The sequence below is a fragment of the Diceros bicornis genome, chromosome 40, assembly GCF_020826845.1.
Source record: "Diceros bicornis minor isolate mBicDic1 chromosome 40, mDicBic1.mat.cur, whole genome shotgun sequence".
Lineage (NCBI taxonomy): Eukaryota > Metazoa > Chordata > Mammalia > Perissodactyla > Rhinocerotidae > Diceros > Diceros bicornis.
Window position 1 is genome coordinate 10708187 of NC_080779.1, and position 122918 is coordinate 10831104.

The 122918-nt window shown below is 40.1% G+C and overlaps 2 protein-coding genes and 1 long non-coding RNA gene across 5 annotated transcripts; 1 reads left to right on the top strand and 2 right to left on the bottom strand.

The window, feature by feature from the left end:
• Nucleotides 1-21666: 21666 nt before the first annotated feature.
• Nucleotides 21667-77338, bottom strand: TMEM182 (transmembrane protein 182). The gene is made up of 5 exons (XM_058534381.1): nucleotides 76697-77338; nucleotides 76364-76463; nucleotides 74476-74574; nucleotides 40858-40995; nucleotides 21667-24311 (listed from the first exon to the last, which is right to left on the bottom strand). The coding sequence occupies exons 1-5, from the start codon at nucleotides 76826-76828 to the stop codon at nucleotides 24091-24093; spliced, it is 690 nt and encodes a 229-aa protein (XP_058390364.1). The 5' UTR covers nucleotides 76829-77338; the 3' UTR covers nucleotides 21667-24090.
• A 3122-nt stretch (nucleotides 77339-80460) lies between these two features.
• LOC131399845 (uncharacterized) lies at nucleotides 80461-98140 on the bottom strand. 2 transcript variants are annotated; one of them, XR_009217251.1, is made up of 3 exons: nucleotides 98074-98140; nucleotides 81947-82054; nucleotides 80461-80595 (listed from the first exon to the last, which is right to left on the bottom strand). It is a non-coding gene; the product is annotated as an uncharacterized LOC131399845 (long non-coding RNA). The 2 variants fall into 2 exon arrangements; XR_009217250.1 differs by lacking the exon at nucleotides 80461-80595 and adding an exon at nucleotides 81574-81621.
• Nucleotides 97985-116740, top strand: MFSD9 (major facilitator superfamily domain containing 9). 2 transcript variants are annotated; one of them, XM_058534380.1, is made up of 6 exons: nucleotides 97985-98088; nucleotides 102348-102435; nucleotides 103624-103667; nucleotides 109383-109512; nucleotides 112331-112483; nucleotides 115682-116740. In XM_058534380.1, exons 2-6 carry the CDS (start codon nucleotides 102366-102368, stop codon nucleotides 116470-116472), a joined length of 1188 nt encoding a protein of 395 aa, XP_058390363.1. In that variant the 5' UTR covers nucleotides 97985-98088; nucleotides 102348-102365; the 3' UTR covers nucleotides 116473-116740. The 2 variants fall into 2 exon arrangements, with proteins under 2 accessions (XP_058390363.1, XP_058390362.1); XM_058534379.1 differs by having other exon boundaries at nucleotides 97987-98088; nucleotides 112274-112483.
• Nucleotides 116741-122918: the final 6178 nt, after the last annotated feature.

Here is a 122918-nt window from a genome sequence, read left to right on the forward strand (position 1 = left end):
GATGGTAAGTCAATACATGCCAGGTGCCAGGCACTTTGCTATGTGGTGACATCATCTGACTGTGAAGTTAAATCCGTCCTGGGATGGGAAGTCATGAAAATGTGCAGCAGGGAAGAAACAAAATTCGTAAAACAAAATACCTAAAAATATGGCTTTTAGAAGAGCATTCTATCGGTAGAGTGCACTTTGGATTTAAAGGCAGAACTGACGAGGTCAGAGATCTATGTGACGGTTGATTCGCAACCAAATCTGGAGTGTATGTCAAGGCCACGTCGTCCTGGGCCCCCACACTCTACAGTTCTGATGACATGGGTCTGGGGGGCCTGGAACCGGTGTTTGGGCAAAGCTCCCCAACATTCTCAGGAGCCCCTGAGGTAGGAAACCAGACTAGTAATCCTGCCAACAAGCAACACAGAAGGAGCAGGCAAACTAAGGAGAAGGTGCAGCATTAGACAAGGGCATTGCCTTTCAGGGATCTGTTTGCATAAGGAAGACAGTGATGAAGGAGAAGTTGAGGGGAATCCAACAATTCAAGGCTCAGGGAAAGGGAACAGCACCAACAAATGGGATAAAGCAAGCACAAAGGGACGTTGGACCATAAAGATAAGGATGTCGCATTAGTGTCCTAACGGGACATCCGAGCAGAGACAGTCAGTAGGCATTGGGGCCCACACGAGATAAGTGAGTTATCTTCCCAAGGGTTATAATTTATACATGAGTGATAATGTTTGAACAGAACTATTCAAAATGAAACTAAAATATTAAGATAATAATGGAATCTAAACAGTGTTTCAGTGATGCGTCTTGATTCAGATTTAACTAACTGTACTAGGAGTTTTTGTGAATACCATTTTATTTAACCTTCGCAATTACCTTGTCATGGAACCAAGGATCGATGCTCTCAATTATGTAAATTGTCCAAAGTAACACACACGTGAGGATGGGGAAGTGAGAATTTCAATCGAGATTTTTGGATTCCTGAGTTCTTTCCATGACATCAAGTTACCCACACACACACACACACACAATTAAAAAACAAACAAAAATATACCTATCCAGACAGCCAGCAAATAGGACAAAAATTTATATCATTATTGACACTTTGAAATGCAGATATCTATCTTTTCAATGAAGACTATCTGCCCCTTCTGTGTTGCTTGTTGGCAGGATTATTCAATATGAATAACTGTTCTGTTTCTTATAACTTGAAAATCCAGGTGAACTAGAGAGTTCAGAGACAACAGTCATTGCACATTCACAGCACTGGAGTCAGTGGAGGGAGTGTTTTTAATTCCTCTGTGTCATTGCTATGTAGCCTGTGTGCAGTTTTGGTTCAAGGTCTTTTATTTGGGGCTCAGCTCACTAAAATGCAGCTCCTTTTCTTCTCCCTATTTTAATAATTCCACAGTGACACCTGCTGGAAAGAAAGAATGGCTCAGCCCCGGGTCCCCGGCCGGAGAGCTCCACGGAGAGCACGATGCATGGTGTGTAGCAGGCGGCCTTTGGTTCTCCCCATCCTTCTCCACGTAGCCGCTCCTGTATCACTGGAGGGTAGAGCTCTGCCTGGGTGATTAATACCCCGATTCTGGTTCCCTGCAGAGCAGGGCCAGGGTTCCAGCTGGGGCCTAAAGCAGCAAGCCCTCCAAGGGACTGGCAAGTGAAGGGGACATCCTACAATTTTGTCACCCTGTGACTATCCTAGCTTCCTTTCCTGTCTCTGCTTGTAGCCATTCACTCCCTCCATACACCCCACCCTTGACACCGCTGTTTGTTTCTCTGTGGATCGCTGTGGTTCTGTACTTAATAACAAAGTAAAATCTAATAAAAGTCCCCTGGCATAACTGAGAACACGACGACTTCCGCGGAAAGTGCCAAAATGTTTTAGAAATAAACGGCAGACAACAGAGTCGTTGCATATTTCACGAGGCAGGGTAGTAATTTATGTAATGTATTTTTAACTGTGAGAAGTGCTGGGGGAAACCACTTAAATATAATGTGAGTTGAAGATTTGTCAGTTATGTAGTTCATGCAGTGGCAGATCTGGAAAATGTTATAAAAATTGAAGGATTACCAACAGAGAATGCCTAAAATCGGAGCTCTTATTTGAGTTCTGACTCCCCCTGTCTCTGGGAATGTTCTGCTTTCTGGGAATATTCTGCTTTCTGAGAAAAGAGAGAATTGGAGTTATACATCATCTGTCAAATGTTCTTTTTTGATTACATTTCTTCATTTTTGTTTTTATCCCTCAGCACTCTTTCAGCCTCTCTGTGATGCTGAGGAGGCCTGACACTAACTCGGTGCCCTCTCTTCTCTTTGCCGGAATATCATTGGTTCCTGCCTCTTTTTAGGTGGACAGACCCTTTGGAGTACAATGGAGCGTTCGCCAAATCTGGATCCCCTCCACAGAAGAGTTGTATTGGAATAAATAGTCTTTAATTTCCCCCTGGAATTAAGGCTGGATGGATTGAGGCCACAACAATCAGGAATATACAGTGTCTTAAGCTGTGGTGACGTCACTCTTTGGCACACACCTTCCCCCAAAGTTACCCGAGGATATAACTCTCTATCACATGCCACCCCCGCATTCCCCCCTATTCCCACTACCCTTAGAGATGTGCTCAAAAGCTTTTTGGAAAGTTCCCGGGTTTTCAATGGGAAGATTTCTTTATAGATGAAATGAGCCCTCTAGTGGCACTTTTGCAAGTTACAGCCTCTATTTTGACGGTTTTGAGGATGCTGGTTCAGTTTCTTCTTTCTTCTAAAGTCGCACCCAGCTAGTTCTCACTATGAATTGATGTAAATCCTATTCCTTGTACTTTTCCCCCAAACAATTCTACACTCCTTTTCCCAGTTTGCAGCATCCCTGGGAATCTTTCTTTTGTCTGTTAAAATCGGTGCAACTCATTCTCGCCGACTGGCTGCCAGGGAATGAGTTGGGGGATCCTCTGACTGCACGCACTTCTCTGCTGGAGGATTGCTGGCCTTGTGACTTCATAAGTCGTGTGCGGAGAATCATAACAACGCAGTGGAATCCTCCAGGTGGACTAACAACACTTCTCTTTGAACAGAAATGTCACGCACACACGGCCCTCCTCACAGAGGGCTTATTTCACAGTCTGGCCAGGAATGGCAGCTACAGTGCGTTTGAGTTCTAAGATGTTTCAATATTTACCCAAAAAGTCATATTGTCTGCCGTGTCAATCATATATAACACCTACATTTCCACTTGTATAGTGCTCCAAGCAAACTGAACAGACCAATTTTGACTATTTAGAACAGGGTGCTGGGAAGTGTAAAGCTTTAGACCCTCACAATGGAGATGATGTGAAGTCACAAAAAGCAAAGAAACCAGAAATCGACGCTAACTCACATGTGCACTGCGGTAGCTGCTAATTGCCCTGTCTCCTTCTGTTCCAGGCATTGACATCAGTAGAGAAAATCCACATAGCCTTCTAAACAACTTTGGTGTTCTCCTTGGGATCCTGATCAGTCATAAAGTGGCATGTATCTAGCCACCACTGTTTACGCTATGTGAAACAAACAGTTACAAAGGCAAAAACAAGAATCTTAGTGACCATGGTGCTCACGGTCAAATGAAGGAGGGAGCAACTGATGAAAATCAGTTGAGAGCCTGTTTATCAGAAGCATAGAAACACAAGCACAGTTACTACGAGTTACTCAGTGCTGACTGGGGTATTTCTACTACCGAATGCCTTTGTTCCCTTGGATGAAATACAGGACTCGGTTTTTACTACCTTGGAGAAGACAGCTGGTCCTTAACCATTCTTGACTTCTCTCTCTCTCTCATTTTTAACATCCACAATGTATCTCAAATTCATTCTTACCACCCTTCCTCTGCCAATGGCTTGGGTGAGGTCTCAAGATCTCTGCCTAAACAGCTGTGAGACTCCCATGGGCTCAGATTCCTTTGTCATCTCACCCCAGGCCCTCTCATCCTTTCTCCACAGAGCCCCAGAACTGTTTCTAAGACGTACGTCTGATCTCATCCCCACTTTAACAGCCATCAGTGACCTCCTGTTGTCCTCCAAAATAGTTTCCAAAGTGTTTTCAGGATTTTGACTCCTCGGGATGTTACCACTGACAAATGAGAAGGGTTATCCATTTGGGAAATGGCAGATGTGTGTTGTGAATTACCGAGTGGGGCAGAGGGAAAGATAGAGACAGTACATAGGAGTTTCCACCCTGGAGTCCTCTGGAAAGCCTTCCCTGACCACCTGCAGCTGAATTAAGTCCTCCTTCCTCTGTACATCCTTAACATATTATACCCACTTACCCCATGACACAACACTATGTAGTTGTGTGCTTTACACCCTGTTAAAGTATGAGCCCTTGAAAGGAGGAACTATGTCCATCATATCTGTAGTCCACTGTACCAGGCAGCAGAACTAAGAAAAAATATAACGACTTTCTTGAATCAACAAAATTAGATCCTAAGTTCAAGCTATTTTATTTGTCAAAAGTCATAATTGAGCTTCATAGTTTTCTGTTTTGAAATTTAAGACTTATATAACCTAAATCAAACTGGGGAAATGTAAACACAATGTCATTTTTGGAGGCAGAATTGGATAATTTGGTTTATAATTAGGCTTATCAAGTAGAAGGAAATAAGACTTCTTGAATTTGTAAATGGTCATCTGAAAATATTAATTATTATTTCATAGTAATATTAATTTCACTGTAAAGGGGTTTGTAGCCCATGAGTGGAAATCCACTAGTTATTTCTTCTTACCGAAATATAAGGAGCTGAAACAAAGTGCCTTGTTCATTTTCACTTAATTTTATTCTGGTAAAATGAAGGTGTAGGTTAAGATGGAGGGCTGCCTCCTACCTGACATAGATTTGCTACAAAGATAAGAAGAGATGTTAACGCTGGGGCAGGGCCAGCGTCATGGGTGAGCGACCTGTGCAGTTATACAGGGCCCCACACTTAGAAGGACCCGCACTTGGTTTAGTGCTCTGCTTTTGAAATGTTTAATAATTTTCAACAAGGTCCATATTTTCATTTTTTCACTGGACTCCATAGATTATGTAGCCAGTCCTGCCGCAGGGAGCTCTCAGAAGCTGCTTCTGCCTCCCTCAACAGGCGACTTCCCTGGAAGTCCTCTGCCGAGAGCAGAGAGAGACCAAAACCAGCCTGCATCGCTGGGTCACCGGTAAGCACAGCAATGGAGCTAGAACCAAATCCACGTAAGCCCCTCTTCTGCTACCCGGTCAAGTGTGCAGCTAACCCTGCATCATGGCTCCTTTGCTCCAGTCTCCACCGTGGCTTTATTAACCACATTTCACAAGCGGGTACCAGTGGTTCCCTCAAGGTGGCATCACAACAGCTCTGGAGCCCGACAGAGCCCTCAGCAGCATGGCCACACAAAGAGTCTACAAGGCCTGCACTGGCCTCTTACGCCCTAACTGCCGTCAGTTCTAAGAGTTCTCATGTTTTCAACAACGGAATTTCCACCCTATTAAAAACAGCAAATTGTTCTATGGAATATGTGTAGAAGTTAGTCAACGCTTTCCTGTTTGTGCTTTTCTAGTCTCTAATTCCAGTTTTTCTTATTTGTCTTTATAATTCTTGACATTTTTGGAATTACAACCCCCTAAATTGAAAAAAACTTCCACAAACTTCACCTTCTTATGCCTAACATTTGTTTTTAAAATTGAATTGGGTTGGAACTAATGTTCTAAGAATTCTCTATTATGTATGAAAAAATTAGAAACACCACAGGGTATTATAGAACTGGGAATGAAAACTACCTGAGAAAACAGTTAACACAGGAGGGAGGTACCGTAATAACATAGAGCCCTCATCTGTGTTTCGTGTTCATGCACGGGGTAGGCGACATATTTCAACCAGAGAGCAAGGCGATGCTAAGTTTATGTGCTGCACTCAAGGGAGGTCCTCTGTCTCTAATCTGAGCATTAAATTAAATGTGTTCAAAATAAGCACTGGATCTGAGAAGCTTGAAAGGGCCATCATATACCAAGACTCCTCAGTGTAAACCCAAGGATGCACGCCTTATATTGGTGGCAATCTTGATGTGATTAACGGCTGAAAAGTTGTGTGGTATAGAGGGCAAGGTCGACAGAGACCAGGTTCCTTTCCTGTGTCTTATTCTAAATAGCCTGACTTCCAGTGAGTCCTTTAACAGATCTGGGATCAATGTCTTCCTCTGTAAAAGGGGGTTGTGGGCGAGCACACCAGCACTGTCACAAGAACATGGGCTGCTTCACGTTCACAGGGAGCTCTTCTGAGCACTTAGCTTTGTGCTTACTACTTACAGGACCTTGGGCAAGATATATAACCTCTCTACACTTCCCTTTACTTCTCCAAAAAGGGGAAAGACAAAATCACAGCATTTACCTCAGAGGATTATTGTAAGGATTAAATGAGATCATGGTTTAAAGCATTTAGTCTAGTGTTTGCCACATATGAAGCACTCAAAAACTTTTAGCCTAATGACACTACACACGTATTAGAATGGCCCAAATCCAGAACACTGACACCACCAAATACTGGAGAGAATTAGAGCAACAGGAACTCTCAAACACTGCTGGTGGGAATACAAAATGGTACCGCCACTTTGGAAGACAGTGTGTGAGTTTCTTACAAAACTAAATATACTCTTACCATACAGTCCAGCAACCATGCTCCTCGGTATTTACTCAAAGGAACTGAAAACTTACGTCTACCCAAAAACCTATACAGAGATGTTTATAGCAGCTTTATTCATAATTGCCAAAACTTGGAAGCAACCAAGATGTCCTTCAGTACGTGAATGGATTAAAAAAAACGGTGGTACATCCACACAGTGGAATATTATTCAGTGCTATAAAGAAATGAGCTATCAAGCCAAGAAAAGACGCGAAGGAAACTTAAATCCATATTACTAAGTGAAAGAAGCCAATCTGCAAAGGCTACATACTGTATGGTTCCTACTATATGACATTCTGGAAAAGGCAAAACTATGGAGCCAGTAAAACAATCAGTGGTTGCCAGGGGTTAAAGGGGAAGGAGAGATGAACAAGTGGAGCACAGAGGATTTTTAGGTCAATGAAATTATTCTGTATGATTCTTATAATGGTGGATACATGTCCTTATACATTTGTCTAAACCCATAGAACGTACAACACCAAGAGTGAACCCTAATGTAAACTATGGACTCTGGGTGATTATGACGTGTCACTGTAGGTTCATCAATTGTAGCAAATGTACCACTCTGGGGGAGGATGTTGATAATGAGAGAGGCTGTGGGGAAACAGGGGGCGTTTGGGAAATCTCTGTACATCCTACTTAATATTGCTGTGAACCTAAAACTGTTCTAAAAAAATTAAGTTTGTTAAAAAAATTTTAGCTGTGGTTAATGTTATATAAAACCCCTTCTAGCATTCGATTCTGATGTTATATGTAGCCAATATGTCTTTGTTGAATGAAGTTAATGTTTACCAAGCATTTGTGTTATCCTGGCCTCTGGTGCTGAATTTGCAGAGATGTCGTAATTCTTACTACTGCATTCAGCATTTCCATAGCACTTTTTCCTGATTTAGGTTTTTTCTGAACTGTTACAATTATTGAACCTTTCCCACCCCCACCCCCCACAATTGCTTTGTGTGCAGCTGATTACTATTATTATCCTTAATTTCCAAAGGAGGAAACAAGCACAATGGGTCCTCATCTAGGAGGTGTTATTTGGGCATAAATAACACCTCAGGTGAAACAGGTGAGGCACAATTTGCATCTTGGCATCACATTAGAAATAGACCCCAGGAATACTTTATTCCTGAAATAACCACCACCAAGTGGAAAAACCCGAGTGATGAACTAATGTTCCTTGGCTTTCATAATAACTTGGTGATAAATTCAGAGTTCGCACCACCAGCTTATAGACTGGACTGCTCTGGACCCACAGGGGTCAGAGCCTCTTTTGCTGGAGTGAATTGAGTGTGGAGGCAGTTCAGCGGACTAAGTATCAGAGAAACTGGATCCTATAACTGCCTCTGCACTGCCGCAGCCATATAACCTGGGCAAGTCCTTGAACCTTTCTAAGCATCAGTTCATCAGTTTGTTTGTTTCAATTTGTGGAGTGGAGATAACACTCTCTCTGATTTTGCCACCTCCCAGGGCTAAGGAGAAAAAGAGAAATGTGGCATATCCAGATAGAAAAGACAGCTCCTGAGATGGTAGCTGGATCAGTGCTTCTTTCTGTAGGTGGACTGTTGTGCACAAAGCTCACCAATGAATAACCCTTCCACCTTAGAATCAGACCCAGGGCAAAGGAGAGTCAGGAGTTGACTCACCGATGGCTGCAAACAGGCACATTATTACCAGAGATGTATTTAGACCTAAATACATCATGACGGTCACAAACCATAGAGCGTGGAAATGAAATATGCAAGCCCAATCAATGATTCAAAGCATTGAATACTTGCTCAATGCACATATATGCTGTTTAAACTATATGTCCACTAAACTAATAATTAACATAAGGTTAGCTAGATTCCTTTGCTAACTCAAGAGCCACAGAAATGGAGTAAGTTACATGTCATTGACTTGGCAGACTCCACTTTGATTTAGCTTACCATCACCAGTAACGGGATATATTAATGTCCTGTGCCTCATGATATGATGCTCTGAGAAGGATACACCATCTCTGCAGTATGCTTTCCCAAAATCCATTGCTCCAGTTTATCAAAACATCAGACAAAACCAAAATGAGAGACACTTGACAAGGTACTTGGCCAGTACTCTTCAAAAGTGTCAAGGTCACGCAAGACTAAGGAAAGGTCACGGATTGGAGGAGGCTAAGGGGACATTGCAACTAAATGCAATGTGGGATCCTGCATCAGATCCTGGAACAGAGAATAACAGTGGAGGAAAGACTGGTGAGATCCAAAAACGGTGTGTGGTTTTAGTTAGTGGTATTAACTAAATTAACCAAGCTTAATTTCTTGAAAGGCATACTGTGCTTTCTCGAGATGTTAACTTTGGAGGGAGCAGGTGAGGGTGTCTGTGGGAGTTCTTTGTTCTACCTTTGTAACTGCTATGTAAGTTTAAATTTATTTCAAAAAAAAGAGTTAAAAAAAAAAAAAAAAAAGCACGGTGCTTGATTTTCCAGTCCCCATGCACAACAATTCCAGGGAGGTATAGCGCCAGGATTGGATGTGGTCGGGGGAGGGGAATGATATCTATGTTGTTTAAATTGATGTGAAGGGTCAAAGTTAACACGGTTGGTATTTCTACAAAAAGTATATTCATAATTAATTTATATCAGACTGTGAACAAATAACTGAGAATTAGTTTGATAAGCTCCTGCCAGCAACCCTAACCCACCACTCCTCCAACCTTCCACCTGCCTGAAAAAGAGGAACTCCTCCATGAAATCATCGCATGTTCCAATTTTTGTGTCAACCACTGCAAAGGCCCCAACTCTTTTCTTTTCACATTGTTCTCGAGAAGTATGCCGTTAGGGGCTCAGAATAATAAAGACCGCTGTCATAATTAAGCTCCGGGATATATTTCAAAGACTCACAGACATTAGAGATGAGAAAGACCCAGCAGGTCATCCAAGCCTGTCTCCCTGCCAGTGCGGGATGGCTGTGTGCAATTTGGCAGATCTGTTATCTGGCTATAAAAATTCTAAACTATTCTAAAATTACCACATTGTATAAATTATGGTAAAAAGTTTACCTTATTCCTGGGCGATTCTTGAGGGTAGGGGAAAAAAAAAAGTAAGTCATGAATAGCTTCCTAAAAACAATTACTGTCCTATTTAGAATACATTTTCCAAGGTGAAAATGTGGTTATTTTCCCTTCAATGTGACAGACTGTACTTATTGTTATGCAAGAGTTGCCTCTCTGCATCTGATAATTTAAAATTTAGCGCTGACCCCAGCTGTCCCTCCAATGATATTATAAATGTGGTTTGTAGTAGTTCCAACTTCTTCTGGCTTATATTTAAGTGCTGGACTTGAACACAGTGGTATATGATTCTGCCTTTGGCTCAGACATCCAAGTCCCAATGTCTACATTCCCTGAGAATGAACACTAGAAAGAAACCCTCCACAGGCCTTCAAAGAATGATACTCAAGCCATTGTACCTTATCAAGTTGGATGAGGCCTTTTCCAGTCAGAATTGTAAATTGACTACAATGTACATATTAACATATAAATCCAATAGAAAGGACAACAACAACTACAATAATAATGTTTTCAATGGATAGAACTTGGAGAAAGATTGAAAAGAATTGTTTAAATGGAAGGGTTAATTCATAGCACAGAAATACATGCTTGGAATATGTTTTGGTTATGTGCAAAGTGGAAACTTGGCAGAATAAAGAATGTAGGCAGATAAAGCCCATGAAAGGTGTGACCACGGTATCCCTCAAGACCAGATGTTTGTCTGTCAATCTTCCATGCTGGGCATAGGGAAACCGGACACGGCAACATGAAATATGTCAACATTTTCCATTTTTCTTAAGTTTTCTCTACTTAGTATACACACGTCACCTTAATATAATACATAAGAAAATGTAGGTCTGCGTACTATGAAAGAAAAAGAGCATTGTAGCAAAAACTATGCCTAGTCCTTCTATACAAGTACCGTATTTGTTGGGCACGTCGCGTCTGCAATAAGTCATGGTGGAAACTCACATTAAGAAGCATATCCCAAGAAACAGAAGTTCTGCATTTGAAATCCTTCATCACTCTTCTTTTATCGTGACTGCATGGAAAATGTACGCAAACAGAACCCTGCTTATAAATGGTTTGTGTTCCAAAATTTCATTTGTCAGTTGGTTAAAACTTAGAATGCACTTTCCCAAAGCTCCAGTGTTGTAAAGGATAGCTTACCTCCCAGGGTAGGTCACAAAAGCCCTCGAACTCATTATTAGAGCTGGTATCATGGCCTTAACCACCTCTACATACAGAATGCTTAAAACCTAAGTGCTGAAAGCGCTCTTAGTTCACACACCGTCAGGGCTTAATGCCAGCAACCCAGCACTTTTGAATTCTGACTCTATAGCATAAGAGTGGTCATTTGTATGAAACGGTTGTCAAAAATTGATTATTTATTAAGTCTGAGGATTATGGTGTTTAAAATAATAGGTAAAGGTTCAGACACATGAAATTAGCAACAGTAATAAGACATCCATATCACTATAACAATGAATGGGAGGCAGATTAAAAATCAAATATTCTGTGAGAGACGTGAACCCTTAGACAGAACAGAGTGAATAGTAAACTTTTCAAGTGATGCAGCTTTCTGGATTCTCTCAATGGTATACAAGCAATATGAACATACTTCCTGTTACTCTTCAACTATTACTCTTACAGCTAAAATGGACATTGACCTATTGGGAGGGGAAAACTGCCCCTAAATTTTCCTTTTCTGTTTTGGTTGGCTCTTTGGGTTGCCAAGAATGAGAACACCCTCAGTCTAGCTTAAATGGGGGAGGGGAGTGTTCAAGCAAAATATATGGTACAAGAAGGGAAACTCTCACAAGAAGCCAAGAATGAGACACATAAAGACCTAGGCGGCCTGCATCGTGGAGCTGGAGGCCAGGAGGCACCGATGGCCGCAGCAGCAAAAGCCTCTGGATCTCATGGCCATCTGGTACTCACAGGACTCCCCTACGCTCTCCATGTGGGTGGCTCTGACATGCTGGCAAAAATCTTCATGTGCTTTCTAACGGTCTCCGTCCCCCTAAACCTTCTGACTGTGTGTGGCCCATCACCATCTCCACTGATCCCATGATGACTTTGGATGTATCCTTTAGGCTTCTGCCTCTACTTCTTCCTAACACCTTTTGATCTGTCCCCAGTATAAATTACTGGGAGGGCAGCAGTAGGGGAAGAAGACAGAAAGAAAGAGGGAGGGGAGAGGGAGAACCCAACTGCCCAACTTTGCCCTGGCCTATGGGTCATAAGTCATGAGTAGTTGGGTTGGCTGTCCTCGGACCAGGGGCCCACCTTGACACAATTAGCTGCACTGGTGCTGCGGCATAAACTAGGGACCTGCTCCCTAGAAAGTCTAACAGGAGCCAGCTCTGTGACATTATTAGTACCTTTTCTTATGAACTACATTTTAACAAAGTGCTCCAAGGGAAAAAGAAATTCTTCATCCAGTAATGCTCAGTCTAGATGATGGAACTAGCACTACCTGGTGAGAAACATCAGCTACCCCATAACCTCAGCCTTGCACTTAAACTTCTCCTGCTGGGGACTGAGGGAATAACTTGCTAATTAGCATATATTAAAAGAGAAAGACAGAATCCAGTCTATTTGCTAACTTCTGCTCTGTTGCAGCTCTTTAAAGGAATGACTTTTATTTTTCTAAATGACCATAATAGGCCACAGAATAGTTGTGTAATATAAAGATTTACATGCTGATTCAGTTTCTTCTTAGTCATCAGTAAAGGGGACCTTGCTCTGGGTGAAAACTTCACAGCAGCTTGATCCATTCACTTCACTCAGTCATTCATTCAGCCAATGTTTACTGAACACCTACTGTGGAGACTCGGTCAGAGAGGAGTTAACACTAACACTCTCCTTACCCGAGTGATCACTCGGGAGAGTTAACTACCATGACCCACAGGTCATGTTGCACCAGAAACAGAAGGGATGTCAAAATCATGACCAGTTTTCCTGGTGGCTTTCTTGCAAAGATAACATGTGACAATCTGCGACATGAGCTGGCTACCTTGTTTTTCAAGCTCTCTAAATGACTATTTCAATTTCACAGATAGAAAAAATAAGTAATGTCTCTCTTAAGATTACAACATATTTCAGCCATGAGTAGAAGCAGTGTCCTCACCCCACTCTCCATAAATACTAGCAATCCCATTAGTTTGTTCCACCTGGGATAACTCTATTACATGTGGCCTGAGACACAATTAACACTCTGATCATTCATAGGGTAGGGATTTTATTTCTCTTCTCTGGTTAACAGCTGCACAGAGCAATATCTCCTAACCAAGTCACATTCCAAAACATTTTTATTTCTCTAATCCTAAAGCCACAAGTCACTATTATCTGCTGTATTTATTAGCCAAATCTTTTTGGAAGTTGCTTGTTTGTCTTTCTTGAATATTCTATGAAATATAAGTATTGTGTGATAATGAGGCTTAAACCTTCGCTTCTAATGCTCAACACTCAACTACACCTCCAAATCTTGTCTGAGGCTTCTTAGGCAGGGGCAAAATGGTTTCTTTTCAAGAAACAATCTTCCAAGATCAATGACGCACAAAGTACTTTGAAGCTTAGGCTGGAGGGCCTTGAAGGTGGGGACGTTTTTGAAGTCACTCACAAATGCTCTATCTACCCTTGACAGGTCACTGCATTCCATTTAGCACTTTTTATTCTCCGCATTTAGAAGCTCTTAAGCAAATGCAGAAGGGAGAAAAAGCTAACGTATCTGATAATACAGCATATCAGACTGACAACCTAACTGAGTTTCCCCTGTGGTACAAGCAAGACACTGTTCCAAAAAGAAAGAATGCTCCAGAGAGGCAAAGAGGATCATAGAGATCATGCCTTCCCATTCAATTTCAGAGAAGTAGACCTGAAGTTGATTTCTGTTTAGATCAGTTGTATACCAGTTGGAACATGGGTGCCTAGCACTGCAGTGCAGTAATGTGATCTGTGCTTTAAATAGGTGCCAAATAGCCATGTGGTGGCTGGCAGCAAGCTATGTGTTGCAACGAGAGCGATCTGTTTCAAAGTGCAGCCATATAACAAAGGGGAAAGTAAAGCCGATGTGCAGGAGAGCCGTTTTTCATTATCTTCCTGTGTTTTCCTTTTTATATATATTTAAATGTATTCCCTCATTTTAAAAGGGCACTAATTCAATTTGGTTTTTTATTTTTTGGTTGGCCAACCACATTATGGAAACCCACCCAAGTAATTTCTGAGATAACTTCTCCTGTTTGGTTGTCTTTTTTCTCTAAACAGGTTATAATATTACTGTTGTCACCCCTTATAAATAAACTTGTCACCCAAATTTTTCTGGCTCTCCTCACATTCCTGGGCAATCTTATACAAGCAGAGGCAATGAGATGTGGGATGTTCCTGAGAGTAGGAATGAGTTAAAAAGAAATGGTGCTCGAAAAATTGTATCCACTGATCTTTGAAAAGTAAGGTAAGAAATCCTAGGTCAGAGGCTGGCCCCATGGCATAGCGGTTAAGTGCACGTGCTCTGCTGCTGGCGGCCCGGGTTTGGATCCCGGGCGCTCACTGATGCACCGCTTGTCAGGCCATACATACTGTGGCGGCGTCCCACATAAAGTGACAGAAGATAGGCACAGATGTTAGCCCAGGGCCAGTCTTCCTCAGTGAAAAAGAGGAAGACTGGCATGGATGGTAGCTCAGGGCGGATCTTCCTCATAAAAAAAAAGAAATCCTAGGTCAGAAATTATAGAAACGTGGTAATTCAAAACTATAATAATAATAATAATAGCCACAACAGTGGATAACATTTATTAAGCACTGACGCTGTGACAGGCACTGTTCTAAACACCTTGCATGAACATTTTACTGTCTTTACTTCGTGGATTAGGAGACTGAGGCATACAGAAGTTATGTAATTCCTCAAGATCATGCTGCTAATAGTGGAAATCAGATTCCAAGCCTGGCTGTCTCTTTCTGTCTTAGCTGGAAGTCCTCTACCCCTGATACTCTAATTGGCATTGAGTGGGAACTCTGTTAAAAACAACTATAGACTGGATATTGCACTTGGGCCTTTGCCAGTTATGTTATTTGGAGAAAAGTGAAGAGGCTCCATAACTTGCCTGAAGGCACACAGAGGTTTTAGACTCAGAAGTCCACTGTCTTCCCCCTACCACATAGCTGGATGTCCTCTCAACAATGTAAGCAATGACTTCCGATAATAATGCCAGGAAACCATTTCTCCACAGCAATACCCACTTTCTAAATAGTGGGCTTTCTATCTTGCCCTCAGAGTAGCATAAGCCATTAAAGTGGCTTCAGATTCCTATTGCCTCACACCAGATTCTAGGTCACTAAGGTCATATCATAGAGACCTTGACATATTGCACCATCCCATTTAAGGCTTGAAGCCCAAAGACTACATCCAAGTGAATGGTCAATGGAGGATTTAAAAGTAGCTCACTTTGTGCGATTTGGTTTTTTATTCATGCAACTAATCCAACATGTAGCCCTAACCATTCACAGAAATCTTTCTGTTTTTAGTCAAGTATGTTCAAAACATTTTCCCTCCACTATTAGGGAGAAGCCAATTGGTATTATAGAAAGATCATAGAGATTCAAACATCTAGAACTCGCTGCCAACCCTTCCTAGATGTGTAGCCTTGGGCCCGTTACCTACTCTCTCAGCTCCAGTTACCTCAACCACCCAATAGGAATGACACCACCAGACAACGGACAAAAAGCTACCGGTACATAGAAAGTGCTCAAAAATCAGAGTTGTCACCATTGTTAATCTTGCCTTGATTTTCATTCAGTAGAAATTTAGAGAGCACTCTTTATTTTTCTAATATGATTTTCAATCATTACAATTATTTAACTCACAATAACGTAGTGTGGATGGTCACTATTCTTCCTCCATTTTAAAGTATGTCCACATGGAGAACAGCAACGTGACTCCAAAAACCAGTGAGGATCTCTAAAGTCAGAGACTCAAACACAGACTGGGTCAGCATGCTTCTGAGCCATCTGGCTTGGCAGTTATTGAGAGAGTGTAGACAATCTTTGAAATATTTAATGACACAAAGTGTTAAACCTATAGTATTAAGTAATAAACTAAGTTTACAAAACTTTGTTCTGTAAGACCCTCTTCTAGTTACCTATTAGAACTATTTATACTGCTTGACTCTAGTGGTGGATTATGGGTGAAATTTGTTTCTTTCTTTTTGCTCATTTGTACTCTCTGAATTGTCTAATGAATATGTATTACTTTTGTAAAGAGAAACAGCTTGGAGAATTAAAAGATTTCTTTAACATCTTTCTTTTCTTTCTGTCCTATTGTGTCTGTGAATAGGCAGAAGCAGACCTTGGAAACTGAATTTTTCTGAAAGCTTGGTAGGTAGTGAAAGTGTAAGCTTTGGGCTTCACCATTTTATATTAAAACAACGACACTACAAAGTAACAAGATTAATCAAACATCTTGCTATCTATGAACAATCATGTGCACAAGTCAAAGTATTATAAATCATAAACCATGTTGATAATGCTGGCAATCAATCAAAAACTACAGTATCTACAAGCATAAGATGTAGCCCTTATTCCCAGGGGCCTTGAGATGTTTCACTGATTGTGCTAGTAGTCAGTCGGGCCAATTATAGAGTAGTAAAAACAACTCTTTTTCTATATTCCCTTTTAAAAATAAACTCTTCTAATTTTATTAGTGATGAATTAAGAAATACAAGAATTTCTTAGAATCCAAATTGAGCCAATTTTTAAAATCCTTTCTGATCATTTCATTTCATCACCCCTCTTTCATTTACTGTCCTTTTCCTTTTATCTTAAGGTCTTTTCCCATATCAAAAATGGACAACCTAAAGCGAATACTCCAGAATCCAGATCCAGGGTTCTAGTGCAGTATCCAGTATGTCTTTTGATTGTCCTTAAACACGAAGCTGAGTATTCCCATCATACTGGTGGATGGCTTTCTGACAGTCACTGGGGTTCTTCTAGATAGGAATAAAACTAATGCCATCAGATATAAGCAAGAAATCTCCTTCTCAAATAGTTATCTAGAGAAGCGAGTCAGGGAGCATTTAACTTCACTAGGAAGATGAAATCTTCTAGATGGGCAGTAACATCCTGACATACTGAGTCTGCTGTCATTTTCTATTCTTACTCAAAATTTTAAGAGCTCTATCTTTCAACTGTGTTGACTCCCTGGGGTTTTATGTATACACTTGGCTGACAAGCAATGAAGAGTATTACATTTGACCTATACAAGGTGAATGGCCAAACTTTCTGTAACCCCAACACCTAACATTAGAACTACTACATGGTAAATGTACAATAAGATTTCTGTTTGTTTGTTTTTGTCTTTTGTCAAATTTCATGCAATGAGTGTTTTCTACATTCTGGGTATTTTCAAGTATGTGACCTCTTTTGAGCGAGGCAGGTACCATTGTCCCTCCACACACACTGGCATGCTCTATGACTCCACTCTGGTCCTGGTCCTTTCCCACATCATCAGCTTCTGCTCTGGACAGAATAATTTTCAAAACACACACACTTGCTGTCATTTTCCCAGGTCTTAAGAATGCTTTCTCTGGACCTCACATTCTTTTCTACCCAGATCCAAGACTCTTTGCCCTCCTTAAGAGATAGTCTTTTTTTAGAAGTTGCACAACGAGTTTTCTCCACTTTCTCACCTCTCATTAACACCTCATACCAATCAAATCTGGCTTCTGTTCCCACCACTATGCCAAGACTTCTATTGTCATTGTCACAAACAACCTCCAAGCTTCCATAGCCAAAGGTCTCCTTTCTTTCCCTTAGTCATCTTCTCAGCAGTGTTGGTAAAAATCAAAACTCAGTCCCTTCTCAGAACATTCTCCCCTCTGGGCTTTCTTGATATCACATTTCCCATTAATCTTTCTTTGCCTATTTCTGGCTTCTCCTCAAGCGCAATCATCTACTCATTGTCTGAATGCTGGGTTCTCCAGTATAAAGAGAGTTACTCTCTCCAGCCATCCTCCCTAAGGCTCTCATCTTTCCCATGGCTTTAAATTTGGTGACTCCCAAATGTGAGTCTCCAGCTCAGATTGCTCCTCCAAGCTCCTGACTGCCATATCCAATTGTCTACCAGTGTTTCAACCTGGATATTTCACAGGCATCTCAAACATTACATCACCAAAATGAACCATGGACTCCTTTCTCCCCCAAGCCTGTTCCCTTCCTGTTTTCCCTATTCCAGACTTCTCAATCTACCCTTTCGCCTAAGCTAGAAATCTGAAAGTAATTCTTGACATGTCCCTCTCCTCATCGCATATCCAATCCACCAGCAAGTTCTTTCAATTTTACCCTTCAAAATATACCATAATGGCACAAAGGCTCTGAATGATTGAGGACTTTCTCACTTATCCAATTTCATCACAAACTCTGCCGTTCAATATCCAACCACCTTGCTGTTCCTAGAACATGTCAGGCTCTTTTCTACTTTCAGGCCTTCTCTCCCGCTAGTCCCCCTCCCTGAAAACTTCTTACTGCCACTTTTTAGCCAGATGCTCCCTTTGTATCTACTATGTATCAAATACTCAGAATTCTGTCCTTCCAAAGAACTTCCCTGACTATTCAACAATCATGGTTTTATCTGTCTTGTTTTTTGTCCTATAAAGGATTTATCACAATTTATAAATTCATAGTTCTTTTTTGTTCACTTTGTTGTCTATATTCCTTCCTTGAATCCTAGTCTGAAGAATGAAAATACCACGTTTGTCCTGTTTAGTAATATAGAGCATATCCAACATATCCAACATAGAGCACCATTTGTGACACAGAGTATGCACACAATTACTATCTGCTGAATAAGCTAGTAAATATTTTAGATCAAGAAACTGAGCCAAAGTGAGGTGGAATAACTTGTCAAATTATAAGTTTAAAATCCAGGATTGGAATGCAGGTCTTCAGACACAGATTTATAACCTTTCCCACCACGCCATAGGATCCTCCCTACAGGTAACCCACATAAGGAGTTCATGGGGAATCCAGTTGGCTTAATCTTCTACAGAGGGATTAAATGAATGTATTAAGCAAAGCATGCAGCTTTAGAAAAGAATTATTTTTTCAAAAAAAAATTTATAACTATTAAATAAATATTCATCAACAGCTATCAATTGCTAGGTATCAGTTGCTAGAAGATGTTCAAAGATAGGGTCATTGCCATTGGGCATTCATAGGATAAGACATGACCAGTCCATTGCACACGCATCACCACATATGCCCTGGATTCAAGGAAGAGAGGCCATGATAGCACCGAGTTTCCTCTGAACCCCTCACTCACCACTAGGACAAGCATGCAATAGCATAAAGATAAAATGAGCTCTCCTTTTCAGCAAACCTTAAGAACTCAGGTATGCCTAAGACAGATACTTGGATATGTGTACATGCACATATAACATAAATATGTGCATGTACACATATTTCTTATATATAGACATACATACATTATAGATGTACAAAATATTTTTATAAATATGCCTACATTATATATACCTGTGTGTATTCAGATGTATATCTATTGACAAACATATATGCAGTTTTATCCAAATTCATATATACATATGCCTACAAACCAAATATGTACATACATATAAACACACATAGGTATATGGGTATATGTGTACATATACACACACACACACATACACACACATGCGGAGGTTAATCCAACTTTGTGTTTGACATCTCTCCAGATGTTTACATATACCTATCAAGTTCTTGAGAAAAAAAATGTATTTTTGGGGGAGTGAAGACAATATATCAATATTTCTTATAGTGTCTTTGTATATGCTACACTAAAATATGAGGCAATAAGCATGAATCTTCACGTATCACTCTTTTTTAAGCTACAATGTTTAAGTACCTATTTGTTTAGATTGTTTTCAATACAAATGTTCTCTGCAAACAATGGTGAATTTTTTAACAGTGGCAGTCTCTTTTTAGAACGAATGAAAAAATAAATGCTAAGAAAAGAAAAAAGGAATCACCATATTAAGGGGGAACCATCTACATTTTCAGTGAATTATGTCACAATAACTCCTGGACTCCCAGAAAAATGAGAATATAAAAAATATTAAAATTTTTGCTGTGTGTGTACTTATTTTATCCCAGCAAGTCCTCTCTCCTGTAAATTACTACATAATACTCAGGATCAGTGCAGGATGCCCTGACTCCAACCACTTCATAAAGACAATTTAGACTGTCCTTGTCATTTGTGCAAACCAGAAAAATCATCATTACTTGAAAAATTCAGAATGGTTCCAATTTATTTACTTATCAATACCTTATAGACAAATTACATATATATGCAGGATAGAATTATTAGACACCCCATATGATTCTTTATATCCATAGGTAGATCATTTTACAAAGTTCAACCGTCCAATCGCCCCTTCAACCTTTCATAGTCATAGCTACACACTAGTGGGAAAAACGACCTTTCCAAAGCCAGAGTGGGACTCTTAGTACTTGTCCACTGTCATTTCAGACTTGTTCTCTAGAGACTTCCTACCCCCACAGCCTGGTCCAGGCTGATGTTAATGTTCTTGAAAATAGAGCTCCTATCCCCTGCCTTGGTTAGACAGTTCAGAAACTCTAAGCTCTGCCTGGACATTTTTCTTTTCTTCTTCTTTTCCTGCTAACCACGTTAAATGTTCCTTTGCTTAGTTTATGCTTATTATAATATGCATGATATTAAATATTTCCCCACCCTCCTTAGTTTTTAACATTTCTAATATACTGTCTTCCTAAGTTTTTGTTGGAATTTCTCTACCTACACTTGATTTTCATTGAGAAAATGTCTCTATATATTTAACTCCTTCAGACAAGCAACAAAAATTTAGTTTCTATTTCATCTCTTTTGTATGATCCCCTCATTCCTGGTGGAGTCCCATCAAAATTAAATTAGGGACCCATCCTCTTACTCATCAATATATTTCTTTCCACATAACTCCAGCACTACTGGTCTTTCCCCACAATGCTAGCCACCTGCAGGCGTATGTCCAGCTTGGTTTTCACTAGCCATCGCATATCTGCCAAACCTTTCGGACATTCTAAGTCTTTGTAAGCCTAATTTGGTTACTTTCATGAAAATATGAATCAAATTATGTGTTGAACTGAATAGACCATCATAAATTGAGTAAAACTGTTAAGGTGGCACTCGGGGAAACATAGCTATATTACTGTCTCTGGTGAAACTGATTTTTTAAAATTTTAAATTTTTAAAATTTTAAATTTGCTTATCTCAAATACATTGATTTCTATCATTCACTTTATCTCTTTCTACCCAAACTTATCATTGCAACACACACACGTTAAGTCTTAATGACAGATGGATAATTACCAGATACTGACACCCCCTCCATCACATATCCTTATAAGTGGACTTTTAATCTTCAAATTCAATAATTATATCTCATAGATTAGTCATAAAAGTGAATACGTGACCAGTAAGAGCACACCTAACAGCATTTTTGAGTCCTCCCCTCCGCCCCTACATTGAACGCCATCATTCAGCTTCTCTGCATGGTTTTTCCAGCCAGCTTCAGCGCATGTGCTACCCGACACCCAACTCAGCTAAACCCACTGAACAAATACAATGTGGAGAGATCACAGCTGTCACTCAAGTCCAAGGGCATAACTCACCGTCTTCTTATTTCACTCTTTCTAGAAAGGTCACCAAAAAGATATCTTATTTGTTAAATCGAAACTTTATGATGCAAAATCAACACTCTTAAAAGAGATTTTAGCACTTTGGAAGCTTCTGAAAATTAATCAATACACCAAATAGAGAAATAAAAGGAAACACACTATCCCAAATCAGATATAAGGCTGTTACAAGAATATATTGTATATCTCTGCTGTTTTTAAGTATATTTTACTCATTGACATAGCAAACACAACTCACCTTCCTTCCTCCGTGGATTGCTAGTAAGTAGATCAGGAAACGTGTTTGAATTAATGTGATTGATGCCTTACTACTATGAAATACTTCTAAAGTGTGGATCTGTGTAAAAGTGTCATACACATCAGATATTCAGCCAATTGCCTTATGATAAATATATGGTAGCCGCATAAATGTATTAGAAAGTGAGGATAACCATCTGAAATTTATAAATATTCAAACCTTTACTGAAAGCAGCTTGTATGTGAAATTTAAATGACATATAATACATCAGATAAAGGCTCTATTCCAAAATTCTACAAAAAGGAATTGTATTTACAGATGACATGAACTAATCAAATACATCTAGCATCGTCTGGAAAAACTTAATGGCATGCCACAACTTAATATCACAGTTAATATGCATAACAGAACCCATAATTATTTTTCTAATAATCAAGCCAAAAACAAAGGAATAAATGAAGCAATATAAAAATGAAACAGAAAAAGACAAAGGAAAGTATCACAAAATCATTTTCGATATTATTGAAATGGCTTGAGAAACCAGTTACACTCCTGAAGCTTTGTGTCTTTTCTTTTAATTATTACATGCAAGTCCTGTCATCTAACACTACAATGCCCTCATTATTCTGTAGATACCTCATACCTTTGCTACTCTCCCCCACTGAAATAAGGTTTAATGGAAAGCATGGGCTGTGTAGAGAATACTTGGGCAATCTCTCCATCACAGGAACAACTTGATGGAAAGCAACAGTCCCTCTGTCTCACAGCATCTTCTATGTGGTCACTCTTAATTTGCCTCTGAGTCCTGTCTTTGGTATTCACAACAGCTGCAGAGTAAAATGCTGCCACTGGAACAAAGCTCCCTTCCCACGCGGGTTCTCTGTTCCTTCACTAACACCAAACTCCTCCTTGGTGGAGGCTTCCAAAATGCAAATACAACCTAGGCTTCTCAGATGGATTTGATTTCAATCAAAATTAGTGCCAAACAAACATCTTTGATATGCAAAATGTCTACACTAGTAAATAATAAAGAATTATCACCCCCAGTCCCCTTGCTCACCCCCACCTGCAAAAAGTTTACTTCCAAGAGGTTAAAGGAAATAGCAGATCTGTAAATGTTAATATTCCTATTGTAAAGATGAAAAAATTGAGGGACAATAATTAAGAGAATCAAATGATCAGAAGAACTACAACCCATGAAATCTTGGGAAAAGTTAATTATTTCATAGTCTTTAATAAAGCAAGGATATTATCATCCTCACATGGAAGTATTTTGAAAGTTTATAGCTAATGCATATTAAAAGCACATTTCATCAATAAATTTTCACATGCTGAACATATTAACTATCTTATTTTATTTTAATTTAATTTAATTTTATTTTATTTTTGAGGAAGATCAGCCCTGAGCTAACATCCATGCCAATCCTCCTCTTTTTGCTGAGGAAGACTGGCCCTGAGCTAACATCCCTGCCCATCTTCCTCCACTTTATGTGGGACACCGCCACAGCATGGCCTGACAAGCGGTGCGTCAGTGTGAGCCCGGGATCCGAACCTGGGCCACCAGCAGCAGGATGCGTACACTTAACCGCTACGCCACGGGGCCGGCCCCCAACAATATAATTTTAAATGTGAATTTTAAAATACCAAATAGAATTATGTACTAAACTAAGGTGCCTGGTTTTTACATATTTTCAACCATATTACATATACAAGTAACCCACTTTAAGTTCATAAAAATCCTATCTGCATTATAGGTAATTTGGTATACAGATTTGCCCTTTCAAATATAGTTTAAAGTTTGTGTAAGCATGCACAATTAAATGAATAAAATCAGGTAGCCAAATGACTGTTGGTTAGAAAGTGGAATAAGTACACGTTCTCACTTTTGTTGTGGCCCATTTTAACTAATGAGTTTGCATGGCTCCTGCTACCAGAACAACTGCTCTCTATTTTTAAATAATGAATAATTTGCCCACAGGTGTCAGTGAGTGTGTATGTGGATATGTATGTGTGTAGAGAAGACATGGAGTAAATTCTCTGAAAACATTTGTTTTCTATTCTTAATTATTGTCCAAAGATTTTTTTTTAAGAGCAACAGAAGTGAACGCCAAGGAGGCTTTAAATCAAATCTTGATTGGCCCCGGGTGATGGTATTATGCGATCACCAGGCCTTTGCAACCTACATGAACTCCACCAAGTACAATGAAACAGAGGCCCCTGTTACCTGCTCCCTAGAGAACTAGGTTCTTGATAGCACTTAGAGAAGATGGAAGCATGTTGGTGTCTGGAGAGTTTCTAGGACCTTATTAGAGGAAATTGCAAGTAAAATGGTTAATTCAAATATCAGCTAAAAAGTTAGATCAACTAATTTGACCCTGGGATGACTAAAACAAAACGAAAGAATATACGCTCCGTTTTAAAATCCCCCGAGAAAGCACTGGTGGCAACAGTTGGATTAGTGATGTATCTGAATATGCCGGCCAACAACTAGAAATAGTAACCCAGCTAGCAAAGAAAAAAATATCCCCGCTGGGGCCAGGAAAAATGACCAGCCATACAGAACAGAAGGGGTGAAATCCACGCAGTCTCTCATTTTCATGTTTTTGTAGCTTTCCATGTCAGCCACCGCCTGGACCCAGATGACATACAGCATCACCACCAGAGAAAACAGGATGCCTGAGAAGGACAAAACAAAAGACCTTTAGCCTTTCCGAAGATATTTTCCCAAGAACACTAACCAATCATTTGCCTGATGATATGTCTCTAAAAATACGATTCTAGCTAAATCACCTACTTTGTGTCAGACCCTTTATTATGTGCTTCACATGCATATCATTTACCTTTAATTTTCCAAGCATTGGTATGACAGCCATAGTAGCCTAAGAACAACGCAACAGCTGACATTTGTTTATTGAGTACTTACTGTGTGCCAGGCACTGTATTAGGTGCTTGTGAACATGAGTCAAAGATCCCTGCCTAGCGGAATTTATTTTCTAACATTTATCCATCTTTACTGTATGCCTGGTTTGGGATGAGCACTGTAATACATTATTTCTTTCAATATGTACAATAAACTGGTGAAATAGGTACTATTAACCCTCAGTTTTAAGTACGTGCAGACACAGCTAGTAGTTTCAGAGCTGAGTCTCAGCTCAGGTCTTTCTGACTATGGTTATATTATTATAACACAGCTAACTAGCGCTGCAGTTAAATATGGCAATGAAAATAGAAGCCAAAGTAGTACCAAACAAGAACAGAGATGAAAGTACTGAACTACAGTCACGCACGGCATAATGACGTTTCAGTCAACGATGAACTGCGTATATGACGGTGGTCCCATAAGATTAGCACCGTACAGCCTAGGTGTGTAGTGGGCTACACCATCTAGGTTTGTGTAAGTACACTCTATGACGTTCACACACGAAGAAACCACCTAATGATGCATTTCTCAGAACATATCCCCATTGTTAAGTGACACATGACTGTAATGTAAAATAATATACATGGTTCTTTAAAATTGAAATATATATGCCGAAGATTGATTACAGCATAAAGAAAATATTGCCCTGAAAGAATGACAGTAAAAGATTCTGATAATAAAAGATTCTGTGGAATATAAAACCACTGGTTTGAGATGAAGAGCCTTGTTAAACAAAGAAAGGAAGGAAGAAGGAAGAAGAGAGGGAGGGAGAAAGGAAGAAAGAAAAAGCAATGCTTAGCCACTAACTAGAAGGCAACATCACAATTTATCAAGAGTTTCAATGTAATTGTAATCCACCTATTCAAAAATACTGCTGGAATTATAAGAGTAGAGACAGTGTTATAGTGTTGGACCCTCAACCTTAACAAGCGATATGATGGAAGAGCTTCACGAATGCTGAAATTTGAGAATACCACTAAGAATATACTTTTCCATGTGACTGTGACTGTAAGAACAGAAGGGAGGGATACCACTGCGTTGAGCTGCAAACTCAGGAGAGTCAGCTAAGCTGATTCACTAGTGAGTGAGCCGCAGGTCCCACATGCAAACCCCACAGCCTGAGAGATTCAGATTTGTCCCTCAGCAAAACATACTTGAGGCCACAGGCCATTTGTCCAAAAGTTCAATCCAAACATTTCAGAGATCTATTATACTCTTTGAATTAACGGGCTGAACCATCAGGTATAAAATCTCCATATTCTGATCGCTAGTCTGTCTGAAAGGTAGACATGGCCCTGTGACTAGGAGCAGAGACGGAGGCATCTTGGCAGGAGAGAGCAGCTTTTAAGAGCCTAGCCATCAATCACCCTTCTAGAGTTAATTGTGCTCCTACAGTTTTTTAGGATGTGCTGTCTCTCTGGGGCCATCAGTTTCATAAAGATTCTTGAGAAGTAAACACAAAAGAAGAAGGCCTCATAAATATGTCGAAGTGTGTCAGTATCAGAGCTTAAACTTTCTCATAATCATGATACAAGCTACAGAGCAATGAAGAATCAACCTAGATGCTTCACTAATAAGACGCATCCTTCACCCTGTGGTCTCTAATGTAAATGCAAATACTGGAGCACAGAATAGAGCAATTTAACCACTGAACAACAACTCTATCACAGAGCAATAGTGAAGTCATAGCCAGCGAGCAAACTCCTTACAGAGCCGTACCTCACATTTTGACAACAATATGGCAATGCCATGTGTTGTCTAGCAACTCGTGCATTTCAATACGTTTTTTCAGCAGATATATAGACAGAGTTCTCTGCTAACATAAAGGTTTGGCTTAGTTATTTGCATGCTATTTGCCTTATGCAAACACACTGCAAACCTTTGTTATTATTTGTTGATATGGTTTTTATCTTCCTTGCATCATGTGAATCTCTTGTGCTTTCAGATATTTTTATAAAAAAAGAAATTTGTGGGGCCGGCCCGGTGGCGTAAGCGGTTAAGTGCGTGCGCTCGCTGCGGCGGCCCGGGGTTCACGGGTTCGGATCCCAGGCGCCGCGCACCAACGCACCGCTTGTCAAGCCATGCTGTGGCGGCGTCCCATGTAAAGTGGAGGAAGATGGGCACGGATGTTAGCCCAGGGCCCGTCTTCCTCAGCAAAAGGAGGAGGATTGGCAGATGTTAGCTCAGGGCGGATCTTCCTCACAAAAAAACAAAAAAAAAGAAAATTGCCTTTGGGCAAAACCACTTTTTTTGTGTGTGTGAGGAAGATCCGTCCTGAGCTAACATCTGCCAATCCTCCTCCTTTTGCTGAGGAAGACGGGCCCTGGGCTAACATCCGTGCCCATCTTCCTCCACTTTACATGGGACGCCGCCACAGCATGGCTTGACAAGCGGTGCGTTGGTGCGCGGCGCCTGGGATCCGAACCCGTGAACCCCGGGCCGCCGCAGCGAGCGCACGCACTTAACCGCTTACGCCACCGGGCCGGCCCCTCAAACACATTTTTTCAAAAGTTGCAAAACCCATCACTGAATTTAGAGTATTTAAAAAAACGTTTTGGAGGTAATCATGTAGACGATTCTTAATAAGGAAGAAGTAACATATATAAATATTACAGTCATTTGAAGAACAATTACATCCTAAAAGCAGCAAATAATAAGTGTTTCTACCACTACAATCTTTAACTTGTTTACTAATTGAAGATACAGTCCATTTAATTCATATCAGATCAGTTTACGATTATATCATATCCATGGGGTAAAACAGTGTTTTCCTACTCATTAAATTGCCAATGTTTTATACATATGTGTGTGTGTGTGTGTATGTGTGTGTGTGTGTGTATGTATGTGCAGAGAGATAGACAGACAGAGAGAAGGGAAATGAACTAACAAACATGGGGAAAGTATTTACACCAAAGGCCAATGGTTTAGCTGATATGGCAGTAAGAATTTATGATGGGGGCCTGCATGAGGTACGTGGCCAAGAGAAGTGTTAGGAGACTGTTACTTACAGGTAGACTGAACAAATAAATAAATACATTGAGGCTAATTGGAGCCATGTTTTTCACTGCCTGAAAAGGGAGTTAAAAATTTGAAAAGGAGAAAAGCTAGAACGAATTCTATGGTGTTTGTTTGGAATTGAATGTATCAGTGTGAATTTATGCTTTCACATAGATAGATAGATAGATAGATAGATAGATAGATAGATAGATAGATAGATAGATGAATGAATATAGAAGTAAAAGTTTGTGTGTTTTAAAATACATACCTAGATATATTTCCTAACTCTGTTCCCTGAGAGGGTTTGGGAGCAACAACACCTCAGTAGCATGGAACACATCAAGTGTCCACATCTTGGCTTCTAAATACCAGAAAGCAGGGCATCTCAAAGAAATAGTTGATTCCAGGCTGGCACAGAAAGTACAAGATGAGTCTGGAGCGTCTTGTTATACCAAATAGTAAAAATGTGCTCAAAGGATGATGGGGGTGTTTCAGAAGCCAGTTTGATGGGGCTTCCCCTTGCCAATTCTGAGACAATTTGATTATCAAACAAATAATGATAGTGTTATATTATATCTCATTGAATAAAATAAGAATCCATGAGCCCACAGTGATATAAATAAATGAATGAATAAATAAGTGAAAAGAAGAGAAAAATTTTCCTTACAGAATGGTAACATAAATGTAGAAGAATAGTTAAATTAGAAATCACCATTTGGTGATCATTTAAATAATAATTCAGGCAAGAAACAAAAATGGATGCTAAAACTAGTGGATGAAATTTAGATGAGAAAAAAATATTTACAAAGGCTCCAAGTCTCTTATCACAAAACACTTATCAATTGTTAAGGGGATAATAGTAACTTTATACTAAAGAAACCTGGCAAATACTACCTTACTCAAATGATCAAAGTTAACATCACTAGTGACGTGACAAATCGATGTTGCTTACCACCTGATGAGATGCAGTAAGAGGAACACAGCATCACTGCTATGATACTGCAGCCAAAAAGGAAGAGCCTAAATCCAATCATGAGGAAACCCCAGACAAACCAATTCAGGAACATTCTAGAAAATCACAGACCTGAGTCAAGTTCATGAAGGTCAAGGAAGAACTTATTCTGGTTTGATGGAGACTCAAATGACACAACAACTAAATGCAAAGCATGTTCCAGGACTGGATCTTTTTGCTATAAAAGATATTATTGGAACAATTAGTAAAATTTGAATGGAGTCTCTGGGTGAAGGGATTTGCAACTTCTATGTAAATCTGAAAATATTTCAAAAGAAAACAAAAAAAATGAATGACTCAAAAAAGTGTGGTGGAAGTCTGTGGCTATGTGTGTTGGAAAGTGCATATGTTGTGGGGATGGGAGGAGAGTATGTGTGTTCATACACCCAGAAAGATACATCTTCTTTTGACTATTAATATTAATATTAATATTGACTATTAATGAATAGTAATATTACTGGTTTGGTCCAACTACCAAGTGGAGAGTCTTCTCTGGGACAATATTAATACTACGGAAAAATCTTAATTACTATCCCTTAATACCTTAAGACCCTCATTCATAAAAACATAAGGGATAACTGTCTTGAGTAATAAGTGAGTTACATTACAAACCCACTTGTCACAGTGATTTTAGCAGGAATAGAAAATATTGTTAATATTTAGGTAATAATTTGTTTTTAAATGAAGTTATATTTAAATTTGGTCATATAGTTTTGAAAGCATAATTTCTTTCCAATTAAATTTTATAATACCTATTTTTTGAAGTCCAACAAAAATTCATAAAATAGCTCACTGGAGGCATAATCAAAATATGGCCCCAAATCCCATGAAGATTTGTGATCATAATAAAACCATGGGCAAATAATTAAGTCACACCAAGAACATGTTGGGTGTCTTCTCACTGGCAGTGTGGGGAAGGGCCATTCAAGCTTACGATTTTGCATGGATTCTCTCACAAAGTTGAAAACTTGTCTTTCTAAATATCATGAATTCGATTTGGAAAGCAGTTTTTCTGAAACAAAGGTCACATAAAACTTAGTCATCAATGGCCATTAGGAACGCAATTGCAAATGATAAACAATATGGAAATAATCACAATATGGAAACAAAAATAAAAGATTTTACCCACACAGACTGAGAAACAAAAACTGCATGTCCTCAATATTTCACAGACGCGAGAATGGAAAAAGAAGCCATACTGTAAAGATCTGTTATACCATATTACAAAAACCAGATTTAAAAACACATTCCTAGGGAAAAGTTAGCCACAGCAATGAAAACTTTCTTCTTCAAAAAGACAGTCAAATGTCAACCCCCTATATTCTTGCCTAGAAATACATAAACCTGTACTAAAAAAAAAAGCCTTTTGGAGTTACCGAAAAACAATAATCCTGATCTTTAACTGTTTAGATGTAACTGAACTGTCTTTGAAACACGCTTTAACAACCTGAGTCGTGGGCAGTTATTGGTTACTTGGGGAAGAATCGTAAATTCAAGCTGGATTCATTGGCCTCTTTCTGTCATGCTTCCACACAAACTCAATGGCAACTCATTTCAGCTTTCAGTGGGTATAGGAAAGGCCACAGAATTCCACAGTCAAAAAAATGCATTATGAAGGAAGTTAAACTGAAGAGTAAATTAGAATCAGAAAAATTCGTCTTTTCTTTGTCTGGAGGACGCACACGCTCTAGAGCTAGGGCAACATGCAGCAAGGGCAGCTACACAGAACTAGAAAGTAAGCTTCATAAAATTTTAGGGATGATAGCATCAGCTTACTCATTGTGTCTATTTTCAGAGGATGAAAATGAGGTCTGCAGTAGGTAATTGTCTACCAAGATCGAAAGTTTAGCCTGTGGCGTAATTCAAACTGAAACCTTGATAGATGTAACACCGGCTGAAGACATTCAAAAACATCCTACAATAGGGAAAATATTCCAAAGAGGTGGTAGGAGACTAGGTTACTTTTCCAGGTGGAGCTCCCTGGAGGGCAGTGGGAGAGTTCACGCTAACTGTACAAATAAAGAAAAACTCTGGAGCATGAGTGAGAGTGCTCAAGATGGCAGCATTAACGGAATGGTTAGCCTAGATCCAATGTGCCCAGGAGAAACAACAGAAAGGAAACTTGATAAGCTGTGTATTTGCTATCATTTTGTAAAAGGAAATATAGCAATTCATCAAGAAATACACAATGAATGCATAGAAGATCTGCATAGGAACACTGAACAGCATAACTGACGACATCCCAAGTGGCTGTAGCAGAAGCTACATAAATAGTCTTCATATGAACATTTCTTAAGTTAGCCCATACTAATATTTGAAGGTACTATATTAAGCTCCAATAGTTTGAAGTTTTTTTTAATGGGTAAAAAGCACTCCAGGTTGTTTCTCTTTCTCATTATTTTAATTGAGGTATAATTTACATAGAGCAAATTGTATGAGTTTTAAGTATATGGTTTGATGATTTTTGATAAATGTAAACATCAGTGTAGCCACAACCCATTAAAAATAGAAAATATTCATCACTGTCACTCCAGAGAGGTTCTTGCCTCTTCACTCCCCCACCCCAAGCATCTATCACTCTAGCACAGTTTTGCCTTTAGAACTTCACAGAAATGAAATCACAACAGTCTTTTGTCTCTGGTTGTTTCTAGTCAACATGACGACTGAGAATTCATCCATGTTGTTGCCTGCGTTAGCAGTTCACTCCTTTGTACCACTGAGCAGTATTCCACCACATGAATATTCCACAGTTTGCTTATCCATTTACCTACTAGTGAACATTTGGGGTCTTTCCAGGCTTGGGCTATTATGAATTAAGCTACTATGAATATTTTGGTTTGTGATGTTCTAGTTCAAACATAGAGTCTTGAAATGATGGATACATTTCATTAGATAAATGGTTTAGAAAAAAATTGGCAACAAAACCTTTTTATGAAACGCACTCTTACACCAAATGGATACAATGGTGCTGGGTTTACTGATGCTGTGGCCGTGACCTAAAGCACACCCACTCAAGCGTACCCCCAATGCCCTAGCAGACCTGCTAAGCAATCATAAGAATACAGTTATTTAAAAAAACCACTTCCTTACATTATCTTCCTCAAACATTAATTTTGTCAACAAAATTTTTGATGGTCGTTCAATGGTGCTCACTGGGCAATTATGCTCTCCAGGTGCCGAGAGCACAGGGATTTTTTGTGACTGATTGTTTTCAGTTTCTTAATTCTTTTTTTAACTTTCATTGTGTTATCTGAAACATACAAAATATGACATATAAATGAATGTTACGAAGTTTCACTATAAAATAAACCCCTGTGAACTGGTCCCCACTCTTGCACCGTATTCTCTGGGATCCTTTGGAAAGAGAGGTGCCCCTCAGCTACTTAGGGAGCATCTGTAAGCTTTAATTTAGATGATAAAAAACTAAGACTAAGGAGAATGAGCTAGACTTTCTGAGAATGGGAAGGGATTTGACCTGTTGGGATGAAATCACAGTGCTCCCTCACGATCTGGATGACATTGGGGTCCATTCGTATTATTTGATTTGAGCCCTACATTCATAAAAGACTTTGGATAATATCTGCAAATTAAGTTTTATTTGGGTCATTACATTTATGTATTTATTTTAAAAGCATAGAGCATTAACGTATTAAATGTAAACACTTAAAAATGTCACAATATTTGCAAACCAGTTTGACATGTAGTAACTTGTAATGTTCTAGGAATCTTTAAAATTGCGGTGTTTGAGGTCTTGCTCAACTTCTATGAAGCCCTATGTGTCGTGCTAAAGGAGCAAACACGGGTACAGTGCAGGCGGAAGCTATTCTCACAGGTCCATTCCAGAGTCCAAATTGTATGCTTATTTTTCTAAACAGAATATGATGAGGAAAGGAAAATTTGCCAACTCTACATTTTCTAAAGAGTAATACCATTGCCATTGCAGTGTAATATACTTTCAAAGTAGTCTCGTATCTATTATTTCATTCATAAACAAATTAGTTTTTCTGGGAAAATAAGCTAGAAGTTCTTAAAAATAATTTAAATTGTATTTTGGTGATAGTTCTTTCTTTACATTAAAATGCTACTGCTTTCTTTTATAATTAAATTATATTCATCTTTATATATTATATTGCAGAAATTGTAAAACTACTAACGCACAACAGTTAACCATAAACGTTCTCGGCTTATCACTGTTCCTCTTTTTCTCAGACTCATTTTCCACTGATTTTTCTCCAATTTTCTGAGATAGAACTCTATAAGGTATTCAGGCTAATTTCATGATTATATATTTTCACTACATCTACCTGAGTTCCAAATACTCATTGCTGCCCACACTTCATCACACTACTTTCCAAATACATTCATCACCTCTTCCCTTTCATTTTCTGGCCTCATGTTTTTATTTTGTCAAGCGAACCTATACAATGTCTACCAGATTTCTCAAATATTTATTATTTTCTTAAATTGATATAATAATTTTAGGCATTAAACATCCTGTATATTCAACACTCTGTACTCTCTTGAGAAATAATTATCGATAGAGGATGATCATGAGGGTTTATCCATCTCTACAAGTAATCAGGGATTTAATCTGAAAAGTCAGAGCTTCGTTTAACACCAAGGACGTGTTGACTCGCAATAACTGAGTTTCAGGAAGTAGGAAGTCGTTGAACAGCACAGGCCCGGATTCTGACCACCCTGGTCCAAATCTCACCTCAAAGCTTTACTGTCTAGAAAGCTTTACACCTTACTAGCTGAGTAACCTTGAGTAAGGTTTTCACTTCTCCATGTCTCAGTTTCTTCATTGGTAAAACAGAGATAATGCAAGTGCTGACCGCAGAAAGCAGTCCTGAGGAGTTAATGGAGGTAAAGCGCTTAGCCAGGTGCCTGGGACACGGCAAGCACGTGATTAGCATTGGCTAGTTCTGTTTTTATCGTTATTATTATTAAGCTTTGGCATGAGCTCCTGCTAATGGCTAGCAAATATTATTCTCTGAAATCTTTTAAAGCACCAGAGCTTCTCATATGACTGGGCTATTTCAGGACTGGCCAAGAGACAAGAGAATAAACTTGCCAGCGTGCCTTCTAGTTCTGAGATTTCATGAGAAGTGAGGGAGATTGCTTCCAACGTGTCAGCCAGTGTCTGACTGGAATTCTCCACCAGGTGGCACCGGTCACTTCACAGTCCCGTTACTGAACATTTTGGAAAGAATAACATCAGGTGGATCCAGACTTGCTCACCCATACGAAAGGACATTTTCTGCTTTAAGTGCCCAGTGCAGCAAACCTCCTGCCCGTCCCCAATAGCCCCTTAGTTACAAGAAGCAAAAATTCTTTCTAGGACAGACTCAGCATATGTCAATCTGTCATTCAGAGGAGTCTGTACCTCATGTGCTTCTCTTTCTACATGAGAAAGTATAGAGGGGAAAAAAAAAGGCCTCAGAAAATGCATAACAAAATTTAGTAGAGAAACCAATATGCCTTAGCCACTCATTACTAGTTATTTCTGAGCAAAGTGACTATTTTGGGGGAAAACTATAGAGTGAAAAAGAATATTTGCAAAGAAATTAAATCCCTTACAGTACTGAGTAATTAGTAGATGTTAACGATACACACACTCTGGAAAAGGAGAACGAAGCAGACGGAAACTCATTCTGCTTTTCCACCACGACAAACCTCATCCCAAACCAGAGATCCTATTTATAGGCCAAAAAGAATTTTGTCACCTTACACATCTGAAAACTCCCTTTCAGGGTGGAGATTAATCATACCCTGTAACAATATGTCCTCTGAGTGAAAGCATTCATTAGCCAGCCTGCAGCTCTAGTTCTCAGAAGAACAGCCTGGATACATTTTTTAAGGAGGGTGGGGAGCATTTATTCAAGTTTTAAGTTAAAGTTTTTCCAGAAAAGTCTGACCAAAGCCCTTGCTGAGCTGGCCTCTCACACCCTAGATTTGTCTGGGCAGAAGCTAGACCACAACCCAGAATGTCTCCAACAAGGATACACATAACAAGCCCAGCGTGGGGTAGAGGAGGAGGAACAAAACAGCTCTCTCCAGAGAAACGGCCCTGTCCCCTCTTTCCTCGCCACGCTCTCCCTCCCTTCCACAGCCTTCATCTGGCTGAGATGTTGCGGACCCATAGGACTGGGTTGGACATGTCCCTTTTGAAACCTTCCTCTGGGGACTTGTCTCCTCATTTTACCACCATAAATCTACCATGTTGGTGCTCCATTTGAAACTGAGTCAGAACAAGTCTGATCCTAAGAGCCTGTTGCACACATTTCAACTGATAAGCAATGTGGGAAAAAATACACTTTCGAAGAAGTACCTGAGAAAGAAAAGCAATAAGGCTTTAAAATATTTTTGTAAATAAAAACTCTACACAGCTCCTTTCTATTTAATATTAACCAAGGATGACTTATTCTAGCACTTGACATTTATATGAAATGTCAGATGGAGGACATTAAAATTCCACATCAAAATCTGAAGGAAGGCCTTGCCGCATTATAATGGTATCAGTATCCAAAGCAATAATTTTCCTGAACAAATTCCCAAATATGACAACTGAAGGCACAAAGCAAGTGTATAAAGCAGGTATTTTTAGAAACATCAGGGTGACTAGTTCTTCTAGAGCTATTGAGAAAGCAGATCTAACACACCTCAGCCTTTTGACTGAGCAAAGGGAAATTTCATAAAAATTGGAGAAACTAATTCTACTACAAGAATTAATTTGGCTGATATATCAGTAACCTATACTTTTTATTAATCACTTTTTTCTTGCCACCGCTCACCTCCAACAAACCAGAGCTCTGAATAAAATGTTAAGTGCTGGACTTTGGTGAAATTTTCTGTTCCCTTTTGGGATATTGTGTTTGTGCTTTTCTCCTGAAAGCCTATTTCTTGTGCACCAAGAAAGACACAGAGGCCGTAGAAAAGCCTCTGGCAAGCATTCACTGGCCTTCTGGGCCTGTTCTCCCGACACAGGGGCCCCTTTGCTTGTCCAGGGTAAGCGGCTGTTTATAGCCCGAATCTTTCACTATATAGACATGGAGACAGCAGGTGCAAGCAGGGAGACGCGTCTCCCTGTAAGTTTAGAATGCCTGCCTCTAGGCTGTCAGCAATTCTTTCCTAATCCCTTCCTGGTCTTGGTCTTCTGTTTCCTCCACAAACTCTTCTCTCGGTCCAACGGCTGCCACGTTCTGCTTTATCTGGAGAAATACGTGAGGAGCAAGGCATGACACGAAGCACCTCCTGTGAGCCTTGCATTCAGTCTCAGCCAAAAGAAAATGAAAGTCTGAAATACGTTCCTTCGCTTCTGTTAGCTATTGTTTTCTAGGATTAAGGCAAAAAACAAAAAAAGTCTCTTGGATTCTGCATTCTTCGTATCTCTTGTCTCGTGTAGAAATAAATGTGGTGAACTGGTGAGCTACTACAAATACCATTGATCTTTTGAAAGGAAAAGGAAAACAAACCACAAACCTGACTTCCTTCTGATTCAGTATTACCTTCTAGATATGAAAATTTCATATTCCCTTCATATCCACTTACCTTTCCTACACTACTTTCTTAAAAAACTACTTTTCACAGTGCTACACTTTTAGAAAGCAAGGTCCTCCAGACAGGAAGGGAGGAGGAGTAAGCCATGCAGAGACGTGCTGCAGGCTGCCTGAGCCACATGGCAGAGGACTTACACAGCTCACCCCACGTCACTCGGCTCATACCCCTGGTGACCAACAGCAGCTTGGGAAACAGCTCTCCAGGCGAGGAGCACACCCTGTGGTCACAGAACGGGGCAGGAGTCAAGCGGCCACTTGGCGTCCATCATGCTCCCAAGGACTGATCACACTACAGAGGTATCCTTTCCTCCCAGTAATACCTCCAGGGCCTATAATAAAGCCACCACAGTCCTCTGACTTACAAGATGTCTATGCAGTCTCACCAACTTCAGGGTCTAGCAAGAGATTTAGCCAAGATTCAGAAGCTTTTCAGGCACCTCTACCCAGGTGAGATTCTATCTAGCTTTACATTCAGCAGAAAAATGTAGCCCCAGTTTGTCATTCAGGAAAAGGGGATTTCAATTGTGGAAGAAAAATCTTCCACAGTGATATGCTGGTAAAATACCGATTTCTAGTTTTTATAGCTTATCACTCAATGCCAGTGTCCCAGAACATCCACACCACATCTTTATTCCTTCTTGTGCACTTAGAGGACTTACTCATGCACAGCAATTCCTGTGTTGATGTCGCTCTGCCCAGGCATTAGGAATATTCAGCTGTATGATAATTTTCTCCACATAACTCAAATGTTTAATAATGTCATGCCTACCCACTCTAACTCTCTCTGCATCTCTTCTCTCACCTCCACTATCTCAGGGATAAGAGAAGACACGTGTCTGCCCCTTTGCATCTCAGAGTTTTCTGGGAGTCCACATTACAACAAATTTCAGCAACCGTTTAGGCACTGTGGAGACGTGTGGTGAGATTCACTGAAATATAGGCTTTGAGTCATAATGTCCTGACGATTCCCATACACTTGGTCCAGAACTGATCTTCCAGAGGGAACACATGGCCTGGCTGGTCTGAGGTCTGCCCAAGTGCACGAAGGGGCAACACACCCCCTCCAAGCCCTGCTCTGAGCCTGTTCACAGAACAAGAGGAACACCATGGCCCCCACTCCTTCCTCACACCAACAGCTGTGACATCAGCGCGCCTCAGCCACGTGTGGAATGCCCAAAAACAGACTTCTTGCCGATGCCAGAGAGTCTTTCTACATGCACACACCCAGCAGTGGCCATTTAGAATTTGGTTCTGCCTTACCCTAAGGCCATCTGTCCAAATAAAGCATGTCCAATCTCTTTTGTGGCATTGATAAAGCAGCCACAGCCACCAGGGGCCCAAGCAGCACCTGTTCCTAACTGCCCGGCAGAGCACAGCGTGTTGGCATAGGGCAGCATCGTGACTGGGGTAGGAGGGGAATGATGGGGCAACCCCCAAGACGAAAGAGATTTTGGAATACTAGGCACATGGAATGAGTTCTCTGCATTTTGAAAATATAGAATCTAACCAAAGCCTTATAAATTCAATTTAATTTAACTCAGTAAGTGACTATATGCACAGCTCCATATTAAATGTGGCACAGAAAAACCTCGGCTGGTCGACAGACCTAGTGTTTACTCCAGATTTTCCTCGACTTTGTATAGCATGGCACATAAGTTTCCATCTTCAACTTTGAAAAGATAAGCTGCCTATTAACATTATGTGGGAATGTTAATAATAGAGAATTCTAAGATTTTAAAAATTCTTCTGTGAATAAGTACTCAACTTTATGGATGACTTATTGGCCCCATAACTGTCTTAAAAGATTGTGTCTTACGGCAGAAATTGCTACTGGACAGTAAACTTTAGTTATTCCTGAGAACACCACTTCTCCTACCCGAACTGATAAAATGAATAGCAATATTCTATCTCATCCAACAGAATATTTCTCTCTGTTCTTGGGAAACAAACAGTCTTACACAAACAATAAGGAATTGTGCCATGAAGGAAATTAAAAGTCAGATTTGGGGGCCAGCCCAGTGGTGTAGTGATTAAGTTCATGCGTTCCTCTTCAGTGGCCCGGGGTTTGCAGGTTTGGATCCTGAGAGTGGACCTATGCACCACTCATCAAGCCATGCAGTGGCGGCATCCCACGTATAAAATAGAGGAACATGGGCAGAGACGTTAGCTCAGGGCCAATCTTCCCCAGCAAAAAGAGGAAGATTGGCAACAGAGGTGAGCTCAGGGCCAATCTTCCTCACTCAAAAAAAAAAAAAGTTAAATTTGAAAGGCAGTCTCCTCATAATTGTCTAGTTTAGTGGCTTTTAGAATAGGCTCCCAGAACACCTTAGATACCTCTTAATCCCAAGCAGGCTTTTGCATTAAGACCTGAGCAAGGATGATCGAGCTTTATACCCACACCAGCAAAAGATTCACTAAAAAAAGAAAATCCACTGGTAGCAGGCATATGAGTATGTATCAAACGCTTGATCTCCCTACAGAGTTCTCAGCCAAATGCAATTCTTTGGATATACTACTTTCTCATACAAATTACAAATTCAACAAATTCAACACAAATTATAAATTCAATATATTTTTTTTTTTTTGTGAGGAAGATCAGCCCTGAGCTAACATCCATGCTAATCCTCCTCTTTTTGCTGAGGAAGACCGGCTCTGAGCTAACATCTATTGCCAATCCTCCTCCTTTTCTTCCCCAAAGCCCCAGTAGATAGTTGTATGTCGTAGTTGCACATCCTTCTAGTTGCTGTATGTGGGACGCGGCCTCAGCATGGCCAGAGAAGCGGTGCGTCGGTGCGTGCCCAGGATCCGAACCCGGGCCGCCAGCAGCGGAGCACGCACTTAACCACTAAGCCACGGGGCTGGCCCTCAATATTTTCAATGGAAAAATGAACAACGGTTTTTTTCTCAAAAGCACTAAACACACACACAATTCTCTAATAAGACCAAACCCAGGATCCGAGAGTTTCCGAGTTTAAAACAATCATGGTACCCATAATGTGTGAGTAGTAAACTACTGCTATTACATATTCCTTTTGTTGACAAAGATTAAAAAATAAAATCAAGGAATGAGAAGAAATATTCACACATTTTTGCAGAGAGCTGTTATTTCTGGCAAGACCATGGAAAAATATGCACCTTAACTAGACCTTTGCCTGAAGTGAGGGGAGAATGTGGTTTAGGGGAGAAAAAATATTTGGCAAAGAAGATGCTTAGTTTAAGGCATATAAGGGGTTTGGGCTTATGGAATTATGAATTAAAGAAGAGAGGTCATAAATTATGAGATCTAAGTGAAAGGAGCCAGACATAAAGGCCACATATTTTGTGATTCCATTTATATGAAATAGCCAGAATGGGCAAACCCACAGAGACCAAAAGTAGATTAGTGGTTCTCAGAGCTGGGGAGAGGAGATGTGGGGAGAGGATGAGGTTTCTTTGTGGGGTGATAAAAATATTCTAGAATCAGATAGCGGTGATATTTGCACAACTCTGTAAATGTACTAAAACACACTGCATTATATACTTTGAAATGGTATATCTTGTGGTATGTGAATTATACCCCAATTTTTTTAAGTTATTAAAAAAATTATGAGCTCAAATGAGTAAATCCAAGCCTTTGATAAAGGCCCTTGAAAAACCAGTGAAGACAAGAGTTGAAATAAAAGACAAAAAGAAAGACAGAATAGGTTAAACAGCACTCTTGTTCTCAGAGTGGGTTTTTTTAGCACTTTGAGCAGAGGATCCATATCTGATTATTTTTTTATTCCCTCTACAGAATTAAGCGCCATATTATGCAAAAAGAACATTTAAAGGAACTGTTTGTTAATTGACCATTGATTAAGGGATGATGGGCAACATCATAAACTGTCTTTGAAACGATTATAAAGACAACAAAGCTATCCATTCTGTTCCTTTCCTTTATTGTCACTATAATCTCAAGTAGAAACACTGTCTTTCTCATCTGATGTTACAATACAGCACAGTCACGTATGGTTTGGTCTTGGTCATACCGAAGTTTGTCTAATTTTCTAGAAGTGTTATCTTTACAAATAACCTTGCGCTTATGTTTTCAGGTTAGTGTTCTGGCTTTTACTTCCTAATAAAATGAAACAGTCTTAAAATTCACAAGACTCATCTATTCGATTATTTTTCTATTTGTACTATGACCATTTTAGCAGGAATTAGAAAGACTGGTGGGAAAGCTGACTAAAATAAATTCAGGTTTTACAAAGAAGAGAATGTGTTTAGATAATGCACATGAACCACAATTAAGAAAATTGAATGGTGATGTAGAAAAAGATGCTTTTTACCTGTGATAAATAAATCATGAGGGTCTGTAACGTCTTCATGGGGCTATGTTTTAAGAGCACACAAAAAATTTCACCCATATCCTGATGTTACGGAGAGACATGTCATGACCTCCAAGATAGAAAATTAACAGGTAAGAGATGGAAAGGCTCCTGCAGCAGAACTTTCCCTTCCAGTGTCTTCTTTCATATAATGTGGATACCGTGAGCGAACACCGCGTGCTGGGTAAGTGTGTTAGCACATGGGAAACGGAAAGACCCTGGAAAAGCATCTGACGTGTGGTTAGCTCTCAAGAAATGCTGTATATGAATATCATTGTGTTACTCCTACTAGAAGCCTGATATCTGACACTGGAAATGGAAAGTATGAGGATATGGAGAAAGGAAAAAAAAACACAGCTGGAAATCATACCCTTTGCCTTATACATACCTGCAGCAATATATGAGCCTCCACCGGCTTTGTAGAGGAAATGGCTGGCGAAGGGGGCTGCACAGATAATCAAAAAGCTCGCGGTCACCACAGCGACTACCCCCAGAAGCATCAGGACTGCCCAGAAACCACGGTAAACTGGAGACCCCAGGAGAAAAGGAAAAAAGAACAACGCAATTAGATTGCGCACACAGCAGACCGTCACACAGTTTCTTTCCTCTTCGTTTTTCTAATTCCAGCCATTGCACTGCTAGATGGCATCCCAAGCTATGGGTCCTGAGTTATCTTTACAAGAAATTCTTACCAGAGGACTTCGGACTCAATGACGTCAACCTTCAATCAACTCACGCTCGGTATTTGCACCACACACATGCTTAATATGCTCTGGGAGCTCATTTTTCACCAGATTTTCCATTTTAGAAATGGCAACATCTAAAGTTCTAGAAAGAGTCCTCTTGAGTAAGTATGCAGTTGGGTCACGTATAGGTGTTTCATATCAAATATACATGAAAAGACATTCACATCTACAGACACTGTCTCTTACTTCCTGCTCAGATCATGCAGTGACCCCTTAGAAGCTGATAATAATCACCCCAATTCCGTAACAAAAAAGTATACTTTTATTTAGATTGTGACTCCATTGGAAAATAGTCTTAAGGTAATAAAAATGGCAAGCAAAACCAAAAAAAAAGCTTCGTACAGACTGAGATTTTAAATCAGATATATTTAAGCTACTTTCTATTGATATTTGTTCTTAAAAAGATTCAAAATGAGAAGTATACAGAGCGGTATCTTAGTCAAGGACCAGCAAGGCTGAATTAATGCATGCACCTGGTGATAAATGGGTTGTGGGTTTGGTGATATATAGTAATCAAATAAAGAGGAATTCTAATGATCATTTTTGAACAGGATAATTACCGATCTATTAAACAAATTCATCATTTCCCAAAGGCTAAACACTAAAATAAATTCCTTTTGGTGTAAATGAGGGAAAGCGTAGTGAAATATATTAGTCAAATTACAATTTTTTATGAAACTACAGAAACTTTATAAGAAAGCAAAGAATGATTTTTCTCAAGAAGCCCGCCTGGCAAAGACAAAATATGTCAATCAACTGGAATCTCAAAGAGAGAAAAGAGGATGGGACGATGGAGATTTGCAGAGAGGGGTCACTGCAGTTAAATGGGAAAGGAAGGCTGAATTTTTGTGTGAATAACTAAGTCTCGAAGACAGGAATAAAGGGGAGGTTTTCACCTCATGGACCAAAGCTGTTCATTTGGCAGTGACTTCCAGGTTTGCTGCGTTAGAGTGTATTCTGTGGTTGTATTCAGGCTCTGCAGGGAGCAGAGCAGTAAAGTATTGATCAGCTTTGAGTGTGGAAAGTAAGAGTGACAGACTATCAGCCAAATATTTCCCATCCCAGTCCTACTAGAGTTTACTAGATAATTGGCAAGCTTTCCACTTCATGTTTTCATTCACCTCATTTACTTCGTTGCCTATCACATGGCAGGTTCTGTGGAAAGTGCCAGGGGTATAAGCACTCATAAGAGGCAGTCCGGAGAATAGGAACCCATTCTATCGCTCCTCTGATCACACTAAAACTGGACAAATATGGCAAACAACTCTCTGAGGATTCTGAAAAGAAAACAAAACACGTGGATTAAGAAAGGAAGTCAAACCTTAAAGAAAGATCAACTCAACTACAAAGAGCTTTCTAGGTTTTTCCTTTTTTTCTCTTTCTGGATTTGGCCTGAAGGCAAGCCAAACTGGGAACTTTGTAAAAGGTGTAAACAGCAAAAAATCCCCACTTACAGTCATCATTCTGGCTAGAAAAGCAGGAAAGGGGGCCCCTGCAAGCCACAGTATGGAGAAAATTGTCATGTTTATCTTTCTCTTTTTATTCTCCTAGTCCTGCCTCAAGGCCAGCCTCAAAAGTAGGTGTGCACTCCCACCCCAGCAGAGGCAGGGGCATTTAAGATGCTGAAAGGTGATCCAATCCTTTGGATAGAAGAATCACAGAAAGGGACTCCCATTGTGCAAAGAGTGGGGGCATCAATCTGATACATTTTCTCTTTTTTCTTGCTGCTTTGCACTGTAGTGCAACTGCATGGAACTATGCCACAGCACAGGAGGCCAAAACTCCAAGAGGACCCAATAACACCTGCCAGAGAAACTGGAAAAAGGGGCCCTAGAAGCCAGAGAGTATGGGGGAAATCCTGCAGGTGAGAGAGAGCTGGAGAAGAGAATCTCTAATTCTGTGTTTGAATCTACACAAGTAATGAGCTCACTCCCCAAGTTATACATGCATAGAAAATGCCGAGAGAAGTACAGTAAAGGCTTTGAGAATCAAATGATGGTATAAAAACCATCCGAGTATCAGAGCAAGCCCTGAGTGGTGCATGCCCCAGGCAGACCTAAATAGCATAGCAAAGCCTTCAAAAACTGAATTGACATTGAAACTACTACCACAGAAGGAAAAGACAGAAGATGCAGGTTGGTTGCCTGTTCAAACAACAAAACAATAAGATTCTCTAAAGAATTTTAACAGTATGCAGAGTCTGACAATGTAATATTCAAAATGTCCAGGATACAATCCAAAATTACTTGATATACCAACAACCACGAAAATCTCAAAACCAATTCTCAAAGGAATAAGCAATCAGCAGATGCCAACCCAAAGATGATTCAGATGTGTGAATTATCAGACAGACTTTAAATCAGCTATTAGAACCATTTTTTATGAACTAAGGTGAACACTCTTGAAGTAAATAGAAAGATAGAAATTCTCAGAAGAAAAATAGCATCTATAAAAAAAGAACTAAATTGAAATTTTAGAATTGAAAAATATAATATCTGAAATTCAAAAGTCCATTACGTGAGCTCAATAGCAGAAAAGAGATGAGAGAAGAAAGAGCAAGTGAACTTTAAGATAGAGGAAGAGAATTTATCCAATCTGAACAACAGAAAGAAAAGAGATTGAAAACAATACCGACTAGAGTCTCAGAGACTTGGGGACATTATCAAAAGATCTCAACATTTGTGACATTGGAGTCCCTAAAGCAGAGGCAAAAGATATTGATGCAGAAAGAACATTCATAGAAATAATGCCTGAAAATTTCCCAAATTTGGTGAAAGACAAGTTTACAGATATAAGAAACTCAACAAACTCCAAAGAGGATAAACACAAAGAAACCAGCCCAGATACATAATAATAAAATTACTGAAAACCACAAAGAAAAAGTCTTGAAAGCGGCCAGGGGTGGCAGGGAGGGGAAATGACATATTAAACATGGGGGAACAACTTCAAAGGCTTCAAGTTTCTCATCAGAAATGATGGAAGCCAGAAGACAGTGGAACCACATCTTCAAGGCGCCAAAAGAAAAGACTAGTAGCCTAAAATTCTGCTTCCAGTGAAAATATCTTTGAGGGACGAAGGTGAAATAAAGCCATTTCTCAAGGAGGAAAACGTAGAATTTGTCACCAGCAGACCTGCCCTACAAAAAAATGCTAAGGGAATTTCTTTATGTTGAAGAGAGATGACACCAGAGTTCACTTGAAACTTCAGGAATGAATGAAGAGATACAGAAAAGATGAATGTCTGCATAAATATAGATGGCTACTATTCTCATTTTAATTTCTTTTAAATATATTTGACTATTAAAAAAAATATCTTGTCAGCATAATGCAGTAAAGAAATGTAGGTTTTGGAATCAGAGTTACCTGAGTATTTACCACTTATTTGCTATGTAACCTTGGACCAGTTACTTAAGCTTCCTGAACCTCTATCACTTCTTCTGTAAAATAGGGATGTTTGTATCCATCCTTTAGAGCTATTGAAAGAATTATTAATAATGTATGTGAAGTGCGTGGCATATAATAAGAGACCAAGAATGGCATTTATTTTGTGGTTGCTTTTATTGCTGTTATTGTTAAAATTGCATTAACGCTACATAGCAGGTAGTATTATGTTCAGTAATAGGAAAGAGAATTACTTCCCTCAGAGAGCCTTGCACACTCTTTTTTATGTACCATTGACATGTGGAAATCCCTTTAGATTATAGTTTACAGTGCAGTACAGAAGTTTGAGCAAAGTAGACTGCCAATACAGAAAGTTCCACCAAGTTCTCATAGTGTCTTCCATGGGAAATTTCCCTGTCCAGTAACCTCTAAGAAGGCAGTGGCCATGTTTTATATCATGTGCCTCCACTCCTAAATACCCAAAATACAAACAAATGGGGTCAGACACCTGACACAAAGACAGCCAAAATATGGCGACCCCTGACCCACACCTTAGGACCTACGTTTTGAAAAGATGAGTTGGGCAAATCAGTGTGATTCCTTGAGAACTGGAAAACTGGAAAAGTGAGAGGATTAATAGCAGAGTTGAAGCTCACAGGAAGCACTGGCAGCTGCATCCAGAAGAGTCATTGTAAGCCGAGGCCACATGCAAGCAAGAGGGCAGGAATTATGAATCAGGCCACGGAGAGGACAGAAAAAGCAGAGAAGCCTCTCCACAGAGAGAAGCAGAGGGACGGTAAAAAAGAGAGAAAACTCCTGGTGCGGGAGAGAGAGGAAGAGAGCCAGACAGGAATGGCGGATAAATGCTCCCCAGAGCTGCTGCCTTTCCTAACTACTGCAACTTCCTCTTCCTTGGTTTGCTCTAGCACAACAGCCTGACTTTTGATTCTGAGTCCTCAGAAAAGACGGGAGCAACAGATTTGTACTTAAGGGAAGGGGGGACCTGGCTGCCTGGAGAGTTGTGACCACACAGAAATAGCTCCCAAGCGAGATTCCTTCCTGCAGTCGCCGCCTGTTTTATTTTTCTGCCTGTGCTTCAACATTCCAAAGTGCGTAACTTCAAGCCTATTTCAACATTTCTTGGAACTCCCTGTTTCTTAGCTAATTATGTTACCTAGTTTGCATATGTGGCACACTGTGATTCCAGAATTAAAATCTTCAGTTGTAAAGAAGAATTGTCTTGTGGAACTGGGTAGAGTCTTTCACCGTCTGAAGTGACACTGAGGCAACCAGAGAACCTTCAACATCAAGAGATCTACGTGCACGTGTTTGGGGAGTCAAACATGATATCGGGGCCCCTCCACTTACTAATTGTGTGACTCTGATACACCATAGTTTTCTGATATGGAAAATGATATCCTTCACATAAAGCAAGGATTAAGAAAATATATGAAAAGTAGCTTCATGTAGTAAGCACTCAAATGTATTTACTATTACTATCATGAATTATTACACACTTTGTAATAAAATGTTCTTGTCAACAATGCAGTTGATGCTTAAAAGATATCTTCTAGAGTCAGCCCTGATGGCCTAGTGGTTAAAGTTTGGCATGCTCTGCTTCGGCAGCCCAGGTTTGGTTCCCGGGCGCGGAACCACACCACTTGTCTATCAGTAGCCATGCTGTGGCAGCCACTCACATAGAGGAATCAGAAGGACCTAAAACTAGAATATACAACTAAATACTGGGGCTTTGGAGAAGAAAAAAAAAAAAGGAAGATTGGCTACAGATGTTAGCTCACAGAGAATCTTTCCCAGCAGATAAAAAAGAAGATATCTTCTAATTTCATGGATCTAGGATGGGGACAAGCTTTCAACTCTAACATATGTACAATTTTGGTGGGAAGGATGTTTTTGTTTGGTCAGTGGTTTATATTGTTTAAAACTCCTAGATGTTGAATGTATCTCAGGGAACACTTAGTTTATTTCCTTGTTCTTTACATGAGCCATAAAAACTGCAAAGCTTTGTCTTTGAAAGCTTTGGACTATGCAAGCGAAAACATCTCTAAAAATCCATTTGTACCACTAAATACAATTCAATGCTTAACTTAAAGAATATTGAATTCCTATTAGAACATGAAGCAAGATTTACAATATAAATAGATTTATATGTAATCTTTATCATCACAATTTGGATTAAAGGAAAGCTTCATCTGAATCTGGGAAAGTCCAGAATTAATGACTATTTGGACTATTTTCTAAGAAATGAAGTTCCGTTGATTTTAAATAAATTGGTGAAGTAACCTAACAAAGTGCTCCTTAGTCAGGTGTTGTAATGAGAAGGATGACTAGTTTAGTCTAACACTGGATGTTATAGAAATGGTTCTTCTAGAATACTCAGTTTATTTTCCTAAATAGATTAAACTTTTACCCTTACAGTGTTACTTTCACTAACAATTTACTTAGTAACTTCATTCCAGTAGATCTTGGCTGAAAAATCATCAGCCTGGAGTATACTGAAATGTCATATCAACATATTCTGTGTAGTATATCATTTCATATTTGCATAATATTTTCATTTATATACAGTATTTTTCGTTTTCATTTGAAGACTATCCTGTTGTTTTTTAATAAAGAAAAGGGACATCATGAGTCATTAGAGATTGTCATTTGTTAAATAAGCGTGTATATGGAATGCAAAACTATGTTCATGATGTCTCAGTTTATTCATAAAAAGTGCATATTAACTGCACTGAAAGAGTATTAACTGTATTGAAAATTCAGATTTGAACATACATCAGAGCAGCTCATATCTTGGGGTGTACCTAAAAGGTCAAATTCCACAGTGACACAAATAGGAAGTGTAGGGAGACATCTATTAAGAATACTTCAGGGGGGCCGGCCTTGTGGGTCAAGCGGTTAAGTGCACGCGCTCCTCTGCAGTGGCGTGGGGTTTGCCGGTTTGGATCCCGGGCACGCACCGATGCACCACTTGTCAAGCCATGCTGTGGCAGCGTCCCATATAAAGTAGAGGAAGATGGGCATGGATGTTAGCCCAGGGCCAGTCTTTCTCAGCAAGAAAAAGAGGAGGATTGGCAGATGTTAGCTCAGGGCCGATCTTCCTCACAAAAAAAAAACAAAAAGAATCCTTCAGGGAGGAAACATAAAAATCACCCAAAACATCAGGACACTGAAGGCCATGAAATAAAGTGGACTATTAATTATGCACATTAATATGTGTGCATGCACACGTGTGTACATGTATGTGTGTGTGTGTGTGTGTGTGTGTGTGTGTGTGTGTGCAGATTACCATAGACCAAAGGTGGGAAGCTAATGGCAGAATTGGCATCAGTTCTGAATTTCATGTAAAGGGTTAGGAAAATAAAGCCCTACAGTCTTTCTTTTTCCACTAGGAATGTAATAAAAATGCATTAAAGCCTCACCAATGTAGATGATGGGCAAAAGCAGCCTGAAGTTTTCACTCTGGATTATTTTAGAATAAGTTCCATTCTAAGCCATTCACATCCATCCAACATCTCGAACTGGTGTCTCACCAGGGACCTCTGAGAGGGACCCTGCCAGGCTTGCTTGGTGAATGGGTACGTTGCTGACAACCAGAAGCCCACTTAATTTAGCAAACATATTCTGATCACTTTCTAGGTGCCAGGCACGAAAAACTGCTAGAGTAAGACATAGTCTTTGCTCTCACAAGTTCAGCCCAATGAGGGAAAAGCAAATCAGTTTATCACTGTGTGATAACTGCCCTAGCAGATGTACGCACAGAATACCATGCAGCCAAGTGGACGATTGTACAGAGAGGCCATGATTTCAGGGCTGAATGGTGGTGAGAGAAGCCTACTGTCCTGAGCATAGTTGAACTGGCTCTAAGTGTTCCCCAAGAATTCATCGGGCAGAAGGCAGGAGGAAAGAGCTCCATGAATGGGGGAATAGAGAGCAGCCCTCGGCAGCTGCTGCCCAGGTGGATGAGGGGAACAGAAAATGAGGAACGTGGAAAGGTAGTCAAGGCCTCACATGCCACTCAAAAAGGGCTGGTCCTTTATCATAGCGTCCTAGGGAGCCCCTGAAGATCAGTAATCAGAAATTATAGCCACATTTGTATCAGAATATCACTCCTGTAACTGTATACAGAATGAACTGGCAGGAAAAAGGATACAACAAGGACAACTAGTTAGGTAGTTACTATAGCAACCCAAGTGCGGCCTAATGCCGGGCAGTGGGGAGGGAGATGGAGTAACCTTTACTGACACTGTTGTTACCGGTGCTGAGAAACCACAGGAATAACGGCTGTCTTCGTGGGTTTTCCAAGCCAAAAGAGTTTGTTCAGTTAAGATATTACCAACTCTCCTCTTGATTTTGTAATATTTTAATTTATACAACAAACCGTCTTTCATACAGAGCATAGAGGGAAAACTCAACCCAAATGATCCCAATTCCAAATTCATAGTGTTTTGATAAATTATTTGGTTGTGTATCTAAAAATGTCAATATTGTATTTGCAGTTTAAAGATAAACTCGTGTTACTCATTTTTCAAAACTTGCTATCTTGCCTCAGACACCTCACAAAGCTAGTTCATAAAGCTCATCCTGTGTTTCGACACATAATCAAGCACACACAGCGTGAAGTGCTATAAAACGTTCCAAATGAAGCCAAAACAGAACGCGCCACCCGCCACCGTCCTCGGCGGCAAACGGGAGCCTCCAGCATATGCTGCGTAGCTCCAGGCAAGACGCTGCCGTTCCCCAGGCCAGCACGCCTGTCCTGCATCTCCGGATACTGCTCGTCTTGGCAGCGCCGGGCAGGTCTAAAAATACAGCACCGCCTGCACCGGAGCAGAAGGATGCGCTGCACAGGGTGCCCGTGTCTCAGCCCCGCCACGAGGCGCGCCAAGCTGTGTGCTCTGCACGGTCCATTGATGTTTTCAGGACAAAAAGAACACCGAGGGCCCGTGCAGTTTATTCACCTCCCTACTGCAAATGCCGGCAGTGGAGGAGACCTGAGAGGGAGGAAGTGCCTGGGGCAGGAGGGGCAGGGCCCTCACCCCTTTCCACGCTGGCTGTGACCCCAGGCCAGTCCCAGAAGGAGCAGGATCATGGGGGCAGGGGGCGGTGCAGAGAGCTTTCCAGGTCTGAGAGAGCATCCATGGTCATTGCCTGGTTTGCTCCTCCTCAGGATCCTGGGGGGTAGGAAGGAGGTTTGCTGGGTGCTGGGAGGATGGTTTTGCAGAGTTAGAGGGAGACATGGTGGTGGCTGCAGTGATAGGAGTAATAGTGGAATGCAGCTTGATAACACAGCAGCCAGCAGCCTGAGGGTCACAGGAGCCAGGAAACCAAGGCTCTCGGAAGAGGTGAAGGGGATCGGAATACGCCACCCCTAAATACGCCATCCTCAAATATGCCACTTTGGCATTAGGGTTATTTTGAGCTGCAAGCAAATGAGAATCGATGCATGCAGAAAGAAACCTTCTAGGAGTTTTCCTTATCTGACTAAAGCAGAAACTTCTGAGAAATGAGGGCTGCCATAAATCCTCTCTTCCAGGGGAGTTTTTATGGCCATAAAGAAGAAGCAAGTCAGCACCAACATAGGTCTACAAACAAATCTTATCGTCCAGTAGTCCCCTTATGTATTTCCTAGTCATTTGCCCACAATTACCACCCCTAGACCAAACCCCTTTTTCCTTTGTCTTGTCGCATCTCCACATTTATCATTCTTTGTTAAAAAGATATATAAGCTCTCAGGCCCATCCATTTCTTTGGGTCTTCATTTTTCTATGAAGGCCTCCATATACATACATAATAATAAATCTTTTCTGTATCGTTTCACAGTTTAATTTGCAGGACCCCAGGTACAGAACCTAACAGGACAGAGGAAAAATTTTTTTCCTCCCCTACAGAGTTGTTGTGTACAGAGCCACTCAGATCCTAGTACAGGGGGACAGGTGAGCATCCTGGGGTTAACCTCCAGCTCCAAGGTCTTCCTCTGACCCCTGCTGCCTCAGAGGCCTGGACTGACGGCTCCCATCCTTGCCTGAGCAGCAGAGCCATTTGGAGGACTTGGACATCATACCCAAGTCAGGATTCCAAACCAGACTAACTGAATGAAAATATCTGAGGGGTGGCACAAGCAACTATATTTTTAAAAGCCCCCTAGGAGAATGAAATGTACAGCCAGGTTGAGAACCACTGGACCCTGGGGCCTCTCTGGAGCTGCCAATTTTTTTTGAGAGAGTGCTGTACACTATGCAGTGGCTCAGTCTTTGCAGGAACTCTTTCCTCTGTCATCACAGCACTCCCTATTTTATGTCTTATAGGTAAAGGCTCAGAGAGGTAGAGCAAAGTTTCAAAAATTAAACAGGCAGTAAATGACATGATCAGGATTTGAACTCAGTCTCAGACGCCATTAGTCTCCATGCTCGTTGCAAATTGCCACTGCTTCGTTGAAGCCTTCTGGGCTCAAATCCTCCCACTCTAGCTCCTCCTACTCTATCCTCCAGAAATGCTGAAATTATACTGAAGTTTCAGGGGAGTGTGGGGAGGATGCTGTTATCATGCCCCTAGGCTTTTGCAATACTGCTTCCCCTAGCTAGAAGAAATAGCCTTCCTACTTGTCATTCTAGGTCCACTCAACCTCCTTCCCTCCTTGAAGGGACAAAATGGAGGCATTTCCTCATCTCCACTAAAAGGCAGGAGACTGCAGAATCAGTAGAAGTATAGACAGACTCAAGAGTTGATTCCCTTACCAGCTGTGTGACCTTGGGCAAGTTACTTAGCCTCTCCATGGCTTACTTGCCTTCCCTACAATGTGATAATAATGACACTTATCTTATGGTGTTGTTAAGAGGATTGAAGAGTTAACAGAGGTAAACACTGACCAGAGGGCCAGGGCTTCATTCTCAGTCAGTGTTCTTGATACACGCCAGTCCCCGGACTTAGCCCTCTGTATTGGCTCTCTCTCTTTGCATCCCCACCTCCACTTCTTGACTGTGAACTCCTTTGCAGCGAAGACTCAGTCTTGCTCATCTTTCTAACCCTAGGGGAAGCTTTATGCCTGGCATGTGATAGATGCTCAATAAAATACGAAGGAGTGACTAATCAATAATTTATCACTTAGTCTCCACTGAAATCTCAAGTTACACAGCAAAGGTTGGTGGGATATTTAATGGCCATGGAACAGGATGAAGCAAACTCATTCAAATGGAAATAAATCCATGGTTTTGGCCTCATTCCCACAATAGTTGGAGAGTCTTTATCACCTAAATCCCTACTAGCGAGAAACGAGATGAGCTAAGGTATCAAGTAATGAGACGTTAACACCTGGGTACTAAGTTTGACTATGGAAGACTATGGAATCATCCTGTCAATGCTCCTGAATACCCAGCGCACAGAAACGAATCAAGATGATCAGGGATTTCTGTAAGTGCTCCCGCCTAACTCTAAAAATGCCAGAAGAGAGACAAATTTTGTCATTCACCAATTCTCTTTTGAAAAATCAGATCTGGGACTGGCCCAATGGCGTAGTGGTTAAGTTTGCGTGCTCCGCTTTGGTGGCCCAGGGTTTGTGGGTTTGGATCCTGGCACGGAACTACACACTGCTCATCAAGCCATTCTGTGGCAGCGTCCCACACACAAAGTAGAGGAAGGTTGGCACAGATGTTAGCTCAGGGACAATCTTCCTCGAAAGAAAGAAAGAGAGAAAAGAGAGAGAAAGGGAAGAGAAAGGAAAGAAAGAAAAATAAAAAATCTGATCTATATGTGAGAAGACTTGCTATCCACATTAAGCCATGAAAGGAACATTTTTAGGACCATTTTATTTATATACTTTTTTAAGTGTTAAATTTGAACCTGCTTGTCCAAAGTTTTTGTACAGCTAATGGAAAACAATTATAGCAAAGATTTGCTTACCTAGTTGTAAGTATTCTACTATAGTAGTCTAGGACCCCCGAGAGTCTTCATTTTCATATCCTCACGTGATTTGCCTCTTCAAATCTCTTATGTCCTAGAAATCACATTTTTCCAGGGAATTTTATGATCTTCTATCATATTAAAAATATACATCTAAGAACCTTCTTCTTAGAGATGTGACTCAAAAGTAGTTTCTACTATTTTTGCATCAGAAAAGTTAGTTTAGGAATTCCATAGCACTAAAATGATTTACTATTTTCCCCTCTATTTTTATCATAAAACACCCAGTGAAAGAAGTTATTAACAACTAAATTGAATTCCACACTTTCATTCTCCCATACTCAAACATTGATTGAAAAATTTACCTCACATCTGGCACTGTGCTAGGTTAGCACTTACTGGTGATATGACATAAAAAAAGTACCGTATGTCCCATCAAGCAGTCTAATAGGAGAGAAATTCACAATCAGATGACTATCAGCATGTCAAGTGCAAGGAGAGAGCTCTATGGTATATTACATAAGAATAGAGGAAGGGTACTTGACTCAATCTTGGCATAGTGCAGAATGCACCTTGGAGGAGGTGATTCTCAAAGGGGAGAGCAGGAATGCAGGAAATGGAGGCAGAGAGCAGAAAGCACAAACAAAGGAAACCCAGGAGGAGAGCAGGTGTGTGCAAGTAACTCAGTATGGAGGCACAGAGAGTGAAAAGCTTTGGTGTTGGGGAAGTGGCTAGAGAGAGGAACTAGGAGGCAGATCATGATGGTCCCTGTAGGATATTTTGGCCCACGTTGTGTGAAACTTTCCCTACAAATGATATGAAAAATCACTGGTTAACTTAAATTAAAAGAGGCTTTTTGTTCATATGGAGCTTCAATCCATCAATAATCAAACCACTGGGAAGAGGTTTGCAGTCTAGTTTTTTTGGAGGGGGGGTGTTTTCAGTGAGAAAGATAGAGAAAAAGGCAGGAAAACACATTCGCTCTTTTCTTTCTTATAGAAATTTATATTTGTATGATATTATTTTCTTAAGGAGTAAAATACTATTAAATATAGGCACCAGAAAATCTGACACTACTTCAAGGAAACTAGCCTGCCTTGTGGGGAAAATGTGATGGGCAAGGAGACCTTATCAAGGAACTATAACAGAAAAGAAAGGAAGCTAAAAAGTTCTAAGAAGAAAATAAAGGTATAGAGATGAGAGTTAACTATTGGTTGCTGGGGGGAGAGGGTTATACAGGCAAGTAGTGGCCTGTCCCTTCCAGCAAATGGTTTGGAAAAATACTTGGCCAGCTCAGAATAACTTTGGGATGTGAACCACTCACGCAAGGAATGCTAGCACAGCCAGCATAAGAGGAGTGTCTCATGGGGACATACAAGATAGCAGGGACATAGCTGGAATCTCTCACAGGGCCAGCATGCCTCATTTACTCCAGAACTAACATTTGCACTTTGCTTATTCAACAACAGACTGAGAGTCACATTTTCTCCACTTAGCGGGGAACATGATCTTTGTGGTTTAAAATCAAGATTCACCAAGTACAGTACCTAAAGCCCCCGTGAGCATCTTTCCTTGACTTGGCCTCTTCTAAGCACCAATCTCAAGGAACGTGGTAGAAACGCCTACTGGCAGCCTAGAGTTCTCCTAGCTGACCTGCCTACTATTTGCCGTGTGATTTTTACAGCGGAGTCACTTAACCAGCCTCACTAGTTTTCTGTTTGTTTCTTGATAAAAAGGTAGAACTACCAGTCTCAGAAGTCACTTTCAACTCTTCTGGTTAAAGTCCCAGCAAGTGGATGGTCAATATTTCCCTTTGATAATGAACTGCATAGACTGAACCTCCAAGTCTCCACTCGAAAAGACCAGCCCTCCAAAATTGTCCACTTTAAGCAGAAAATCATTGAAAAGATCAAACATAGCATTTCCATAGCTACTCTGTACATGGTCTAGTGGGGGATTTGGTTTTATTTACTTATTTGCAGTGATAGGATACATCTTTGGAAGACTTCCCTCTCTAGCTACTCAACACAGCAAGCTGTTACAGCAAATACCCTCCATATTGCATAACAACAGCTGTTGCTCTGGAAACACATTAACACTAAGCGTTCCAGAAAATGTTTCACTTCCACTCGCAGACTTGAAGCAATGAATATGAGTACTAGAAAAGCACTTCATAAAAATCAATCATATTTTAAAATAACTATTTAAAAGTGACTTTAGTTTTATTTCTATACCCCCAAACTTGTTTGTAAAGAGTAATAAATAGTAAAAGAAAAACTGATATTGACTATCAGACCAAAACTAAAAAGTAAAATAACAGAACTTACCAATTTTTCTCTAATTAACAAATAGATGTTTTTTTTAAAGTATATACTGCTTGTTAAGAAAATGAAACGTAATTTCCTTTACAGTGTTACCAAGAAAGTGATTATGGAAACAGATACAGCTCACTGCAGAGCATGATCTTTGAGTTGGGTACCTAAATGCGCTCAGTTTCCTTGGCTTTAAACTGGCAGCAATAAATACTACGTCATGGTGCTGTCATCAAGACCCAAAGAGACAATATTATAAAGCAAAGTGGGTGGGCTGGAGCTATGACTGCACATAATAGGAGCTTGTAATAAGAAATGCAAGATGTCATTTTGTTGTGACATTAATGGTTTCTATAAGATAAATAAAATTTTTCTTTTTTATATATTTTCTTTTTTATATATTTATTTATATATATATTTATATATTTATATTTGTATATTAGTAGGTTTCAATATGCAGAAACAAAAAATAAGAATACAAATGAATAGCTTTGAAGAAATTATGGCAGTGACTCTGAGCAACTTATGGTTCCAATTATCGATAAATTCACTGGGTCTAATTCCTCATGCCAGCACTGAAATTTATCAAGCAGTACTTATGTTTGTCATTCATATGTTTTCATCTACAAACGGAACAAAGAAAAAAGAGATCACACAAAATGTGATCTGTTAAAGGGGAAATAGTGGTAGCAAGCCTGAGAAGGAAGAAATCCAGGTTGCAAAACATGAAGCCAAATTGCTGTGGACAGCCTGCTAAACCCAAAGGTCAGATGTCAGTACACGCCTGACTCTACTTCTGGCAGCACTGATGAAGCTTATCACTCCCTCTTCTGAGAAAAACTTTCTCTGTCCGATTTCCAGAATACCACACTCCCCTCATTTTCTTTCTGCTTCCTTAGCTGCCCATTCTCAGCCCCTTTCGTGGGTCCCTCTTCTTCTCCCTGATCTTTTAACAACAGAGCATCCTAGAGGTTAGTCCTTGGACAGACCTCCTTTCTCTCTACACTAACTCCCCAAATGGCCTCATCTTTTCCCATGGCTTTAAATATACCTCCATCAGTAACTCCCAAATGTACAGTTCCTGCCCAGACCTCCACCTTTAACTCCAGGCTCTGCAATCCAAAAGCCTACATAACATCTCCACTAGGCATCCTCAACATGTCCAAAAACTACCAAAGCTTCCTCTTAAAAATCAGCTCTACCTCAGCCTTCCCCAACTCTAATAAAAGCAACTTCATCCCTCCAGTTGCTAAGGACAGAAAGGGTCATCATTGACTTTGATCTTTCCTCACTCCCCACACCCAATCCATCAGCAAATCCAGTCAGCTGTTCCCTCAGAATACAACCAGATAAAGTGAACTTCTGTTTCCAGGAAGATGAAGCAGACATACTTTTCCCTATTGCTTCTTTTAATCACAACTAAAGTCCCTGGATATTATCTATGAAACAAACAGAAGATTCAGAAAGATAAAGAAAAGAGGCAGACCACCTAGGGAACTTGGAACCCAAGGAATGATGTGGTGGTGAGTTCCCTGGGTTTTCATTTTGCCTCATTCATCCCATACTTGGAGCTAGGGGAGCCAATAACCAGGAAACGGCAATGGACACAGACAACAAAAGACTGGTCAATCTAGACACAGACAACAAAAGACTGGTCAATCAACCCAATCTAGTACTAGGTAAAAGGCAGCCTTTCAAGACAGAAAACATTTAGGCAATAAGTGTTCTACTGTAGTCAAACACCACAGAAGAAAACATCAGCAAAGTCTGAGAGTCTAGATTCCACCCTCACCAAACCATAAGTAGCACTCCAGCCACCCTGCTGGGGTGGTGTCAGAGGAGGAAAGAAGGTGAGACCTTTATCACCACCAAGTGCTAACGTTCAGCCCCCATTCTATGGTGTCAGTGGAGATAGAAAGCCAGCAACCCAGAAATGCCAACAATCACAGACAAAAAATGCCCCAACAAAAACTCTTTATCCAAAGGACCAGATAAGGGGCCACCTAGAAAGGCAGGAAACTTTGGCCCCCAACCCCACTCCAATCAGCAAAGACCAAGAAGGGAGACTAGACTTCGACCCTTGACAGGTTGTAATAAGGTGCCCCAATCCCCCTGTCTCCCCACAAGGATGTGCCAGAGAGGACTGAAAAAGGAGTGAGGACTTCTTGCATCTCTGCAATGGTAATGAGGCCACCATTCACAGAGAGAGTAGAGACCATCCAGGGACCCCGGACTTCCACCCCTACCAGGTGGAAATTAGACATCCTACCCCACTAGAGGGGTATCAGAGGAGAGGTTCAGGACTTTTACCACACCCAGTAGTAATGAAGCCTCCCTAGCATACCCACCATGTCTGTAGAAGCCACGGTAGAGCTGTAATGATTCAATCCTGCCCCTCCTGGCCAGGTTGGTATCAATGGAAGCATAGTGGGAAACCAGAACTCTCATTACTGCCCAGCAGTACAAAAGAGGGCTCCTCCTCATGTCAATACAGACTAAATGGGGAACCTAGAATTCCACCCCCATCTGATTTTATTGAGGCAATGCCAACCCCTTCTCCTGCAGGAGCAGTATCAAAAGAGCCAGCCAAAACAGAAGATCCAGAGCATCATAACATAATACCCCAAATTCCAGATTTTAATTTTAAAAAATGACTAGTCATACCAAGAACCAGAAAATCTCAACTTCAATGAAAAAGGTCACTCAATAGATGCCAATAGAGTAGAGATGTTAGAATTATCTAAGAAGGATTTTGAATGATTTATGATAAAAATGTCTCAAAGAGTAAACATGGACATGCTTGAACCAAACTGGAAAGAAAAAAAAAAAAAGCTATTGGCAAAGAAATGGAAGATATAAAAAAGAACCAAAAGGAAGTTTTAGAAATGAAAAATATAGTAGCCAAAAATTAAAAACTCAGTGGATGTTCTAAACAGTGGAACAATGTGGAGAGAAGAGATGTACTCAAAAACACTGCAGGTAAATCAAAGTGAAATGCAATTATAAAATGATTCAAGTAATCCATAGGAAGTCAGGAAAAAGAAAACAGAAATGAAAAACAAATAGAACAAACAAAATAAAAATTAAATTGGCAGGGTTAAGGTATAACATAATAATGACATTAAGTACAAGTGGTATAAATACACTAATTAAAAGGCAGCTTTTAATTAGTGTATGCATCTAACAACGAAGTATCAAACTATGTGACACAAAAACTGATAGAACTGAAAGGAAGAAAGGATAAGTCCACTATTACAGTTGGAAACTTCAACACCCCTCTATCAGAAATGGACAGGTAGAAAATCTGTAAAGACCTAGCTAGACTCAACAACAGTATCAATCAACTTGATATCATAGATATCTATAGAATACTTCACCAAACAACAGCAAAATACACATTTTTCTCAAGCTTACATGGAACGTTCACTAAGACAGACACATTCTAGGCCATAAAACATACCTTAACAAATTTAAAAGAATAGAAATCAAACAGTGTCTGCTCTCAGACTACAAAAGAACTAATTTAGAAATTAATAACAAAAACATAACTAGAAAATCCAGAAATATGTGGAGACCAGAAAATACACTTCTAAATAACACACAGATCAAAGAAGAAATCTCAAGAGAAATTAAACAATATTTTCAACTAAATGAAAATGAAAAGACAACTTATCAAAATGTGTGGGATGCAGGGAAAGCAGTGCTTAAAGGGAAATTTATAGCATTGAATAAATATATTAGAAAAGAAAGATCTAAAATCAATAACCTAAATTTCTACCTTAAGAAACTAGAAAAAGTAGAGCAAATTAAATCCAAAGCAAGCAGAAGCAGAGAAATAATATGAATTCAAGCATAAATCAATGAATTTGAAAATAGAAAATAAGTAGAGAAAATCAACAAAACCAAAAGATGATTCTGTGAAAAGATAAATAAAACTGATAAGCCTCTAGCTAGGTTATCTAACAAAAAAAAAAAAAAAAGAGAGGACATAGATTGCTAATATCAGAAATGAAAGAGGGGACATCATTACAGATCCTATGGAAATTAAAAGGGTAGTAAAGGAGTATTACGAACAACTCTCTGCCAACAAATTTGAAAATGTAGCTGAAATAGACTAATTCCTTGAAAGACATAATCTGCCAAAACTCAGACAAGAAGAAATAGACAATCTAAATAGGCCTATATCTATTAAAGAAATTGAATCAATAATTAATAACCTTCCTAAACGGAAAGCACCAGGCCCAGGCAGGTTCACTGGTGAATTCTACCAAACATTTAAGGAAGAAATTATACCAATTCTCTACAATATCTCATAAAATAGAAGCAGAAGTAATATTTCCTAACTCATTCTATGTGGCCAGCATTATCCTAATACCAAAATAAGACATTAAAAGAAAACTACAGACCAATATCTCTCATGAACATTGATGCAAAAAGCATCAACAAAATGTGAGCTGATCGAAACCAACAATGTATAAAAAGAATGATATAGCACGATCGCGTGGGATTTATCCCAGGTATGCAAGGCTGGTTCAACATACAAAAATCAATTAAGGTAATCCATCACATCAACAGGCTAAAAGAGAAAAATCATATGATCATATCCATAGATGCATAAAAAGTATCAGACAAAATCCAACACTCATTAATGACAGAAAACTCTCAGGAACCTGAGAATAGTGGGGAAATTCCTCAAATTGATAATGTATATGTACAAAACATCATAGTTAATGATGAGAAACTCAAAGTTTTTTCACTAATATCAGGAACAATGCAAGGATATCCCCTCTCACCTCTCCCTATCAACATCACACTGAAAGTCCTTGCTAATGCAATTAGACAAGAAAAGGAAATAAAAGGTATATAGATTGGAAAGGAAGAAATAAAACTATCTTTGTTCATTGATGACATGATCATCTATGTAGAAAATCTGAAAGAATTGACAAAAAAACTCCTAGAAATAGATGCATATAAATATAGTCAGCTGATCTTTGACAAAGGAGCAAAGATGATAAAATGGAGCAAAGAAAATGCTGCTGGAACAAGTAGACCCCAGCACACAATAAACTGATTCTAAATACAGACCTTACACCCTTCACAAAAATTAATTCAAAATGGATCATAGACCTAAAAGTAAAACACAAAACTATAAAATTCCTAGAAGATAATATATGAGAAAACCTAGATCTTCTTGGGTATGGTGATGACTTTTTAGATACAACACTAAAGGCACAATCCATGAAAGAAATAAATTGATAACCTGGACTTCATTAAAATTAAAAACTTCTCCTATGCAAAAGACAATGTCAAGAAAATGAGAAGACAAGCCACAGACTTGGAGAAAATATTTGCAAAACACACAGCTGATAAAGGACTGTGATGCAAAATATACAAACAACTCTTAAAACTCAAAACTAAGAAAACAAACAACCCAATATTAAAAAATGGGCCAAAGACCTTATTTAACAGACATCTCACCAAAGAAGATATAAAGATAGCAAAAATGCATATGAAAAGATGCTCTGTCTCATATATCATCAGAGAAATGCAAATTAAAGCAATGAGATACCACTACACACCTATTAAAATGGCCAAAATCCAGATCGTTGACAACACCAAATGCTGGAGAGGTTTAGAGCAATAGGAACTCTCATTGCTGGTGGGAATGCAAAATGGTTCAACCACTGTAGAAGAGACTGTAGCAGTTTTTTATAAAACTAAAGATACTCTTGCCATACAATCCTGCAATCCCTCTCTTTCGTGTTCACCCCAAGGAGTTGAAAACTTGTGTCCACATAAAAACCTGCACGCAGTTGTTTATAGCAGCATTATTCATAATTGCCAAAACTTGGGAGCAATCAAATTGTCCTTTAATAGGTGAATGGATAAATAAACTGTGGTACAACCAGCCAATAGAATATTATTCAATGCTGAAAAGAAATGAGCTATCAAGCCATGAGAAGATGTGGAGGAAACTTAAATGCATATAACTAAAGGAGAGAAATCAATCTGAAAAGGCAACATACTGTATGATTCCCACAACGTGACATTCTGGAAAAGGCAAAACTATGGAGACAGGGAAAAGATCAGTGGTTGCCAATGTTAAGGTGGAGGGGAGGTATTACTAGGCAGAGCACAAAGGATTTTTCGGGCAGTGAAACTACTCTATATGACACTGTAATAATGGATACATGTCATTATACATCTGTCCGAACCCATAGAATGTACAGTACTGAGTGTGAGACCTAAGGTAAAATATGGACTTTGGGTAGTTATGATACATCCATGTATGTTCATCAGTTATAACAAATGTGCCACACTGGTTTCAGATGTTGATAACGGGGGAGCCCTGCGTGTGTGTGGGCAGGGGGTATACGAGAAATCTCTCTACTTTCCTCTCAACTTTGCTGTGGACCTAAAACTGTTCTAAAATTAAAAACAGAGAGACAGCTTAGCAGACTTGATTTAAAAAATCATCCAACTATACGCTGTCTATAAGACACTCACTTCAAATATCATGATACAGGAATGTCGAAAGTAAAAACATGAAAAAAATAGACCATGTAAATATTAATCCAAAGAATGAAGGAGTGTCTATATTAATATCAGATAAAGTAGATGTTAGAATAAAGAAAGTTACTGGCAACATTACATGATGATAAAAGGGTCACTATACCAAGAAGACATAACAATACTAAATGTGTATACATCTGAAAACAGAGCTGCAAAATATGTGAAGCAAAAACTGATAGAACTGAAGATAGAAATACATAAATCCACAATTATAGTTGGAGACTTCTATACCCCCTCTCAACAATTAATAAAACAACTAGACAGAAAATCAGCCAGGATATAGAACTCAACAATGTCATCAACCAATGGTTTCTAACTGACATTCATAGTACATTCCATCCAACAATAACACTGTACACATTCTTTCAAGCGCCATGGAACATACAGCAAAATAGACCACATCCTGGGCCACAAAACAAATCTTATTAAATTTAAAAGAATTTAAATCATACAGAGTATGGTCTTTGATCACAGTGGAATCAAACTAAAAATTAATAATAGAAAGATTATAGGAGAATCTCCAAACTCTTGGAAACTAATCAACACACTTCTATAATAATAATCTGTAAGTCAAAGAAGTCGTCTCAAGAGAATTTAAAACACACATTGAATTGAATAAAAATAAAAATAAAACACACCAAAAGTGTGGAAAGCAGCTAAACAGTGCTGAGAGGGAAATCTGTGCCAGTAAATACTTACAAGAGAAAAGAGGAAAAAAGATCAATAATCTAATCTTTCACCTCAAGAAACTGTGAAAAGAAGAGCAAGACAAACCTAAAGCAAGCAGAAAGAAGGACATAATAAAGATCAGAGCAGAAATCAATGAAATTCAAAACAGAAAATCAATAGGAAAAAAATACAAATAAAAGCAGGATTTTTGAAAAGTTCAATAAAACTAACAAGCCTCCAAAAATACCGACAAAAAATAAGACACAAATTACCAACATCAGGAAAGAAACAGGTGATATCATCACAGATACTACATACAATAAAAAGGGTAATACGGGGGGCCAGCCCTGTGGCTTAGCAGTTAAGTGCGCGCGCTCTGCTACTGGTGGCCCGGGTTCGGATCCTGGGTGTGCACCAACGCGGTGCTTCTCCAGCCATGCTGAGGCCGCGTCCCCAATGCAGCAACTGGAAGGATGTGCAACCGTGACATACAACTATCTACTGGGGCTTTGGGGGAAAAAGAAAAAGAAGGAGGATTGGCGGTAGATGTTGGCTCAGAGCCGGTCTTCCTCAGCAAAAAAAAAAAAAAAAGAGGAGGATTGGTATGTATGTTAGCTCAGGGCTGATCTTCCTCACAAAAAAAAAAGAGAGAGAGAGTAATAGGGGAATATTATGAACAACTCTATACATATAAATCTGACAACTCAGATGAAATGGATCTATTCCTAGAAAAACACAAACTATTACAACTGAAATAATATTAAACACATAATTCCCTGAAAGTTAAATCTGGCCCAGATGGTTGCATTCTACCAAACATTTACATTTAAAGAAGAATTAACACCAATTCTCCACAATCTCTTCCTGAAAATAGAAGAGAGGACACTGCCTAATTCACTTTATGAAACCAATATTACCCTGATACTAAACCCAGAGAAAGTCAGTACAAAAAAGGAAAACTACAGACCAATATCCCTCATGAATATAGATGCAAAAATTCTTAACAAAATATTAACAAATAGAATTCAGCAATATATAAAAAGAATTATACATCATGACCATGTGGAGTTTATTCCAAGGATAAAAGGCTTGTTCAATATTTGAAAATCAATAAGTGTAATACATGATATTAATATGATAAAGGGGCCGGCCCCGTGGCTTAGCGGTTAAGTGCCGCGCTCTGCTGCTGGCGGCCCGGGTTCAGATCCCAGGTGCGCACCGACGCACCGCTTCTCCGGCCATGCTAAGGCCGCGTCCCACATGCAGCAACTAGAAGGATGTGCAGCTATGAGATACAACTATCTACTGGGGCTTTGGGGGAAAAAATAAATAAATAAAATTATAAAAAAAAATATATATGATAAAGAAGAATAATCTTGTGATCATGACAATTGGTGCAGAAAAAACATTTAACAAAATTCAACATCCATTGATGACAAAAACTCTGAGGAAACTAGGAATAGAGGGAAACTAGGAAAACATCCTGAATTCAATAAAGAACATCTGTAAAAAGCCTATAGCAAACATCATACTTAATGAAAAAATATTGAATGGTTTCTCCTGAAGACTAGGAACAAGGCAAGAATGTCTGCTTTCACTGCTGCTATTCAACATGGTGCTGGAAGTTATAGCCAGTGCAATAAAGCAAGAAAATGAATTAAAAGGCATATAAATAAGCAAGGAAAAAATAAAACTGTCCTTATATGCCAATAGCATGATTGTCTATGTAGAAAATCCCTAGTAATCTACCAAAAAAATCCTCCTAGAACTACTAAGTGAATTCAGCAAGGTCTCAGAATACAAGATGAACATTAAAAAATCAATTATATTTCTGTTATCAATAAACACATGGAAACCACAATTAAAAATATAATTGCTCAAAAAAATTGAAATACTTAGATGTAAATCTAACAAAGCACATTCAGGAGTTGTTTGCTGAAAACTACAAAATACTAATGAAAGAAATTATATAATATCTAGATAAATGGAAAGATTTATTGCATTCACAGATTGAAAGACTCAACATACTAAAGATTTTAATTCTCCCCAAATTATATACAGGTAATTCTATCATCCAAGAAAAAATGTTTTTTTAGATACAGACAAGAATATTCTAGAATTTATGTCAAATGGCAAAGGATCTAGAATAGCTAAAATAACTTTGAAAAAGAAGAACCTAGTGGGAGGAATCACTTGACTCAATTTCAAGACATAAAGCTAAAGTAATGAAGTTGGTGTGGCATTGGTAGAGGGAAAGACACATAGGTCAATGGGATAGAATACATGGTCCAGAAATAGTCCCACACAAGTGTATATGACCAACTGTATTTTGACATAGATGCACAAGCAATTCAATGGAGGAAAGGTAGTCTTTTCAACAAATGGTGCTGGAGCAATGGAACATTCATTTGAAAAATAATAAGTCTTACATCTTATACACAAAGTGAGTCAAAATGGACCATAGATTTAAATGTAAAACATAAAACCACAAAACCTTTGGAAGAAAACAGGAGAAAATCTTGAGGACCTGAGGTTTGGTAAACAGTTCTCAAATATGACACCAAAAAGTATGATCCACAAAAGAAAAATCCCATAAATTGAACTTGATCAAAATTCACAACTTGTACTCTGTGAAAGACCTTGTTAAGGTGATGAACAGACAAGCTACAGACTGGGATAAAGTATTTGGAGGTGACATATGCAATAAAGGACTCATATCTAAAATATATAAAGAATTCTTAAAACTCAAAGTAATAATAATAATTCAATTAGAAAATATGTTGATAATTATTAAAGCTGGGTGATGGCAATGTTTGGGCTTATTTTACTCTTTTCTCCATTTCTGTAAACGTTTAAAAATTTCTATAATAAAATAGTTTTAAAAAAACGGGAAAAAAATGGAATCCAGGACTAACATCTTTTAAGGTAGATAGCCACCTAGACATAAGTGGTTTCTGTTTTGTTTTGTTTTGTTTACAAGTGTTGTCCATTTTAATAGATTTCTTTACTGGTTGTTAAATAATTTTAATAGGACCATGCCAGAATCAGACAAATTTTCACCTCCTAATACCCTGGTCTTACCATCTGGAATCTAGCAAACCTCCTCACTGGGCTCCCTAATTCCACCCTTGCCTCTCTAGAGTCTGTTAACAAAACAACAACTAGAGAGATGCTTTTACAATATGTATCAGGTTAAAACCCTCCATTAGCCCCCATCTCATTTCATTGAGTATGCGCCAAGTTCCTTACACTGGCCCAGCCTCCCCCACACCCTCTACCTCTGACCATCCCTTCTGCTCTCCCCTCACCCACTTTTCTCCTGCTGTGTCGGCTTCTTTTCTGTTCTTTGCACACATCAAGCACGTCCCAGCCTCTGGACCTTTGCATCTGATGTTCCCTCTGTCTGGAATGTTCTTCTTCCAGAAATCACATGGCTCATTCCCTCACTTTCTATATGTCTCCACTCAAATATCGCTTTCTCAGAGGCATGCTTTCCTCTGACCACATTATAGAGTTCTAATCACCCCCACCTCTGCCACGCCAGGCCCCTTAGTCTCCAGGCTCTTTCCATGTTGTATGTTTCTCTGGAGCACTTGTCATCTTCCAATGTACTATATAATTAACTTGTTTTATGTTGCTTTGTCTGTCTCCCCTCACTAGAATGGCAGCCCCGCAAGGGCAGGGATTTCCACCTTTTTTTTTTCACTGCTGCTCCCCAGAACCTAGAACAGTGTCTGGACATAGTATGTGCCCAATAAATATTCGTTGAGTGAATTTTAATTAATATTACCAGATAAATAGAGGTAAATCTTGGTCAGTACAGATGGCAATATTAACTATCTTGTACTAGGATGATGGTGATCATGATAACGATAGTGAACATTATTTATGAAGCCCTTACTCTTTGCCAGAAACTCTGCCAAATGCTTGATATGGCTACACACACACACACACACACACACTTCAGAGAGCAGGAAGCGTTTCCCAAGGGAGAAGCTGTGATGAATTCGTGTGCCCTGTGATGACCCATGTTCAGTGCTCTACGTTGGTGCATCGCCATAAGAATAGCGGACATTTATTGAATACCAGCTTCATGGCAACCACTCTGTATCAACTGTATGAGGTTGATACTATATTTATCTTCCTTTTACAAACGCGTGTGGTGAATTTTGTGGAAATCAAGAAGCCAGGTCCAGGAAGTGGGTGCTGCATGTGGTGAACACAGACACCTTGCCTGACAGCCCAGCTTGTAACCCCCATAGAACCCTTACCAAGAGCCAGACCCTCTGCTCAGTCAGCACTCTCTGGACAGCACCCATCTAGTCCCCGAAAGATGGATTAGGGAACCATGACAGCCTCGCTGGATGGCAAAGCTCCACTCAACCCAGGGCTGTCCAACTCAAAACAGACACCACCTTGTCTATGAGGCTTCCCTGGTCACCCTCATTAATACTGAGACCCCTCAGCACACACGCCTTCCCCTTCTATTTCTCTCCAAGTACTTGACAGATTTACTTTCTTTACTTTTTTCCTCCCCGCTACAATGAAAGCTCGATGAGAGCAAGACTTGAGAGCTGACTCTGAAGCACCCAGAACAGTGCTCAGCATACAGTAGGCACTCGATAATTTTCTTCATCAAATCTAGTTAATTCTCTCTTCTGAGAAAAGATCTGAAGCTTGGGGCAGAAGCGATAACGTTTAAAGATAAGACAGGCCTAGAGGATCTCGTGCTCCTTTTTTATTGAAATATTCTGCGTGAAAGAAGGTAGAAGGAAACTAACCATTATTTCTGTGCTCTGGGGCCTGGAACTGGAGCTGGGCGCAGAGTGTAGGCCGCACGAGTACAACTCCAAAGAGCTTCGCCCTGGTTGGAAGTGTTGGGAAAGAATGTCTGGAATGTCCCAATGGTTCTCATCAGAGGTAATTTTGTACCCACCCACCCCAGGATATTTGGCAAGGCTTGGAGACATTTTTGATTGTCACAATTGAGGGGTGCTACTGGCATCTAGTGGGCAGAGGCCAGGGGTGCTGCTAAACATCCTACAATAGACAGTCCCACAACAAAGAAGTATCTGGCCCAAAATGTCAATACTGCCGTGGTGGATAAACTGTGTCTAGAGCACCAGGAGGATCCCTATCATTAGAGGAGATTTCTACTTCTGAGCATGGCTGACATTTTCACAGACATCACCAGAAGCCTCTGTAGAGGCTGGAGCCTGTCCTCTGTGAAGGGAAATCAAGCCACGCTGTTGTCAATAACCACAGTCTTGTTTCAGAAAGCAATTGCCCCCATTATTGGAGGGATATTACATAAACTGCCAACCAGTCCTTAGATGCCCGTGAATAAATTATAGAGAACATAAAATAGCACCCTCTGAAAAAGTGATTTTTAATCACAGCTTAGATGTTGGGCCCTGTCTCCTCACGAGCTGCAGCATGTGAAAACTGAGCAAGCTGCTCCGTGAGCGGCACTCCGACCTGAACACAAAGTAGCCTACGCTGGGCTCCCAGATGAAAAATCAGCCAGAAATCAGGAATTGCAGCCACGCTGTAATATCAGGCTGGGTCTGTGGTCATGGCTGCGTGATCCCAAATGTTTGAATGAATAGTAGGAAATTAAGTGGACGTTAAGGTGTTTCCAAACATCTAGGTTCTTAAAATTTATGACCAAAAAAAAAGAGACTGAGTTGTATTTTCCATTAAATTTTGCAGAGTATGACTTTTTTTCTACATAACTAAAGCAGAGCAGAAGTGTTTAAAAGTATTTGTGAAATTTAAGACAATGTCCAGAATTACCATACAGGACCACCAAAAAATTGGTAAATAAGATCCAGCTACACCAGCATAATTGACCTGTAAGTTTGCGGGGGGGTGGGGTGCATCCCATCCCGACTAGATTAGATACCTGTGACATGTTGATATGTCTCCTCAATTATTTAAGAATTTATATTTATATTAACTCTAGACTCAAATCTTAATTGATTTCTGTGCCGTTTAAAACTGTCGAATCTAAGGGCATTCATGTTTACATTTTATCTCGCCTTGTATAGTACAGCAAGAGTTTGTGTGTGCACGTGACTGTCGCGTGAGGACCGTGTACCCTCTGTAACGCTGTGCTCTTTCCATAGCTATCCCACGGCCAAGTGCTGGCTAATTGCAAAGGTCTCGACTTCCTCACTGCCCACTCCCTGAACACCCAGTGCGAGCTTTCACATTCCCGGCATTCTGCTGCTCCACTGCTTTGTGAGGATCACTGCTTCCTGACTTCTCCTTTGCGAGAAGAGAAGGACGACGAAGCCTGAGTAGGGCTTGACTCTCAGGAGGATCAGTCAGGTGACGGAATGTGTAGGAAAATGGAATGGTTCCCTGGGGGAAGACTGGCCTTGCCAGGAAAAGAAGGCAGGGCCCTCAGGTCCAATCCAAGGGAATGGGCGGTGAGCAGAAGTGGGATACAGAGCAGAAGGTCTGAGAATTTCAAGTCAAACCAGCAGGGCATGTGGGTTTAGATTTAGACGGAGGTGCCTGGAAAGAGTTGCCTTTATGGACCTCTATGGCTGAGCCCTTGGTGGAGAGGAAGCTATCAGGGGCCACCAGAACTTTTGCATTATCAGCATGGTATCCAATTCCTTCTTGCTCCCTTCTCATTCTCATTCATTCTGCATTTGTCCTGGAGGACCATCACCTCCCTCCCAAGACTCTCCCCTCCACCAGTCCCTTTGGCAACACACTAGCCTGCTCATTTGCTTCCTTCTCGATGCTTCTTTCTCTTTCTCCTTCGTGAACTGTCTCTGCTTCTTTCCTTCTCCCTCTAAGTATAATTGATATTTTACCGCCTTATTTCCTATGATGTTTTTTCTCAAAGATTATGTCTGATATCAAAAACCACCTCTGCAATTCCTCATCAGTTTCTGCTGTGCTAACTAATGTCTTTCAGGAAAGTCAGTTTTGCACATCAGGCTACTTGCTGAATTATTTCCAACTTGTGTTCCACCATAAACCCAATTTTAATATGTTTAAATCCAAACTAAATCTCCATCCTCCACTTCAAAACACGTCCCTTCTTTTTGATTGTCATAGTTCTGTCCTCCTTACAAATTTTCTTGTTGAAATCGTTCACAGTTCAGTACTGGTTGATAAGCAATTTGGTACTATCACACAATAATGACAACAAAGAAAACCTATCCCTATCTTGTGATTCACCAGTCACACTTTTGGGAATGTAATCTGAAGAATTAATACAAATTATGAAAAATGTTACAATCATAAAATTATTTTTGGTGTGGAAGTAGCAACTAACATATTTAAAATTTGAGAAACCATTAGGTAAGAACATGGAGAAATGTGTGCTAACTTAAAAATAGAAAAGTGAGATATACATTTGTATTTACAATAATTAAAACTATATATAATATGCATATAAAAAGGAGTGGAAAGAAATATACTAAAATTATATTTATTGTTTGGAGGGAAGTGACCATATTACCTTTTATTCTATACTGTTTCAAACAAATTATACCTCTTCAAAAGGAAATTTCTCCATCATCCTAGATTCCTCCAGCTTTCTTTTGTTTGGCTACTGAGTTTTACACATTAACTCTTTAAATATCATTTACATCCATTATTCCCTTTTCATCTTTGCTGTCCCCTCCTCGTTCAAGCCCTGATGACCTTCAGCCAGGATTACGACGCTAGTCCCTTGAGGAGGATCCTGCAGGTTGATCCACTCAACACTCCCTCCCAGCCCTTCTCCCTTCCCCTGCTCCACCGTAGTGGCTACAAAGCCAACAACGCCACGTCCCAGCCTTTCTCTGATGAAGAAAGCACTGGCAGAAATCTACTGGTGAATTCTCGGGAGCATTCTGCTCTTGTGAAAATGGAAGAACATGACGGTGACTGTCTACCAGTCAAGGATGGTGGGCGAAAAGGTTGAAAGAGCCTGGGTCCCCGGCAACATCATTATGACATCTGCTTCTGAACCTCTTATTGTGGGAGAAAAATAGCCCTTATTTTTTACTTACTGTTTGTTTTCTGTCACTGACAGCCTAATGTGCTGCTGACTAATATCATGCCTAGCTCCCTTCCTGCTTCTAGTCTTACGTCATTTACTTCACTCTACATTTTTGTATCAGGGTGAAGGATGAAAAGAGCAGGAAAGAACACTAAATAAATAAATATTGACAATAAAAGCAAAGGACAGCTGACGTGAAAACGATGTTGAAAACCTAAAAAAAATAAAGAGTATATAAAAAAATTTTTTTTAAAGTAATCTAGGTCCATTTAGTAAAGGTTTAAAAACTTCCTACACACATCAGCAGTTACTTAGGGCATCAATATTAGAACCACAGAACAGGATAGTAATGGAGACTCTCAAGAAATATTCATTCTACAAAAAATATTCAGTCTATAGCGAATACAGTGGCAAGCCACACATGAAAGACTTCACTGCCATGGAACTTAGAGTTGAATTGGGAAGAAAAGATAAGAACAAAATAATTATGCAAGTAAATAGTTATAACCTGTGCTATGAATTATCAAATTAAAGCATGGGTTTTATAAAGGAGAACCTAGTCTAGTCCAAGTGTTAGTGGGGTGGAGAGCCAGCAAAGAAGGCTTCCTCAGAAAACTGAAGTTTGAACAAAGAGGATAAATCTCTTTGCTTGAGAAATGAAGGGGTGAGAGGTTGGGAAGAGAGGAACAGCATTAGGGGAGGAGGAATGGCACATACAAAGGCTCTGGGGCAAGAAGACAAAAACTGATTCTGAGGAACTCAAAGAAGATCATGGTGGCTAGTCTGTGTGTGTGTTTGTTCCAACTGATCAAGAAAAGGTGAAATTATGTTCAATATATTCTGCTTAAGAAGAAAGCCATGTATGAAATTTAGTTTTGAAAGTGTCCCACTTAGAAAAATTAAAATCAAAATAGTCTATTGCTGAAAATACTTACTGTAATTTTTACATTGCCATTCTACACAAATATTTAAGCATCTGCTGAGTACCAGGCACTATACTAAGTCCTGGGGATATAAATATGAATCGGTTACATTCTGCGCCTTCAGGGAGTTGCAAAGATAATGAAGAAACTCAGGTAAACAAGTACAATTAAATATAATTAGCACGTTGATGGAGGCGTGGTCAAAGGCTATGGGGACACCAAAACGAAATGATTAATTCACTCAGGGGTTGAATTATCCTGAAAACTAATCTACATTCAGTACTTCATTACCAAACGATACCAAATAAACGAACTGTGACTGAATTTAAGCATGAAACAAACCAGAAAATCTAAATTCTGACAGATATCAAAAGGTAATGGAATTGTTTAATGGACTTCGAAGTACACATTCCTACCTCAAAAAAACACTTCTGAGAATTAGATCACCCACTCTAGACTTGGGCAACCATTCAAACAACTAGCTTTGAGCATAACTGAATTTTAGAATATGTGTTTGAGATTAAAAAAAAAAATAAAGGAGAGACTGAATTAGACCTGACTGTATACACAGATCAGGATTAGATAGAAAGGTAGAAAAAGCCAACGTAAGTTTAATTTGTTCTTTTGTTGAGGTCCAACTAAAAGATTTATACTTAAAAAGATTTAATAGTAAGCACTAAAATTAGCTTTTCCATTCACTTTAGTTTATAAAAATTATCAATAAAAAAATCCGGAAACTTGGCCCTTTACATTAGTTCTGCCAATGATCAGCTGTATGAAAACAGTCACATGGATTCTCTGAGACTCAGTTTCCATATTATGAAATGGAATAATTTCATCACTAGCATCCAATGATTCTAAAATAGTTGTTTCCAGAAAAATCATATACGACTATATTATTCTCACTGATTTCAGTATTGGCTAATTGTAATTGTAAAAACTCAGGAGAATACAAAGCCATTTTACCAATAATTTGCCAGGCCAGGATACATCAGATTTTAGAAGAAATACTTTGAATTTACCCAAGATAAATTGGCAAATGTATAACGCCTGATAATTATGAAGCTACATGAAGCCAAAGAGTAGTTCTGGAGTCTAGTGAAGACTATGTGGTCTCATTAACTAAGAAACACACACTTTCAGTCAGGTAGAATCCTTTTGATAAAATCCATGCCCTTCTCTTGCATAAAGAAAACAATAGAAAAAAAAATCACCCAAATATAATGTCTGAGATCATCGTACATTATTATAAAGATAAATGAAACGTGCATATACTATTTCTGTTGCATGACATACCTCTTCCTATCTCAGTCATTTTTACTAAAAGTGTTTGATAAGGTGGCTTAAAGTGAATGTTACAATATGTGTGCCAAAGAGGAGTTTGACAATTAAGAAAAAAATTGGAATATGGTTTTGTCACTAGATCCAAAACATGACACAGTTATATGCAGTGCTTCATAATAATTCTAAGTGTAATTGCAGCATAATTTTTTCTGACATGCATTTACTATCCATTTCCATCATGATGATTATGTATATATTATGTTACCTTGTTTTTCAAGTTCCCCACTCTCTCCTTAAGGGGCAGACTTTCCAAGTATGTAGATTCATTTAAAAATATATGGTGCCTATAATACCTATCTCATCACAAGACCTCAACATATGAATATCAACAACAACAATACTAATATTTATGCGAATACCTCATGTTCTGGAAAGGCAACCTTGTACTACTTCTTAGTTCATTTGATAAAAGTAAGAATGTAGGGAAGGGATACTTTTCTATAACTTTTAGTAACATGAAATGGTTTATCTTGCTCTTTGCCATGCCATCTCTTCTCTCATCAGTGAGAAGGTCCTATCATACATGATGCAGGAGGCTCTGACACATGTGAATGAGATGCCTCCTGCAGTTTTTAATGGGAAACAGCATCCACACCACACACGTTTTCAAGACCCACAGCCACAGTCCTTCTGAGCACAAGCAACCCTGACGGATAAGCAGGGCTACATGTCAGCTCATCTCTTTTCCCATCCAGACCCCACACCCGCTCCAGAAAATGTCACGTTAATGATGTGATATAAGCAAATGCTATATTCTTTGACAAACTTAAGACAAAATTATAATTTATGGAAATACATATTTTACAGAAAGATGAAAAAATGGATGAAGGATGTAAAGATTTGCTAAGTTCTGTGATGGTTCATTTTAGCTTGGTTAGACTATGGTGCCTAGCTATTTGGTCAAACACTCATCTAGATGTTGCTGTAAAGGTACTTTTTAGATGTGATTAGCTTTTATAATTAGTAGACTATAAGTAAAGCAGATTATCCTCCATAATGGTGGTGGGCCTTATCCAATCAGTTGAAGGGCTTAAGAGCAAAGACTGAGGTTTCCTGAAGAAGGTTCAATTCTCCTCAAGACTGCAACACAGAAAGTCTACCAGAGTTTTCAGCCTTCAGACTCAAGATGACAATATCATCTCTTCTCTGAATCTCCAGCCTGCAGGCTTGCCCTACAGATTTCAGACTTGCCAGCCTCCCACAGTCACATAAGCCAATTCTTTAATATCTCTCCCTCAGTCAATCAATCAATCTATCAATCTCTCTCTCTCTCTGCCCCACCCCCACCCCCACCACCCTCCCTCCTATATACCTCCTATTGATTCTCTGGAGCATCCTGACTAATATAAGTTTATTCAGAACGTTAAATACATTAGGTATTCTCTTTGAAAAACAAGTATTTTTTTGCTCTGTTTGTGACATTGGTAAATTCTGTACAAATCCTTGGTTTTAAGACTAGGATAAACACCCTTTATTAAAAACTTCATGAAACCAGCTGAGAATTAAGTTGACATATTGAGCTTATGTACTTTCTATTAAACTAGATTTATGTACTACATATTTTGTACTTTCCATAGAAACTCAGTTTACATACTTTTTATAGAACAAATAGTATGAAAATACAAAAGAAGCTAGGTAATCACAACTCCCAGTTAACAACATCTGCCTACCCTATGGGCTATCACACATAACAAAGTCCAGTCATGTTGTAGAAATACAGTAGCATAGTCATATTCTCATGTGTAACAATTTCAAAAAAGTGTTCTAAAAGCAGGGTGTATATTACAATATTTTCAACTGTAACACTAGTTTTAGGTCAGTTAAACCCTTATGAAGCAATTCTTCCTAATGAACATCACTATTTCCATATCAGAAAACACAGTTCTAAAACATTATAAGTAACAACTAAATTACAATGGCTTTACTTCTAGACCAAAGTTATATTCTATTAGAATTATAAATGATTTGTTAAAAATGATATCCTATTCTTTTATATATAGCAGATTGATATCAGAGAAAATGTTGAAGTTATAGATGTTAAACTATATTTTAGTTGCCCACAAAAATTTTGTGGTGGACATCTTTCAGAAAGACAAGTCCCTCTCAGAGGCATTCTGAGGGCAGAGGTACTTACTAACTGCAGAGTCATAGGAGGTAGAATTGTGCTCGCCTCTCATGAAGGGATATGGCGACAGGTAGGCGTGCGTGCAGTTCTTGGACGGTGGCTGGTTGGCTAGGAAGGAGACCAAAACAATGGTATTTGTTATTGGAAGCTGAGTGAAGACTCTAGTTCCTAATAGAACAGAAATATGGGATCTGGGGGTACACAAGTTCTGTGATGGTTAATTTTATGCATCAACTTGGTTAGACTATGGTGCCTAGTTGTTAGGTCAAACACTCATCTAGATGTTTCTGTAAAGGTACTTTTTAGATGTGATTAGCATTTATAATTAGTAGACTGTAAGAAAAGCAGTAAACCTAAATAAAATTGCCAGTTAGAGCAATAAATTCAGAGAATCGTTGAGTGAGGGGGAAGAACTTCCTAAAAAAACTCATATTGAGAAGGCCAGGGGACCTGGAAAGGGGAGGCATCCAAAACATCTAGCTCATGACATAATTCAGTGCAGAGAATGTCCTTAATATCACCTTAAAATTGAAGGCACCATATTTCATTTATTTTCACAACCATACTCTCCAGTTCCTAACATAAGGCCTAGCACATAGAAAGTATTCCAAAAATAATCGTATTCAAAATCTAAAAAACTTAGATTTAAACTTGATCAGTTCCAATTGATACACAATTTCTTCTATATTCTATTTTTAGGGAAAAGATGGAAATACAAGTTAATAAATCAAATGCATTTTTAGCATTTGAAGAAACTACAAGAAAGAACTTTTATGCTGTTTGAAAACTTGAAGATTTCGTTGTGTACCTTTTAAGGAGGAGTGAAATAGTATTCCTTTCTCTAAGTCCTTGGCAAGATCTTCCTCTTGCACAGTCTGACTTACTCCACTTTACCAAAGTCTAAATAATTTTCACTGGCAGACTCTGCATGCTTACTCTCCTCTCCAAAGTGACTTTAAGGTAGTCTATCAATTATTCTCAAAATGTCATTTTATCGTTACTTTGTTCCTTTTACATATGCCAACTTGCCATCAGCTTGCTTAAGTCTTCCGTGATTTCATATTTTTATTATATATTCCCATAATCTTGACCATTGTATAAATACCATACTTTGATTTATCACAGGCGTATTTGATAAAGAGACTAATAATTTCAACCAACAATAAGCTTTAGGGTAATAAACAGTTCTTTCGTTGTTGGATGCAATAAGATAAAGGCTAGCTATTTTCAATAAATACATTTTCAAAGAATAATACAATATAGGAAATACAGTTAAAAGAACACATCGTATTTTTAAGAAGCTATTCTATTTCAAAAAAGAACTTTAAAGTTTCTATGAGAGGATATAAACATCAAAAGCAAGGCATTTCTTGATATTGGTCACAACCTGGTTTCAGCCCAAATAGAGCAGACTTTCATCTGCTGCCGCCGGTAATTAAGTTTCATTATGAAAAAGATTTTTTTCAACTTCGAAGCCACGAATATAAAATAATACGCCTCTATTTCTAGATTTTTAAATTTGAGCTTTCAAGGGTTTATAGCTAAAAAAATTAAAACACTTGTGTGCAACATAGCAACACCAGACACTCAGAAAAAATATTACAGATAACAACTGTTTTGTTTGTTAGGGTTAGTGTATTTTAAGTGTGAGCAGATAAACAGTAGATAATTCAGTTTTGCTGTAAATATCTTGACTCCTATTTTACGTTAGAATAAAATAATTATTCCTATAGCCACTTCTACTTACTGAAAAGGAATCACTTCATAAACCTTTTGAAGACATCCTACTGAGATTCTACAACTAGGAATCTAATCCTATCTTGTAAGTGACGTGTACTAAATAAGAAGTTGTTCATTTTTATTTTAAAGAAGGAAAATAAAGCTAAATTGCACTTACTGTACCAGAATTTCCAGATATTGGAATCGTTCCCTTCCACGATCCCATTAAACCAACACCTCCAGAAGAAGCCTTCATGGTGGAAAGTGACATTCTCTATCTGCACAGAACACAAACGAAGTAACTTGCTGTCAACACAAGGAACATAATCTAAATTATTACATCCAGGAGAATTTTTAAGCAATTGTATTTTATCCCAAATAATGATGATCAGTAGCTTTCTATGTATCTCTTCTATGAAGAAATAGACACTCCACTGCTATTCTCTGATTTCAAGAGGATACATAAGGCTATCAGTACCAAATACATCAATATTTTGAAGAAGAAACGCACATTCTGTTCACCTGAACACTTCCCCACTTCAGTCGCAAGTAGCCAATAATCCGATCCAAAAGCCACCAAAAAGAGTAAAACCCCCAAAGCACCAAAGAGAGCCCCAAAGAAGATGGCGATATTTAGTCTCATTTTCAAGTCACTGGTTTCCCTTTAAATAAAATAAGAATTTAAAAATAGCAGACACCCAGCTTTTCAACCAAAAAATAAAAATAAAAAGTTTTGAGCAAGTGGAATCTTCTTGAGAAGCCTCTCTTAGCTCATGTGTTAATGGCTTCTCACTCACTCCTAGCTGGAGGATCTGTACTCCCCTTTGCTCTCCCCTGGAGGGACTCCAGCCCAGCAGCTGAGAATGGCTGGCTATTTTAGGATACTGATTGAGGAGCTGTCTCCCATGGGGATCAAAAAATAGCTGACCTTCCCCTGACTGTAGAGAGAAGCATCAAGAGCTGGCTAGAATTATCATTATTGCTCTGGGTAATCCATAGAAGTGGAAAGAAGATGAAATGGTATGAAGTCATTGACAGTATTGGCCCAAAGTCTTAAGTGTCTGAACAAGTTCCTTTTACTCTACAATGACCATTACAACCCCACAGACACTCAGGACTCTCTTTGAAGTCATATAAATCATGGCTAGAATGAACCACAGACTTCTCATGAATACAATTGAAGTTCTAATTAATTTTTTAATTCCTTTTAGACATTTTTGGGATAGAAAATAATTTATGGGTCAAATGGTCTAACATAACACTGAGTACAGTTCAGATTTATAACCTAGACATTCAGATGTGTACTTAAAAGATCAAGAATATGGCAAAATAAACTAAAGTGTAGAAAGAGTGCTTTTATGCAGCATACACTATTGACATAAAAACAGCACTTTCTACAGCAGCTCCCAGATCTTGTACAAGTTGTTCCAAATGCTCCTCCCAAAAGTGAACTGATGAAAAAAAAGTCTTAAAAATATACTGTTTTCTAGATTAAGACGAAAGAATCTGGTCTACTCTTTCTTTTGTTTTCTTCATTTTAAATATCCAACTTCCTCAAATTAGGAGTCATGCTTGATACCCATACCACCTAATAGCAAGGAATCTACACTTTCTTCATGCCTTGTCTCTCCAGTTCATTTGTTTTTCTTTTCACGTCTGAATATGCCAGTGAGTATTTTTTTAAGTATTTGTGTAATATTGTAAAACTTGTCCTGTGCCTATGGTTATTGTTTTTTATATTCTCAATAGCAACATGGGTGACTGTATCTTCTAAAGAAGCATCTGAACTCTAACAGCTTCCATCACCACTTCTTTTGTTTGGCATGGGATACATCAATTCTTAGATACCGATTTGGAGAAGGCAAAAAAAGATGACTCTTTAGCAAGGATGTAGGGCCTTGCCCATCTCTGGCTATATGCAACTGGAGGTGCCCAAAGATCGTGAATGGAATTTTAAGTCACAGAATCAGTGACTGTGAGGGTTAAATGGACTTTGAGAGTATGTCTCAGCTGATCCCTCATCTAATGCTGACATCTCCATTCATCAAGCCATGACATTTCCAGCCTGTTGCATTTAAGGACATCAATGATGTCCGCACAGTTCTGCCTTAATTTCTGCCAAAAGCTGCTTCTCTCAAGTTTCCAGTATTAACCCTATTCTGTCCTCTGAGATTGCACAGCACAAATTTAAACCCTTTGTCATGCAACAGAACTTTTTGATATTTTGAAGAAGCAATCATCTCATGCCTCCTCAAACTGCAACCCCCACTCCACCCCAAAATATAGGTCTTCTTTTTTCTAAGCTAAACGTCCTGTTCCTTTAAGCTTCCCTTAGACTGGCACAACTCCAAATCTCCTTGCTGTTCTGGTTTTTTGCTACAATTTTCAAGTACTTGATTGAAGTGAGGCATTGCAAAATATCCGGGGTATAGTAGAACAACTTAATACCACCACTTTTCTTATTTGGATGCTGTGATAAGCAGAACAATGGCCTCCCAAAGATGTCCACACCCTAATCTTAAACATAATCACAAAATCTGTGAATATGATACCTTACATGGCAATATCCTGGGTTATACAGGTAGGCCCAATCTAATCACTTCAGTCCTTAAAAGAAGAGAATCTTTCCTGACAGAATGGTCAGAGAAACAAATGTGACTCAGAAAAAGGGTTGAAGAGTTGCTGGTTTGAAGATGGAGGAAGGAGGCCACAAGTCAAGGAATGTGGGTAGTTTCTAGAGGCTGGAAGAAGAAAGAACAGGTTCTCTCTGAGAACCTTTAGAAAGGAACACAGCCCTACTAACACCTTCATTTTGGGATTTCTGACCTCTGAAACTGTAGGATGGTAAATTTGTGTTGTTTTAAGCCACTAAATTTGTGTTAATTTGTTATAGCAGCAACAGGAAATGAACACAGATGCTATTCTATAATCAATGCAATATCCGATCAAATTAAGGTTTTTTTTAGGAAGGTGGGAAATACACCTTTAAGAAGTGCATATTGAGAACTTGTGAGGGTCCAGGCATTTATAAGATATTAAGGTTACAATACACAGGCCCCGATCTACATGAGTTCATGAGGTAGTGGGAAAAAATGATTCATTAGAACGAAGAACATAGAGGTTGTAATAACAAGCTTCTGGCCACCCTAGACACACTCTCCTGCTCACCCACACCCCTCCCCCAGGATTAGTGTGTTTGTGGTTGTGCAGCAGTGGTTGTTGGTGACAACGTTGTTGTTTGGAGAGGAGGAGGAATCTTTTAAGGAAGGTTTTATTTATTTTATTTATATCTCAATGGTTTATGGTAAAGATCTATGCATTAATACTAAATCTTTATCACACACACATTCACAAATATACACACATACAAACAACTACATTTTTAAAATAAGTAGAAAAGAGTGTAGGACTTCTTCATTTTTACAATTCATCTCAATTTTGGTCTTTGTCACAAAAAATCATCTTTTTGAACAGGTCCATCAACTAATAATATTTTCTCACCATTTTTCGTTTATTCAAAAATGTATAAGCAACATCATAGAAATGTATATTTATTAAATCAGTTATTAATGTGACTAATCGATTTCCAGCCATTTGTGTGCATCTATTTGAGACAAACATCATAAAATAATTTTGACATCATAAAACTGAACTCCTTTAGCTCGGTTAGCCCCAGTGCTTATCATAGTGCTTGAAACACAACAGGCACTGAACTAAGATAAAAACGAATTTGTATTAGGACTCACGGCTGAGATACAAATGCATGACCTCCCGAGCTATCCAATTGGCAGTCCAGCCCAGAAGACATGGCCCTGGGCCCGCCCAGCCTGTTCGTTGTGAGCTTGGAGAGATGGATTTTAGTAGGGTGTGTGCTTCCTCTGCAGATGATCACAAATCATTTTTTAAAAAATCCGTATTAGACTCTTATTGAGAAATGAAATGGAACTTACCATTCAGGGGTCAAAAAGTGTCTTTTTTCTTCAGAAAATTGGATCACTTGCCTGTCATTTTAAACTCCTCTAATTTTCCATGTTAAACTATTTCTAATAGGTATTTAGAATCTCTTCCCCATCTTCTCTCAGGAGCCAAAAAATTGTCTATGCACCAGAAAGATTGTTAAATGGCTGCTGTGTTCTCATGATCTCCTTACAAACTTGGGCATTGGTTCTCTTTTTCCTTTCACTCTCTTTTCTAGTGAAAGGGCAGGAAACGACGAGAGACAAACATACCTGAGCACCAACCTCAACTCATAATAATCCTATAATAAAACGACTGTGTTGTTACTGCCTGGACCTATCCCTTATGTGAATATTGAATCCATTTTTATGTTGATAGGATTATCACACCGAATCTGTAAGACCATGAGCATAAAGCATGGTGTCTCATGTTCAACCTTGTGGGAGAGATTGACTGTCAAAAATGGAAGCCAAGGTGAATAATAACAGCTAATATTCATGAGCATACTTTGAATAAAACTAAGTCTTCAGGAGGGAGAATATGAAACAACCAGTTTCTCTGTGGGCGTCCGCTCTCTTGGGCAGGAATTGTAGCATCTAAAAATCTTCTTGGTGGTAGGAGTTAAAGATGTTCTGGTCACAGGAAGCAGGCCAGAGGTAAGCGAAGAGAGATCTGCATGAGTTCTCACTGCCAAAGGCCATCGACAATAATTTATGGCTTATGTTTTTATGTTTATATCCTAAATGTTACCCCATAGCTTTGTTACAACTTTCAACCTGTTCTCTGTGCCCTCAAGGCTACATGAGGAGTCAAGGTGGCTGAGTGGAGACTTGGGAGTGAACCTCCAGGATATGATGACAAGACTAGGAACTGCAGGTACCAGCTCCGTTCTCCATGTTCTCCCTCATTGCCAATCTTTTAGAATGAGGATTTCATTGAATTAAGAAGAATGGGAGTTTCCTTTCATAGACAAGTGATCTTGGGCAAATTGTTCAACCTTCAGAGTCTCAGTTTTTTTATATGGAACATGGGATCAATGCTGCAGAGGATGAGTGGGAGTATTAGGTAAGATGAGGTGTGTCAAATGAGTTGGTGCATCATACACATTAGGCTTCTCCTCTATCCTGCCTTTAGCTGGAGATCATTCTTGAAGAAAAATTAAAAAAACAAAACTAAAATAAAACTCCTAGCATTCCAGATCTGACTCAGGTTTATTTCAACAGACTAACTTCTCACCAAGTGTCCCCAGCCCTCCCCACACCCATATACACATCCTCCCTCCTAGGCCATCAGCAGTTTCCCAAATCTTGGCCTGTTCTGCTCACCTCTGATTAGAAGGCCCTTCTGTTCCAACTCTCCGATGAACTCTTCATTAATCCATTCGACAGATATTTACCAAGTCCCTACTATGTGCTTCATGCTCATCTAGGTGTTACTAGCAGCACTCTCCCAGGAGACTGTATTACAAAACCTGTAACACTTTCCCATATTTGTTTAATTACACTCTTGCTCTTCTAGACAGTTTTTAAGTCCCTGTGTCTCGGAAGAAATTAGGTCAAGAATTACTTGTTCAATGAACAAATTAATTTAATAATGAATGAAAGTCCCATATAAACTTTGTCCCCTTATTCTTCAAGCTGTGACTGAGCATGTTGGTCCCTACACCTACAGTGTCCCCTCATGAAGACCAGGAGGAAATTTCTGAATGCTAAAAAGAAGTTGCGTTCCCACAGAACACTACTGTTATTTTTAATCTCAGAGACACTATAAATCTTGATTCATTTGACAAATATTTAACACCTACCTGTTCTAAGACGGAGGGTTGTGTTCTGGAACGGTGACAGTGAATAATATGAGCTTACATTCTCATGGCACTGAGAGTGCTTCTCTCTTCACGTCGGTACCTGGAAATCTCAGAGGCAAATGTACAAAAGGTGATGTCCCCGCTTCCTGCTCCCTGCCGCCTGCCCCACCTCTTCCTCGCTCCCTTAGTTCCTTCCTGTGTGCCCCTGACTTCCTCTCTCACACATACCTTTTTAACCTGTTATTTTGTATGTGTTTATGTAACCTACTTCAAATACTTTTTTTTTACTAGGACTTTCCTTTGGGGTGGGGCTGCACCTGGGGTTCCCAGGTCCCAATCATCACTCAGTGTGGGGTGGCCCCTCAGGACAGAGCAGCCCAGACCACTACGAGGAAGGATGAGGGTGACAACCTGGGTGGGCACATCCACATCTCCTAGTGAACACGACAGTGGAGCTCAAGGATACCAGGGCCTGGGGACACACCCCTTCAAACACTTTTGAGAACAAAATAAAGACTAAACAGTGAAGCAAACAAATATAGACACTTCGTGAAATCAGATATGAGAAGGCACAGGGTGCCCGGCTAAGAACTGCCGACCGAGGAAAAATCGCTACAATTTAAACAGCAAATATTTATTTGGGAAATTAGAACTGCAATTCGGGGGACACAGATTCAGGTGGAAACCTAAAACGTGTTTCCATTACAGGAAAGGGGCTTAGAGTTTTTATGGGAAAAAGGGAGGATGAAGTAAGTTGTATTAAGGGAGAGTCCATTGGTGCTCGAGAGGCCAGGCTAGGTTTGTACTTCATAGATTGGCTTGAGATTCGGTCATCAGGCAAAGGGCTAGACTTGTACTTCACTGATTGGTTAGCATTTGGTTATCAGCAAAGTCCAGTTTTATCAGTCCTTACAAACAGGATAGTCTTGTCCTTACCAATTTCTTAGAATGTTGGCAGTTTGGCCCAGTTTGGAAGATAAAGAAAACAAGATGTGCAAGGCAATTCCTCTGAACTGGCCACTCCGGTTCTATTTTAATATGGCTCCACTCACGTCATCTTTCACAGAACGTGGGTTTGGTTTTGTTTCTCCGTTCTGAAAGCTCTTGGAATTCTTTGGTCAATTCTGGCTTTTTTCTGCTCATCCTGATTATTTCTACCGTCATAATTTCAGTTAGAGATCCTTCTAACTTCCTGGAAATAACTCCCTATTAGAGTCTCTTGTCACTTAGAGAAATTGTGGCAAAAACGTTTTTAACAAATTTTTTAATTAAAAATTTTTATAAATCAATCGTTTAAAATCTAGAGTATACTGAGATCATTAGCACTCCAAGACAGTGTGGTAATTTTCCCCTTATTTTTTACCAGTTAAATAAAACTTGAAAACCAAAGCCTGGATCATCAAAAACAATAGAAGTTTTTGCCTATTTTGATCCAATGTATTTTATTTGGTTAACTGTGTTTTTTATTGGTAAATACACTGAAACTTAGCAAAAATCTCAAGTCAAATTTAATTTGAGTGATAATGAGCAAAACATTCTTTTTTCTAAAGTCATAACTTCCAATCTCGATATTGCAATTGTCTTCATTATCTCAAAATATCTAATGAAACTATTTAAACAGTCTCAAAATAAAATTAATTCTGATTCACTTTAGTTTAAAAAAATACAAGAATGACAATGCCCAGCACCCAATGATGCTGAACAAATTTGTAACAGATATAGAAATCAAACTCTCACAGCTTCTACAGACCAGGAATCCATGTTCCAGAAAACTAAAATGGTTTTTTGGAGATTTTAGGGCAGGTTCTTTTTTGTCATGGAATGATATATTACAGATCCGCAATACTTATCTGCCATTCCAACATCCAAAATCTCTGAAAACTTTTGCTTTTGGCAAAGCAGACCTGATTGGCATGGGGATGTACATAAACTACAGCGTGAGCTCTCAGATATTTCATTGCATTAAGTATGAATGTGTTTGATTACAGGCCTCCCCAGGTTCCACTGGGAACGTTAGGTAAAGTATAGTATATGTATATTGTTACTTTTGAAAAATCCCCCAAATACTGAGTACTAAACACATCTGGCCCTAAGGGTTACAGATACAGGATTGTGGTCCCACAGTCCTAGACATAAGACAATAGTCTGAGTGATGACCCTAAAATCGTTTGCTTCCCTATGATCATTGAAACAGATTTTTACTGTCAGTGAAGCATCACCATATGTCTCTGTGACTCTAATGACCTTTTAAATCTATGTTTTGTGTTATTGGTCTTGGTTCTTGCATGACATCCTTCCCACTACCTCCCCCCTCCACCAATATGACAACAGGACCACTTCCTATCGTTTTAAGAGATTATTCACAGGCCTTCTCATCTTAAGCATAATACAAGAACAAATAAACTCTATGGGGGTGATAAGTAGTTCTATTTTTGTTTACTGCTGCGTCCCTAACACCAGCACCGTGCTTTAGGTAGGTGCTCAGTAAAAACTCAGCCAACCAAATATCAATTTTATTGAGTTGAATTGAATTGGGTTGAACACTACCATCTGCTGGCCACAGGTAAAATTTGCATTCTATTGTACACTGTGGTCAGTTGTTGGGATTTTCATGTAATGTAAATATTGTAGTGTAGAGCTTACTATTTTCACAGTGTTTGATGCTGAACAGCCTTAAGTAAGATGGTCCATCAAAATACCAAGGCCCTAATGAATAGTTTACGTTTATTACAGCTCTAGCAAGATCCATAGGCTCATTCACCTCATCAAGGTAGGCAGTTTACTCTCCATGAATTGAGAGGTACTTACACAAGTAACTCACTCACACAAACGGAGTTATATTACAAAAATATCCTTCACTTTGAAAAAGAGTTCGCTGCCTAGCTCTGTGTTCAATTCCATAAAGAACTCGATTAGCGCACTAAGTGCATTAACTCTTGACAGGGGCAAAAAACTTAGAACTTATTTGTTAAAAACCTGCCTTCAATTGCAATCAACACACAATAAAACATTTCAGAAGCAAAATGGGACCAAAGGGGAAATATTTTGATACATAAAACTAGAAATCAAAATGATATAACTGATAGGAATGTATCTATTGTACTAATACACATTTTAAAGGATGGTAATTTTGATTTAATTTACTCATCCCTTTGTTTAGTTGTAATTCTTTCTGAGGGTACATGTTACAATCCATATGCCAGAAACTGTATGAATGAAAAGGTTCCCCTCTCCTATCCTTGGTTGTGAAAATGCTTTGTATAAATCTTGTGTGCAATGACTTGAGTCTTAATTTAGAGAGAGACATTTTTATTTATCCTTGGCACTAGGATATTTTGCCCTCACCTTAAATACCTTTGCCACTGGGTCCTTCTTTATCCACAAAAATGAAGATGGATTTTTAATTTCTATTCTGGATGACCTACCCAAGGAGGGACTTGTAAGAAGCTCAAATGAGCCCAGGGTCTGCGAGCCAGTTCACGTCATATGCCCCAAAAGAAAAACAACCCAATCCATGAGCAAGAGAGTGGGGGAGGAGGGGAGATACATCCCTGTGACCTTAGTACCACCAAGTCTCCAAGAGGAGACAATAGCTAGTGTTGCATTGGTGTGAAAATACAGACAGAAGCTGTCAGCGGAGGGCCCTCGTCTGCAGGATTGCTGAAGGACCTGCCAGAGATTCTGCATAGACGGCTCCACAGACTTCTCTTCATGTTTGCTCAGCCAAGTCCTCTAAGTTCTGTTTAATTTAATTACACGTGAAGTACGGGGTAAGTGCTTGAAAATTAAGACATGCCAGTTTATTCAAATAACACAACAGCTAAATAACAAAAATGATAACAGCAGCAAAATAATAATACCCAGCACTTACTTTGTCCTGAGCGCTATTCTAGTTGCTTTGGGCTTATTAACTCACTTAACCTCCACAATAACCTACTGCAGTAAGTGCTAAGATTTCCTTCATTTTATCAATGAAGAAACTGAGGCAACTCTGAATCTCTCTATGGCAGAGTTTCTTATTATGGACTGATCTGTGCCACCTCAAATTCATATATTGAATCCCTAATCCCCGATATGACTGTATTTGGAGAAAGAGCCTATTAGGAGGTAATTAAGATAAAATGATGTCATAAGGGTAGGGCTGTAATGCGTCACCCCAGGACTTGGAACTAAGGCCAGGAGTTAGATGCTCTAGGAAGATTTCAGTTCAACATGAGTTGTCAAAGAATTATTACAATGTAAAAAAGTAATAAGGCTTCCATTTTCATCTTGGAAGTGTAGAGAATTGGAAAGAGCATTCTGCCCACCTTTCTACAAACAAAAGGCTAGACAAACTTCAAATTAATGACTTTTCTTGAACCAATGAGAGAATTGAGGTCTCAGGTAAACAACCAATCAACTTGTCTTTCTGGGGAACAACAAGTGCCTTTAGAGAGAAAATGGAGCCAAGCATATGCTAACCTACAGTGGATGATGCTAAACAGCATTTAAGCATCTAAGACTATTCAGCTAAAAATTTCTAATGAATTGCTACAGGCAAGTGTGGCTAGTATGAAGACTCTGCAGGTCCCAAAAAGAGGGGATTTGTACCAACTTGCTTTTAAATAAACCCTACCGGGTGCTTACAGAGAAGACTGGGGAGAATCTCATCCTGCTATTGGCTAGCGGAGCAGAAAATAGCCGCTGGCAAACACTACCAACCTACTCCCCTATAACAAAAGCTTTAATCCGCATTGAGAAGAGCCACAACATTGTCATATTAGGGCATTGCCTTATTAGGGCACTACAAAGGTGGAAACCCTGTATAGCTGAGGAAGACAAAATGTTAAAAAAAGCAAGCAAGAAAGGGAGGAAGAAAGAAAGGAAGGAAGGAACTTTTCTCCTGAGAGAGAAGCAGGAATATGTACAGAGCACATAGTTTAGAATTTAGAATTTTTAGAGCAGTGTAACTCTTCTGTATGATACTATAATGGTGGATACATGTCATTACACATTTGTCCAAACCCATAGAATGTACAAGAGCAAGAATGAACCCCAATGTAAACTATGGATTTTGGGTGATAATGATGTGTCAATGTGGGTTCACTGAGCACAACAAACGTACCACCTTGGTACAGGATGTTGATAGTTAGGGAGGCTGTGCATGTGTGGAGGCGGGGATACACAGGAAGTCTCTGTGGTTTATGCTCAATTTTCCTGTGAACTTAAAACTTCTTTAAAAAATAACATCTATTAAAAAAATCTTTGTCCCAAAGATTTTTGGCGCAACAGCTGAAAGAGGGATGTGAGCACTTGTGGAGGCCACACCCCCAAGACTCAGGTCCCCATTGCCTGTCTAAGATTATGCCAGCTGAGACACAGTCAGAACATCAGAGAATGCTCCCCTCCCCTGCCAATCACCAACATGCTAACCTGTGTCAAGTAGAATTAGCACCGGAACACGCCCAAGAGAATTACAAAAGAAAGTTTGTCTCTGAGGGACAGTGCAGAGGGAAGACCCAACACCAAAAGGGGAGCAGATATAATGAAAAATGCTCTAGCAAACTAGTCCCCACTTTATAAGTTAGCATTAGAGCAGTGTTTCTTAACTTTAATTTAGGGACACTGTGTACTGGCTAATTCCCTGTGTGGGGAACAGGGTGCTGTCCTGTGAGTTGTAGAGTGTTTATCAGTATCTCTGGTGTCTACGCTAGTAGCATACCCCCAGTTGTGACCATCAATGATGTCCCAGGCAGTCCAAATGTCCCCCAGCAGGCAAAACCACTCTCAGTTGAGAACCACTACACTAGAAAAACGTCAAGCCTATGGTGCGCTGAGGATAACCTCAACAACAACAAAATTCAAATTCAGACCAACTCTTGACTAGATTAACACACGCCCTCACACTGAAGGACTAGCAGAGGAAAGATGCGCTCAACTCTTTTATATACACACACACACACACACACACACACACACACATATATAATACATATATAGACATATTTATCTCACTATCGACTGTGCCATACAACCTGCCAAGCTTTCAAAAAAATATTACTGGACATGTGAAAAGCAAGATAAAAACAGAATCAGAGTTCCACTTCCAGAATGGCAGTTTGAGGCGTACTGTGGATCCATTCCCTGATGAAACAAGTATAACTGGTGAAAACTATTTAAAATACCCAACTCTTTAAAGTCTAAGGAAATTCTCCTGAAGACATACAGCACATGAAGGAACATTTATTTAAAAAAACCTAAAAACTTGTTAAGAACAGCAAGAGTTCTTGGCATTTGAGCCATGGCTCACTCCCTCCCCCCCTCACAAAACACGTAAAAAATTAACTCACAATGGATCAGAGGCCTAAATGTAAGAGCTAAAACTATAAACCTCTTGAGCCAGCCCTGAGGCCTAGTGGTTAAGGTTTCGTGTGCTCACCTTTGGGGCCCGGGTTCAGTCCCTGGGCGTGGAACCACACCACTGGTCTGTCAGTAGCCATGCTGTGGTGGCAGCTCACATAAAAGAACTAGAAGGACTTGCAACTAGAGTATACAACTGTGTACTGGGGCTTTGGGGGGGAAAAAAGAGAGAGAGGAAGATTGGCAACAGATCTGAGCTCAGGGTGAATCTTCCCCAGTAAAAAAAGAAAAAAAATAAAATTAAAAAAAAATAAAAAGTACTTATTTAATTAATAAGTACGTATCGCATAAAAAAAAACTCTTAGAAGAAAACATGGGCATAAATATTCATGACCATGGATTAGGCAATGGTTTCTTAGATATCACGGCAAAAGCACAAGCAACAAAAGAAAAAATAGATAATCTCAACATCACCAAAATTAAAAACTTTTGTTGGGGCCCACCCCGTTGCTTAGCGGTTAAGTGCGCATGCTCCGCTACTGGCAGCCCAGGTTTGGATCCCGGGCGTGCACCGACGCACCGCTTCTCCAGCCATGCTGAGGCCGCGTCCCACATACAGCAACTAGAAGGATGTGCAACTATGACATACAACTATCCACTGGAGCTTTGGGGAAAAAAAAAACAAGGAGGAGGAAGGAGGAGCATTGGCAATAGATGTTAGCTCAGAGCCGGTCTTCCTCAGCAAAAAGAGGACGATTAGCATGGATGTTAGCTCAGGGCTGATCTTCCTCACAAAAAAACAAAAAACTTTTGTTCATTAAAAGACACTATCAAGAGAGTGAAAAGATAAACTGCAGAATGGGAGAAATATTTGCAAATCATATATCTGATGCAGGACTTCTATCTAGAATATATAAAGAACTTACAACTCAATAATAAAAAGACACACAACTCAATTAAAAAATAGGCAAAGTATCTGAACAGATATTTCTCCAAAGAAGATATGCAAATGGCCAATAAGCACATAAAAAGATGCTCAATATTATTATCCATCAGAGAATTATAAATCCCACACCCATTAGATAATAAGTGTTGATGAGGATGTGAAGAAATTAGAACCCTCATACACTGCTAGTGGGAATATAAAATGGTGTAGCCACTTTTGAAAACAGTTTGACAGTTCCTCCAATGTTTAAACAGAGTTATCATATCACCAAGCAGTTTTACTTCAAGAGAAATGGAAACATATATCTTCACAAAAACTTGTACATAAATGTTCATAGCAGCATTATCCATAATTTCCAAAAATTGGAAACAACCCAATGTCCATCAACTGATGAATGAATAAACAAAATGTGACATATGCAGCCCAGGTTCAGATCCTGGGTGCACACTGATGCACCACTTGTTCGGCCATGCTGAGGCGGCATCCCACATACAGCAACTAGAGGGATGTGCAACTACGATGTACAACTATCTACTGGGGCTTTGGGGAGAAAAGGGGAAAAAAAACAAAAAAAGGAGGAGGATTGGGAATAGATGTTAGCTCAGGGCTGGTCTTCCTCAGCAAAAAGAGGAGGATTGGCATGGATGTTAGCTCAGGGCTGATCTTCCTCACCAAAAAAAAAAAAAAAATGTGATATAGCCATACAATGAATGTTATTTGGCATCCATGCTGCAGTATGGATAAAGCTCGAAATCATTATGCTAAGAGAAAAAAGCCAGTCACAAAGAAATACATATTGTATGATTCTATTTATTATGAAATATCCAGAATAGGCAAATCTATAGAATCAGAAAGTAGATTAGTGGTTGCCTAATCTGAGGAGGGCTGCAGGTTAGGCGGGTGATGCCTAAGGTGTGCAGGTTTTCTTTTTGGAGTGATTAAAATATTCTAAAATTGATTGTGGTGATGGTTGTACAACTCCATGAGTATTCTAAAAGCTACTGAATTGTAAATGTTAAATAGGTGAGTTGTACAGTATATGAATTATCTCTCATTAATGTTGCTTAAAAAAAAGAAAGAAAAAAAACAGTCTGAAGAGACAAAGCAATCTTCAAAACCAAACCCAGATATGCCACAGATGTTGAAATTATCATACAATGGAACTAAAATAACTATGATAAATATGTTAAAGATTATAATGGAAAAAGTAGACAACATGTAAGACCTGATAGGCATCTTCCGCAGAGAAATGTAAATTATAAGAATCAAATGCAAATTCTAAACATCAAAACACAATAACAAAGACAAAGATTTCCACTGACAATTTCATCAGCAGACTAAACACAGACAAGGGAAGAATCAATGAACTGGAAAATAGGTCAACAGAAATTATCCAAGCTGAAATGCAAAAAAAAAAAAAAAGTGAGAAAAAAAATAAACAGAATATACCATTCAAGATCTGATGGGCAATAGCAAATGGTCTAATATATGTATCATTGGAGTTCCAGAAGTAGAAGACAGAGAATGGGGCAGAAGAAATATCTAAAGAAATAATGGCTGAGAATTTTCCTAAATTAGAGACACACAAAACAACAGATCCAAAAAACTCAGAGAATATCAAGTAGGATTAATACTAAAATAGAAAAAACACACAAGTAGGCCTATCATATACAAACTGCTGAACAGCCAAGACAAAGATAAAATCTTCAAGGCAGCCAGAGGAAAAAAAGACAAGTTACTACAGAAGAATAAGAGTTACAACAGACTTTTCCTCAGAAAATCTACAAGGATAAAGAAAATGGAGTGAAAAAAACCCCACATATTCATCTGGAATTCTATACCCTTCAGAAGTGAAGGAAAAATCATACCTAGGCATACAACAAAAACAAAGGAAATTCATTGACAGCAGATATATTATATAAAAAATGTTAAAGGATGTTCTTCAGGAAGAAGGAATATGATATAAACCAGAAACTTGGTTCTAAACAAGCAATTAAAATTGCTCTTCTAGTTTCCTAAAATAGAAAGTTAGATTATCAATTTTAGATCTTTCTTCTACCTGACATACGCATTCAGTGCTATAAATTTCCCTCTAAGTGCCACATTTGTTGCATCTCACACTTTGACAAACCGTATTTTCATTTTCATTCAAACCTATTTTTAAATTTCTCTTGAGATTTCATCTCTGAACCACGTGTTATTTAGATGTCTTATTGATCTCCAGATATTTTTGGGTGTTCCAGCTATTTTATGTTATCAATTTCTAGTTTCCTTCCATCGTGGTCTGAGAGCATACTTTATAGTTTCTATTTTTTTTTTTTTTAATTTGTTAAGGTCTATTTTATGGCCCAGAATGTGGTCACTCTTGGGGAATGTCAATGTGATCTTGAGATGAATGGCTATTCTACTGATGTTAGATGAAGTATTTCATAAATGTCGATTAGATCCAGGTCAATGCTGGTGCTGTGCTTTGGCTTTATGCATTTTAAATAAGACACGCTTCATGTAGGATTTTTGGTATTTATCCTGCTTGGTGTTCTCTGAGCTTCCTATACCTGTGGGTATTGCATTTGTCATTAATTTCGGCAAATCCTAGGCCATTGTTACTTCAAATAATTGTTCTTTCTTCTTCTTCTGGTATTCCAATTATGTATATCTTATGCTTTTTGAAATTGTCCCATAGTTCTTCAATACTCTGATCTTTAAAAAACTTTTCATTATTTTTTGTCTTTGCTTTCCAGTTTGGAAAATAAGGTGTTGGGGAGGGGAAAATTTCTATAACCTTATGATTAAATCTCAGTGTTTTAGAGTGTTTGAGTCCTTGGATTGTCACTTCCAGAAGCATTTCTTACCCTTTTTCTCCCTTTATGTGAGAGAAAAATGGTTCCAGAGTGCTGGAGTGGTCTAATTGCCCTTTTTTACAGGTCAGATAAGACTCTGGTAAAGTAAGTTCTCTCATAGGGCACACCTTTGTTATGGAGAATGCCCTGGGTGTATTTCAAAATAGTTAATTTCCCCTGGATGTATTTTCAAATGGTTACTTTTCTCCTCTCCTTGCTGGAAACATGCAGGGCTTTTCTCAGACCTTCACCCTAAGAATCTGGTGGAGCTTCTGGTGGTAAATATCATGAAAGTAGGAGTATCCCTATGACTGGGCCCCCAAGAATTTTTAACTCTCATGCCACTCCACTTTCAGCCCTCAGAAATTCATCAGAATTACCGTGGCAGTGCTCCTACTGGTTCCAGTAACTTCTGCTCCCATTATGTTGACCTCAACAGTAATTCTCTGTATTTGTCTGTCTTTCGAGATTTCCAGGTAATGGTTTGCCCTGTGACTTCAATTCTCTGAAGCATCTATAAAAAGCTGTTGGTTTTCAGTTTTCTCATCTTTTTTTCTTATTGTAAGATTGGGAGTTGTAACTTCCAAGCTCTTTACATATTGGATCTGAAACCAGAGTTCTCTAAAGTCATTATATGAATAGAATCAGACAGTATGTATTTCTCTTCATTTGGCCTCTTCAGTCAGCATAATTATTTTCATAGTTCTTTAGTTTTATTGCTAAGTGGTACTCTATTGGATGGATTTACCACAATTTGTTTAGCTATTCACCTGTTGATGGTATTTGGGTTGTTTCATTTGGGGGCTATTACAAATAAAGCTTGTATGAACATTTGTGTACAAAACTTTGTTTGGCTACATGCTCTCATATCTCTTGCATAAATATCTCAGAGTATAATTGCTGAGTTATATGGTAGGTGTATGTTTAACTGTTTACCATTTTAAGAAGTCTCCAATCTATTTTCCAAATTGGTTGCGGCATTACACACTCCCATTAGAATTACTATTCTATATCTCACCAAGTCTTGGTATAGTTTTTTCATCTGTAGCCATCCTAATGATAAACAGTTGTACCTCATTTTAGTATACTATAAATGAGAATGATTATCTTAATAATATTCAGTCTTCCATTTCATGATCATGGTATATCTCTCCATTTATTTAGGTCTTTGTTCATATCTCTCAGCAGTGTTTTGTAGTTTCAGTGTACAGGTCTTTTTTGGGTCTTTAATTTGACCTTAGCTTATTTAAAACTCAAGTTAGCTTACTACAGTTTCATAGATACCAGCAGAAGACACAAGACACGTGTCAGAGACAAAAGACCTTTATTTCTCATGACGCAATAAGCAGTATAAACGTCAGCTTGTTTGCATCAGTTTCTCTTGCCTCTACATCCCATTGGAATGATGCCATGGACCCATGTGGATTCTGCACAGGTAGCAGTTTTTAACTGCAAGTGAGGAACACTGAGCTTGGAGTATCTATCACTTTTGTAAGCTGTAAGTAAGCTTTATCTTCAACCAGTGGGGACACGTTACCTCATCTTTCAAGGTTACCAGCTATATAATCAGCCATGGGAAAATGGCACAAATAAAAGAGTGGTTAGAGGCTTACCATCTTGGTGTACTCACTAAGAAACACAGGAGTTGAATAGGTCCAAAGAGGATTGTCTCTGCACATTTTTTGGTCAAGTGTATCTCTATTTCATATTTAATGTTTCCAAAATGGTTTTCTTTTTAAACTCCAATTGCTAATTGTTTATTGTTAGCATATATGAATAAAATTGTTATTTACATATTGACCTTGTATTCTGCAACCTCACTAACTCACTTTATTAGTTCTAGTAGATTTTTTGTAGATTGCTTAGTATTTTCTACATAAATGACCATGTGATCTATAAATAAAGACAGTTTTATTTTTACCTATCAAATATGGATGTCTTTTATATCACGTGCTTGCCTATTGCATTCAGCTGGGACACTGATGCAACTCACTGGGAAGCCACCAGCTGACGTACCTGTGGAAATGGCTGGGAAATTACTTGATAGGGTACCTGAGAGGTTCACTTGGAAACCAGCTCATATGCCAATGGAACTTGCTGCCTGCGTGGGAGCCAAACTTGCTGGGGGCTAAGGACCACTAGGTGTCTTGCACTCTTATGGCTGCACACACACCACAGGAACAAGAAGAGAGAAAACACATTAGTCTGGAAGAGAAGCTCCTTCTTCATGCAGTGTCCCTCAGCACCATCTATTGACAAAGTTTAACATCATGCCAGCTAGTAAAGGAGAAATGTTTACAAGAGTCCAGCTCCAACATCACACAGCGGGGCAATGATGGGTGTATTTGGAGCTAACAGCAATAAATTGATAACTGGCCCAGTCCATTCTTTGGCTACTCAGCTTCCAAATGCATGCTTCTGTTCACATTTCAATTTTCATGAAACAATTCTATTGTTCCACCTACCAAAAGGAAACAGTCATTGTCTCAACAGTCATTGTAGCCATTGCTGACTATATTAACTACTCCTCAAATTTAGTCACAGTCTCACTGAATATTCTGTTACCCAAAGACTAAGTTGTAAAGTTAAGCTCTAACCACTTGTATATAAAATTATACTTGGAAGAAGAAGACAGAAGGAGAAACTGGTTAGCATACACAAATAATCACATATGTATAACAAACAAAGAGAAAATATGCAAAGCTTCTAGTTCCTCACTTCTGTAATTGGGTAAAGGTCACAGTTGATATCTATGTCTTCCTTCTTTTGCTACCCATTTCTTACTTCACTTGCCCTCAGCCAAAATCAGTTGGTCAGCGTTCTTTACCTCATGGAAGGATGCAAATCTTCATTCATGAATGGTCTGATTCTTCAACAGTTCTATCTTTTTTTGTTTGTATGTTTCTGCAGTTTTTCAGATATAGTCCTCCTTTACCTCACTGTATAACAACAACCCAATTTCTCCTCAGTAATCAGGATCAATCACTCCAGCCGGTAGAGTAACCCCTTTTTCTTCCTGATGCCTTAGTGGCTTAAGGAGGCCAAAACTGCCAGGAGGTGGTCTCATCTTCTAATTCAACAGAAACTTTGTTATGGCCCCTGGTGGAAGCACTGCCCTCTTGGGATCAAAGACCTCAAAACCAGAGAACTCCAAGCTGCCAAGATGGGAAGCAAATGTTCTGTAAGTGAGTTATTAGGTATAAAAGTGAGAGGAACCATTACCATTTCCATCCTTGATTCCCAAACTATGTCTTCTGGATATGGGAGGACAGCACCATATAATGATCTCTAATTCAAAGCATATACTATATGCTTTAAGACAGAACTCCCTTCTTTTAGAGCGTTGTCTCCCATCCAGCACTGTCACTGAACCTTCAGAAAGCCATTTCTCCATTCAGTTAGGCCAGCCTTTTCTGGGTGATGGGGAACGTGACAAGATCAGTTAATTCAACAAGGATAATCTTACTGCTTTACTTCCTCTGCAGCGAAATGAGTACGTTGATGAGGAGCAATACTGTGTGAAACGCCATAGTGGTGAATAAGGTATTCTGTGAGTCCATGGATAGTGGTGTTGTCAGAAGTCCTACGAATAGAGAAAGCAAATATATATACAGAATATTTGTTTATTCCACTGAGGATGGATCTCTGCACCTTCCATAATAGGAGTGGTCCAGTACAATCAACCTTTCATCAGGTTGCTCCCCCAGAGCACGGTGGCATAGCAGGAACTAAGTGTTGGTCTCTGCTGTTGGCAGACTGGCATTGAGCAGTATCATTGATAAGAGTAAGGCTATGCTATTGCGTTCACACATAGTGTCCATCTCTGCCACCATGGCTACTGGGTTCATGAGCCCGATGAAGAAACACTGGTGTGGGTTGGGACATCCAAAAAGCACATCATTTTCTCTACCTGATTATTAAGAGCCTCCTCTGCAGTAGATACCCATTAGTGGACATTCACACAGGCCAAAAGTATCTTCTGCATCTTCAGCCCCTTTGAAACATCCATCTACATATCTGTTCTCTAGACTTCTTTGTCACTCATCTTCTAAGTCTACTGTGAGATATTGCCCATGAACAGTGTACTCGATTTTTGGCCACCCACTACTCCAGGTAAAGTTAACAACCAAAGTGCCACTTGAAGTTACGACTAAAGGTAATTTTCCTTCACCATTATCCTTCAGAGTCACCCCTATGTAGTACTGTAATGCTACAGCTGTCTACTTTCAGGAGGCATGAAAATATCATGCGGATCTAGTTGTAAACCAGCCTCAAGTTTTTTCCATCAACTGCTTGTAAGGAATTTCCCAAGAGGCCAAGAGGATCTCCAAGGTCCCTGTTGATTATATATCAGCAGAACCTTTCAATTCTTTTGGTGTATAAGCAATTCCTCCAAGGTCATAGTGTCTATTTGCCTGCTGGAGCATGCTGAGATTTTACCCTAGCTATTTATCTAGTGACCACAGTACATGGTTTTGATAGGTCTTGAGGAACATGAGTATCCTGCTTCAAGGCATCTACCCCAGATGGGGTAATTACAAAATTTTCAAGCACAGGAAGGCTAGTTTCCTCAGATACAGAAGGACAAGCCACTACTAACAAACAGGCTCAGAGCGACTTATGGGTTCAAGATTGTCAGTTTCATCTGGAGCAAACCACATGTCTCCAATCTAAATTTCAGGATCTCATTCTTTCCTGAACAGTACCATACCTTTCACATGAGAAACTTTGCTACATTGAATTCAACAGATGTTTTAATTCAGCGACCTGCACAATTAAATGGAGATTTTCATCAAAATATCAGTAAAATCTGACTTCTCTTGATACCAGAGCGAGAGAGGAGTAGGTGATGAATTAAGCTCTTGAATAAAAGAGGGACTAGTAACCATAGTTAATATTTATTAAGTACTCACCATGTGTGGGGCTCAGCGCTAACGGATTTAGACACACTATTCGGTGTCATGCACCAATTAACGTCCTTTCACTGCACTCAGAACAAAACCCCAAAGCTCTGCCAGGGCCTTTCAGGTCCTGAGTGACCTGCTCTCCCGCCTACCTCACTCTCGGTTTGTTCAGCGAGTTTCAGCCGCATGTATCTCCTTTCAACTCTTCTCAGCTTCATGTCCCCTCTCCCAAGCCGCCTTCCTCGAGCCGCTCACTCCCCATCTCACTAGTCTCCACCTCCAGACCCTGGTTTCTCATATAACCTGTCGCGATATTTTAATTTACTGTGCGTTTTTATTCTTTTACCTGTTGTACGTTTATTTTTATGCATCGTACGTATTTACTGTGTGCTTATGAATCCTCCGGGAAACCGTACCCTCCACTCGGGCCGAGACCACCTCGGTCTTGTTCACACTGCAGAGCACCCGAGTGCTCCCCAAACATCTGCAGAAAGCCTCACCACCCTGTAAGGTCAGTCCACAGTATTTCCCCCTGCTTTTTAAGCAGGCAAAACCGACGCTTGGAGGAGGCAAATGAACGTATTTCAGGGCAGTCAGAGCCACCAGCGCCCTGAGTCGGCGAGTCTTGCAGCTGGAGGTGGCCCCGCCAAGGACGACCCCAAACTGCGGTGAAGCGCATCACAATTCGCTCCCGCCCTCCGACGGCAGGGACAGCGGGGTCTGCACCCGGAGGCGACCTGGAGCGTCGCCGCTGCCCCCACACCAGCAGCGCGCCCTCCCCGCCCAGCGGCGCCCGCGTCCACTCCGCCCGGGGCGCGAGCACGCGGCCGCGCCGGGCCCGCGGCGCTCCCTCCGCGCAGGCGCACGCCGCCCGCTTCCGCTCGGGGCGGGGCTGGCGCGCCCGGGCCGCGCTGGCGGCGGCCGGCGGCGCCCGAGGGCCCTGCGCGCGTCCGCATGGAGCTCGGCGGCCGGCGCGGCCCGGGCGCGGCCCCGGGGCTGGCCGCGGCCGCTCGAAAGCCGCGGCAGGAGCCGAGGCCGGGGGCCGAGGCGGGGGCTCCCGGGGCTGTCCGAGCGCGCCGCCTCCTGCTCGGTCTCTACCTGGTGGGCTTCTTGGTGAGTGCTGGGCTGCACGCCAAGTGCTGACTGCGTCCGGGACCTGGGACCCAGTGAAGGGTGTTGTGTCTTGAAGCTCCGGGGTGCTTGTAAGGCCCGCCCGGGGTGGGGGAACCTGCGATCTGCCTGGTGGTCCTCCTACCTCTCAGGCCGCCTCTTGCCCCCTAACCCCCCCCCTGCAGCTAGCCACACTCCGTTATTGCCACCCCCGCCTCCGCTCGGGCCCGGGCCAGGCGTCCGCCCCTCCCTCCCTCCCTGTGGCTTGTGACGCTCCCGCACCAGCCGCAGGTGTGGCTCTTTGACCCAGGAGCCGTGCTCCAGGGTGACCCAGGTGTTAGAAGCTGTAGCAGGTGCAGCGCCTGCCGGGGCGTCGGGGCGAGCTGGGGAAAGCCCAGTTGTCAGGTGGCTGCAGTGCGGCAGGAACCCACAGGGCTTTTTACTAGGCCAGGTCGGGGAAGTCGCTGTTGATGACCCCGCTTGGACAGAATTAGGCACATTTTCATTATGGTTTCTGGTAGACTGGGACGTTTAAAAATGCAAATCGCAATGAATTATACACACCTGTCTTTCGACAAACTATATTGCACGATGCGGGTTTGGTTTGGTCCGGTCATGATTTGTGTGTGTGTCCTGGTTTAATAAGGACAATTATTATTACTTTTCCGCGTAGAATGGAAAACTTAGAAAGCTGAGTGTATGGTAGGGTAGGTCATCCATCCATCCATCCATCCATTCATTTATTACTCTTAGAATTTCTGAAAACCTGCTATGTGGTTGGTGCTGTGGAGCACCAATCACTGTAATCCACAGTCCCTGCCGGCAAGAACTTACTTTACTAGTAAGTTTATGTTGGTAATTCATGGGCCACTATCTATGAGAACCCTGGACCACCTCTTCACTCCTCTCTGTCCAAGTCTAGGCTGGTTCAGTTGCCCTGTTGTGAGCTAGTCCAGGTTAGGACAGAATTCGGATGAGGACCCAGTAGGATTTCGTCTTTGCAGGGCCTGAGACTGTATCTTGAGAACAAAAAGAGCTGCTCAGGTTAATTGTTGGTGCGAGAAGACTGCCTGTTGAGGCTGTTAAGAGAGTCCCTGATGGCACTGGCAAAGAGGAATTATTGTTTTCTGTCCAGATGCGAGTTAAGACCACTGCTTCTCCCCAGTCTGATGCCTCTAGAGTTTGGATTCGGAGCCATGCTTAGCTAGGAAAGGAGTAGGGGGCCAGTCTCCCTTTCCGCTCCTCAATGCAGGGTGTTCCACAGTCTGTAAAGTTTTAATTTGACTTACTAGTTCCTACGACAGTGATGAAAGCATAGTGACCAAATCACTGTGGGATCTCTGCCTCCAGGTAACATTGCAGACCTCATTGCCTTTGAGTTCAGAGCCTGGCACTCCTTCTGTTCCTTTCATCTTTTTCTTAGTTTAGTCTCAGGATGTAGGTGCCTCTTCCACTTTCCAGGCTAGTCACCCAGAATTCAATACCAGGGAGTGTGTGTGGTTCTTCAAATTTGGAAAGGATGTTGGCTGCCATCCCCACTCTGGTAGGAGATGCAGACCCCAAGCTACTGCTGCCCGACCTCAGATGGTACTACCCTGTGGTTCTGCCAGATGAAGAGGATTTGGTCCTCACCTGGAAAGTCCATACTAGGGTTCCTAGAATTTTGGAAACCAACATGACCTAGAATTCAAAATAGTTAATTTGAGTTTTACAATAAAGCAAAGAAATTCACAGATCATTTCGTTATGGTTGGCCTTCCAAAGCGAATTTGAATATTCAAAGCTTCTCATCCGTTTTCTGTGTGCTGTGCACATGGCGAGTATAATCTAGCAAGCCTGATGTATAATTTTAATAATTTATTCAAGAGAATCATTAGGTCTCTAATATCTTAAGGGGAAAAATAAGATTTCCCAAAAGTTAAAAGAGAGTAGGAATTTTTTAAATGGCAAATGTTGTAAGCAATTAAAATATATGCAACTTTGGATATCCTTGAAGGATCTAATGGCTCTTTGTTAGGTAACATCTAAGGAATATTATACATAATTTAGTTATAATTTTTAATATATTAAGAGATGTAAAGACCCCTCAGACTTTTGGGAAAAAGGTTTCTGATTGGGAGGGGAAGGGAACAAGATTAAAGAAGTCATTTGCCAAAATATTCTGGTTTTAGCTCTTATCTGTGCTTCCAGGTTTGAATTTGTTTAGGAAGGAAGACAAAGATGACCCGTTAGGCCCTTTTTGGTTAGCATGCTAAGATGCTGCTAAGATCTATGATTTCAGTCCCTTTTTTCCTCAAGATTCCTGGTGAGATTTGAATTCCATTTCACCAGCTTTAATCAGGTGATAATTTTTTTTTGAAGTAATCTGCTAATCAAGAAATATTTGGGTTCCTATCCTGTAAAAGGTCCTGAAACTTTTGAATGTATTCATCAGTTCTCATTGAGAGATGTACATGTTCCCTGAAAGGTTTAAGTGGCCCCCTCTGACCTGATTTCTTTATAAATGGTTACAAGCACACTACCAGTTGTGAAATTCGGAGTGCTCAAAGAGGGTGGTTTTGAAGATGATACCAGATTCAGAAGAGAGGAATTGCCTTTTATAGTAAAGAAGACAGTTTTAGAACAGAACTTCCTGAGAGGCAAGAGCTAGTAGCTGGCGTCCTTGGAAAAACATATTTTTCAGGCTCACAAAGTGCTAAAATAATGCTGGTCATCAATTTTAAGATAATGATCTTAAATGGCTTAGTCTATATTTTCGTATTTACCTTCCATAAATTTCAGCCTATCTACTTAAATATTTATCTCCCATCCTCTATTTAGAATAACTATTTGAATATTAAATGACATATGGTACTGGGAATTCTTTTGGAAAAAAAAATTTTTTTGGACAGTTGAGTTACCTTTTCTGAAAGATCCAGAAAACTCAAGAGGTAGCTGATGTATTTAGTCTTTTAAGTTAAACAGAACATCAGTAGGCTGATGGGACAAAGCTGACAGTAAAGCCCAAAAGAAATTGACTTAGACCCAAAAGAAGTTTTAAGTAGTGTTAAATTTGAAATAGTAAGCCATAGTTCTGGTAGTGTAAATTTATGAGGTATTTAAAATTACTGAGTATTAAATATATGGCCATCTAAATATGTAACCATGGAAAAGGGCCACTGAAAAGAATATTTGGAAGTTCATGTTTCTATAATTAGGTGAATGGATAGCCACCAAGAGAAGTGGGGAGCAAAGGATTAATTGTGGGCCTGAAGAAAATATGTTTTTCGTGCATATTCTTGCTTTCTGTTTGACTAGGATTATAGGAAAAGGAATTCAGGTCTAATATGAAGAAAACTGTGTGTATGCAATGTGTTTTTCTTCTCCTAAACCAGTTGTAGCAGGTAACCAAGGTAAGTAGAAATGAGAACAATCATAAAGGAAAAATTAAGTCTTTCTGTTAACTCAAATACCTAGCAAAAAGGATCAGGACTTATCCCCAGAACTGAAGAAAAGAGAAAATATGTTTGAGCTTCTATTTTTTGTCAGACCTTTCTCAGCCATCTTAATGTTCCTCATATTTCTACCAGGCAGATAGTATTATCCCCATATTTTATGGATGACGGGACTGATACTTGGTGACATTAAATAACTTTGCAAGGACACATGCCTAGTAAGTGCTGGGGCTGGAATTGAGACCTGTCTGACCCCAGAGCCCAGGCACTTGCTGTGACTTACTGCAGAAGAGTGGCCTTCCCTCAGCACCCCAGCCTTTTCTCTCCTTCCTGCTGTACTGTGACTTTCTTTTCAGGTAGCATTACTTTGTAAGGCCACAAACCACAGATTAGTTGCCTTCCCTAACTCCAGGAGGAAATTCATCTTATTAAGCAAGAGCTGCTTTGCCAAGAAATATGCCATATCCCTACCTCCTTTCACACTTCGTTACCCACAAAAATTTTTTTTGTTTTTTCATTTGAAGAACTTCTGTAGCACATCCTCCTTGAATATTTTAAGGATCGATTACAAAGAAGCTAAAGTTAAAATGGATTCTAGGTCAGGGTGATCCAGGCATTTACAAGTGGCAGCTGTTATAACACATGTATTTGGATTCCTCGATAAGTTTAATCTGATGAGTACAGCATACTATAGAATACAATTATGATTTCTTGTTTGCTCAACATTTTAGGTATTGGTTTTATTTTTAAAATCAATTTATAATTAGGATCACCACTTTAAAAACACCTTCGGTTTCTAACTTGAGTTAATCAGTGTTTTGTTGTTTAGGATTTGTTTGGTGTAAGCATGGTTGTCCCTTTATTGAGCCTTCATGTCAAGTCTCTTGGAGCAAGTCCAACAGTTGCTGGAATTGTAGGTGAGTGGTTAATACTGCACATTTTGAAAATGAGCACTGAATTTTAAATCCCCTGAGCTAAGTACCTAAAAACAAATCAGTCTTATAGCGAAATATGATCCAAAGGCAAATTGAAAATGGGATAAAATGAATTTTCAGAATACTTAAAAATATTACCCTGGAGCAAATGTAATTCATCCTTTCCTCGACTACCTGTGTTCAGAGAGGTTTCCAGGTTTAGCAGATTCCCCGTGCCCCATGGCACCAGTGACGTTACAGGCCCTCACTGAGCCTCTCCACAGAGCTGGCTGGGTATGGACTCCAGCCTACAGGAACCCCTAACCTAGTGTGAGAGACCAGAGAAACGTAATCTACAGAAATCATACCAGGCAGGAATGGGATGAGCCTTGGTAAATTGGTTGCAAACTTCCTGCACCACCACCACATTTTAGAGAGTGCAGCATAAACTCTCCACCTGTGCAGCGTAAAATCTCCATTGGAAGTCTTTGATTTATGAAAGAGGCAGGAAATAGCGGGGGTTAGGACTATGCTAATTAATGAGAAATTGTTAAGACTAATAGCCCTTGATCATTCACAAGCTAGATAAGCAAATGTTGTGGGACAGTTTTGTACACGATATTTGGTAAGTCCTGCCATGATTTGTATTTCCCTTGAAAAGTACACTTGGAGTTATACTGGACCACCCAGTAGTGTGAAGGTTTTTATGAGAGCAGAAGGGACATGTTATAATGGAGGTAGAAGCACTTCATAAAACTTTGTAAGCTCTTTATAAAATTAAAGCACTTTATAAAACTGTGACATGTTAGAGATGTATGAGATAATGTTAAAACTTTAAGACTTAGTAGAATTTATCTAGGATTCAGATTTCTGCTCCCCTGACTGCTCTGTGCAGTCCTCTCAGAGCCGCACGCTGCTCACGCAGTGGAAGAAGGACTACCCCTCAAGGTGACCCTTGCCTTCAGTCTCTTTCCTGCTTACCCTCAATTTTATTTTGAAGGCCTTTTATTAAAAGTTGTATGACTTATACTCTTCCAACTGAAAAAAAAAAATTGTGGGGTAATTTCCTTTAAAAGAAAATGGTCTTTTTTAGCTAATTTTTTCTGTTAATTTTTGTGTAATTGTTACCACATTAATCCAGTTTTGTGATGGGTCTGGATGATTTATTGATGCTATTGATGTTTTTTGCAGGCTCCTGCTATGGCATTTTGCAGCTCTTTTCTAGCACAGTGGTGGTAAGTGATCTTCGGTCTGGCATCTTGAAAGCATAATCGTACACCTCTGAGGGCCACTCATATGGGAGTAAAGGGAGGGCTTGAGGTTTCCCGAAAAGGAGATGTGTGCGTGATTGGGATATACGGTGTCGTTAGGTCGAGAAGGATCCTTCAGTCCTCTCTCTTCCTCATTTGACATCTGAGAAGACATAGGCCTGAGGGGTTAGATGGCTTGTTCTGGAAGGAACACATTGAGTCAGAATGAGAACCTGCTTTTTAAATTTTAACGTGTCCTTCCCATGATTCCATGCAAACTTTTTACTAGGAGAAAAGAATATAAACAAAAGTTATTACTAATTTTGTTTTTTTCAATTAATTGACGATAATCAAATCCGTCCAAACTTCTAGGGTTCAATTTGAAGTTGAGCATTTTGAACTATATGGCTTATTCATTATAAAACTTAAATGCATAGACAGAAGGAGCCATTTGAAGTGGTTGGTTGAATATGGACAACATGAAGTAGAAAGACCCAGAACTGATCTCATCACTTCTGCTTCTGACCACTCAGTTGTCGAAATTCAGAATCCTTAACTGATTCGCCCGTTCTCTCTCCTTTGTGCACTCCACTGTGGCCACTCTGGACATGAGACCTTGGCATCCAGTGGTTCAGGCAGTTCAAACAGAGCAGTCAGTTTAGTCCACGGATTGATCAGCTGTGACCTTGGTCTAAAGAGCTGGCCGGTATTCTCACAGTTAGTGAATAGGACGTACAGTGCTGTGTTTCCCGAGAGTGGTTTGCTTATAAAATGTGTTTTAAAATATAAAAGAAATTTGTTCAGATTCCATAATGAATTCTTAAATAAAATAGCTGCTCCCATATTTATCTGTTTTAAAGTCTTCTAGGTGTTAAATTTGCATAACAGTAGTAGTTTTATTCTCATGTAACCTTTACAATGACCCAGCAAAGTAGTTTGGTATCTCCCTTTTATATAGGAGGAAATTAAGACTCACAAAGCTTAAATAATTTGGCGAAGTCACCTAATCTCAGAATCTAGACTCTAAGCCCATATGTTTTTCCTAAAAGTCATCTGTCATTGCCTTGATGCTCTAAAAAAGTAAAAAGATAACAAGTGTCAGGTTGTACAGGAGACTAATGCACTTGCTGGTAGGGCAGGGGTCATAGTTCGTATTCTCTCCTGTGAGAGAACAATTTGGGCTACATCTTAGTAAACGTCTTTTCTGTTTTGTTTGGAAACTTCTACCGAAATATTTGATATATGTGTTTATATTAGATCAGTTAATTCACAGTGTATTTTAATTATTCAGGTGCCTTTCTCCTACTGGCTTCTGACCTCCCTGACGGTAAAGACCAGGTTTGATTTAGCTGTGTCTATCACTGTCATTTATCAGAGCACCTGGCACATAGTAGCATTTTATGAATGTGAATTTTTATTGCCAGCTGTGGCCAACTCTCTTTTTCAAATTGATCCTTTGCTTTATTATGCTTGTGCTTACGAAACATATTTCATATGTCTTGTAGCTGTAATTTAATGAGAACCTTCCTTAGAAATCCTTCAGATAGAGGAATTCCTAACTAAAATTTCCTTTTTAACCAATACTTTCATAAATATGTATTTTAATTATGTTTCATAAAAACATTTTAATTTTAAAAACAAATCTTTATGAAGAAAAGATGTGCTATGTCAGATTTGGCTAATATTTTTTTAATATATGTATTTTAATAAAAATCACCACCATTTATTAAGTACTTATGTGTCAGGCCCTGTTCTGAGCACTTTATTACATTTAATCGTCATAATAGCTAGTCTCAACCACCTATCTGGTGGTTATGGGTCTTTAATGACTCGTTTTATATAAAGCACATAGCAAGTGTTGAGGGGGGAGAAGAATCTCTGAGGCACATACTATTATTCCTATTTTACAGATAGAGGAACTGAGGCATAGAGCGCTGCCTCTGTATCTAATTACAGTAACTAATATTAGCTCTGTGGTGTGTGGAGTGATAGGAGTTCAGAGTTGAACCCAGACAGCCTGGCCCAGGGCCCAGAGTGTAACCACTAGGTTATATATATCGCTGCCCTGTGAACTAGGAGGCCAGTGCCCTCTTACCTAGATTGAAAGAGTGTAGAGAATTTCAAAAATTCATTGAAATGAAAATTGGGTAAAAGGATTAATGACATTTGTAGAAGGATGACACTATTTTGGGATTTACCCTCAAATGTGGAATTTTGTTAACAGCTTATGTCCTTATGTAAAGAGATCTTTTGGGTCTTTAAGAAAAAGATACACACATCAATAAAAGTTGGGGGAGGACTTGAACAAGTGTAGTTGGCTTTTGGCAAAGAAACGAGGCCGGCTCAGATTACCTGGTTAGTTGGCGAGGGTGGAGAAAGGTCATGAAACGTCACTGAGGAATGAGGGAAGCCGGATGAGGATGCAGTATTGCCCACCTTGTAGCCAGGTGCAGGCACGGGGCCATCAAGGCTGTCTCCCAGCACTGCAGACCCTGTTGTTGACCCATCTCAGACAATGCTCCATCACTATTATAGCAGTGAGCATTTTTTATTTTAATGCAATTACTTTTTTATGAAACAGAGCTTCACCCAGAGCCAGAAATATGTAAAATGGGTCAATGTGGAGACGCTGTAGGTAAGCTGGGCTTGTCAGTTAGGCTGGTGTCCATCTGCCTGCAACAGAGCACATCCAGCGCGTGAAGAGACAGAGTGAAGCTGACTGCCCAAGGCTGTCCACGTGTCTGAAGTGCTGCTGGAGACCCAGGCTCCTGCTGTCCTCCTGCTCAGCCGTCCTTAGCTAGATGGCTGCCCCACCTCCAGCACTGTGGGAATGCTCTCAGCAGGAAAAGGGAAGGATGAAGAGGAAAAGGCTGTTTGCCACTACCCTCCCCACCTCTGAAGAACTTTCTGAGAAGCCTCACCCAGTGACTTCCGGATGCGGCTTTGCGGGTCAGAACTTTCAGCCTGCAAGGGAGGTTTGTTTTGGTTAAGCACATTGCTGTGGAATACTGAAAAATAGGTAAGTAAAGAATGATCTAGAAAGGCAGCCCTGGAGCTCTGCTCACTATGCTGCCCTTTATCCCCTGAGGGAGGTATCTCTGACCACAGCACCCCCCTGCCCCGGGCCTCCATGCAGCACACCATCTTTCTCTGTCTTTTTCTTCCTCACTGGCTTGTGCTTAGGTCTTCCCTTGTGTGCCTCTCAGCTTCTGCTGCTTGTGGGCTCTGGCTTCCTCTCTGTGTGCCTCGCTTTCAGACTCTCAGAGAGGCGCTGAGGCACTGCTAGTCACCCACTGGGCGAGCTTCACCCTGGGCTGCCTCTGTGTGTTACCAAACCTCATTACTTGCAACAAGAAAGGTTTAGAAGGGAGCCCATGCCTGGCAGGACTCTGAGGCTTCCCAGATGTGGAAATTATAACTGGCAGACTTAAATATAAGACCTGAAACCATAAAACTCCTAGAAGAAAACATAGGGAAAAAAGCTCCTTGACATGAATCTCTTTAACAGCTTTTTGGATATGACACCTAAAGTACAAGCAACAAAATCAAAAGTAAACAAGTGGGACTACATCAGTCTAAAAAACTTCTGCACAGCCAGGGAAACCATCAACAAAATGAAAAGGCACCTTACAGAATGGGAGAAAATATTTACAAATCATATATCTGATGAGCAGTTAATAAGATCCAAAATATATAAAGAACTCATACAACTCAATAGCAGAAGAACAAATAATCCAATTAAAAAATGGGCAAAGGACCTGAATAGACATTGTTTCAAAGAAGATATTAAACTGGCCAACACGTACATGAAGATGCTCAGCAACACTCATCATTAGGGAAATGCAAATCACAACCACTATGAGTATCTCCTCACACCTGCTGGAATGACTGTCATCAAAAGACAAGAGATAACAAATATTGGTGAGGACATGGAGAAAAGGGAACCCTTATGCACTGTTGGTGGAAATGTAAATTGGGGCAGCCACTATGCAAAACAGTATGGAGGTTTCTTAGAAAATTAAAAATAGAACTACCATATATCCAACAATTCCACTTCTGGGTATATATCAAAGGAAATGAAATCACTATCTCAAAGAGATATCTGTACCACCATGTTCATTGCAGCATTATTTACAATAGCCAAGACATGGAAACAACCTAAGTGTCCATCAACAGATGAATGGATAAAGAAAAAGTGTGTGTGTGTGTGTGTGTGTGTGTGTGTGTGTGTGTGTACAGTGGAATACTATTCAGCTGTTAAAAGAAGGAAATCTTGCCATTTGTGACAACATGGGTAAACCTTGAGGGCATTATGCTAAGTGAAATAAGTCAGATAGAGGAAGATGAATACTGTATGATCTCACTTACATGTTGAATCTAAAAAAAAACCCCACCAAACTTATATAAAAAGAGATCAGATTTGTGTTTACCAAAGGCAGAAGTGGGGGTGGGGGAATTGGAGGAAGGTGATCAGCAGGTACAAACTTCCAGTTATAAGATTAAGTACTAGGGATGTAATGTACAACATGATGACTAGAGTTAACACTGCTGTGTGGAATATTTGAAAGTTGCCAAGAGAAAGATCCTGAAAGTTCTCATCACAGGGAAATAAAAAGCATTCTTTTCTCTTTTTTTGGTAGCTATATGAGATGATGGATATTAAGTAAACTTACTGTGGTAATCATTTCAAAATATATGTAAGTCAAATCATTAATGCTGTACACAAACTTATATAGTGCTGTATGTCAGTTATATCTCAATAAAACTGAAAGAAAAAAATGTGGGAAACATTACATCTCAGTGGTAATCAAAGAAATTCAAATTAGAGCAATGAGAAATCATTTTAATCTATCAGATTGACATAATTAATGATAAAATTCACAATCGTCAATGATAGTGGGGAACAGACTCTTAAGCAAAATTTTAAAAAGGCAAATTTTAAATGACGTGGAATGATGTTCAAGATGTATTGTTAAATGGAAAAGCAAGTTACAAAATAGAGTGTACTGTATGACCATTTTGTTAAAAGTATACCACGTAGGGGCCGGCCTGGTGGCGTAATGGTTAGGTTTCTGCGCTCTACTGTGATGGCCCAGGGTTCACAGTTCTGATCCCAGGTGTGGACTGATGCACCGCTTATCAAGCCATGCTGTGGTGGTGTCCCATGTAAGGTAGAGGAAGATGGACACGGATGTTAGTCCAGGGCCAATCTTTCTCAGCAAAAAGAGGAGGATTGGCAACTGATGTTAGCTCAGGGCTAATCTTCCTCACACACACACAAAAAGTATATCATGTAGATTTTGGGACACACACAAAAAGTATATCATGTAGATTTTGGGATTATGAGGTATTTTTATATTCATTTTGTCTTTCAGGATTTTCTAGATTTCTAAACAGTGAATATGGTTTCTGGGGAGTTGAGCTGCATAAAGTAACAAGAATGAAGACAAAAATGAGGCTTTATAAATTATACTTCACCATTTCTCCAGCCATTCTTAGCTACCAGATCGTCATAGATGCTTTCTTTCAGTATCTTAGTCTTTTTTTGGCTAAAAATGACATAACAGAATTGAGCATCTAAGGATCTTAAACCAGGTTCCCTGATATTTTCCACTTGGTCACATTTTGGGGGCATTTCCATGGTGGTGGTGGAGATTGTACAGTGAGTCAAAGATTTTCGCTGTTCCTTTCTCTCCTCAGGGTTGCTGGAGTGATGTGGTTGGAAGACGGTCTTCCTTGCTGGTGTGCATTCTTTTCAGTGCCTTGGGTTATCTTATTCTTGGAGCATCTACCAATGTGTTCTTGTTTGCCCTTGCTAGAGTCCCTGTGGGTGAGTTCTTGCCCCTGTGTGTGTGTTTTCATTCCAAATAAATCAATTATATGTATACTTGAGGGAGCCTGTCCCTGCTTGCCAATGCCTCTTTGATTAGAGTTTACATAAAGAGAGTATAATGACAATAGCAATTATACCTGTAACACCAGCAGCTGCTGTTGATTGAGCACTTAGCATTTCAGGCTCTGCTGACCAGTCCTGAGCTACAAACCGAGTACCTGACAGAGCCTGGAGCCCTGGGCGGCTGTCAGTGGGAACAGCTCTGCTCCTGCAGCAGTACCTGTCTCCTTACTGTTGAGCTCTCTCCACATTCAGTCAGTAAGAATTTGTTAAATATTTTTGGCCGGCACTATGGTTTCGTTCTCTCCCTCGGCGAGCTTAGAATTTTGACATTGGCTCCCTGACTTCAAATTGAGATCGACCGCTGTAGCTCTCCTGCAGCCTTCTGTAAATCTGACTGTTGCTTGCTGGAAACGCTGGGATTACGATGTAGTGGCTCAGGGTTTAGTTTTCTGTTTCCAGACTGGTCTTGAATGTTTGTACCATTTTTGAAATAGCTTTTATTTTGTCCATTCATTGAAACATTTTCTCCATTCTTTGAGACACTGCCTGTGAATGCCGGTTGGTGTGCGGGGTAGGTGGTTACCATGGAGGCTCTTCGTTCTCTCTCTGCCTTTCTTAGTGAGTAGAGCCCGGGAGTTTCAGTGTTTCTTTCTCACCTTCCTCATTAGAACGCTGATAGACTCTGCTCCGCTGCTGGACAAGTTTGCAGCACTGGGCCTCTGCCCACATTCAGTTAAGCTGTTTGTTTTTAACTAACCTCAGAGGAACAGAGCATGACATAAGTTGTTTTAACATGCAGTGGGTGATCAGCTTTTTTGGGATTTCTGCACCATTTCTGTGACATGCATACTTACTCTGAAAGTCTTTTGGGTTCACCCTCCAAAGTTCACGCTGTGTCTTTGTTGACTTAAGAAAATGCTTACGAAGGTCTTTGCTTTAAATGTGATCAGTCATCCTAACAAGCCCCACTACCACGCACAAAACCCAGCTGATAGCTGTTCCATGTCCATCTCACGTCGAAGTTATTGTATGTTCTCAGTTTGAGTGGCGATGTGTGTTTCTACGGTATGATACACTCCACCCTTCAGTGGTACAGGTGAGATGACTAGAACCCACATTTGTTACAAAATAGGTAGAAATTTATGGGGAGGATTAAAATGTTTTTACATAATATGAATTGAGCCTGGTTTGAGTAGTGATGGTTCTGTTATATGAACATCATACCCTTTACCAATAGGAGTGCTATACATACAAATTCTTTCTTGCCGTTGGAATCTCTACAGTGGTAGTCCATGAACATGAGGGAGCCCTGGGGAGCTTTGCCAGGGTTCTGCTGAATAATGTCCGTTGTAGGTGTAGGTCCTTGTATCCTGAAAGCGAGCCTGAGGTTGAGGTACCAGAATTAGACACATGGTTTTCCCCTCCTCTCTCTGTCCACCAGCCCAGCCTCAGAAGGGCAAGAGAAGGCTAGTCTGAGTTGCTCACAGGACTCTCTTACCACAGTCCTCTTCCCTCAGGTGTGCAAGGTGAACCCAACATCAATATCATTTCACAAATAATCACGGAATTCCTGTAAGATCTCTTAGGAATCGTGTTCCAGCCCAATCCTTTCTCACATTTAAGGAAATAGATCTAAAGAGAGTCAGTCTACCTAAGTCCAAAAGGGACTTATAAATTTGCTTCCCAAAGAGGCTGGTTATCAGGCAAATACCCGCTCTCATTTTGAGGCAAAGCTTGGTATAGAACCCAGGACTAATGTGCTTAAGCACCCATAGGCATAGTGATGTGCAGAGCGATACTTCCTTCAAGGAGATCACTGGAGACCATTGTGTCGCATCATGGTTAGGAGCAATTCAGGCAGACCCACCAGCAGCATTTATTGAGTTCCTACTGTGTATTGATCAAGATAATGGGCAATCTTTGTCACCAGAAATCATCGGTCTCTTTATGAGTGTGTTCGTCCAGCATATGGGTGTGTTGGTGCATACGAGTCAAATACATCAGCGGAAGTATCAGGAATATAAAGTTGTTACATACACTTTAATCTCTTTTTAAGTCATGTCACAGCTTTCAGTTTGTGTAGTCAGCAAATTCACAAGCCTCTTGCTAATAGAAAATCAGTTGGTATTGGTTCGATGACCATGTCATCATATTTTTATATTTTTACTCACTCCCTATCCTTCTTCCCTGCTCTATTTCTCTCCATTGTACTTACCACCTTTATATATATAAACACACATACATATACAGGCTCTGTGAGTACAGGGATATTTGTCTTATTTTTTGCTCTCTGTTCCTTGCATTATCCTCAGCGTGAGGGTCAAAGTTAGTGCTGGACATAGAGTAGGCATCAGTAAATGTTTATTCACTGAGTAAATGAACAAAGAAAGATAAATCTCTATATAGAAACCGCCATGAATTGCACTTGGATAACAGGGAGGACTGGAGATACTGGGACGTCATGATGAGAGGTGGGCAAGCTGAGGGTTCAGGAGCTTGGTTACCAGAGATGAAGTGACCACCTAGGGTCGTGGGGCTGAACCAGGAGTCCAGTCACAGTGGGATGGAACCTGCAGGCTGTAGAGGTTCAAAGAAAATGGAGCTCAGGTCAGGGATAGAGATGAAGTGCAGAATGACAAGCGAGACACTTTTGATCTGGAAAATGTTAAAGAGCATGTTTCTTGTCCCCTTGCAGGTATTTTTAAACACACTCTCTCCATTTCAAGGGCTCTGCTTTCTGATCTGGTTACAGAGAAGGAACGGCCACTAGTAATTGGACAATTCAATACAGCGTCCAGTATGGGCTTCATCTTGGGCCCCATGATCGGTGGATATCTTACTGAATTAGATGGTGGATTTTATCTAACAGCCGTCATCTGTTTTTCTGTCTTCGTTCTCAATGCTGGTAAGTTGACATTTAATCGTGACAAGATTGTTTGGTTTATACCTTCATACTGCCCAACCTACCTACTTTTCTCTTATCTCCTTACAATTTGTTTTTCTTAGAATAGGCACACTCATTTGAAATTGAAAGTTGGACCATGCTGTCTCCTGCTGCAGACCCCTCGTGACTGCCCGTCATGCTAAAGCACAGCCAGCATGGTTGTGGGCGGCCCCTCTCTCTGCCCCCCGCCATGTGGTCTGGCCACTGTGGCTTCCTGGTCAGTCACACGCATGCCAGGCTTATTCCCACAGGAGGGCATTGTAATTTGCTCTTTCCTCCACCTGCAGCATTCTTCCCACACATCTTTACTGGCTCTTCTTATCATTCAAGTCTCAAATATGTGCTTCCTTAGAGAGACCTTCCCTGATCATTTTGTCTAAAGTCAAACTTTCTTCATAGCACTTCTGAAATTATTCATTTGTTTTCTTGTTTATATTGTCTGTCCTCCCCCCTCAAAAAAAAACCCCATACAATTAGAAAGTAAACTCCACAAGGGTACAGATTCGTTCACTGCGGTCACCCCTGTGCAGAACAGGCCAAGCATACAGCCGATGGTCAATAACATTTGATGAATAGGGCCGGCCCCGTGGCTTAGCGGTTAAGTGCGCGTGCTCCGCTACTGGTGGCCTGGGTTCGGATCCCGGGCGCGCACCGACGCACCACTTCTCCGGCCATGCTGAGGCCGCGTCCCACACACAGCAACTAGGAGGATGTGCAACTATGACATACAACTATCTACTGGGGCTTTGGGGAAAAGAAAAAAAAAGGAGGAGGATTGGCAATAGAGTTAGCTCAGAGACGGTCTTCCTCAGCAAAAAGAGAAGGATTAGCATGGATGTTAGCTCAGGGCTGATCTCCCTCACAAAACAAATAATAATAAAATAATAATAATATTTGAGGAATAAGAGAGTACATACAGGACTGTGAACTGCTTGGATGCAGGACCAGTTTCTTAAAGCAAAGAGGATGAGCCTCTTTGCCCAGAGACTGGTACATGGCCAACCCTTTAAACAACTTTCTAAACAAGAAGATTCATGTTGTTCAGTTTTCCTTAAATTTGATGATATTCTACTTTACTGCAACTTTTTGAATCTTCATATTCAAGGCTCCACGTTGAGCAATGAATTCCATGTTGGGTTAGGATATCAGACTCAGGAAGCAAAGTTTGTGAGTTTAATCTCAGTCCTCATAGGAATACTTGTGATTTTCTGCCAGTTTGACCTGTAGCTTCAGCCAGGAGGTGAGGTGTGATGGAGTAATGTAAATCTAGATAAAATGCCTTCAAGCACATGACCAGCTGGTGTGGCCAGGAACCTTCCCACATAAAGGAAGGTACCTGGATGTGATATCACTGGAAGTCGGAAGTTATGGAGTTCTTCCATATTCTTCTATTACAGAGTTCTTGTACCATGGAGTTCTGTTTTGGATTCCCTAAGGACAGTGCTGTTGAATATTTTGCCCTAAACTGAGCCTGTGAAGGACTCTGAGTTGGTTAGGAATGCATTCTGCCGCAAGTGTTCCCAAGTACAATGGCTTCAAGTAATGGGGATTTCTTTTTCCCCATTGAGAAAATAGTGGGGCAGGCAGGCTGAGGTTGATGCAGGGAATAGCAGAGGAGGAGGAGGAGAGTGGCAGGGCTGGACGCAGGCGGCGTCTCGCAGTGGGCCGCGGCCTCCCCGTGCGGTGAGCACAGTGGATTGCTGTTTGCTCCAATCCTGCCATGCTTGTCTCCTCGACATTTGCTGCTGTTCCTCAACTGTTCCATCCCTTTAGCTTCTTAGGGCCTTCCTCTGATCTGCCACTTTGCCTGACAAAGGCCTTTCATGTCTTTTTTCCATGATTTCTGTTTTTGTGGTTAAGAACTGACTCTGGAATACAACAGACTTGGGTTCAAATTCCTACTTTACCACTTTTTAGTGTGGGCCTTGGGCAAGTTACCTCAGTTTCCTCATCTATAAAATGGGGTAACAAAACTCATAGACCTGTTGTGACAACTCTAAGAGGTTTTGCATATAAGCAGTTGACCCCATTGCCTTGCATTGGTAAACACTCACTAAATGTTAGTTGCTGTCATCATTTTCATTTTTATTATTATTTTAATTACACTCTTCCTTTTAGTCCATCAGCAACAGTTCTTTCACATTTTATCAAGATTCTGGGAAATGTCCAAGGACCCTTTTAAAGATAAGAACAGATGAAAAGTAAGGCCTGTGTTCTCATCTGGTTAGTTTTCCACCATAAATTGGTGCCTGGCTAATAGTCCTCTTACGTTATATTTGGAGACAGCACATGCACAAAACAGCATGAACAGCACTGGGTAGCCACTGCTCCAAGTTGAACTTAGAGCTGGAGGACTGAAAAACCAGCAGGGATGAGTTTGGAAAGATGTCCAAGAATGGCAGGCTTGGATTTAGTTTCAAGAAAATTTGGGGGCATGGCTTGGTAGGAGGTCATTCTGCTTGGATGGCAGATAAAATAAAATGACTGAGGAAGGAACAAGCTGGTCACGTGAGGGCAAAGGTGGGATTATCTGAATAGGATCAGAGCTGCTGACTTGTGCACGTCACACCTCAAAACCGCTGGGGGTGCCGTCTTCCACCTAGCGCTCACCCTGAATCTAATTGCCTCTTTACTTGGCCAAACTCCCTTTTAGATGTAAATTCCTTGAGGGCACAGATTCTGTGGGCCTTGTCTTGTTTGTTGATATATTCCTAGTGTTTAGCACAGGATTTAGCATTTAGAAAGCATAAGTATTCAGTATTTGCGTGGATGAAAGATAGGTGGTGAATGGATGGGTAGGCAGATGGTAGATAGAATTAGAAAGGTAATGAAGCAACGAATTTAAGTGTAAAGCATAAGAATTTAGATATGAAATGATGGGATAGAGGAAACCATCATAGGCTCTTGAGCTGGGCAAACAAGTGAATATTTTGTAGTCTAGATTTCTTAAGATGAATAGCAGAATTCTGATATCGAGATGGAGTATAAGTCGCTGTGGGAATGGTTAAAAACTGGATTCAGAAATACAGATTAGTAAATTGACTAATACAAAAATACAGAATAGTAATCTAATACACATAATTGCCTATCCCGCATGGAGAGACTGCGTGAATTCAGTGCGTTCAGCCTGCTTGAACAGATCCTGTGCCATTTTCACAGGTCTCATTTGGCTGTTTCCATGGAGTGAGGTAAAACTCAACAGTACAAAGAATGGCCTGCCGTTGGATAAGAACCATGCACTTTTGGGCGAGAGACACTGTGAGGTGCGGGAAGCGACCAAGCCCCGTGGGCCCCCGGTGAGTGGGAGGACTGCTCGGCTGCCCTGGGGGGACGTCGTGGCAGCGTTGCGGGGCCTGAAGCGCCTGATCTTCTCTGAAATGTGGGACATATTTCTCATGCGCCTGCTGATGGGCGTGGCTGTCATGCTGTACCACAGTAACTTTGTCTTGGCCCTCGAGGAGCGCTTTGGGGTGAGGCCCAAGATGACGGGCTACCTCATCAGTTACAGCAGCGCGCTGGGGGCCCTGGCTGGCTTCGCCCTGGGGCCCATCCTGCGTCTGTACAAGCACAACTCCAGGGCGGTCCTGCTGCACTCCAGCGCGCTCACCTTCACGCTGCTGCTGCTCTACTCCACGGCCCACACCGTGGGCGTTGTCGTCTTCTCCTCCACTCTCCTGTCCTTCACCACCGCCATTGGCAGGACTTGCATCACCGACCTCCAGCTGACCGTGGGCGGGGCCCAGGCCAGTGGCACCCTCATCGGCATGGGGCAATCTGTGACGGCGGTGGCCCGGGTCATCGCCCCCCTCCTCTCAGGACTGGCCCAGGAGGTTAGCCCTTGTGGCCCCCCCAGTCTGGGGGCTGCCTTAGCCTTAGTGGCTATTATCATAATGTCACTAAAGAGACCTCGCTATGGTGGTGATGGGAGTGATAAAGTAAAAAGCGACTAGAGTGGATTTGGACAACACCAGGAAACAACCCGAGTGTGTGAATGAGGGGCAGAGGCCATAGGGAGCAGGATGCTTTGGAAAGGGTGGGTGGTGTCAGTGAAACGACTTACTTCCACCTGGGTGTCCTTTGTTGGTGGCTTCCAGCTCAGCCTTCAGCTCTGCATTTAGGCCTGTGGGGTGATCACAAGTCACAGTGGCACAGACAAAGGTTAGGATTGGAGCAAAGCTTTGCCAAAGGGGAAGGTATTTTATGTTTACCTAAAAGTCTCCACTTTTAGGCTCACTGAGCCAGTGAGGTTAAAATTCTTAACAGGAAAAAGCTACCAGCTACATGATAGAGAAACAGCGCTGGGGTGACAGAACATGATATTTATGCAACAGGAGAAGAACACACAAGGATTTCCCCATTACCTAAAGATAGAGTAACCCATTAATAAAATGCTGATCAGCTGGGACACAGGTTTCATGTTAAATTCCATAAGCTAAGAGGGAGCTTTTCTGCCATCAGAATCCTAGAGATTGAAGAAGCTGCTTTGTTAAAACCAGCTTGTGGCTTTCTCGAGTCCTAACAAGGTTATGATGCTAGTCCCACCTGGGGAGCAGGTTAAAAATCAGATGCCTGGCCTCGCCCCAGAGACTGATTCCATGGGCCTCGGTCAGGCCCAGGAGTCTAGTGTATTTAGTAAGCACCACTTGCATGGAGGTAGAAAAAAGATCATTCTGAGACAAACTGGTTTTGATTAAAGGAAAAGCCAGAGACTTGGTGGTTTTTATTGACAGCTAACTCAATTTGGACTGTCTGTTAAAATTATGCACAGTGTTACACTCTCCCCAGCTCATAGCAGTTATACGTCATAACAGGAGGAACGGGTTCCTGGGGCCTGTTCCCTGTGTCCGTCCGTCACCTCTGAGGCTCACACTGCAGAGGACTGAGCTCGTCAGTCTGAGCGGATCTGCCTGCATATGGGGCCTGGTGATCTGCTCCTAGAAGCCAGCGCTACAGCGGACTGCATCATGCTGGTTGTGATGGAACCCGGGGGAGAAGCCAGAGCACAGGAATGCTTCTAGGATGAAGGTTTTATGCAGAGTAAGAGAGAGTCAGGTGTCATGTGATATCGGTGTCAACTTACTCTACAGTGTTTTCTGTTTTAAAATCATTTCCTTTGTTTCTTTTTACTGTCACACCTGCAGACAGAGGAGCTGTGTTGATCTACAGGGAAATGTTTTGGAGTACCTTTTCCTAGGGCTAAACTGCCGCTCCAAAAGGAGCCCACCAGGGGCCAGCTGAGAGGCCCAGTGAGAGTCAGCATGGACTCCCAGGGAGGCGTTTGCAAGGCACTCGCTGACCATTTGGGTGACAATCAGTTATTAATAAAAATTATTTAGGAGCTGCCTCTCTCTTCCTCATGCAGACTACCAAAGGCCCCATTCCTTTCCATCCTCGTAATGAGTCCACTTGGATATCATTCCTGTTTCCAACCTAACACATAATTGTAAATGGTATTTTAATACACTGATTTGTTATAACTTTAATACTTACTGTATATAAAGCAGAAAAAATATTTCTGTAGTTTTAGAAGTTGTGTGGGTGGTAAACTCAAATATTTGTGGTAAAGAATTAAATGGAAGTTTGAAAATTGTCTTTTTCCTGTCTAGCTACAAGAAACGTATTAACTTTTTATTAAGTGTTGTAATTGTGAACTTTTATACAAGTGCTAGGTGCTTTTAAAGTGACCAAAATATGATATAAAATGGCCTTGCCCTTAAGGAGCGTACCAAATTGTGATGGAGGTTAGACTCAAAAGGAGAATAAATAATCAAGGGTTTATGCAACAAAGAAGGATTTCAGAAGAATTTCTCCAAAATTTGTCTTTTCTTCACTCTCAGAAGAGCTTTCTTAGAAGCTCTTAAATACAGCCATGTTTTATTTTTAAAATCATGGCACTTTATTTTTGAAGTTAAAAAAAGCCTATAAACTTAATGAGGCTTTATAATTAATTATACATTAATACTAAGAAGTGAAGATGGATCTTAGTATAGAGAACATTTTTGTTATTTTCCACTACTGATTTTCGTGTTCATGGGGTTTTCTTTTTTTAGATAAATATTTTCTTATAGTTTCTCTTAAGCAGTCTAATGTGTTGCTAGTCAAAGTGTGGTCTGGGGACCAGCAGCGTCAGCCACCCTGTAGCTTGTTAAACATGTGGGACACTCAGCCCCACCTCAGACCTGCTGGGGGCCATTGTCACGAGATTCCTAGCGGCGTCGCCTGCACAGTCAAGTTTGAAAACCACTGGCCTAATGGACAGTATTTGTATAGTTTATGGAATATGATCTCAGGGAAATTAAATCTGCTCAACAAAGTTTGTGTTGTGTTGTTTTTTAAATTGTCTTGAGTAGCTTCTGTTATGGGCCGGCCCTGGTGGTCTAGTGGTGAAGATTCAGCGCTCTCACCGCTGCGGCCGCGTGTTCGTTTCCCAGTCAGGGAAGCACACCGCCTGTCTATCAGTTGTCATACTGTGGTGGCTGCCTGTTGCTGTGATGCTGACAGCTATGCCACTGGTATTTCAAATACCAGCAGGGTCACCCATGGTGGACAGGTTTCAGGGGAGCTTCCAGACTCAGACAGACGAGGAAGAAGGACCTGGCCACCCACTTCCACAAAAACTGGCCATGAAAACCCTGTGAATAGCAGGGGAGCATTGTCTGGTGTAGCCCCGGAAGGGGAGAGGAGGGTGCAAAAAGACCGGGCAGGGTTCCGCTCTGCTGTACGCAGGGTCGCTGGGGGTCAGAACTGATTGGATGGCACTAGCAACAACAAAACTTCTGTAATCCTTTCTAAAGTATATTGAGCCACATGAAATTGCTATTTTTGTACGTCAAAAAAATCTGCAGTTTTATGTGTTTCAACTTAATATTATATGGAATCTTACTTTAGAGGCATCGAACTTGCCTGAAAAGTTTGTAAAGGCAATGACCCCCTTTCCAACATTATGCTGGGCACAACTGGCAAGTACTGTGAAACAGCCTCAGGGCTTGGGGTTCTAGATGATTTGGCTGGCCTTTCCATAGGGAGACGGTGCCTCTCTGCCCTCATGCCCAGATGGGTGAGCAGAATTCAGAAAGGGCGCAGGGTATGCCTGGCCATGGGAGGAACCGTGCAGGGCTCCAAACCTCAGGTCGTGTGGCCTCCTGGAGCAGTGAAGTCTGGCAAGAGCGATGCCTGGAGCAAATGGAAGGGGCTAGATTCTGGTGCTCTACCCTGGCTGCATATTAGGGTCACCTGATGTCCAGAGCCTCCCCTTGAGCTCGGAAACCAGACTCAGAAGTGCCCCCGGTGTATCTAATGGACACCCAGAACTGAGGATCACTGGGTTAGATCGTGAAGGGGCTCATCTACCATGCTCAGGGGCAAACTTGACTCTGACAGGTGAGGGGGAGCTGCAAAAACTCATGCCCGAGAGTGCTCTGAGGACCTTTCTGTAGTAGAAAGATCCCTCTGGCTGCAGCCAGGAGGAGTAACTGAAGGCTGAGAAAGGAGCAGTCGGGACTTTGGGGCAGTAATCCAGAGGAGCACGAGGCAGAGGTGGTCACTGGGATTGCGGGAAGCAGGCAGGAGAGGAGGCGGGGAGCAAAATCTGAAAGGCCTGGTGACTCTCAGATTGTGGCCTCCAGGGAGATTCTGGAGGGGCTGTGGGTGACGCCCAGGTGTCTGATCTGGCCGAACTCGGGCAAAGTAAGACAGGCTGGATGAGTGTTGAGCACCTTCTAGCCCCGTCCTATGTTAGTCGGCAGAGAACGTGGGCATTCATGGGAGTTCGTCCTCTGGAACGTTCGGAACATTAAGAAGGCATCACTTCCCGAGGACACTTCTGTCAGATATTTAGAAATCTGTTGGAAGTGGGGGTCAGTCCAGTCTAGGGAAAATTTCAGGCATTTGGGCACGTGCTGCAGAATAGCTTTTTATTTGGAGTGCACAGTAAAAGCCGGCGTGGTGCTTTTTCAGGCCCCATTCCCCCTAGAAGCAAACTTCAGCCGTCACGCAGTCTCTGAAATAAGGTTACCACAGCTCCACCAAGCTGATGTGTAATGCAGCTCTTCTCAGACCAGAGTGATGGATTGATAAGTCTCTGTTTCAGTCCTAAATTTTTTTTCCTGAAGAACTTTCCAGTTATAATTTTCTTTAATAATAAAATCTCTTTAAAATTGTAATAAAGTGTTATCATTTCTTTCTAATAAGTTGTCATTTTTAGAAGTCGTTGTAGCCTGATGTTTATTTTAATTAAAGGTCCTGCAGTGCTTGAAAATTTTAACATCTTGTGTGCCAAAATACATCTTAATAGTAAAAACAACAAGCCTTTGGCTTGTAAAACTATGCTAATACCAACTACAGACATAATCTGAAATTTATTCTCCACTGATGGCAAACAAATAGTTTCAAGATAACATCTCATCACAGTAGGATCTATTTCCAATCAGGTGCACAAATACTAACTTATTTTAAAAACCTTTTACTTTAGATCTCTTGTTTTATCCAAACAGATCATCTAAACTGACCATTTTACAGATAGCTGACTATGAAAACAATAAAAACAAAATTTCTACTGTTTTCCTGATTCAGTACATTGTAAGAAATAGTGCTGATTCGTATTCTGCAAATGGATACTCTCAAACAGCTGTGCTCTTCCTGGAGGGAAAAGATAATTACAAACATTGAGGATAGAGTGCTAATGACTAACTTATATGGCATGAAAGTGGTCTGTAAGGATCTTGTTAGAATAAAGAATCGTATTTTGATCATTCTTGATTTAAGCTGTACTACATCTCGAAAAATACAAATCCTTTTTCCAAAGCATACACTGTAAAGGGAAAACAGTAGTTAAAATACCTATTCATAGTGGCAATTCGCAACGTGGGACAGGAGATGACCTTTCTTCAGGCTTATCAAAGAATCTGTATTCCATTTTGAATAGCTGGGTCTCAGGACTGAGAATTATTTTTGTTTGTGGTAGCTTACCTACCTAAACCTAGCCTGAGTTTGCTTAATGAAGTTGAAACCATGTGAAATATCCAAAATGAACCTAATGTAATAGCTGTGTTCTGCTGCTGACTGTGCGGCCTGGCCCTGTGGGTCTGTGTGCACACAGGTGGATGCGTGCTCTGTGCGTGCCTTAGCCTGTTCTGTGGGCTGAAGCACAGGCCTGGGCATCACGACGTCCTACTTCTGACAGTGCCAAGTGGTGATGTCCCTGACAAGGACAAGCATTTCCTTCTGGCCACCTTCAAAGCACAGTCACTGTGCCATCTCTTTGGAATGAACAACACACTAAAATATGCCAAGTTGCAACAGCCATTCAAAATAACTTTCTAGCTAAAGGTAATGACTTAAACTAGATGCCCAACTTACTGTTGGCAATTTTCTGAGGTAATTATGGTAGCAAACATAGCAAACAGTTTTGATTGGGTGCCAAAAACTGTGTGTTGGTGGAAACCTAAAATTTGGCGGGTTGATACATAGCTCTGCATAATCTTTAAAAGTCATTTGGTAAGACAATGGCTGGCATTAACATAACTTTTTTTGTTTGGATTGGCTTGAAAAGGCAGCATTTAATATTTCAGAGCATATGTTATTTCTGAGCCCTTTATAAGAGCCTATTTACATATAGAAAATTAATGGACCAATTACAATCTTTATTTCTCTAATCAGGCCTCTAACACAGTAACAGTGTTAGCCTAGTTTGAGCTATTATATGTATTTGAAACTAATAGAATTGAAATTTTTAAAACTCTTAAATTCTTACCTTTCACGAATTTCAGCTATCATGATCTCATGAGAATGGTTTTGATATATAAATATAAAAATTGGAATTTCTCACAATGATGTCCTAAGGAGTTTCATGTGTTGTATTAATTTTCTCCATAATTGTTTAATCAAATATTTCCATATGATTTAATATTTAAACTTTTGTACAACATTTCACTGAAACCAGAAAAAATTCTCCCTTGTCAGTGTACATATATAAGATTTCTGTTTGGCAAGCAGAGTTACCATAACTGGATGCAGAGAGCCCCATTTAAATTATTAGAAATTTAGTTACCACTTGTACTTATGACTCAACAGGACCCAATGAAATAAAAAGGAGAAAAACATTTGAATATTTAACTCAAAATATTCTGTTGTAGTGAAAATCAAAAAAATCACCACCAGTATGTCTGTCATTCTGTCTACTGGGCACTCATGGAGGAACATTTCTATACCCTACAAGGATAACAGATCCCCATAAAACTTCTGTAACATACAGAAATGTCCAGAAGTTGGTTCTGAACCATTCAAAATCATATGCTATGTATACTGAAAATTTGATAATCTATTTATATTAGGTATGTTAACTCTACACAAAAAAACTCATTCCCTGACGATACAGGTAAGAGAACCGAGCCACAAT

Bases quoted from the DNA above. Each gene is read 5' to 3' on its own strand.
- TMEM182 (XM_058534381.1), bottom strand. From the start codon at position 76,828: ATGAGACTAAATATCGCCATCTTCTTTGGGGCTCTCTTTGGTGCTTTG. The intron at 76,464-76,696 runs GTGCGTTTCTTC...TGTTCTGTGCAG, and splicing joins AGTGTTCAGGTGAACAGAAT to ATAGAGAATGTCACTTTCCA. The intron at 24,312-40,857 runs GTATGTATAAGG...TGTCCTTCTCAG, and splicing joins AGGCTCATATATTGCTGCAG to GCATCCTGTTTTCTCTGGTG.
- MFSD9 (XM_058534379.1), top strand. From the start codon at position 102,366: ATGGTTGTCCCTTTATTGAGCCTTCATGTCAAGTCTCTTGGAGCAAGT. The intron at 109,513-112,273 runs GTGAGTTCTTGC...GTCCCCTTGCAG, and splicing joins CCTTGCTAGAGTCCCTGTGG to GTATTTTTAAACACACTCTC. The intron at 112,484-115,681 runs GTAAGTTGACAT...CCATTTTCACAG, and splicing joins TGTCTTCGTTCTCAATGCTG to GTCTCATTTGGCTGTTTCCA.